Source organism: Amblyomma mixtum, chromosome 3 (assembly GCF_055824585.1).
Source record: "Amblyomma mixtum isolate Tamu chromosome 3, ASM5582458v1, whole genome shotgun sequence".
In the NCBI taxonomy this organism is placed as follows: domain Eukaryota; kingdom Metazoa; phylum Arthropoda; class Arachnida; order Ixodida; family Ixodidae; genus Amblyomma; species Amblyomma mixtum.
This window is the reverse complement of record NC_143014.1, coordinates 32,537,813-32,660,558: the sequence shown is the minus strand read 5'-3', so window position 1 is coordinate 32,660,558 and position 122,746 is coordinate 32,537,813. Positions and strand designations below refer to the sequence as shown.

General features: G+C 48.1%; 6 protein-coding genes across 9 annotated transcripts; 3 read left to right on the top strand and 3 right to left on the bottom strand.

Annotated features, from left to right (window-relative positions):
- The first annotated feature begins 2,820 nt into the window (after window positions 1-2,820).
- On the top strand, window positions 2,821-62,567 carry LOC149349593 (uncharacterized). Its single transcript, XM_089578606.1, has 10 exons — window positions 2,821-3,097; window positions 3,754-3,938; window positions 3,998-4,130; window positions 17,481-17,614; window positions 54,048-54,255; window positions 56,572-56,762; window positions 57,020-57,149; window positions 57,327-57,460; window positions 60,429-60,639; window positions 62,381-62,567. Exons 1-10 carry the CDS (start codon window positions 3,037-3,039, stop codon window positions 62,461-62,463), a joined length of 1,470 nt encoding a protein of 489 aa, XP_089434732.1. The 5' UTR covers window positions 2,821-3,036; the 3' UTR covers window positions 62,464-62,567.
- Window positions 62,568-66,729: 4,162 nt separating this feature from the next.
- On the bottom strand, window positions 66,730-70,118 carry LOC149349592 (uncharacterized). Its single transcript, XM_089578609.1, has 2 exons — window positions 68,495-70,118; window positions 66,730-68,431 (listed from the first exon to the last, which is right to left on the bottom strand). The coding sequence occupies exons 1-2, from the start codon at window positions 69,588-69,590 to the stop codon at window positions 68,337-68,339; spliced, it is 1,191 nt and encodes a 396-aa protein (XP_089434735.1). The 5' UTR covers window positions 69,591-70,118; the 3' UTR covers window positions 66,730-68,336.
- On the top strand, window positions 70,025-73,308 carry GCS1 (mannosyl-oligosaccharide glucosidase). The gene is made up of 3 exons (XM_089578605.1): window positions 70,025-70,243; window positions 70,584-71,149; window positions 71,218-73,308. Exons 2-3 carry the CDS (start codon window positions 70,592-70,594, stop codon window positions 73,117-73,119), a joined length of 2,460 nt encoding a protein of 819 aa, XP_089434731.1. The 5' UTR covers window positions 70,025-70,243; window positions 70,584-70,591; the 3' UTR covers window positions 73,120-73,308.
- A 6,322-nt stretch (window positions 73,309-79,630) lies between these two features.
- On the bottom strand, window positions 79,631-89,250 carry Arp1 (Actin-related protein 1). The gene is made up of 8 exons (XM_089578610.1): window positions 89,093-89,250; window positions 88,296-88,360; window positions 88,128-88,203; window positions 82,173-82,298; window positions 81,987-82,111; window positions 81,433-81,917; window positions 81,293-81,354; window positions 79,631-81,235 (listed from the first exon to the last, which is right to left on the bottom strand). The coding sequence occupies exons 1-8, from the start codon at window positions 89,138-89,140 to the stop codon at window positions 81,092-81,094; spliced, it is 1,131 nt and encodes a 376-aa protein (XP_089434736.1). The 5' UTR covers window positions 89,141-89,250; the 3' UTR covers window positions 79,631-81,091.
- Window positions 89,251-89,439: 189 nt separating this feature from the next.
- Su(fu) (suppressor of fused domain protein) lies at window positions 89,440-93,225 on the top strand. Of its 2 annotated transcripts, XM_089578608.1 has the most exons (9): window positions 89,441-89,618; window positions 89,953-90,087; window positions 90,152-90,431; window positions 90,486-90,644; window positions 90,707-90,927; window positions 91,009-91,113; window positions 91,181-91,319; window positions 91,381-91,449; window positions 91,532-93,225. In XM_089578608.1, exons 1-9 carry the CDS (start codon window positions 89,467-89,469, stop codon window positions 91,601-91,603), a joined length of 1,332 nt encoding a protein of 443 aa, XP_089434734.1. In that variant the 5' UTR covers window positions 89,441-89,466; the 3' UTR covers window positions 91,604-93,225. The 2 variants fall into 2 exon arrangements, with proteins under 2 accessions (XP_089434733.1, XP_089434734.1); XM_089578607.1 differs by having other exon boundaries at window positions 89,440-89,618; window positions 90,152-90,644.
- Window positions 90,483-114,385, bottom strand: LOC149349588 (uncharacterized). Of its 3 annotated transcripts, XR_016290129.1 has the most exons (10): window positions 114,065-114,385; window positions 113,859-113,983; window positions 113,530-113,780; window positions 108,852-110,563; window positions 104,418-104,628; window positions 104,246-104,355; window positions 103,728-104,182; window positions 103,564-103,668; window positions 96,715-96,818; window positions 90,483-92,689 (listed from the first exon to the last, which is right to left on the bottom strand). XR_016290129.1 is itself a non-coding variant. In XM_089578603.1 (9 exons), the coding sequence occupies exons 1-9, from the start codon at window positions 114,197-114,199 to the stop codon at window positions 92,593-92,595; spliced, it is 3,201 nt and encodes a 1,066-aa protein (XP_089434729.1). In that variant the 5' UTR covers window positions 114,200-114,385; the 3' UTR covers window positions 90,483-92,592. The 3 variants fall into 3 exon arrangements, 2 of the variants coding, with proteins under 2 accessions (XP_089434729.1, XP_089434728.1); XM_089578603.1 differs by lacking the exon at window positions 96,715-96,818; XM_089578602.1 differs by lacking the exons at window positions 90,483-92,689; window positions 96,715-96,818 and adding an exon at window positions 94,448-94,625.
- Between the last annotated feature and the right edge of the window lie 8,361 nt (window positions 114,386-122,746).

The following is a 122,746-nucleotide window of genomic DNA, read 5'->3' as shown; positions in this document are numbered from 1 at the left end:
GCGAAAAAAAAAAGTTTGTTTTCAGTGCTCCAGCAACCACGCCAGCAACTGTGTAACTGCGGTGAGACGAGGCTTTTCTGTCAAACTAAAAAAAAAATCACCTTTCCTGATGCTCATGAACCAGGCTCGCTCTCGATAAAGTTTCACGCGAAAGCCTGCTACTTGTTTCTAAAGCTGACACAAAGCCACCAAACTTGACGAAGTTTACGACAGGTCGGAACGCTTACACGGTGCCTCGTAAGGTGTCGCCACTACCTCTGCAGCCAAACCCTATGAGAGCAGCAGCCATGGCGGCAGCAGACGACGCTGTAAGCTGCGTAGGGTTTCATCCTACAGTTGAAAGCAGCGGGGCCGATTTATTCAAAGTATTAGGGTTTAAGGACAGGGAAGGAAAAATAGATTCTAAGCGGGTAGAAGTAACCAAGCGAAGGTTATCTGATTGGTTGCTAAATTCAAGACAAGAATGAAATTTAACGAGTCACAGGTATAGGTTGCTTGAGCCACCGCCCGATTTAAAGGGTTCAGCCTTATCCGTACGTCAATACATGGCTGGGGGCATGGAGGAAGGAAAACAACTGGAGAGGCGGTTACGTCACATTTTCTGAAGCCGGCTCTCCCCGCACCCTCCCTACTTGGCCGCCGTCTCAGCGCGCTTCCGCATTCGCAGCAAACAATGCAGCAGACGACGCCGCTGCGCTAGCGTTACTATCATGGAGGAAGGAAAGACGCTGCTGCGCTAGCGTTGCTACCGAGGAAGGAAAGAGTTTTCCTTCCTCCATGCTAGTAACTCTAGTGCAGCAGTTTTCCTTTCTTCGTGGTTACTATTATTGTGAACTAGAGTTGCCTGCGCCGTCGCCAAAGACTCTAGTCCTTCCGGCACACTTTTTTGGCGTGCAGCTCGGATAGCGAGGGCATGGAGGAAAGAAATGAGGAGCGAGCGTCCGGCGACAGCCTTGAACCCTTGTCATAAAAAGTAAAAATATAGTAAAGAGGAGAGAGTCTATTCTTTCGTTATCACACTCCGTGATAGCGTGCGGTGATATCCAACCTTGCTGTGCGTGCATGCGCAGAACTGCGCGGCAAACTGACTGTAGATCAACCTCCTTGCGGTAAATGCCCGCGAAAACGGGGGAGGGAGCAGCTTCACGAGAACTTTTTTTGCGAAGTCTGGCCGCTTGGCGTCGCGGTCTCTCCGCATTTTTTTTTCCCTCCACGAGCGAGGGCCTACCCTGAGTAGGACCCTACGTCCTGAGTTTTCCTGGGGTCATGGCAGGGGGCTACCATAAACCCTGCACCCAGCTACCCCTTACGGAGAGACCTGGGCATGCTTATGATGATGAGCCTGCATTTTTGTTGCTCTTCTGCATCTACCAGTAGCGTGACATTTACGACGCACTATGACGCTAGAGAAGCGTGCTCACACGCCGCACCCAGTCCAGCCCGCTGCTAGCGCCCCAGCCCAGGTGCGTCAGCTTGATCTTGACATGCGGAAGGGCCAGGACCAGAACTACTTGCAGTGCAACGCTGAGCAGAATCGCGTTTCCGAACAACTCTTCTCGCTAAAGGTGATATTGCGATATCACCTAAAAATTGATATCGTTATTGCGAACTGTTAGCAAAATTAGCAAAAGATGAATTCTTATACACCTACAGCAAGTTGTGGCAGCATATGGGCAACGAATGTGAAGAAATTGCTGTGTAGCATTATTTTTGCTCAGTAATTTTCTACGCGAAACGTTGTTCGTTACAATTCTACTGCCAAACTGATTTATGCATGTCAGCTCCAAATACATGTTACGGTACACCGCCGCTGCCTGCAGCAGCTGTATGATAAACTCCTGCAAAAATTCGCTTGACCTTGCCTTGTGCAGTAAAAAGAAGAACAGGCCGCCGCGGTGGCTCATTGGCTATGGTGCTCGGCTGCTGACCCAAAAGACGCGGGTTCGATCCCGGCCGCGGCGGCTGGAATTTCTTTGGAGGAGAAATTCTAGAGGCCCGTGTACTGTGCGATGTAGGTGGTCGAAATTTCCGGAGCCCTCCACTACGGCGTCTCTCATAGCCTTAGTCGCTTTGGGACGTTAAACCCCATAAACCAACCAAAAAGAAGAACAATGAGCCTTCTTCCAATACTGCACCGCAATAAAGAAATGTACTTTTGCGCATGCGCCAATTTACACCTGGGCTGTTATAGGAATGACGTCGTGGAGGGGCGTGGATTACTGCTGCGTCTACCTGACGTTGTTCAACGTATCTCTCTTCTCGGGAGTTTTCGCATTTTCCTGCATCTAAATGCGACAAAGCCGCGGAAGTTTTGTGTACCAACTCGAATTCACAATATGCACGCGTTGCTCATAGAAACAGTGAAGTAAATATTCATTGCAGTAAGAGATTAATGTTCCTACCTTGATCAACTCGTTATTTCCGCCATCAGTCATTCAAAGTAATTGTGTAGAGTTCCAGCTGCCGAGACAATACTATTGCTGAGCTTTAGAGCAGGTGTTCAAAAATTTTGTATGGAAATCCCCAGTCACAAAGCGTTCACATTTTATCCAAACATTTTATCGAAAAATTATAAAGCGAAGTAAAGTTGCATGAACTACGTCAGGATGTTCTTGCTGCAAAAGCGAGCGTTGTGCCGAAGTCGAACGAGCGAGATCATTTTTCCGCAGAAAATCGTGTAGACCATGGTGCAGACACACTATTTCCCAGTGAATACATGCACAAAACCCTACGTGCAAAACCAAAACCAGAACTGTTGCTCAGTTTCGTTTTCAAAGTTGGCGTTAGTTTGTCACGTGACCCGTCAGACGTCCCGCGCCGCGAGCGCGGCAAGCGAGCGGTCGGTAGCCGTCGGGGCGAGCTGCATCGGAAGCGGTGGAGTAGTGGGGTAGTGGCGAGCGTCGGGAGCTCAGCAGTTGGGCAGAGAGAGCGCGTTTGGGGGCAGAACCGAACGGAGGGAAAGGAGACCGGCGTTTTCAGGTGTGTGCGCAAAGTGGAGGCCGGTGCGGCCTGAGGGCCATTGTGGTCCTCTCAGCCATGATCGGCGCGAGCATTCGGCATGCCGTCCTCATTTGCTTGGCGATCCGGACCGTAACTGGTGAGTGACAACCTTAAGTTCGTATTTTAACCGGCGGCTGTGACCGCGTCAAAATTCACTGTACCCTAGCAGCACGGAGAATGAAGGTGTGTGCGGCGACTCGTCGCGCTTCGGTGGCTTCAGCGAGTGAAAATGCGCGCCAAGCGTTCGTTGTTCCTGCATCGCGCACTGATGCGGGGTTTGTTTACCCCCGCTTGTGCTGTAGAGAAACGAATGAAACTGGTGTCAGGCCTTAGCTGGCCGGCTGTGAGGTGCCACAAGGAGCAGAAATAGGTTACGAGTCGCTGTCAATACGGGCAAAGCTTGAAAACATCGCGCATGAAAAGCCGGGCAGAGCAGCATTAAGTGTAAATGCCAGCGGAATTGGGCTTCCCTGGCGAGCTGCCAGCGCAGCTTCCGCGCAGCGGTGAAGGCGCTCGCTTTGAAAACGCGTGTCTGTCCCAGCGGTCGCCTTCGATTACTGGCTTTGAGCAGTGATTCCCGCAGAGGGCAGCAGAAGAGAGAGCCAAAACCCCTCCCCAACGAAGCGACCGCCGTGGTCGTATTCGATGTCAAAGCACACGGTGGGACGGACGGTGAACGGGCGATGCGCGTGCCAGCGCGAGACAGTTGCCTCTGCCAGTGGTAGCGGAAAGACGGCGCTATTGGGCCCGCAGGGCTGCGCATAGACGGGCCGGACCTGGTGCTCCAGGGGGACTCCCTGTGGCTCAACTGCAGCGACGACCACGGCACTGCCCCCAGCGCGCTGTTGTGGTACAAGGACAATATGAAATTCTACTCGTACGATCGGCAAGCCGAGCCGCCCAGCCGTAGCTACCGGGTGCCCGGGGTGCACGTGGACGTGAGTAGCGGCTCCTCCGAGTCAGACGCCCGATTGAGGCTCGCGCGTATCCCGCGCAGCTCGGCCAGTCGAGCGAGGGCTTCGTGCGCTTGCTGGACGCGGATATCCGAACGCGCGGGGTGTACCGCTGCGACCTGCAGCTCGAGCCGGGGGTCGTGCCCGAGCACAAGCATCTGCAAGTCCGGGTGGTCGGTGAGTACGCAGCGAGTTGCCGCGGCTTGCGCACACGTGACCCGGCTGCCTCCTCTGCCTGAACGCACGCCTACACCGATTAATGCACGTGCAGGCGTTGCCCCTGCGGCTGTAACCTCCACCTGTAGTGCGCCTCTCCGTCCCGAGCACTTTCCCTTGCGCTGTGTGCCCGACTACCGCGAGGAATCGAACGACCAAGCGTGGGCGCACAACGAGAGACATGCATGCTTGCTGAAAACTCACCAATGTCTGCTCAGGAGGCTCGAAGTATCCTGGATCTGAAGGCTCCATCCTTTATCATACGTTTTCCAGACGCCACGAAGAAATCGCTGCACCGGGGACGCGGCGCGGTCGAGCAGCACTTCTTCTTCGTCTCGATTTGATCACGAGGGCGCTGTTGCCGGCTAGTTGGTTGAACATTGCTGAGAGGGAACAGCGCAAACACAGGCGCTGACTTACAACTGAAGTTTATTCGAAAGGTGCACGCACAATAAATAGTCTCGAGGCAAGCTTGACAAGTTGTTGTTTTCTTATTCTCATGTCACTCTTCCCACATGCATCGTTCCTTGTTAAAAATTTTATAGCTTTTAAGATTTTATCGCTTTTATCCGGCCCTTTACACCGCCCCTGACGTTGACTCAGCTGACAGCTTGCCTCGAGACTATTTATTGTGTATGCACCTTTCGGATAAACTTCAGTTGTAAGTCAGCGCCTGTTTTGTTCGTCCCTGTGTGTCCTGTGTTTGCGCTGTTCCCTCTTAAATATCGATTTGATCGTTGTCTACGAAGGTCACGGACTCGTGTTTGCTTGTCAACATAAACAGACCTAGGATTAGCGCAGAAAGCGTCCAAATCCATTAGAGGCTGCAGACAGGAGTGAATTTTAATTTCGAACCCGTAAATATGACATCAGCTCCATGCAAGGACCTTGGTGCCTCTGTTTGCTTAAGTCAACCATAATGCGTTCAGCTTTGTCTGCACTGGATTACTTTGTATTTACTAAAATATGGAGCTTTAAATGAATCCCATGTACTTGAGTGGTTGAAGGTGCTCCCTTGTTATGGGATGTTTTTCCGTTTTAGAAGCATGCACTAAAAATAACGGAGCCGCATATATCACTGGCCGGCTCTTCATGAATGCACCATGATAGCCGCCAAATGCCCCATGCCTCCTATCTCGGATACTTCACATACTACACGGCTGCTCATAGCGATAAGCAGCACAAAAAAAAAAATGATAGAGAGAGGCATCGTTATTTCTTGTGGCAGCTGGTAGGAAATGGAAATGGTGAGCGTTAATAAGGAAGTCTGCGGTACTGTGGTCTCAAAGGTTTTTCCCATGTAGTTTTGGAATAAAAAATTTGCAACTTTGAGTGAAAAAAAAAAAAATGGCGACTTATAGTTTCAGTCTCTGAACGGATGAGTGCTGCAATCAGCTTATCACAAGTTTCATTAAAGTACTGTAGAGGTACGCGCCTGATCGAAGCAAGTGATCGAACCTGTGTGCTTCGACTCACGTACTTGAACTACGTACGGCGAATGCGCTTTTATTCATAGAAGCGTTTTTGTGCTGCGTACTACAAAATATATATAGACAGCTGCAACGCTCACGGCGCACCGTAAAGTGCTTCTGTTGGTTCGCTTATCCGCGCTGCAATATCACGCAGATATGGCATACGGCAGGCTTCCTTTTTAATACCGAGTTTGGATGATGTACTTTTCTGATTTGATTAGAATTAATTATATATACGCGTCGTCTGCAGCACTGGCGACCGCCATAACAAGCAGCATTCGCATAGTGCACGTTTAGTGTTGCAACAGTAGGAATGTCTGCACTTCGACGCGCACGTAATTGAACCATGTATGGCGAATGTGTCTTTTTATTCATGGAAGCGCATTTGTGCTGCGTACTACAAAATAGATATGTCTTGAGAGAGCATGCACTTAATTCTCGACCCGTCGCCCTGTTTTATGCTGAAATTAAATTAACGAGTAATTTGGCGGACTTGCGACCGCAGCAGTTTCCATTAAATCGCAAAGTGTTCTGATGTACGAAAATAAAAACAGCTCCTGTTACTTCACGCACCGCACGTGCTATGTGGGGCGGGCGCGGCTGGCTGCTTTTTTCCTCTGTGCGCCGTCGATGGCGGGCTGGACGAATGCTGGCGGCATGCGCGTTCGAATTCACGGCGCCCAACCGTCTCCGGTTGCCGAGCCGCGCAAATCGAGTTGTGCATAAACTCGTTCACGGCGCATTCGAGTCACTTGCCGAAATAACAGGATAGTGCGGCCCTCAGTACGCGCGTCGGTCGTTTCGTAACGGGCTAACCTAATTCCGCTCCTTATGAGCCTCCGCAGGCTGTCGGGCCGAGGACCAACATCCGACGCCGCGTCCAGTTATAGAGTTGCGGCGGTATGTCTCTACATCGCTTGGCTGCCGCCGTTTAAACTGCAAGGGGTGGTCAGAATTAATCCGGAGACCTCGATCCACTGCGGCGTCCCTCACTGCCCATGCATGCGTCGCTTCGGGACGTTAAACTCCACTTACCAATTTGAACTACAGGCGTTGGTTCGCACGCTTTCTTGTTTTTTTTTTCTGTTTTTTTTTTTCACGTTTCTGCCAGAATAGTCAGCATGTCAGCTGTTCAGATGCTCCTGGGTGCGAGTAATTTCGCCTGTTTTGTGCAGGGGTCCCTGAAAATATCGTCGTTGAAAAAGAAGTATACCCCAGATTTGCACTTTTGTGCCACCTTGCCGCGACGAAATTCGTCTATGTTGCAGGATGAAACACCGATGGAAAACCCGACGGGTCGGCCGTTGTCACGCAGACTGAAATTCCACTGCTGTCGGTTTTCAATACTGAAGAAAGGACGTGATTAAAAACGCGGGCCGACTGGATTTCGCTCAACGAAGCCCGGGAAAAATTGCAATGGCCGTTTGCACAGGTTAAAAAACAAATTAAAAAGATATAGTTCGTCAGATTCCCGTTAGTTCACGTAAAACGCTTAACAAAAAAGGAACCCGTAGAAAAGACGATCCTTACAAATTATATTTTCTCTTCCGTTTCAGCCATTTCCGCAGCTTATATATAGTTTTTGCATAGCCACTCTGATCTTCCGCGAACTTCAACATAATTATGCTGCCAAATATTTAAACAGATGTAGCATACAATATACACACTATTTCTTTCACGGGGAGGTCAACTGTGGCTCTAAATAATTGAACAATTGCGCCGTGTAATGCATACGCATCCCTTTTCAATCTTGCCACGGAAAAACTCCTCCTGCCGCCTTCAAACCTGCAGTAACTTTCACCTGATACCTCATAAAATACTCATACCGAAACCTGGGGTCAAAATTTCAAAAGCCAGTCACCTTCATGAGTTAACAAACCCTTGCAAAGACTGCCATTTCTTGCATCCTTCATCGAAATTCTCTCTGCAGTTGTCATTCTTTCTTCTGCTTGTTCTTCTTTCCCAATATAAAATTGAATAAATGCGAGGTTTTTTGTTTATTTGGTTCTCTTTGTCTGTAGGCAAGTGGAGACTCGTGCGAGAAAACCACAGAAACCACATCTTTTCAGCAAGGCTGCAGAGAATTAACTAAATGCCGACCTCATCAAGATCAGCTGTCTTATTTCATCCGCGCTCAGAGCTAGCGGATCAGTTTGGCGGAATCTTTCCACCGTGAGCCGAGGGGATCGCACTACTGCTGAGACATCCGTGCCGAGAACACGCACAGACTCCGCCTGGTGGTTCGCCTGACCCGCCACCACGCGGAGAGAACTGCGGCCCCGTCTGCGCACGCTGTCACAGACCACGGCGCAGCACCGCGGAAGCCTGCGCCGAATGATCAGGCACCGATTTCACGAAGGTGTCTGAGAATGGATCGTGATCGCTCGCCTCGCGTGTGCTGGCCAATACCGACTGATAGCCAGCGGCGCCAAAGCCAAGAGGCCAACCAGTCAGGATACGCCATTTCGTGATAGCTTAGCAAGTGACAGCCGAGGCGCCGGCCAATTACGGCACGTTCTAACGGGAGAACAGCTTTCCCGTCCCACGGCTTGTCCACTGCAACTTCCGCGGCACTGCCACATTTTTCGTTCAACTGATCTCAGCTTGCTCGCACCCGACTCGAGAGAAAGAAAGAAAGAAAGAAAGTACGTGTTGAGTGATAAAAAATGCGCTAACATTATCGTGACCTAGAGTGATACCAGGAAAAACGAATTATGCTCCAGCAGTTTGGTTGTGCTACATTTGTTTGCGCCTATCGATGTAATACGTGCCACGAGCGAAGGATGCAGTTCTTCAGACACAATCGCTTAATATAGCCACCGTGAATAGAAAAAAATTTACTCAACTACCTTCAGATATATTACTGATATGGACATTGCTGTTAGTACTGTGGTTAAGCATTTCTTTCCTGTAAGTTGTCCCACAAGAAAATAGATTCCGGTTGTCACCCTTACGCGATGTATACAAGAAGTTTCTTCCTAACGAGGCAACTCTGTTAGGACAGTCATTTCCGTTTCAAAGCTTAAGCACGTTTTGTGTCACGGAGTATGGGTACCTCACTAAAATGAGGCAGCTCAGACCACGGCTCAAACCAGGGGCTGGGTGGCTTCGCACACCTAAGATTCGCGTCCGTAATTTCGGCAGTCTTAAGTCGGACGGTAGTATTTGCCCTGCGGCGCATGTCCGCCTACCCTCAACACCAGGTCCATTTCTGGGGCAGGGAACGAAAAATTCCACAGGGGAACAGCTAAATTAACGCTCTACTGCTGTTGCTGCTGCAGACAGACTAAACAGTCATCCTTGAGCACTGCTCAAAATTACCCGACAGTCTTATGCTGACCTAGCTGTTTCGATGAATTTACGCCGTGGTTGGTTTTGTCAGCGTGACCGGCGTGGCAGCGGCGCCCGGCTGCTGAACACGCGGGATGTTCTCGCTCGTGCCATCTACGCCGCTCGAGGAGGACGTGAGATCAAACCCGGGCCGCGTTTCGATGTAGGCAAAGTGCAAAGGGTACACCGGAGTCGTACGCCTTCCTTCTTTCACTCCTTCCTTCATTACTACTTCGCCTTTCCTTTTTGCTCATGGGTGGAAACTTGGGCAAGTCGGTATCGGTGATCCATGGCATGATGGGCTGCGCAGACCAAGACGACAGACTAAGAACAGGTACTACACACACCACAGGCGTGTCTGGTCGCCGTGGGTAGAAGTGAGTACAACTCGCTCATCTCTCGCTGTCTTTGGCACTGCGAGCGTAGTCGTCCAGCGTCATGTGTGCGGGTAGTACAGGGAAGGACAGCACCCGAATAGTGATTCTGGTCGGACACTGTTTTATCCGGCACTTTCAGAAACTGTTCCCGCCGACGAAGATGGCCTCCATGCCGCGACGCATGCTGTACACAATTGAGACAGTATTGGGCAAAAGGACGAAAAACCGAAGAAAACTACCTCGTGCCAAAACAACTGCGGCGAACATACCATATCGGGCAGATTTATTTTCTGCTGAGGCAGTAGAAAAGAGGCTTCCTTTATCGTTCCTTTGGGGTACACTACATCATTATTGGTTCCTGCAAATGCACCTATGGTATACATCAAATGACAGCTGCCTTCTGATTTTTTTTTTTTTTTTCATTTTTATCCTTCATTCTCTCAGCAGCTGACACCTTGACGCCGCGTTCCCTCGTGAGGGGGTAGTGCCGCCTCGCTGAGAGGCCCCCGGGCGTATGAAGTTGTCGCAGCCGTCTAGACGCTCGAATCGGTGCATCATCCTCCTGACTTTGCGGCGGCGAACCTGAGAGCCACGTTGCGCGGAGAAGCGGCTCTCTAGTCGTGTTTGATCGTACTCCCCGCGTGCGCAGCGTTGTCGCGAGGCTCCTTCCGACGGATCCGCGCGGGCGGCCAGCTGGAACTCGGCCAGCGGCCTCGACATCTGCTCACGGCTGCCGCGATACGCGCGGCTGCCCGCGGCACCCGTTGTTTGACAGAAACCGAGCGGGCGCAGTGTTTGCCGCCGCGCGATGTGTCGCCCCGCGCACCGAGGGCGGGAACCACACCTGCATAGCTAGTATACTACCTCGGTGCGCTCGACACCGAGCTGTGCCGTACGCGATTGAGCCGATAGATAGATGCCAGAAGTCAAAAACGAAATTTAGCTCAGAGCAGGCCCTTTAACCAATTGCGTCGGCGTAATGACTGCTTTAGACGGCGTGGCACCGTAGGTGGCTATATCAGGTGCAAGACGGTTGACCGCGATGCCACGATAGTAACTGATCGCTTACTTACCATTGGCAACTGGAAAAATGACCTCAAGTGTCCGGCACACGTGCACTTCGGAGATATTTTCGCGTATCTGGCTAGAACAATCCTGGCTCGCACAGTGCTCAGGCACTGAAATCCTATACCAGGCGCTTGAAACCGGGAATGTCGGCAAGGGGGTTATTTCAGAGCTCGGCACCCGGTTTCTGCTTCCTAGAGGCCCTTCACAAAAGCGACTGCCGAGCCCTACAAAGTGTGTGCGCTCGTGAGCGAGTACAACAGCGTACGAACGAGCGCCATACTTGGCTGAGCGATTATTCTCTCAGGTATAGATGTTTCTAGCTTATCTCGTTTAGATTACGTTCTTAAGTAGACGAAGCGCACAAAAGGCTGCACACACACAGAGAATAACACGGGACAGGTGCTTCTCTGTCTGTTTGCTGTATTGTGCGCTTCATCTACTCAAGCTATGGACCAGATTGCCCAAGAACGTGTTTTACTGCTGTAGATCACGTTCTGTCTGACAAACACCTGGTATCACTGCTAGAACGTATACTATCCATGCACGGTAAATGTAGCGCGAAACAACGAGTGCCAAGCTCTTGCAAAATAGCGGGCCAATTAAGTGTGTTTTGTACAGTATTGCATAATATTCATCCAGAGCGCGGTTATTCAGAAATGCAGAAACAGATTTTTTACTCGGACCCGACTGCGCTCGAACGCGGTATGTTACGATTCCGGGTTGGAATGCGGCTGTACTTGAGCGGTCAGGTTGCTGACATGCCCTTGTGGGCCGTCTCGTGACAGAAGCTAGCTTCTTGAACACGATTTGTTGCACTGGAATAACCTGAATGCCTAACAAGAAGTTCTTCCAGCGATCACACGCCCATCCGGGCCCTTGAGCGCACGACCGGTTATGATTGCAGTGCCATTCGTTCGGGAGGACAGTAAAGCAAACTAAAGGCGCGGTTATACTCCGACGTAGCGCGCGCGCGCGTGCGCGCGCGGCACGGCGACGTCACGTCGGCGAAACGCGACCCTCTATACTCCAGCGGCGCCCGACCGCCAGCGTGTTCGGCGGCTTCCGGCGCGGTCTGACGGAGCCCGGCGCGGAATGCAACCGGCTGCATTTCGCGCGGGCCGCGCCGAGAGCGCGCCGGAGCCGCTCACCCAGAATGCACCGCGCGCGCCTCCCACGCCACTCCTCCCCTCTACCCCCTTCGCCGCTCGCCTCCTCTCCCAGCCGGTTTTCGAACGAAGAACGTTCTGCGCATGCGCTGCCTCACGTCGGAGCGGCTTGAGTGTAGAGCTCCCGAACTGAGCCTGGCGTACCGTCGCCGATCTGACGTATCCGACCACAACCGGCTCTCGCCCGCGCGCGCGCTACGTCGGAGTATAACCGCGCCTTAAGTGCTTGCTTGTTAACCCAAAGTATATGGGCGCACGAGTTATATAACCGGATAATCTGCTTACAATTAAGCGCACGTCGCAAATACTGACAGCACTCGACGTCCGTCATTTTGGAAGAAGGAAGAGGTCTTTGAACGACTTCAGAACCTATTTTTTTGCTGCCTTTCGCTATTCGGAAGGTGAAAGAAATGTATATGCCGCTGGTCTTCTTCCATCGATCAGCGCATTCCACCGCACAACAACTCGACGGCATTGAGAAAGACACAGAGAACTGTCGCCACACGAGACCAAATCCACTGCATCACGCCGACAGCAGCGGAACGTTTTGCCAACCACGCCGAGCCACGCCTTTCGCCCCTCCCTCGAAATGCCGTCTGCACTTGGAGACTGCACTTCCCCCTCTGGAGAAATTGAAGGGGAGGGGGGGGGGGGGGGGGGGGAGTCCATCCTTGGGAAGAGGCTTTTTCTTTTGGCGTCCATACAATGGAAGCAGCGTGCCCAGCACCTCTTACCTGCTAGTGCAAGCACCTAACATATACCGATGGTCACCCTTGACCTCAGTCGCTTGGGCTTAGAGACAGCTGTTCGTCTGCCCGCTAAGCCAACGCCACCTACACTGGCTAAGCACGCTGCTCCCTCGAACACAACCTCGGTTTAGAATCCTGCATTTTTTTTTTGTTACGGTTTACTGGCCGTTGCCGCCTAATAATTTCTAGGCAGCAATTTAGAGACCGACTCGCGGTAGAGAGGCGGAACGGCGGCAAGAAGAGCAAAAGTGAAAGTTACAATGGTGGTGTAAATTACCGCTATGGATTACGCCGGACGATTTCGGCATTCCCGCCGGAGGAAGCAAAAATAAATTTCTCGAGGGGACTAAAAAGGGGCGCGAGCGCGGCCTACCTTACGACTCCCCCCCCCCCCCCCCCCCTCTCTCACCTGGCGAAGCGAGGCGGCGGGCGTGCGTGCGGAGAGAGGGTGAAAGAGAATAAACTTTATTTGAGGAAGGCTGCCTTCTTGCGCAGATAAGTACTGTCGCTTAGTGGCCTTGATCCCTTGGATTTCAGAGACCTGGTCAGCTTTGTTTTTGCGCAATTTCCGCTTCTACTGGCACAGGTCCGAGCTGAGCAGCGCGGTCTCCCACTGTTTCGCTGTGGTTATTTGGCTGAAAGGGTTATTACTGCATGCCCACATGATGTGGTTGAGGTTCGCATGCTCTCCGTAGCTTTTGCATTTTGCATTCTGCAGAGCATATGTCTAGGCGAATTTTAGCTAGCTTGGGAATGTGTGTGTTCAGAGCTGCCTGAGAGTGGTTCTTGCTCTTGCGTGCGCGTGGGGCTGGGAGGAGGGTATTCCCTTCTGCTTGTGTGATAGAAAGTTGCGATTTCATTAAAGGTAAGTAGATGGTCCCTCACTGATTTGGCCACGCGTGGTTTGGGAACACTCCTGGTCCCGCCCGGCGAGTGATTCCTCGGGGTGTGTTGTTGAGATATACGCTTCCTGGTAGGCCTGAGTGTTAGTTTGATTCGAGATTTTTTTTTTCTTTAGGGGGGGGTGTGGGGGGGGGGGGGTATTTGGTAACTCGTTTTGCGGCTGGGGGGTCTTCTCTGCCTCTGATGACGGTCAGAGGGTTCCAGATGGGTGAGCTCTGTCGAGAAGGCGCAGGGAGAGAGACGCAGCCTAGCGCATGCAGCGGCGCGTCGGGCTTGGTTATTTTGCGTATTTTGCGTGGTGTTGCGTAGAGTTATGCAGTTCTAGGTCAGGCTTCGCGCAGCGGAGTAGGCAGGCCTCGGCTTTCGGGAAGTCGTGAAGAGCGAGCGTTGAGCTCAATTACAACTTATTGTGTCAGCTTCGGTAGCTGAGTAGTAAGTGTTGCCAGCTTTGTTAGCTGATTGCGAAGCTTCTCTCATTTTTGCGTGCAACTACTTATGTACCGCTTTTGAAGTATTACAAAGTCCAGTTCATCTGTTCCTCCGTGTGTCATCCATTCGTCCATCGTCATCGTCTGGCTGTCTGCTAAATCAACGTGCACCTCGAAGCAGTAAGGTGGAGAGGAAGAACCTGGTCTCCACTGGTGGCGCGCACGCCCGCGTAAATACTTTCGGCGCGACGGGCGCCTGTGGAGCAACTGGCAGAGGGGCTCTCTACGGCGTCTGGCACGCCCTTCCAAGGAGGGTCACCGATATACACACGGCCACCTGCCATCGCAGCCGTCGCGTGCCCGAGGCACCTTTCGCAAGCGATGCGGCGGCGCCGAGAATGATAGCGCTCCGCATCGAACGAAGAAAAAAAAAACTTTCTTTTCGCAGTGCACAGACATTCTGTGACGTTGCGTCACAGTTGCGATCAGGGAGCGCCACTGCCGTGCTTCTCCTCAACTGCGTCGTTCGTTTGCTTTCGAGCTTCCCCGCCGTGTCGGCGACAGAGGTCGTGGGCGGAAAGTAGCTTTGACGACGCTTGCTTCTTCTGTGGCTGCGCTGTTTTCCTTCCTCGCATCAGCCGAGCTCTTTTTCCTCCTGGGACGGCGTGGGCAGCGCCGATCGTGCGCGTGCGCGCGCTGGGCGCGTTACGCAAGAACGGCGACCGAGCATTGGACGCGCTCGATTTGTTATCTCGCGCGCATAAAAATCCCTCGTCCGTAATCAAGGCTTACGACGGGGCAGGAACGACGAGCGTGCGTCTCGAGGGCGCGCGTATATCAAAATGATCTCGCCGGGGGCTGGGCGTTCGTTAAGAATGCCTCGATGTTCCGTTCGGGCTCGGCCGCTTTACCTACCGGCGGTCGACGTCCCGGCGGCGTCGGCCGGACGCCGTGGACCGTTACGAGAGGGGCCCGGCCGGTCCTTTGTGGGGAACCGATCATGCATATTCCCGCTGCGGCGGAGGACCTCCCGAGAGGTGCGCCCCGGCCGTGCTGAAACAATGATGGAGTGCGCGACGCGCGTATCCGGGCTGCGGGCCCACTGTCAAGGTCACCCGCAGCGCTTACGTAAGCGAGTGAGGAAGGAATCTCTTTCTTCGCGGACCCGACGGCCATTAATTCCGTGCCGCCTCCTCTGGATTTTCCGATTTCGGGACTGCCTCCTAAGCACATTCGCCGAGCTGAACCGCCGATGATTATGCGGTAAACCAGGCGATAGCGCGAGCCACTATATGGCGTAGAGAGCAATAGCGAATCTCCAGCGAGTAGAATTTCAAAGCTTGCATCTCTTGCCCTCACGGGGGGTGGTCGTCGCACATGTTTGTTTACGCTATTTTACGTGTCTTGTGTGTCGGATTATGCGTGAACTGCTGCCCTGCTGGTGTTGAACGTTTATTTCTCGCCCCTTTTTTGGTTCGCGTGTATATTCTGGCTCTGCCCGCGCACATCTGCTAGCCCACTTCTTGGCGGATGGCATGCTGCTTCGTAGCTGCAGTTACCCCTCGTTTGCTTTTAGTGCTTAACCATTTCCGGGCCACGTTGGTGGCTGCTCTTATAACGCCCGCATAGTATAGCAGTCGCAGTGCATATGCTGCCTTAGCTGACTTGGCTGCGCACCGAGCTGTAGCATTACGAATGCCGCGACGCACGCTGACCAAAAAAAAAAACAATTTTGTGTGTTTGTGCTCTAAACGATGTGGGAATCGGCTTCCAGTCATAAATTGCTCTCCAGAACGGCAACGTTTGGAACGTTGCCACTGGTTTCGTTGCCCCCGCAGCGGTTTACGCTGGCCCCCTCTGATGTGGCGTTGTATTCTGCAGAAGATGCCAATGGCATGAGGCGCTTCCAGCGGAATGGAACACGACCCATGTAAAACGAGTGGCGAGGAAGGCCATGTATACCTCGCAGCCGCGAGTGAAAATAGCGCTACGTTTTTCGCCCGTTCCGTGTGAACGCCCTGAGTTGCGCCCTCTAAGGATTGGTTACTGAAATTTTTGTAAGGTTTGTTTGCTTGTTTGTTGAGTTTTATGGCACACAGGCAACTTTTGTAAGGGTGATGAAGTGTTGCGCGGGGGCCGCAAGGTGTTGCCAACACTGCCCTGTTATGTGGTGCTTTAAACTGCCCGTGCATGCCCTGGCCTTTTCATTATTCGGCGCGCACAAAGCTTCTTGGAGGATTTCGCCATGTCCTAGCTTGCAGACGGCGTAGGAAAACGCAAGGCTCGTAGTGGCACCGCGAACGGAAACACACATATATAGGCACCGGTGTCGTCATGCCCCTGAAGTCAAATTTATCTCAGAATTAAGCTTTTCGATAGCATGTGCAGGCAAATGCAAGCTGAGCAATTTAAGCTTTACGCACGAGTAGTGTTCGGTAAGTTTTGCCTCTTGAGCTGTTATATTTTTAATAGCTGACGGAATTGAAAGGCACCACCTTTCTAATGAAAGCTGTGCTAGTGGAGTCGTACATTTCAGGCACTTAGGGGAACCGCCCCAGGTTGAATTTCAATCAGCGGAGTAGCTACAGCGTTCGCCAGACCGCAGCCATGCGGCTGAAAAGCCTTCGGATAAGTATTCGCGTTGATACCGGACGGTAATCGAGTTTTTCTAGGAGGCTAATGTGTGTAGCTGAGAACTGTGGACCGCTTTCTGCATAACAATACCATTCTGCAGCTAGCTCAAGCGCCCGTGTGTTTGTGTGACGCATTACTGTGTAGCGATACGAACGATGCTCGCCACTTGGCAGCCGCGGCGGCGCTCTGGGTGGCGGGCGCCGCCGATCATTGCGCGCTGTCAAGGTTACGGCCGCCTTCCGGGATTGGGCGGTCGCACAACAGAGACCTCGCCGGGTCAATCGCACCGCATCCGTGCGTGCATCATCGATCCCCCTAGGGGCCCAGTGCGAGGCCCGCTGCGGTGCTGGACTTTGAAGCCGGCCCGTGGAGGATGCGCGATGGGAAACGATTATCCGCACAAGGCCCAGCGGGAATGGAAGGTCGCACCGTTCTTGGCTGGAAAGGGAAAGAATGAGGCAAAAGGAAGCTTTTCTCGCGGTTTCCTCTCTTCTCGTTTGTTCAAGGTTCCAGATTGCAGACAGGCTGAATAGCTTGACAATTTGCTCCTCCCCCCGGTCAGCTTCTGTGTCTCCTTGCCTCAAAGTGACCGGATAAACGTCCCCGTTGGTCGGTGTCCTTTCTCTGAGAGAACGCTTTCACGGTGGTATCTCCGAGAAATTAAGCAAAGGATAGGCGACTTTTGACGCACACATGTCCGACATTCTTGGACAAAAATTTTGAATATTGGATAACTGTAAGGTACTGTTATGGAAATATTGAAGGCCATGGTCCATTCTTTCGAAGTGTAGTAATATCTTTCTTTTAATGTTTTTCCATTCCTCGCATCTAGCAGTTAAGTCTGCCATCGAAAACCAATGAGGAACGCTTTGGGCGTAGCAAAAACATAAATAGGAATAAAATGGAAGCCGGCCGACGGGAGATCTGCGGAGGTATTGATTGTTGCTGTGAAGTCTTGCAATATATGAAAAAATTGCGTTCATAAACTTTTTCCCGTCCAAAAATGCACTTGTCCAGAATTGCGCTAACTGCGTGTGCCGGATCTGACTGCGTAGCTTCCAGCTCTTTGTAAGCCGAGAGGAGGGGTAGAACAAAGAAGCCTTATTCGCTGTTTGTTCCTCTGTCCTCCGCGATGTTCGCTGCGACGTAAATTCTCAACGAGTCCTGGTGCGGCTTCCGCGCAGCCGCCGACCTGCAGGGCCCCACCCTGAGCGGCATCAAGGCCAGGTACCGGATCGGGGAGCGCATCAATGCCACCTGCAGCAGCGGACCCTCCAGCGAGGGACCCACTCTCCGGTGGCTCATCAACGACCGAGAGGTGCGTATGCAAACGCCGCTCCCGAGGACGCGCCGCGCAGGGCTTCCCCGCAGCCCCCTAGCTTCGTGGGGAAGCCCTGAGCCCATGCAGCTTCCTTCTGCGTCTTCTTAATTAGTGCGGAATGCATTCTGAGGCTTGCGGACGCACTTTTACGTGTTCAGCCCGCCTGGATAACAGTGAAGAGCGTCACTGTCTCTACAAGCGTACAGTGGTGAGCAGCCTTGTCTAGAGCGCTTGAGCAGAGCGCACTTGGTAACAAAAACCGAAATTAGAGAGCAGCCCCTCATTACAGGGCAAAGTTTTCGTGCCTGCTTTGTTTACGAGGCTATCTGGCGCTACTTCCGTGCAAGCGTTGCAGCTGGACCCTAGAGGCTGCCACAAAATCTGGATTTGTTTGCAAGGAAGTGCACCGCCCGAGCGCTCTAGACAAGGCTGCTCACCACTGTACACTGCGTGCATGACGAAGTAATTCATATGTTATCCATGATATCCAGGTGATGTTGGAAAAGGAATCAGCTTCGATGGGGGACATGGAAGCTTCTTCTTTAGTTCTCTTTATCCTTCTTTCTATTTTTCGATCATGCTCACTGCACATAACTCCTCAGTTTGCCTTTAAACTATACTTCAGTCACTTTCTTTGCTAGTCATCAGTAAGCCCATGGCTAATTCCCCCTCTTGGCTATATGTCATGTCGGAACAATAAGAAAAACATGGATTTATATGGGGACTCCCGTGAGAGCAACAGTGGAAAGGTGTTGTAATCCCGAAAGCACAGTCAATGGGAATTCATTTCTGCAGAAGTTGCACTCGGTTGTAGCCCGCGTGTCTCCATTTTTTTTTATTTTTTTTTTACCCCAGACAGCTAGTGTCTGTTTTAGCTGTTGATAGTACCTATTCTTGTGTGCGCACTGCGTCTTTTTGTGTCCTGTTCTTTAGTTCTTTCGTGCAGCGCTTTACAATGCAGGGTGAGTATACATGCCATTTAAATCTGAAAAGAATAAAGTTTGAAAATCCGATCTTCAAGGTCCTTAAGAGTATACTTAAATTTCTTTGTATACTTAAGTTTCTTTGAGTCCCTAATAACACCTGAATATCTCTATCGTGAGAAGCGTGTATAAAATTATATAAAATTAATAAAACTCATCAGTGGGCAAGCGATCATTCATTTTCCCAGCACATATTAAAATATGTCGAAGCTTGGAGAATGCGCTTTTTATATGGCTGGCTGTGTTGAGACAGCTGCTATTTTTAGACGTTCTATTAGCTCTGGCCGCTAACAGTGTTGCGTTTTTTCATCATGCATTGACGTTTGGCGCTTTCAGTCCGAAGGTTTGTTTGCGCTGCCGAGCTTTCGCAGATGAAGTCAAGCAATGCAAAACATTCCCTGGAAAGCATTATTTACAAAGTGCGCAGGGCTCAGTAACTACGGTTACAAGGATGGGGTTGCGTTAAATGCTACGAATACGCATCGTGCAGGAACACAAACCCGGCGTAAAATACTTCGGCCTGCTTGGTGTAGCGATTCATTTAATTTTAGTTCTCTGTGATTATTCACGGCTTGCTAGTGACGTATAGACACATGGCAAGAACACGTCCATGCTGCCATTTATGTGCATAGACCCTACCCCATTCATCTGCATACACGTGCCCGTGCTGCTGTTTTAGTGGGCGCGGTGACAACAAAATTTTTCGGGATTGACGACGCGTAAATTCGTTTCAAAAGAATGAAAACTGCAGCGCCGTAGAGGCTCGGGCATCGATCGACTGCGCTAGCGTTCTGTTTGCGGGCCGCTGAGTGAGCGCGCACGACGACGCATTTGACACGCGCCGAAAAGATGTAAACAAAAATTGCTGCGTGCCGCCATGTTCTTGGTCCTTTGCTTCCCCACCCCCTGAATGCCGTCCAAATACGGTTTTATTTGGCTACCATGGGCGAGGCTGCATTGAGAAGCGGTATGTGGGCCATGAGGGGCGTTGTAGTGGAGGGCTCCGGAATAATTTCGACCGCCCCTTTGACGTGCACTAACATCGCGCCTTTTGTTTTGCTTTGTATGGCCCTCATTTTCTCAAAATCTTGATGATGATGATGAAAATCTTGGAGGCTTGTGTGGGCGGAAGAAGGAGCGCGAGTGGGAAAAGGAGAGGAGGAGGCACTCCTAGCGATTCATTTAAAAGGCGAATTTAAGATGAAAATTATACTGTTGGCGCAGAAATGCTGCATCACTTCGTACGATCGTCTGTCATTTCCTTTCTTTCTTTCTTTTTTTTTTTTTGTTTGCGGCCGCTGCATTTGGAATTCGACCCCACAATCTTGGGGTTATCAGCCGAACGTCAAAGCCACACTGAGCTACCTCGGCGGGGCTGGATGGAGCAGTTACTTGAAAATTGAAAAGCGAAACGCCGTTCTAAAAGGCGGAGGAGGAGGTTCAATGCGAAACTATGCACGAGTAAGTGCAGGCTTTTCCTTCTGGGCTCGTTCCCAATGTCTTGAAGGTGAGAGGAACTGTCGTCCTGAACCCTCCGAAAGTTGGGACCCCTCTGCACGGCTTCGAAGCAAATCCCTCCCGGGCTCTTTATCGACAAATGCTGTGCTTGACCTACTGATACCCCTCCGCCGTGGTCTCTGACACTGACGGCGCAAGCGACGTGCGTGAGTAGAGAGATGACTGACTAGCTGTGGCACCGGGAGAGTACAGGGAGTTTTTGCAGGAGCAATACGGTCGTTTGGGACATGATATATTTTGTAGGCATGCCCTAAATGGAGCTGCAGAACCCTCTACTTGTGGTACGCCATGGCCTGGCAACTGTTGAAAGGGTTCATCGTGAACCAGCTAGTTGTAGCGCACTGCGGCAGAGAAGGCAGGCGGCATCCTTGAATTCCCCACCCCATAAGTTTTGGTGACCGTGCGACTTGCGAAACGGCACCATAATTGCGCCATAAACCCCATCAGTGAATGCACATGCCCGTGACAGCTGCGCATTCCTATGGCTCAGCTAGCAGACATCTTGGGCATACCGTGCACCGTATTACCGTTACCGTTACCGAAGTACAGGTTGTGAGGCAGGTTGTGAGGCAGGTTGTCAGGCAGGTTGTCAGGCAGGTTGTGAGCGACCAGCGACCCTCTATGCAAGGCTTCGTGGCTCAAAACTGTGGGTTTCTAAGTGGACACAGGCCACCACCCACCGCGGGTTCGAGCTTCGCGCGAGCCAAGGGCCCCGATCAGCCGTCACCACACACACACTGAGACACCGATGCAGCGCACTCAACCTCCGCTGGGAGGAGAGCGATTCGCCGCAAAGAAATAAGCCTCCAAGTTCACAAAGGAGACGTTTATTCACATCGTCCTCCAGCTGATACACACACACTCAATAGTCACCCCGTCCCGGGGGCGCGCGAGGAGCAAGGCTCCGCTGCGCGCACGAAGCGACTCGAGTAATGCGCACCGCTAGCACGCCGCTGCAGGAGAATGTCCCCGCGGCAGTGCTGTGATCTCTCTCTCGTGTCGACCGTTGGGCCGGTTGCGAGAGAGAGTGGGCATTCAACGCAAGGTACGCCTGTCAGAGGTCGCTGGACCCCGCTGGACAGGCTCGAGCCGCTGCAGGTCAGAGGACACGTGCGGGCGAGCTCGAGTAAGCACTGGTCCGAACGGCAAAGGCCGGCACGGACAAACAGTAACGTACGCACCTTACGCTGTCTCGGAGGGATCTCTCTCTCTCGTGTCGACCGTTGGGCCGGTTGCGAGAGAGAGTGGGCAATCAACGCAAGGTACGCCTGTCTGAGGTCGCTGGACCCCGAGTGACAGGCTCGAGCCGCTGCAGGTCAGAGGACACGTGCGGGCGAGCTCGAGTAAGCACTGGTCCGAACGGCAAGGCCGGCACGGACAAACAGTAACGTACGCACCTTACGCTGTCTCGGAGGGATCTCTCTCTCGCTGGGCCCCGCTCGGACGGTCGCGGGATCCGCGGCCGCCAAAGCGGGTCCCGGATTCCCGCCAAAAGGCGCCAATGGCAAAGGCCCTTGGGGAGCCGGGGCGGAGCTGTGGCTAAATGACAGTGATTAGTCACCCAGCCGCCTCTCCACCGCCTGAGGCGGGAGCAAGGGAAAGAGGAGAAACAACGCGGGCGGCCGGCACAGCCGCGCAAAGGCGACGGCGGAAAGCCAGATTCCCACAAACCTAATGAAAAGTAAATGACCAAGGCAATGCTCATCTATAGGCAAGAAAAATAAAGACCGAGCTGCATTGGCGAAATACAGTTCGAAGTCGTTCATGGGTGGTGTAAAAATTATTGCGTTGTTTGTGCTATATGATGATTTAGCATGTATTGTAAATTGAACCGAAGGCTCTGGCTGCCGTACAAATTCCTCGTTCGAGAACCGTCCCATTCTTGTGGCTTAAAGGACTAGAGAGTAGAGACACCACCTTTTTGCTTGCGTATTTCCTTCTTTGAAATGATGTGTGCTACACGGGAACGTTCGAATGACATCTGAGCCGAATTACATTCGAGGATTAAAATGACATTCGGACTCGACGGACTCCCGCGGTGCTACACGGCACTTTCCAAACGCATTCGAAGCCTCAGCTCGTTTTCAGTGTACAGCGACGACGACGGCGGCGGTCACACTAGTCCAACAACGACACTATACATCACGCTCAACAACAGCATGCGATTACAGTGAAATATCTAGTTTACTATATTATGATTGTAATGGGACAAGTTTTTCAGGCCGACACCGACGAATCCGATCGGCGAACGGTCAGCCTTGTCGGCGGCTGAGCGAAAGCACGGTGATGAGGCGGCGGTGTGAATATGTTCGCGCTTCTAAATGAGCGGAACGAACGGCTATATTTCACATGTGCACATCTGAAAACTCACCAGCGATAAGCGCTTGCCAAATTAATTTCAGTCGACGACGACTCCCTTCCCTTCCGTGAAGACTAGGCGAGTCCGCAGGGTTGGTTCTGTGATTGCGGCGGTTGTGAAGAGCGAATCACAAGCTTTAGCAAATGCAAATGGTCACTGAGTGTAGTTTTGGAAACAGTGACATGAAATCAACTATGGCTTACATCGCAGGGCACGCATATGATGAACGGGAAACGCCGGTGTGACCCGGACTGCCGAGCCGTGCTTTACGGCCAGTAGCAGTCGTCGCCGTCGCTAGCTTGTGGATAACAAGTTAGGCCGTTTCAGTTAAAGCGAACGGTCGTTGAACATACTTCTGGATAAAGTGGTTTAAAATAAAGTACTGATCACGTCGGAGGAAGCCGGGACAGGAAGCGAGAAGCGCTGGTCCTGCGCGATGTCAACAACCCGGCTGTCAAGTGTTTCTCAGGCGTGCGATCGCATCATCGCTTCCCACACATTGTCGCACTGCGTAAACAAGCACGGGTACAACCGGTAAAAAAGAAAACAGTCTGTTTAATAGAACTAATGCGCAGATTGCGTTTTATGTCATGAAAACGAGCGCTAGCTGTTCGTACGCAGCGATGAAAAGAACAGTATGAGTGCAGTCGTCCTCATCGGCGCACTCCTGGGGAAATTTCACGCTGACGCGGTAAATGTTTGCTGTAATATTATCTTCAAGCACTCCCTTAGACAGAACACGAGCTATTTGCTAAACTAACAGCAGAAAAAAGCGAGCAGCGGGTACCGAAATGAACAGCCACAGAGCCGAAAGCAGTCGCGCGGCTGTGGGCGGGGCGAAGCGACGGCAGCGGCGTCTGGAATGTCTCCGCGGAGCTCCGTCGACTCGAATGTCATCTGAACCGAATGCCGTTGAAAAACTTCGTGTAGCAGCGTTCGTTCGGCAGTCGAGTCGGATGACATTCGGTTGGAAGGCATTCGAAACGCCCGTGTAGCAGGGGTAGTGCATGTATCGCCCCTTGGTATTCCCCTACGTTTGCTAAATAATTTGTAATTGAATTTCTCTTCTTGATGCTAGTAAATTTAATGATGGTTCGTACCCTTTATTCGGAGGAGCTCAGACCTATCCAAACGCGGTGATTCGGCGATGATGAAGGAGACGATCACGCTGATGGTGAAGTATATTTACAGAATTTACAAAAGTGCAAACTGCAAGTTAGAGAAGCAAAGTCACACAGACAATTGCACAAACTGTAACTTAAGCGAAATGCTCTCACAGAGAGAAACAACCCAACAGGGCCTTACTTTTCGACTAAAGGTTCTAGTTAAAGCTTACAGGTGCAGTAAAATTACTTGCGAAACACGGAACTTCTACTTAGACTGCCGTATTGTACTGTAAGCACTTGATCAGTGGAATCGTTGAATATAACCAAACCAGACTTAACTGCACTTAAAGCCTAGAGCGTCACCTTCGTCTGCACAGTTATTAGCCAGAGTATCTTGCTATCTGCTAGTAGCTAGGCACGGGAAATGCAGCGCCACCTGCGAGCTGTGTTATACGCGCGCGAATAAAAAGAAAGTGATGTCCGAAATGGCCGGTACCGCGTGGGACGTCATATTTACAGGTATTCTTGGCGCGGATGTTGAATTTTTTTTTGTCCTACATATAAACGCAAACAGCGGCATGTGTTTTACATGGTGCATGACCAAATACATAGGTTGTTTCGTAGTTTTCGCGTTTTACTGTTAACAGAAGCATGCCAAGCGGTCACGAAGGCGATGTACCGATTAATTGTGTGTACCATTAATAAAGCAAGGTAAACACTTGAACCAGCACTTAATCTGACTTCATCGGCGAATGGCGATGCAGAAAAGGCGGAAGCAGCAAATGACCTTACCTACATCGTTAAGTCTAATCCCGTGAGAAAAGTGGCCGCTGGCTGCAGTGGTACGCGCGCGGGCCACTGCGCCAGGCGGCATGCAGTTTCTGCGCCGACGCTTTTGCAACGGGTCCTCACCGCGCTGTTTGACTGCGCCAGGTTCGTCGTGGCCAACGACAGCGAAAAAGGCAGCCTGGTTGCATATGCGTGGCATGGCCCGCGTGTGGGATTGGAGGGCTCCTGTCGCTTCCCCGTCCCGACCCGGCTTCGAGTGATTGCTACCGGAGCTCTAAACAGTCAGTCCCCACGCGCTAAAAGCCAGCATTAGTCTCCGCGAATTCCTGCGTCCATCCGTTAGTAGTCTGTCAGTTTCGTGTTACGACGTGCAGAGTGCTGAGTTCATTGCGGGATCGTGGTATTCGTCCTGCGCATGCGACGCCACTGCACTGCGCAAGCGCACGCAGAGTGCCGGCGTAGTGACGTCAGTATAATCGCGCCCCGTGCAGCTTCGTTCCAACCGAAGACCGCTTTTGTGCGTCACGAGCGCAAGCGATACTGTGCTGCGGGCATCGCGGTCCGGAGATTTGGCCTCAGCCATTCGCTGTGCCGGGCGCTTCATGTGCATTTCCATTTCCTCAAGGAAGCTCGCGACGACCTCTTTTGCTTGACTGCTCGCGCCAGGGGTGACGTCATCGAAGCGACCCTTGCCTTAGCTGATGTTTTTGGCAAAACGATTCGCCCGGAGCGGGCTCATCAGCATGACACGAGAGCCGGCAGGAAGAATAAAGAAGAGAAGCCGCCTGGCAGGTCCGGGGGAGCGGGGGGGAATCGTTACACTTCACTTTGCTTATTGCCGCTCGAAGCCGGGGGTCATTACGCAGGAAGGAGCGGGGTGACTGATCCGCTGCTGCTCTCCCTTCGCTCATGGCGGGGAAAATTGCCGAGGACGGCACTGGGGCACAAAAGGGAGAACGGGAGGATGACGTCAGCTTCCCTCGAATTCATCGAGCGCGGATACTCCCTTCCCTAGAAGAAGAAGAAAAAAAGAATATTTGAGCGAGATTGAGCTCAAGAAACCGGAGCAAGGAGACGCGCATTGCGCTGTTGAGGGCTCGGCTTCGCGTTTATCGGAGCCTTCTGACCAGTCTCCTAGGCAGGCAATAATAGTGTATTTGTAGAGTCCTGATTGCGTGACACGTACCGCTCCCCATTTCATTCGGCTGTGCGTGTCATCCGTGCGGATCGTGATAGTGCAATTTGGCTTCTCACAGCAGTCGCTGAGGCTATACTCTAATTCAGAAGTCTGGATAACAGCAGCAAGGAAGAACGATAGGCTTGGAGATTGATGTCGGTGTCACTGAGTGCTGCTTAGTGAATGCTGTAGCACGTTTTATTCTTTCTTTATTAAAGCGCTGTGTTCTCGCGCATTCAGTCTCTGCTTTGCTGATATGGCTGATGTTCAAGTACCGAGATTTCGTCTCACAGTGGCTCGAATGCTGCAACGAGATCCCATGCCACTGTGTATCCAGCCGGGCAGCACGCTGAAAAAGAATTCCAGGCGACCATCAAAGATGCTGTGAATTTCATCGCTATATGGCTGGCCGCATAACCCGGCTTCACTGTGATGCATGCAGTGTGGGATGAGGCGGGTTAGCTGCAGTACCGGCAGAATATCGTAGCGGGTGCTGTCGTGGCGCTGTATCCTCGTCAGACCCCGCCTACATCTGTCTTTTGCGGCGTGCTTAAAAAGCGCGCCAGTTCAGCAGCACTCTGATCAATCTCCCAAGTCGGTTTCTTTGTGTAAATCAACTTCCCACTCCCAGCGGCCAAATGACTTTCAAACTTCACCCGCTCCACCATGAGATTATTAAGCATTTTAACTCCCGTTGTCGGCGCGCCGCGCATGGCTTTGGCGCCTGAACGGAGGAAAGCACAGCGCCGAACCTAAACCAGCATTGGCGAAACTTTCAGTCCACCCGGCCCTGGCGCCTACGTGCTGCGCTGCCGCCGGCGCAGCGCGTGCGTTGCGGCGATCGTACTTCTAGCCACGAGGGGCCGAGCACGCGGAACCCGTGAGCTGCTATAGCAAAGCCGTCATCCTCGCGACGGTGCGACGCCATCTCCGGACAGAGGACAGTGGCCGTTTTTTTCCGGGACCCGAATCATATACTTGTTGCGCTCCTCAACGCGACGTGCGTCATGGGAACCTGAGAAGACTGCGAGCTCCCCTTCGAATGCGCCGGCGGAGGTCAGGGGTAGACGCAAGCAGCTGGGCCAGCCGCACATTCCAGTGAACGTCGCTGCGACTCGGAGAGCGCTTGTTGCGGTGCGCGCCTTGCAGTTCGTCTGGGCCGGCAGCGCTTCCCGCGAACCTTGGAGCGTCGGCGGCGTCGGCACGCATGGCTCAAGTGTTCCAAGTGCATCTCTCTGCGGCCGTTTACGATCTTCGACGCAACCTATGCCGCCCGGTCGTAAGGCGACGCCGCGTTCTCCACAAGGCGTCAAGTGCAATCAACAGCAGCTTCCGGCGGCGGGACTTCGCGCGTGAGATGAGCGGCGGGTAACATTCTTGGGATGCAAGAATCGCCTGTCTTTGGCAATGGTGCGCGGGATACGAGCCGCGGACTCCGAACACTGCGTAGTGCGTGACGACCTGGAGAGTGCGAAGAGAGTCGTGATTGGTGCAGTGCGTGCGATTGCGAGGAGAAACTGTGACGAAGCGTTTGGTTCCGCCCAGATGCATGAATCTCGCGCCTGATTGGCGAGGTTGGATGTTCTTTTTCTGGCGAGGCTATTTAATCACTGGTCTTGGTGTTTTGGGGAGATCGAGATGCAATAAACGAGTGAAAACTGTTGGTCGAGCGTCCTAGCAGTCCTCCAAGGTGCCCGGCAGGCACACCCCAACAGACCGCCGGTCAGCGAGTTCGAGCACGGCGGGTGAGAGGAGGACCTCTTCGAAGGCCTGAAGCTCAAAAGACCGTCGCCTCTTGAGACGAGCACGGCGGGTGAGAGCTGGGAAGCGGCTTCGAAACTTGACTATACTCTAAATGTTTTCTGTATCTTCTGTAGCGCTCATTATTGAATGCATTAAACTTTCTAGTTGTTTTTGCAATACGCAGTTTAACTTCAGTCTGCACTCGTGTGTCGGCTGTCTATTTTCTGCAGTGGGCAATTGTCACTCCGAACTGCATTAGCAATGTGCCTATAGCTGTCTTTAAGTTTTGAATTGCCATTACATGTGTTAAACTAGAGAGCTTGCGCGTTGACATTATTATTATTATTATTATTATTATTATTATTATTATTATTATTATTTAAATATGCGTCATAAGGTGGTGTTGCATGTCTCTGAAGGCACCCGTAGCTTAGGACTTAGAGAAAGGACTGTTGGACCTACAAAAATCTACACTGATGGGGACACCCAGACTTGAGAAATATACACTCTGCTCGGGTGCGACAAGGACATCAGGGAACCGCGCGTGAGGCTCAAATCTCAATCCAACCGAGCTGTGCACCTTGTTGGGACTCGGGTATTTAATTTTTTATTTCTTCAGAATACCTACATCGCCAGAAGGCATTATTATACGGGGTTAAGTGCAGGGTGGTCACACGAAAGCTCACCATAACGCACATGAATGCATCAGTTAACAACGTCCAAACATTGAAATCAAAATTACTGGAAAACATACAGGGTACATAACTCTCAACAGAATTTTCAATAGCAGGCGCAGAGTGGTCGGGCCGGAGAAGGGACGAGGAAGTGGGAGACGTGGTTAGGATGAGAAGACGAGAAAACTTTATACAAAACATTTACATGAAAATGAGAGAAGAGAGATGAGGGAGGCAGAGAGACACGAGAGAGGAACCGCTGAGCACACGCATCACTCCTCTTTTTAAAGCCTGCCTCATCCCTAGGTCCCTAGGTGGGGACAACAGTTTCTTCAAAAGCGTCCAATGGGCTGGACGCGCGTGATGCAGCGTTTCTGGTGGCGACAGAAATTCATCACCAGGTGAAGCAGCCGCACTGAAATCGGGCGGTGATCTGGGTCGAGTGTGAGCACCCTTTTCAGGACGGTCACTTGCCTCCGGGAAGGTCGTCGTGTTCTGTCTGCAGCGACGCATGGGAAAGGATCGCTTCCTCCCCGTGCCGCCGCCGGTGTCATTGGAGGGAAGATTAATACCTTTGTCTTCCCCCCGTGTCGTCTGGTTTTAGCGGTCTCGCGTGATTGTCGAGCCCCGCCGAAGTGGCTTGCTGGCGATAAGGGGTATGACCCCTCCCCCGCTTTCCGCAACAAGTGGGAAGACGCGGCCGCCGCTGCTGACTCTAGTCGGTGCCAAGCCGTCGTGAGTATGACAGCTTTGACGCCACGTGTGACAGCGTGGTTCCTGTCCCGCGTAACTCCACCCACTGCTGAGTTGACCTCCCGAAACATGCATAGACCTCGTCTTTCAGAATCAGGCATTGGTCCGACACCTCGAACACATCCTGTGCCACTTCTCAGATCACTACGCTTCCTTCACGGTTATCAAGGACTGGGAGCGAGTATGTCTGAAAAATAACTCTGTAACTGTACAAATATGCAGCCGCTCTCAAATTCCTTGCCTGAGTATATTTATTTATTTATTTGTAGCATTATTTCAGACACAAACGGTCTAGGATAACAGGGCTGAAGGCAGATGTTCTCTGCCTGATGGGGGCCCTGTCACCCATACAGTGACATTCACGGAGGATTACAACATTATACAAGTGCTAACGCGATAATAAAAAAAAATGACATCCAATACAGAGTTTAGTTGGTTTTCAAAACATTATGCTTAATGCTTTGAATTGGACAGTATGTACTTTCTGAAGTCATTTTTGAAGCTTTTAAATGCTCTACATTGCGACAAGAAAATATTTATACAGCTGTCTCTGAATCTATCTCGCGTTACCCGGTTGTAACCGTCGCGAGAAATATATATATATATATATATATATATATATATATATATATATAGGGGAAGAGGGGCTCGTTATAAATATGACAGAAGCTTTTCTTCTGCTTTTCAAATCAATTAGCTTTAAGCGATAACATATTCAGTAATATTCTAAATTGATCAACACCACAAAATAAATAAATTAATTAAAAAAAATCCCCTGTGCCCCTTTGTTTCTGCGGCTGTTGGCTTCTGTCATATATGTGTGTGTGTGTGTGTGTGTGTGTGTGTGTGTGTGCGTGTGTGTGTGTGTGTGTGTGTGTGTGTGTGTGTGTGTGTGTGTGTGTGTGTGTGTGTGTGTGTGTGTGTGTGTGTGTGTGTGTGTGTGTGTGTGTGTGTGTGTGTGTGTGTGTGTGTGTGTGTGTGTGAGAGACAGAAGCCAACAGCCGCAGAAACCAAGGGAACACAGGGGAATTTTTTTAAAGGTAATTGATGAGAAAAGCAGAAGAAAAAACAACCACATGCCGCCGGTGGGAACCGAACCCACGACCTCCGCATTACGCGTATATAGCACAAAAAGATAAACGTACTTGTTTGCTAGAGGTAAAATGCGAAATTGAGAAACGCTTCATTTAGGTAAACATTTATTGCAAGTCGACGGTTCGGACAGAGCCTGTCGACTCCCAATAAATTTTTACCTGAATGAAGCGTTTCTCAATTTCGCACGCACGCACACACACACACACACACACACACACACACACACACACACACACACACACACACACACACACACACACACACACACACACACACACACACACACACACACACACACACACACACACACACACACACACACACACACACAGGAGGGCACTATGAACCAGAAGTTAAATACTTATAAAGTAGTAGGGGTTTACTTTAGGCGCGCTTAGCAACCTTTTTCCACCCCCTATAACTAGTCGTCTGGAATAATCATCTAGCACTCTGAAGAATGGTCCCCAGTCGAAACGTCAGTAAACTCAAGTTTTGAAGCGTGTGTCTCTCAATGTGTGTGTGCGCGTGCGTACGTGCGTGTGTGTGCGTGCGCGTGCTTGCGTGCGTGCGTGCGTGCGTGCGAATCTGGGCCTTGTCTAGCCGACGCGAACCTCAACGCTGCGCGATTTAAGCAGGATGCATGGATATGGATGGTGGCTGGGGAGCCCCGTGATATTTGTCTTGATGGCGGAGCGATGTTTGGAAACAATCAGCTGTGGCTAATTTTCCCAATTTTTCGGCGGCAATTCGGTCAGGATCAAACGGGCAAAGCCACGCGGGTGCCATCTGCGAAAAAATAAGGAGAAAGGGAGAGGCCCTAAAATAAATGGTCTGTTTTTAGCATGCCAGGGCATGCTGCGTCGGGGAGCTGCTGTGCGGTGAAGCCCTCGACAGCGGCGACAACTCGGCTCGTACCGGCACGCGTTTCAACGGATATACTGCAAGTAGGGCAATGTTGATCGTGCGCAAATTTGCGTTTATCTGTTTATTATTTTCATCCAGAAGAATAGACAGGCCAGTCCGAGCGAACGCTGCAATAAATCTGCTGACATGGTAGCACATTATTCAGCGTCGATCCGCTCTCCCTGAACCTTTCAACGTGGCCGAGCGGCGGTTGTGCCAGCTGTGCGGTGGAAAGTCTGCGGCAGCCCTTCGGTCTTTCCAGCCACTGCATCACCCGTAAAGCGCAGTGCGATAAGCTTCACGGGTGTTTCTCTTCTCGTCGACTGGTCCCGAACCCCGTTCTGCTTTGCATTGCGCTGTGCCCACGGCAGCTATAATCGGCGGCGCAGTGCAGCTCGGGATAGCGCCTGTCATGTATGCGCGGATCGTGACTCGGTCTCTGGCCGGCCCCCGTTTTCATTCGTTCGCATTTTATATCTCCAGCGGACGCAGTCGCTCGTGACCGCAGCCCAGATGTAATGCCAGTCCTGGGGCCGCCGCGGGTCATTGACGCGCGCCGACGTCAGGCAACCTCTGGGCGGCCACCGGGCCACTGAATCGAGAGAGGATCCTTCACTGCTGTGCACGCTGGAGCCGGCTGCAAACGCCAGCGCTGCGCAGTGCTCCGATGTGGATGCTCCAGATGTTTGGCTGTTGGGCTGTCGTATTTATCCACATTTTAGACACTTGAAACTCTTGGGTCACTTGGGTCAAGTACGGCATGCGGAACTGAGATTAACGAAGACTTGATGCGGTGAAACGCTCGTGTTTCAAAGGTAGCGCTCTTTCAAACTGCCGAGTGAGCCGCCGCGGTGGCGCAGTGGTTATGCATGGCGCTCGGCTGCTGACTCGAAAGATGCGGTTTCGATCCCGGCTGCGGCGGTCGAATTTCGATGATGGAGGCGAAATTTTAGAGGCCCGTGTACTGTGCGATGTCAGTGCACGTTAAAGAACCCCAGGTGGTCGAAAATTCCGCAGCCCCTTATTACGGCGTCCTCTCATAGCCCGAGCCGCTTTGGGACGTTAAACCCCCATAAACCAAACCAAACCAAACTGCCCAGTGAGTTTAACTTTTTTCTTGTACAATAATAGATGAGGTGTGTTTCCAGAGTTAACGCAAAAGATCATGGAAATGTCGTCTGCTACCGCTGCTTCCGTTTCCAACTTTCTCCCCCTGCTCGCTTGCTGTGTTCATATCGCTTATTCTACTATTTATTTGTACTGTAACATCGCTGATTGTGTTGTTGCATGATCGCAATACCAACGCGACGTAGACTCTGCTCATGCTTCGTAGCGTGTTTCCGTACGAAGTGCAACCAAAATATTGAAAATGGTACGACGCTTTCTGTGCATGCAGTGAGGTGTGCTGAGACGCTATGTGCGCACAGCGGCGTCTGTGGGTCGTTTGCTAGCCCACTGGCAGCCTTTACGTGTTGAGGAGAGTGGAGCGTCAGCTAAGCTGCACGTTTCAGTACTTCGCAGTGAGGCGACAGTACAGATATAATGATCGACGCGTTAAACTAGTTCAAATGCACATGGAACAGGCTGCAGTGTATACGCAGAACAGTCAGCCTACGCCTGCATTTTAGCCACGACAGAACGCGCTTGCTAACGACAAGTACTATATGTATGCGGCAAGCACTTATCTTACGATGATGCTGTACATTGAGCGATGCGCATTACAAATAAATTAGTGAATAAACGTTGCCGGCAAGCACGGCGACTGCAATGCAACAGTAGCAACAGGCAGTGTGTGGGACATGGTGTGGGAGAAACTTGGAACCGGAAGTAGCTGGCACACGATTTTCCCATGATTCTTTGCGTTCTCTTCGGAAACACACCGCACCTATTTCTGGTGGCGGCCAGAGGGCTACGGCACCCTTGATACGTAGTTTTTTTTTTTTTTTCGTCCATGTCAATAGCTCGTACGAGGTCAGTATTTGACATTTGTAAGTCCTCTGAGGACTGGGTCTTGCTGCGAAGCGCCTTCTTATCCAGAAGGCGAAGATGTAGGGTGACCAGCGATCGCCTTGACTTCTTTCTTCCATGGGCACTGCCAAAGTAACGAGAAACCCGACTCCGTCTCGCTCGGAGTACGGCACGACCTCTCTGAGCGGTTTTCGCGGTGCTTGTTGTCAGACCACAGCGAGCGTTTACGCACTCACTTCTTCGGAGGCGATCTTGTGGTCGGCGAGAGGCTTGCGTTCTGTGTTCATTGACCGGACTTCATTTTTGCGTTAACCGATTCTCTGATGGAAGCTTTTCGTCTCGCCGATGTATGAGGCGGGGCACTCGGGACATGGAATTTTGTAGACAACGCCCGCTTGCTTCTCTTCGGGGACGTGGTCTTGGGCCGTGGTATAGGAAGCGGCTGATCGCTGAAACGGGTTTGTGGACTATACGCGTGAGTTGTGTTTCCGTATAATTCATGCAGTGCCTCATCTCTCAGTCGCCCCTGAAGGGGCCGAGTGGGTCCGGACGGTCTTCCGCCGAAGGTGTTCTCCAGTTACCACGCGCGGGGTGCCCTGATGCCCCTTGACCAGATTTCTATATTGCCGAAACTGGCAGCGTCCAAGCCCAGCGCACTACCGTATTTAGCGCCGATGTGTACGTCTGCAGACGGCTCCAATGTGCTCTGCAGTGAAGAGGATGAACGTGGCAATGCCAGAGAAGGGTGTGGGTTCTGAACTTGCAAAATTATGTTGTCGCTTAAAACAAAAGCTGATCTGATTAAACTTCCTGAAATAAATGCCGCTGAATGGTACTGTGCAACATACTACCTTTCATATTTTTACTAGGACTATCTCGCTGTGCACTCGACAGCTGATTATGCCGCAAAAGAGCCACTTTTCTCAACTTTAGGTTTTTCTTTTCCTGACAGGGCTTACGTTTTTTTTTTATCTTTAAAACATTTCTATCGGTTTCTTTGCTTTCTTGAAAACTTGCGAAAGTAGTTGTAATGACTACTCTGAGAACATAAAATTTGATGAAAACTTCAAAATACAATAGTTTTCTGCCTTTTCCCGTGTTCTATATTTGAGGAAAAATAAAATCAATTGATTTCTAGTTACTGCGTATAATGTATTTTATTCACGTAAAAAAATTCATAGTCACGCGTAAGATACTTTATTCTTTACGATTTCTTTTTTTTTTTGTAGACTATGTTTTGATACCGTTTGCCAACTAAAGATACAGCGGCCACGGCGCGAAAAAAAAATTGCGCAGAAACAAATTGGGATAATGTTTATTATAGTAACGCAATTAACCATGATTTTTTAAAAAAGAAGTCGGAAGGTGGTTGAGCGCAAAGTCGCGGTCATTCGGCGTGGAATGACCCTGTAGGACTCGTGCGTGTGAGCTTAGTCTGCCAATGACGGGCCCGTCCTAGATACTTTGGGAATCCGTCTTTCCCTTTTCTTTCCCCTCTTACTCTCCTTTTATTCCCGCTAGCCGTAGCTCAGGTGCCTCAGGTATCGATGGCGGATGCCGCGGCTAGCAACATCTTTTTCTTCCGTTTTTATTTTATTAATAAAACCACCAACAACAACAACAACAACAACAACAACAACAACAACAACAACAACAACAACAACAATAATAATAATAATAATAATAATAATAATAATAATAATAATAATAATAATAATAATAATAATAATCCCGCTTTCGCGCATTAGCTGACCCCGCATCGCAGTGCCACGCAGTTGGACGGTTTCGGCGGGAAGAGAGTATACGCCCTACTTTAGAGCGCAAATAAAGCTCTATACTGCGGCCTCCCAACTCGTCCCGACCTTTTCTCTCCGCCACTTTCAAGTGGGCGTCCCCATTCAGCGCCGAGGTTATCCGTTTACCAGTCGCCGTCCCTGGGGCGCAGCATTGTCGCACATCCGGTCAGCCGCGGTGCTCTGTGCCCTTTATCTGGCTGCCCGCACCGCTCGGCCCCAGCGCCACGCAGCTTTCATTTCTGCGTTCTGTTTCGCCCTCGTTTCTTTTTCATGCTGTGCAAACAAGAACGAATGGAGATTCGGGCACACGCAGGCGCGGAGGAAAATAACGTTGTCGCCGTGTGCGAATAATGCGCCAACAGCGGATCAATGAACAGAGCCGCAGACCTGATCGACTCCCGATTTGGGGCGTCGCTTGTGTGGTCGCAGAACTGCATGCAGCCTGCAGCCGATCGCTTCGGACGGCTGGAAACTTTTCCAGCCTCTGTACCTCATACACGTCCGTCGATGTTTACTTGCCGACTGTTTTTCATTTCCGCATCGCATGGGTGCACTTATTGTGTTTTCCAAATCGTTGTCGACCACCGGAAATGTATCCACCAGATGTAAGCTCCTGTGGAAAAATGGAAAGGCGGTACTCGGGATATTGTTCGCGAAGCGGAGTGGCAGTCGAAACTGAGCAGTTCGCCTACTTGCAGGACGGGCCTGGTACCAGCCTTTTACAGCGAAAAATGTTTATGGGCCATCTTCCGCCGCTGGGCACGATGAGTGACCACACAGTGCATGCACCCTCGCGGAACATTTGTTGTCATCGGGTGGGATGGGTGGATGGATGGATAGGAGCGCCCCCTTTGAAACGGGGTGGTGGCAATTGCCACCGTGCTTAGCTTTTCTTTCTTTACTTTTTTTTTTACTGTGTTGTCAATTCTCATTAAGATTCGCCATCTTCTTTCACTACGGTTTCCTCCACTTCTAACCTTATGCCACATCTCTACTTTTCAGCCACCAATCCTCCAATCGCTTTTTGCTAACTTCCACTGCAGATTAATTTACCTGACCATTGTTATCTTTAAACCCTAGGGCCTCAGGAAGAGTGACTGCGCCTGCATCGACATCCGGATGGATACCCTCACATTTGATTATGAGGTGTTCAATTGTTTCCACAGATCTACCACACACTGCACATGTGTCATCTTCTTCGTTGGATTTCTTTTTGTAGCTGCGCGTTCTAAGACACCCTGACCTAGCTTCAAAAAGTAGGGCACTGCCTCTTGAGTTATCATAGAAAAATTCTTTCCTGATCTGCCTTTTCCAGTCTCGATATAGTTCTACACTATGTTTCTTTTCCATTGAATTAATCCAATTTTTAACTTCCACGTTTTTAACCTGTCGTTTAATGCTCTTCCTTTGTCCGTCCTCATGACCGGCATACTTGCTGGTTAGTTTTCTGGTTCTTTCTAGGGGCTGCGGTCGTAAGGCGCCGCCAAACGCTCGAAACGTGCGTGTTTGTGTATTCTATAAGGAAAGGCGCGACACTTGGACCGTACACCGTGAAAGAAGGGGTGTAAGGGGCAGGGATTTTAAAAAGTCAGTGAGTGAAGGTATGTTTATTTAGATGGGGTGACTCTTAGGCCTAAAAGGAGGAGGATGGGAAGAGGCGGGTCACAGGTGGTGCAAAAGGCCCGACTACATTGCGAAATCCAGAATCACCGTCTCTAGGGTGCGCAGCGTGCTAGATAGTGCTAGGGTGCCTCGATGCGCGCGCGCTCCGTTGAGGGTGAAGACAACTGCGTCGTCTGCTACGGCGGCCGCCATTGCCATGCCCACTTCAAAGGCGCGGGGCGTGCTCCAACAGGCTTTGTGCACTTCCTGCTGCAAAAGCGCGCTTGTCTTCGCGACCAAAAGAAAACACAACTGCGTTTCGCGCCTTTTCTAATGAAGTGGCAACAGAATAGGCCTGTAAGGGACAACTATCCAAATATTTTAAGATTTGGACGGTCGTTTCTCCTCGCACACGGCGACTCGGGTGCTGGATTGGAAAGAGTTCATAGAGCGCACTAGGAACCTAACTGCAGGATTAAAATAAATAATAACAGCAATATCGTAAGCAGGTAGATTGCATTCAATCACTCAATTGTTCAAATAATTAAGAACGCTCCAATAAGTGATAGCAGGTACCAAGAAAAGCCTATGCAGAATGCACTGAAAAAGTGAAGCTTTATTTTCGCATGGATGACTAATCGACCAAATTCACTTTTTCTCAGCTGTTATAAAATTTTTAGGAGAGTACAACTAATTTTATTTGTAACAAGCTCAGGGGCACAATTATTCCATGTGTACTATAAGCGGCTTTCCGCGCATCTCATATCGAGCAATGAATTCAGGAAGGTGGCATCACCGATGTGAGCTGCAGTCGGCAGAGTGTTACGGCTGTCGCTAAACGTTTTAATGCGAGTGCAGCTCTCGCATTCCTTGGCTCGTTGTGCGAAAAGCCCGCCGTCGCCGTGGCAAGAATGCGTGCCAGGAATGCGCGGCAGGGCTCCCTCCCTGCAATTAACCCAGGGGGGGGGGGGGGTTATGACGAGTGTATTGTCACCGCGGGGGTGACAATGCACAAGTTTAAACCTGTCGGCATGGTGAAGGAAGGAGCGAGCAGACACGGGAATATTCCTGCAGCTACTGAGTGCATTAAAAGGAAAATCCCCGCGGCCAACATCAGCTGGCCTTCAGTTTTCGGAGAGCGAGGTTGCGGTGCTATGCCGTCTTCACCATCTGAAGTTCAATCACTCGCGTCCACATCATTACGCGAGACAGCAAAGTGTGGCCGTAGGCGGCAGAGCATGGTCGTCTCGCTTTGCCGCGACCTCATAATCAGCAACTTTCAGAACCTCGCAAAAATTACGTAGCCGCACTAAACATTGCAGTAGCATTTCGCCGCAACCCTGCATTCAGCGACAAGTAACGCTCTCGCATTTATACATCACAAGGATTGCTTAAGTGCCCCCATAATCGAAATGGACTACACTTTTCCTTTACTTTACTATGAAGGAGAATTGTTTGCGCCATTGTGAAGAGATTTCATGTTCATTGTTTCAAGTTAAAATGCAGTCAGTGAGTCAGAACAGCAGGCGCACCAAAAACAGGCCTCAAACGTTTTTCAGCGAGAAAGTCTCATTCAAAGGAAAATACTCGAACAACGCCCTTTTTTTTCTTTTTTGCAGTCCATCTCGTCGAGTGAATGCGGGCATTTTTGTTTTCTTAGAAGGTGCGGAACTTTCCGGGCAGTGATACTTGTTCTGTGAGCTATCTAATTTGCTCCCAAATTCGCCACACAATCCCTGTGCACCAAGTTGCTAATCCCCAGCGGCACTTAATTTCAGAGCGATACTATTTACATTTCCCTGTTCAGACCTTCCACACGTTCTCTCAATAAAAATAAATTGCGTACCTCAACGACACGCACATGCGAATCCTATGGCGTACGAAGGAAAATTTTACTCATGCTGCAAATGCACGATGTGTTTGTCTGCTGCCACTTGTCGCGCTTAGTATTTACTGTCCAAAGCAGCCTTCTCTTGGGGTCCCTCGGGAACTGAAATATTCTCCATCCATTTCTGGAGTGGTTGGTGCACTGCGGCACACAACAACCCGGCATTTTTCGATGTGCGCCCGGTCAGCACCAAGAGAAAAGGCGACAAAGCGAACGCACTTGTTACGGCCGCCGCGCCGCCGCGAGAAAGGGCATGAAAATGGCCGCCGATGGACTGTCACGGCCGGCGAGGCGGCACTCGCCCTCCCAAAGGGTGACTCCACCCTAGAGGGGGCGCGCGCGCATCGAGGCACCCTAGATAGTGCTAGGGTGCACAGCACCGGAAGTCTGGGGAGGCACTTCCGGTGATATCGGGGGCTGCAACAGAGACATGTCCCGCTCCTCGTGGGCAAGTAATCGCCACCCGTGTCGGGTATGTTGGAGGCGAGCTCCATGGCCGGCATGCGCTGCTTCTGTTGTCTGGCGGATCGGGGGCAGCCTCGCGTAGCGGTACAGCTCCTCGGCTCGCGCATATTTCGGCGGCATGGTAGAAAACGGTCGTTTACGCTTCCCCTTACGCAGCGTAGCGTCAGCGCAGTCACTTCTTCTTTTCTCGAAGAGCGAGAAGCACGCTGTCCACCGCACCGAGCCGGATGGCGTGCGGCGCCCAGGTGCAGTGAACTGTGCACAGCTCGCCACGAGCCTCGTGGATATATATCTCAGTCGCGGTCAGCCCTGACGCTGCGCGTATACGCTGCGGGGATCGATTCCGTCCTCGTCGTGGGATTCCCTCGAGGAATGGCTGTTCAGACGCCGGCGAAGAGGGCTGCAAGGCACCCTGGCATGTTTTGTGGCTTGTCAGTGGCAGATGCTGTTTGTCGACGTAGACGTATTACAGAGCCCCGTTTCGTGCGCTAGTCTGCGGAAGACAACAGGAGAAAACTCGGGCATTTTGTTATTCAAGAGCAAAGGGGCGGGGCAACTGCAAAGAAAGAGACAGGACGAAACGCTAACAACTGGGGTTCTTATTCGGAAATGTGGCGCATATATATAGTCCAGAACCGCTGCTGTCAACGCTGTGACGATGTAGAGGGAAGAGCAAGTGACAAAAGCACAGAAGCGCGAGATAGAGATTACAACAAGGAAAGGAAATAATGAAGAAATAATTGGTGATCGGTGCTTGGGTGAAATTCGGGAAGGTGTAAAGGGCCTTAAAAGCGAACCATTTCTTCATTTTGCCTTTTCACGTTTTAATCGCTGTCTCACGATTCTGTGGTTTTATCACTCGAGTTTCCCTCTTCATTGTGTCACGCCTGTAAACTACGCGTCGCGTTAGCGAATAAAAATGCTGTTTGTTATTCACCGATTTCTCCTTTTGTGACTTTGTTGTTCCTCCTCAACAGCACTGCTTTACATTTGATGCGATGAATCAGCGAGCGCGACATCTAGATTTGTTACTACTTTTCCTTCCTCTAGTCTGACATCGGACATATAGATGTTCTGCTGCAAGAACCATAGCAATAAGCAAACGACTGTAACGGCAGCAGATCTGACATATAATTCGGCCCCCCCATGGGATGGTCACAAAGGCGACAGGAAGAACTGCAGCACGAATAATTAAAAGACGGACGTAAATGAGTCACGCATGCGACATAAACAGCGCCCGTTTGTGGCGTTTGCGTTGCGTCTTTACCTTGCCGCGCTAAAGCAAGTTGTTTACCACTAATGCACCTCGTATAGCTTGAGAAAAAATGCTTTTGAAACAAAGACAACACACTTGGAGGTGCTGTAGAGAAACTGTATTCAGGCGAACAAAATGCCAGCAGTTTACTGAGGAGTGCTGATCTTGTAGGACTCTAAAAGTAATTTTTTTTTTTTGCTTCAGGCCGCGGTCGCTGCTACTGCAGCACTTCGCTGTACGCTTCCCTTCACGTCCCCAGCGCCGTCCGTTCCTCACGAGGTGTCCCGCAGTCGGCCGAGCGTCACGTCCAAGGCAGCGGCTGTGGGAGTGACCGCGTGGGTTGATCGAACTCGTCTCGGTCGCGTCACCAAGGAGACAGGTTGACGCTCGTTGTCACGTTCCACGTCTCGGCTCGGAGCGTGCCGCTGCCCGACACGAACCCTTTTACTGAGCCATGCAAGAGCGCAGTTTGCTTTCTGCAAGCAAGCGCATAGAGCTTCGCCACTGTGGGCCACCGGCACACTTTGTATAGTGTAATCAGTTTACTGAGGCGTATGTACTACATTACGGTTGTGAACACGTAGAGTGAGTCGTTTAATTCGAAAGAAAAAAAAAAACAAAACTGATTTTGTGGCGACTATATGCGGTTGTGCTGCGCAATGTCGAGCCGTGCCTTCTGTCCAGCATTATCGCATTTCTTTCCCCAGCCTTTCAAATTAAGCGGATTAAGCAACACCGCCTTGCAACACGCCGCTTACAAAACGTGCACCGTCGTCGCTGTCTGCCGCAGCTCATCGTCAGACCGCACCACGCACGTCGTCCACTTTATTAAATGTTTCGCCCACGCACAAGCTTTGCGCTCCTCACCGGTCCCTGGACAATCCCTTCGAATGGTTAATAATAATTGTGATTATCTTGGATGAAGGAGCGGCGGGTTATGGGGAAAGGAATGGGGGAGAGCTCAGCCTGGTAATTGCCTCCGTCGGGGGGGGGGGGGGGGGGGGGGGTCACCGCAACCGGGCTTTGCTGGGTAGGGGAATAAAAGGACAGAGGAGCGGAGGCGGATCGGGAGCGTGGTGAGGCACTGGGAGTGGCGCAGGTTAGTCCAGGGATCGGCACAGCACAGGTGGCATGACCAAGGCATGGTGGAGGAGGGCGAGCAAACAAACGCGTTTCGCGGCGGACGACCGGCGAAGCGGCCCGTGCCTCTACCGATTAAATCTCCCGCTGCGCTGCTGCTTTCGGACAGCCCTGCCCGCCCGTCCCCGAGGATAGACACGCACGATGGCGTGATGACGGGACCTCGGCACCTGTTGTTTCTGCCCCCCCCCCCCCCTGTTCATCCCGCCCCCGCAATTTGATAGTTTGCAAAGTGCCCTTGAAAACCGCGCGTGCGGCGGCGCATCGATGTGACCCAGACTCGGCGTGGGGATCTGAGATAAGGCGCGCTGCGTGCGCAGCTCGACGTCCTCGCAACCACAGTCCGAATGCCAGGAATGGCTGCCGTGACATAAAGCATTCCGGACGGACGTGTATACACGGCGCTCTTTTTTTCCCCGCGTCTGTCTCATTATGCAGCGGCGACCGCCCTGCGACCCGATACATATTCGCGGCTGCCGGGATGCGTACAGCTTCTTATCCGGAGAGCATATATCGTATACGTTCGACACGTTGGCTGCTGCTGTGTTTCCCCATGGGCGCTAATGGAGCAACGGGACGGAGGAAGGCATCGCGTGGGAGGAGGAGCGAAATAAATAAGCGAACGCGAGAGAAAGCAACAAAAAAAGAGAAAGTGACAAAGGAGAGGAGGAGGTGGCTGTTCCGTTTCAAAACACTAGCGCGCATACGCGGGCGCCGCTCTGCGATCGATTCTGGTGGGCGTCTCAGGGTCGGCAGCGGCGGCGACTTCATCCTTTTCGAACGTGCACTGCCTGCCCCGCCGTTTCAGCGACGACGCCGCGGCGCATCGCTCGTAAAAGGACGACGCCAGTTTTATCGGGAACATGCCCCGCGCGCGCTGAGTTACGCCCGCGCCGCTGGGCCCCGCAATCCTGCTGGACAAACGCCCCTTCTTCCCTAACACTGGCCAAAGTTCTTACCCCAGCCGCGCGTCAACACCGAGCTGCGCTCAAGGACGGCTTATATAGCTTCGCCGTCCGCCGTGTATTTATGCCCCGGACTGTCCCTCGTTGTGCGGTGGCGCAAGGCCGCGCGCATGAGGCCGCCTGACCGCTGGCCCCCCCGTCCCCTCTTTACGTCCCACTTCTGTAGACGGGGCTAGCGCCGTGGCTTCGCGACATGGACGTATTTCGTCACGCCCTCGCCGCGCCGTCGCGTCTAGACGACCGCTTAGTCGACCTCATCATGAATTCTCCTCCCCCCCCCCCCCCCCTTTTTTTTTTGACCTATGATGAGAAAGCGGTTTATTTCTTCTCTTGTTTCCGGCCCTTCTTTTGTCCGGCTTTTTACGACCACACAAGCTCAGGCGCGAACCGGCTTATGTAGCTTTAAATCTCACTTGAGCCCTCGCACAAAGGGCTCGCCGCGGCTGCTGACGTATGCGTCGGCTCTGCTACGCTCCGCGCGGGTAATGACTCATTAGGGTCACGATTATTATTTTTTTTTTCTGTCTTGTTGTGAGAGCAGCTCCCCCCACCCCCATCTGCGAGCTCTTCACTTGCCTTTATTTTTTTCTTTCCCTCTTTGCCTATCGTCTCGTTTCGTGTTTGTTTAGCACTGCCGCGTGGCAGAGATGAATGACGACTGAGGGAAACGAGTTGACACGAACATCACATCCGAAGGGGACTACAAACGTCGCACGCGGCAGTTTGGCTGGTGGGCGTAGCTATGCCGCCCTGTTCTAGGCATTGAGACGCTTCCCATGCCATTTGTACGTGTCCGCACCCTCGGGCTGGTCCAAGTTGCGCACTTGACAGGAGGAAGTGGTTCTGCCTTGAATGACGCGATTCATGTCACGAAAGGGAATGATTCCAACTCACTGGGCTTAATTGTGAGAGCAACATGGCGGAGCTCACCAGAAACCCCCCCCCCCCCCCCCAAAAAAAAAAAAAAAAAAAAAACTTAGCGCGTGCAGACACGTATAGCGTCGCCACATGGCCACATCTTTGACCCGCCGAGCACTGGGCGTCATCTGCCCCTTGAAAGTCGTCCCTTGAAGGCTGCCCCTCCAAAGGACGAAACTTTGCAACAAAATTCACGTCGAAAGTGGCCTGACTGTGGCGTTTAAATGAAGTGGTCGTCGTATCACAGCACGCAAGCGCTGAACGAGTGGCGAACCGGGAGCCAACAACCGTTGCGAGCATTTCCAAAAGCATTGTAATGCATTTATTTGTTCATGTCGGTGAGCATTTCCGCTGATGCGAGCTTTGCAGGCCTCACATACAGCGTAACTGCGCGACTGCAATGGCATCAGTAGTAGCTTAGTTGCGGCTGATAAACTCCGGGATGCCAAGAAAAGGCCCAGCGTGAGATGTGCAGGCCCGGAATTCCGTTTTGTGGGTCGCAGTTTCACCTGTCGCAGTGAAACGTATGTCTGGAGAGAATTTTTCGTTTTCGCACAGAACGTAACTGAGAAAAGGTGACCCTCAGTCCATGTTTTGCATGCTTATTGTCGCCGTGCGAAACCAGCGGCAGCCAAGCTAAGTGCGTGCCGGGTGGGTATGTAGAAATTAGCAGACACATGCATACCATCAACATGCATTATTCACAACAGCGCTGGAAACACGGACAAAAGAGGAGAATAGACAAAACAAGCGCTATTCTCTTCTTTTGTCCGTGTTTCCAGCGCTGTTGTGAATAATGGATATTTACCAACTCGCCAAACTTTTTTCACTCATCATACCATCAACACTGACGTCGATCACGTGCAAAAATCAGTTTCAAGGAAAATAAATAAAAAAAAACCTGCACCGCCTCCTGATAGCTTGGCTGCCCTGTTCTAAAAAACTCCGAACCGAAAGCTTGGAGCGCGGCGTTCTTCGCATTTCTCCCCAAGTGAAATGCGGTCGGTGAGGCCGGGCTTGGAACCCGATACCTCGCGCTCAGCAGGAGAACGCCGTGGCCGCTGCCGGCCGTCGCTTGAGACCGACGACATCAAAAGTGGGAAATTTCATTCGCCCTGTATAAATACCTTCCTCAGAGCGGCATATCGGGGAAAGCACTATGCGAAGCGCGCAACGTAGCCCGGGTGTGGAAGAGGCGAGAGTATTTTTTGCCGCAAGCGCGCTGTGGCAACTTGGTCGCGGCCCGAGGCGTCGGGAATGAGCGCGGGCGTCTCAGCGGCGAAATTTAGCTCTCGATCCATCTCCGGCGGCCTTGCGGCGACTGTCGGTGGCACGCGGTCCGCGCTGCGGCCGGAAAGAGGCCCCTTGGCGGTGCGTCACGAACAGCTCCGCTGCGTGCCGCCTTTGCGAAAGAGCGCCGAGCTGCACTTTCTTTCGGACTGTATACGCTCCGTGGCTTGCATACGTTGCGTCGCCATGGCTTCAGTGCTTCCGCTATAATGGGAGCAAAATGCCACCATTTCCTCTTTCGGGGAGAGAGCGCCGCATAAGCAGCCGTACATTTAGTTGCAGAAAGCACGTTAACAGGGTCGCATATCCAGGTCCAAGAGTATCAATGGCTTGGCGCACCAAGGCTATACGGTTAGTCGTCACATTGGAGGTATACTCCAGCCGTGCACGCCAGGCGCTGTCTCGTCGCCCGTGTATTGAAAAAGTTGCGGTGTAATCCGTGCTGCAGGTGGTGTGGGAGGATGGTAAGCACTTTCCAGATAGAGTTGCGCGATATCGCTCGTGCATCAGCCCATCACGAAAACACCGTAAATACCTCGGTGTCATCGTCTTGTCAATCGCCACCACAGAAGCGGCCTGTCCTTGGTTGTCCGCGCCTTCGAGTAGTCACTTTCGCCGACACTTGGAGCCGTCTGGCGCGGCGATAGCGTAGATGTGAGCTTTTCGCACGCCTGTGCGCACACGCCGAGAGCTATGCGACCACTCCGACCCGAATTTGCCCTGTAGTTACCATTTCCTTTAGGACGCCATGAGCGTCTACCTTCGCAAGTTCTTTGTTGTAGGCAACAGTTTAAAATCCTAAATGGGCCAGGTGAAATCGACAATAGTGTGACTAAGTATGACAAGAAACAGAAAACGAGAATTTTGAAGCTTGTTTAAGCAGCACGCCGTGCACTTGTGTAGGTCCTAGAAGTGCAGCTTTAGAGAATTCTGAAAGCTGATATGGCTATTACTAACGGCCGGATACAAATCGTTAATCCCAAGCGGGCGCCTATCAGTAATAGTTGAAAAGTTAACTAGTATTAGAATTTAGTTAATCACTTTACTAGTTAACATGATTCGCCTATTTTTTGACGTCCTCCAACACTGTTATTTTTATGCCTCAAAAAGGTTATATTTACCTCAAAAACCCTACTTTTTTTTTTTAAATTAGTGGTCGGCTTCTTTGAAACACCTGGTACGCACGCACACGCACGCTCACGAAGCACTTGCCGCCCAGGAGCGCAGAAACTTCTCATGAGAAGTGTGGAACAGAACGGAGAGGGAAAAGTTCCCAATCGGCGTCGTCGGTAGAAAGAACGGCTCCCGCTGCGCCATCGGGTAAACCGAGCAGGCGTTCGTTTTTCACTCGTGGAGGGAGGAGACCGTTGTGAAGCGTCGTTGCAGCAAACACCGCAGGACGAAAGAGATGCGCGGGCACTGCACAAAGAGCGCGCTGTGTGCGCCTCGCTCGGCGCTTTCTTTCCGGTGTCTGTTGCGCCCGCATTTCAGTGGGAATTACACCCGAGAGCTCGAGTCGCATTCGTGGAAAGACACGGTAAATGTATGAAGCCAGTGACTGCGGGATCAGTCCTACACGAGTTGAGAAAAGCATGATGCATGGGTTCCGCGCGTGGTAGCAGCCTTTTGCGCCTGTGTGTGCCCACGGTGACTCAGAATGGCTGCTGTTATGCGTGCATACACGTGTATGTTCTGTCTTGGACATTCCGATGTGCACCTAATCTTATTATGTCATCATTAACAACAATAACGTCATCATCATCTCCCGTCTTCTCTCTCTCTCACCGTTCCTGTCAGTCCTCCTTCCTTTCTCACGTTATGTGGGGCAGCCATCTCGACCTGCGCGCGTTAGGCGATAGCTGAGAGTGCGGCACACTTTTGACAGCGAGAGCTGTTCCTGCGAGGGTGTAGAGGGGCCTCCCGTGAGAAGCTTCAGCGTAGGCCGTAATCGGCGCGTGTAGATTGCATTCCCTTCCACAAGCAACCAATCTGAGGCGTCGGCGTGGTAACTGAGCGATGACGTCTGATCTTTAGAACTAGTCAGATGCATCGTTGTGGTCCTGGTGATTGATGACGTCATAATTCCTGGAACCAATCTGATTGGTCGGTGTGGTCATGTGGCCTGGTCTCGCCACCACCAAAGAAGGAAGACGTTCGCGCTCGTAATCGTGAAAAACGACGTCGTCGTCGTCGCGGAAAGAAAGTTCTTATATGCGAGATGCTGGACGTTACGATGACCGCCGGCGGGATCAGTCTGTCTACAGACGCGAAATGAAAGTTGAGTATGCGCGGGCAGCGAGAACAATCTGTGGCATCCGGACTTTCTAGAACTGTAGCGGAACCTGCTGTTGACAACTGTAGTAATGGTAATGCTCTCGCTGAATAAAACATAAGGTATGCCAGAGCTTAGCTTATCAATAATTTTTTTCTTTGTATTCTGGTTTGGGTAAGGGGGCCTTATTCATTTTGGCTGTGCGAGCACGGAGTTTCAAATACAGATATGTTGTTTGTTTGCTTCTTAATTTTTGCTGCGTTACAAGTACAGTCCTCTTCCGGCGAAAAAGGCGTGGTGTGAGTGTGTTTGTGAAACCTCATTTCCCAGTGCGCCTGCGGATCGGGGCACCGTCCGGTGGTTGCGCCTCCCACCTTATACGAGTCTCCACTCTGCAGCAGTGGTCGACGGCGAAATCAAAATTAAAGACGCAACGGAAAGAAGTGCACAACCAATAATGCTAACGAAGACACATCGTCTTTCGTCGTATATAGGACCTGTTGTGCTCGCAAGTTCGCCAAGCTGCACGCCCGGTGATCCCGTGCAAGCAGGGCGACGGGCGCGGCTGTCCGTCCGGCCTCGGCCAACCGCGCGGATGGAATCGTGCGGGTGGAATCGCAACGCACAGACGAGCATTTACCGGCCTCTAGATCCAGATTAAACCCTACTCGACGGACTTCGCCTGTTGTTTCCGTCGACCCCGCCTCACCGTTTTCAGGACGAGCTTCTTGATCCCGCACGTATCCGAGGGATCAATTTTCAGCAGAGCTTTTTTTTTTTCCTGCTGAAAAACGCGGCTTGGCTTCTTTCGTGCCCCGCCTGCCTGGACGTTTTGGGATTTCGCGCTCCAGCTCACAACCTCGTATAATGTGAAACGGGGTCGAAGGAGAGCTTCGTACGTTCTATTTCCGAGCCAGAGAACGCTCGGGCTGGCAGGGCCGGCTCGGGTCTGCCTTCTAAGCCCCGCCATTTTAGCGCATCCCATTTAAGTTTTGTGCTGCTTAGACTGGCTGCGGGTTTTGTTTATTTATTTAAATGTACCTTTTCATGTGGCCTCCGGCCTAAGATGAAAAACGAAAGAAGACGCAGCTGGGGGATAGGGGTGACACAGATGGGAAGCAGCCAAAAAAGGGAACCAGAGCACACGCGGCTTTGCATCCAGAGGGAACAGCCTCAAAAACCGCGTTTTGAAGAATGCCGAGGGAAATACTGAAGACCGCTGGGCCAGGGAAATTCGGTGGTCTTCCAAAGGGAATTGCAATTCTCATTGTCACGGGCGCTTAACACCAGACGAAAGTGAGCAGCAGTTGCCGCGAATCTGTAGCTATAGCAGCCCAGTGTGACTGTGTACTACCGGGGGCAAAAGTCTCTTTACTCAGTTTCATACGCAACAGTCAACGCTGTGGAGGGTGAGAAAGTAGCGCGGCCGAAAAACCTTATTATACTCCGCCACGTATCGCTCGTTCTCCTCAAAGCCTCGGTGAGTGTTTGGACGAAGACAAAGAGCGGTATAAAACGAAGTACTGTAGCATTGGAAATTACGGTGGAAGCTGTGAGGCGCTCAGTGTTCGGGCCCTCTGACGATAATTTTCGCTGAGTGTGAACAACTTTTTAGACGCAGATAGTCAGAGGGATTCGCTCTACCCGCCGCGTATCATACTGCCGCATGTCATTCTTTCTTGAATAAGTCTCGATGAGTCGCAGGATAGAAATGAGGCTGGAGGTTGCCGGTCCCGGCACTGGATATTTGTCGCAACGAAATATGCCTGCGTTCACTTTGTTTGTATCTCGAACTACTTTTTGGGCCTGGATTTAGCTTGCGTGAAAAGGCGCGCTAGCTTTGGCAACTTCGACTGCAATGCGTTAAAGGAGTATAGGACGCTCGGAAAATGACTTAGGCTCGTAGGCGCCACATTTGTCAGCAATCGCATCGTTTCACTAACATAGATTAAAGAGCGCGAGTTTGAATTTTACGTCCACAATTGTGATCTCGATCCAGTAACTAATAGTAGATCTGTCGGCTTCCTTTGCGACTCACGTGTCCTGGAGACTTTTGTCCCCGACTGTACAATGCAAAATGCATGGTCACTGCTCTCTTCAAGTAGCGATGCGACCCTGGCGGTGCTCACTCTGCAAACCGTCTATCTCCAAGTCCAAAAACGGAGACCCTTGTAGTGTCTAGCATCACGATAAAACGCGTGCCGCAGTATACTGTTGCTGTTGGTATGTTGTACTGAGCGCTATAGTACGTGCTGCCACCTCGAGACGGCAGAGTGGGAGTGGTAACAAGAAACGATGTACAAATGTAACACCTGCGGACAAACTACCACAGGCCTTCGTTTTGTTTCTATGACCACAAACTATATGATGCATGCCGCTTAATCGTGCAGCAACTCGTGTGCAGTGAACTAACTTCCGTGTAAGCTGGATATGCACCACAAATCTTTCGTCGGCGTCCAGAACATGAAAAATAAGAGGATAATGATGATTGAAAAGCTTACACCATTTCGGCGCGTAGTGACACATGAATGGGCGCATAAAACGTGGCACGATTCGGTTGCGTTTGCCTCATAAGCGGTTTCTCGTTGAGAATGAAACGACCGGGAGCGCAGCGTTAAAGGGAAGCTGAAGCGGTTATAAAAAATGCATGAAATGCAGTGGTTGGGAAGAAGGGACCCTGTAAATCATGTGTGTCAATTTTTTCCCCGATTCTGTCCGGAAAAAGAGCTGAAATTTATTGTTAAAACCGAGCCGCCGAGACGCCCTTTTCACTTCCGGGAGCGCCGGGTAGTGCTGGCGGAAGCGACGCCATCCGCGGAGAGTCGGCCGGCCGTCCTGCTTTGCTCGCTTGCTCAGCTCCATCCCGCGCTTTGGTGAACGACGGACCAACGCAGTTTTCTGCCGTTGCTGTTTGTTTTCTCCAGCTCGGTCGTTCTGCGAGACAAACTGGCGGTATGCAGCATACCTGAACTGCCTACACAGAATATTGAGCAGACAATGGAAGAGTAAAGAGGGGCTCTTTATTACGTACAGTCTTTGTCAAAAGTAACCAGGCTGCATGGTTTGCTTCTAGCTCGTACAGTGGAGCCGTTACAGCTTCCCTGAAGCTGCAATGGTCTGGACTGGGGGTCTTCTTACCTTCCATCACCTTTTGAGCTTTAGGAAAGCGACAAGGGCTCCACTATACAAGCTACAAGCAAACCATGCAGCCTGGTTACTTTTGACAAATACTGTACATGACGGAAGCCAACAGTCACCAAAACGAAGTAGCATAGGAGATTTTTTTTGTGGTGTTCATCAATGGAAGATCAATAGGGTAATTATTTTGTAAAGATAATTGATTACGAAGCGGAAGAAAAAACAACCACAAGCCGCCGGTCGGATCCGAACCCAGGACCTCTGAATTTCGCATCCGGTGCTCTGCCAACTGAGCCACAGCGACGGGTGTCTCATCTTCTGCTTTCGGGGGTATTAATGTGCAGCGTAACCTAACCTCCGTCGGCCCCGGCCGGAGATCCCACGGATGACGGCGGGACGGTTCTGTCCAATCACGGGCAACAGCGGCGTTCGCTCGGTGCCCGCAGGCGCTGGTGCGCGTTTTCTTGTAAAAAACATCCGCTTGCCTTTTATTTTTTATTCTGCCTTTTTCAATCGAGATATTCGTGTTCAACGGGTAACAAACTGTAAAATGCCGCAGGGAACTCGATTATCGAGAAATGTTTCAGCTGTTTCGAAACCAAATCCCGTCACAGCGAAGCATCCCAGACCTCGCGCGTTCCGCTTATAGACGTGCGGAAACGTCGCGAACCGAGAGCTGCGTGCGGGATTTCCCGACGCTCGAATGTGGCCGCCGCATCCCAGCATAGCGCGCATCTTGGCTGGAGACGATCCTCCCCGGGGAAAGGCCTTCATCCCTCGCTGAGTGCGCTTCTTGCATCGGCGATGGACGATGATGAAGTGGCGACGAAGCCCTTCTGCTTCGGGAGAGAACTGCGCCCTCCTCTGTCTGTACATCGGGGGCGTACTGCAGAACCGCTCTCGGTGAAACTTCCCTCCAGCCGTTGGGCGAATTTTATGACCGAAGACGCTTTGAAGAGCGTTAGCTTTTACTACTTACATTTGTCAAGGACGCCTGTCTGCAATGAAGGTCAAATTGAGCCAAACAGTTACCCCCATTCACACTATATCATATAGTAACAGTGGAACCATCCAAGTGGGACCCCCTCCGGGACACCACCATTTGCATAAAATTTGGGGGCCACCCGTTTGACGCAGAATGTTCCAAGTGGTGTCAAATGACGGCGGGTTCTTGAAGATAAAATTACTAATTGAGATGAAGCCCAAATTATGTGTGGGATTCGCACCGACGACCTTTCTGCCCCCAAACCATGCATTCAGAGGACCTTCAGACGGCCATTTCGGCCGAACCGTTTTTCTCAAGGGGTCCCGGTTGGTGTCAAACGATTCGTCGTGTTGTGATGCGCACGTTTATAAAATTTATTAACTGCTGTATTTTATGGCAATTTTCTCATCAATCCTTGTTTGTTGGGATTAATGAAGGCCACAGTGAAAGTATTTGTCGAGTGCTACTCGATATTTGCGCTCTTGTGTTTTGCGCCGCTTCTCCAGTCCGGCCGTGGTCAAGCAGGGGCGACCCTTGAGGAAAGTTCGCTGTCGTCTTCACCTGAGGCAGCGTGTTAAAAGAAAAAAAAGCTTCATGCTTAGTTCAGCCAGAATTTGCTTCCTAATGGAAGCAAAGGAAGCAAGCATGTTAATGAATAGCGTAAACTCGTATCTTGTACGTGACTTTTTTATAAATCAGATCGGTGTCAAATCAACATTACTACCCATACTTACTGCCAAATTGGTCGATCCAGCTATAAGTCGACTCCGTAGCTTCAGGAACTAGCAAAAAATAAAACTGAGTTTGGAATGTCGTACAGGTCGCCAACGAAAGCTCTTAGCCGCCGATGTGCGATTAACGTGTCGCACAGTGTATCGCATATCACTTATGCAGCAGCGCTGCGAGAAACGCGCCGCCGGACACAGCATTGCATTTGCGCCGAGCGCTTGCAAGGACGAGCGCTAAGACGAGTGTCACCGATTTCGCACAATAAAAACAGTAAGTTGTCGAGCCAGTTTATATCTTCAGCCGAAAAAAATTGCCAATTTCCCTGCTAATCATCCAATTGTCAAAAGTGCGTGAAAACTAATGAATATTCAATTCAGGCCCGATTTTAGAGAGAAAAACTGGAAGGCCGCTTAGGCTCGCGTTAATGCCCATATATGCGGAATTGGTCATTCTTTGTTATAGATTCATAGATCGTGGGGAGCCCACAGCCCACGCGGCGAGAGAGATAGACACTTTAATGATTACAGGAGAGGTGAGACTTCTGAGGTGAGAGAGGGCAGTGTAGCTAACATCTTCCAGTCCCGGGCACGATCTTTCAGTGGTAGCTGCCACAGCCGCACGGAGCTTTTCCATAGCGGATGGTTCGTGAAGGAGAGCAGTGTTTGGAGAAGGGGTAAAGCTTTCGAGAGGCAGCGGCACCGAGATTATGGCTGTTAATGGAGCAATGATCTTGGAACAGAAAGCCTCCGCCGCGTCGAGACGAGAAATATTCGCATTTACAACTACGCCTTTAAAGGATGTAACTGCGCGGGTTGACCGCTGAGGCTGCGTGCAATGCTCCATACCTTAGAAAGAGGTTTTCTAGGATCTACCTTCGCGCAAAAGGATCGCCATTCCCGTCTTTCCAGCTTGTCCAAATGACGTTGAAAGTGTTCTTGTGCACGCCTAGCAACGCTAATATCTTCTCTATAGAATACATCTTATGCGCTCATCTGCGGTTCACCTGCGGCGGTGTTCTACGGCGAATTACGCGAAGTCGCTCGTATGCAGCGTCAACAGTTGAGTACACTTTTGAAAGGGCCATAACCTTAGTGCTGAACGTTTTAGCACGTGCTAAAATACTAAGCGATGCGTCACTGCCCCGCAAAGGTGGCTGTTTCAAACGCAATCACCGGTGGGGCTTGTGAGGTCCTGGTTGCTCTTCTCAAGCAATCTCTCCCGACCAGCCATTAATTTAACTGCCACCTGCCACGTTGAGCAGTATGCTGGCAATCCGGTGGGTAGGCTGTGATGACGTCACAGGGTCACGTCTGTGGATTTCTCAGGGGATTTTTCGCTCACGCCGCTCCGACAACGCCAGGTTCTCCCCAGAACGGGAGCAATCCCTAAAAATGGAAATTGCCCGAATTGTGCGACTCTACACGGTACTCGGCAGAAGGCAGCTTCACGCGAGGTCGGCAAGCCACCGTTCTTTCCAGAGGCTGTCTTTCGGGAAGGGGCGCGAATGTGCGGTTGGCGGCGAGGAAGTCTCTTTCGCTGGGCTGCAACACTCAGGTACTTGTTCTGGTCGGCATCGATCCACATCTTGACAGATCGACTCGCAGGCTGAAACGACGACGGAGATCAGTGGGGACAGGACGAACGGCTCCTCGCGGTTATAATTTTCTCGAGGTCGATTGCGCTGCCGAGGCGCATTTGCACCGACCAGGGTGGATACAAACCTGAAACGCTTTTTCGTTAGTGTGTCTAATCCGACGTGGCAACGCGTACGGAAGAGCGAATGTTGCAGAGGCGATGGAACCGTGAGCTCGCATGTGTTCTAATTAAGCGGTCAGGTACAGTCTCAGCGTGAAGTAACCAGTCTGGGATGACCGCGGAAAAGCGGCCTCGCGGCGGAGCGTTGACGCTACTGCAGCCAGCCCTCGTCGGCTGCGAGGAAAACCTGCGCGTGACGTGAACCTGCGCTGTCGCTATCCTCCTCTGGATGGTAATAAATCTCCCGATAGCCTAGTTGCTTTTGGCAAAGAGAGGGCATACGCCAGGCGGTTTTCATTTGCAGTCGTCGCCAACAAGAGACTACGACGCAAAAAACACCGCAGCCTTCAAGCTTCGAAATCAACCAAGTCTTGCCCAGGTTCCAGCGTCATGGAGACGAAATGTCCTTTGAGTTTAATATTTTAAGTGAAAGGGAAGAATCTGCCAGAATCAAATGGGAGGTCGTTTCGATTGCTCCTCTCGTGGTCCGTGTGTTTTCCTCCCGCTTGCTTGGGTACCAGGAGCCGCTGTTCAGGCGTATGCCGCCAGCTGCATTATGTGCTTCCGGTTCCGTTGGTATTGGTCTCAGGAGCGGCGTAAATATTTGCTCAAAAGGAGCAGCAGTTGGCGACGCCTAGGCAACAGCAGTCCACACCGGTTGTGGTGTGCGCGCGTCGGAAGGCACGAGAGCGCTCACGTTATGCAGTGTGTCGGGCAAAACCGGCTAGTGCGTATTTCACGCGCCCGGATCACGTCCGTTCGCACGCGTGCGCAGATTTGCTCGGGGATGTTTTGGACGTGAACTCGCGCGAGCTGCGGTGTAGTGCGGACAGCCGATGAGGGGGCCGCTTTCTCCGCCAGGCATCGCAGGGACTGCGTTTTTGTGCATACCCATTCGCCACTCAGTGCCCGCGAATGTCGCAGAAGAGGTAAGTGGCGCCAGAGCCCGTTTGGCTGCCGGATGGAGTCCCGGCCAAAAGCGCCCCCGTGTCAGTGGAGCCCCAACTAGTGGTCGAAATTATTCCAGAGCCTCCACTGTGGCGCCCCTCTGTCGCTGTGCCTTGTTTCCCTCCCTCACCGTGAGTGAGACCATAACCGTGCCACTCCATACCGCCTCGGCTTGTCTGGGGGCTGTGACTGAGGGAAGGGCATATGTGCGCGCAGCCGGACGACGAGGAGACCGAGCAGCGGGTCGAGCTGGTCCGTGTGGGGGCCCTGGAGGAGCGGCGGCAGCAGCTGGCGCTGCGGGCACGAGACCAGCACTTCGTCGACGGCGTGATGCGCATCAGCTGCGTCATGGACGTGCCCGTGCTGGGACGCCGCGTCGCCGAGAAGCTCGTCACCAGGGCGACCACGCCTCCCCTGAGGCCAGGTATACGAACGACTCTGGCGCCTATAGCCGGTACTGTATTGTGTACGTGGAGGAGGGCTAGCTGCCGTGACTTCAGTTTGGATTCACAGTTAAGGCGCGCATAAAAATGTTCGCTCCGTTCTTGATTCAATGATTACGGTGGGAGGAAGCATGAAAAATCAAAATGGCAAAATGGAGGTTGAGAATCAAAATGGAGGTTGAGATAACCCCGCGCGGCGCTATCATGGTTTGGCGAGGCAAAACTGAAGATTCACTGCTTCAGCAAGCGTTGCATGGATCTGTTTAAAAAGAATTGTTTTTACTTCTGCTACTTCTGCGCTGCCTGATTTAAATAAAGAAAAACGGTGCAGGAATGTTATCTAAAGTTTAAGTTTCGTAGTAATAATCGTGGTACCGGTTAGAATCACATCCTATGAAAATGTCGATATTCGAAGATTAGAACGTCATATATTTGGTCAGCATCAGAGCGGCAGGTTGTCAAGGGGGTTACAATAATGGCTGTCGCCACTGTCAGTAAGGACATGGAGAGGGTGTGCATCGAAGTGGCGTTGCCGCTTTCGCTCTTGTGTAAGGGCTTCATCTTGGCGTGTAACGTACAGCTTTAGCAGTGCAGGCCGGAGCAGGCGGAGATAAGCCTATTAAACCCGCGTCGCACCCTTTTGCCATGCTGCATGGACGTAAAAATGACGGCCTCTGCGGTCTCAGTGCATAGCCTCTATACCGTCACCGTGACCGCTTGCCGCGGCCGCCAATGCGCATCACCGCATAGACCATAATCGCCGAATCTGTAAAGCTGGCTTCACTGCACTTTGACCTAACATGCGGTGAAGCCTAAGCGCGGAACCTTCAAAGGACCGGGTGTGGTCCGAGTGGTCGATGGAGGTAAAGATGGCAGGGCGTCTGGACTTTTGAAATAACAGTAGCAGGAGCGGGCACGCTCTGCTTTGATGTCGCAAAAGGACAACCATTTTGGAAGCTCGTGGATCAGTCGAACCTACGAGCTTGTCCGCTTTTTTTAACAGGTGACATGTGTAAACCAGCAGCAGCAGCAATAAAAAAGAAAGTGCACAGGTGATTACACGATTAACAACTTGAACTAACGGGCGAGGTGGCTAGACATATGATGGAGAAAGTGCTATGTTACGTTTTTTCTTTGTCCTCGTGCCGTTGCGCTGTTTCACCATCAGATCATGCGATATGTGACGCGACAAATCTGCATTAGAAGCATTGCTTGTACCTTTCGCTTTTACATTGATCGCCTTTCCATTGCGGCTTTCAATTTCGTCGGAAGGAGGCTTCACACACATGCACAGAGACAGACAGACAGGCTGACAGACAGCCAACGGGTTTTTGCCGAAAGAGGACTATAGTGCCGACGTAGTGAGAAAGAAGGGAAGGAGAGGGCGCTGAAAGCCTCGCCATACAAGAGAGAACAGGAGAGAGAAATTCTTGTACAGATGTTTCATACTTAAGAGGAGACCAGTCAAACAGACAAATGACAAGAAAAAAGAAGCCAGAGATATATTACTACATATCTGCTTTGATAAAGCAGATAGTCCAGTCCTTGTATATGTGCCTTTCTTTATCTTGTCCTTTGTCTCTCTGACTGGTTTCCTCTTAACCTTTTCAGGCGCTACTTATCATTTCGATTCAAAATAAATAGTTTGTGGTCTACTTTAAGTAGCATTTCCAGGCTTCAAGAAAACCAGTTGGTTAGTTTTGAAGCGAAAAACACCAATGGTAAATATTTTACGCGCACATAAAAATTTCTTACAAACTGTCGGAGTAGTTCGAAGCAGTATATTAATACAACAGGAATCATAAAATCAGCACTGCAGGGATTCTGGATTTTTTTTAAGATGCTCAAGATGCTAGAGAAAACAATAGACATTAGTACCGGTGGCAAAATCTGTTGGCGAGAAAATGGCGGAGGAAGAGTTGCCAAGCTCTTTGCTTTGTGAAATATTTTTGCTGCGTTCCCTAGTTGGCATATAAAAGGGCCCCATTTAAGGTGAACGATGCTAAATTTGCCTCAAACAAAGAAATTAGTGCTGTATAGCTAGAGGCAAACGCACAGGAGATATAGCAAGCCAATAAAATGGTTAGCATGACAGCATTGCATAGCATGATTTGGTCCAACTGTTTACCCTCTTCCCACTTTTATTTCTGTCGTGGGGTTGCATGCAACTTGAAATAAGAATTAGCAGACAGAAGGTCATGCTGAGATTAAGTGACTAGAAGTCTTATGATAAAATGCACTGGGGTTGTAGAAACAGTGACGTGACTAGTCCGTTTTCTTTTTTTGAATGTGTGCAGAAAACCAAGAAGAAGGGGTAGTTCTGTCTGTTCCCAGCGTAGTCATCCGTGACAGTGGCTTCTGGCTCAACTGCAGCTCCCCTGGGGCACATTCCATTCAATGGCTGAAGGATGGCCAAGAATTTTATGTGTACTCATCTACAAGCAGCACTCCGAAGATTATCAGCAGTGTCTCAGGTGTTCATATCAATGTAAGTCAGAGTTGCATTTGTCTGTAGGTGACATTAGAACATGGCAATGTACTGTCAGTGGCTGTTAGTACAGTGGTTTCTCAAATTAAATGCGTCCGAGGCCAATTTCCAGTTAACCGAAAGCATAGCGGGTTTCTTTGGTACATATGCATTTAAAAAAGAAAGCTACATTTGAAGCCATGCTTTCGAAGTCATTCAGTAGCTTCATTATGCATTTGTGAAGGTTTTGTAGCCAAATGCTGTGCTTCTTTTTCCAGGAGGACATTTCATATAGAGGCCACATCTACCTAAGTCGATCAGAACTAACCACTGAGGGTACCTACACCTGCAAAGTCAAGCTACCTAGCTATCGCACCAAGATCTCAGAAAAGAAGCTGCAAGTATACGGTGAGCTAATCTGAAAAACAACAATGTGGGGAAATCACAGGATCTGCATTTGGCTTATTGAGGGTTTGCTGCTGATAAAAGTTTATGCATCTGGGAGGAGAGGAAGCCAAGGCCTTCAGAAAAATTTGATTTGAAGAATGTGTGCCATGGTTCTAACAATTTCTTTTTCTCTTTAAGCTCTTCCTAGCAGAGACCCTGAAATAGAAAATCTCCAAACTGCCTACAAGATTGGCGATGCCATAAATGCTACATGTTCCAGTGGGCCATCAAAGCCTGCTCCCATTTTGACGTGGTATGTCAATGGCGACAGGGTAAGTCTGAGGTAGCATCATCCTGTCTGTTGGCATGATGTATACCAATGGACATGCTACACCTTCACTAGGCTAACATGTTGTGGTTGCATAAATTTTAATTCCTCACACTGTGGCCAGGATGAGATTTGGCATTCAATAACATTCCACATGTGCTGTGCACAACAGAATGCTGAAATCTGTGCGCTGTCAGTCCGGAGTTGTCTATACTGGCTGCTTCACTTATTTAATACAGATCTTTCTTTTAAAAGCCATGAAGGTTACACCAGTGCGGTGTGTGTAGATGAACTGCACTACAAGGCAGACATTTACGTAATGGAGTGAAAGTTAAGGCGTTTAAATAACTAATATTAACCAGTCAACTTTTTAACTTCTGATTGTAGAGCACAAAATTATATTGTGAAATTGAAGGCGATCAACATTGAAAACAAGCTCAGTTTTTAAAATGGAGTTAGGTGGTGTTCAGTGTCCCGAAGCAACACATGTTCTATGGGAGACACAGCAGAGGCAGGCTCTGGATTAATTTAGACCACCTGTGGTTCTGTAGCATGCATCGACATTGCACAGCACACGGGCGTATTGTGTATCTCACCTCCATTAGAATGCGGCCGCCATGGCTAGGATTCGATGTCACTACCTTGGGATCTGCAGCTGAACACCATAGCCGCTGAACCATCGCATCGAGCAAGTTTTAAAATGTCGGAATCCATGTTGTGGTTCGAGATATAGAACATGAGAAACATGCTTTTGAAAACTTGTTAGGTTGGCTTTCCTGTGTTGCACATTGGCATCACTGGAATATTTAATGCAGGAAATACTAATGCAATTCACGTGTTTTATGACATAGAAGATGCTGACATTATTTCCATGAGGATGCCATGTGCAGAAATGCCATTCAGTGAATGTGCAACATGGGAAAGCCAACTTAAGCAGCGTTCGAAGACGTGGGATATCTCTAACCACCTTGCCGATTTGCAAAATTGAAAAATATAGGCTCAATTTCGATGTTTCGATGGCTCTCAATTTCAAAAAATAAACTTTATCGTTAACACGATAATATCTGCCTCAAAAGAGGCAGATATTACCGTGAAGAAGGGGCCGAGCCGGTCCCGAAACGTCGTGTTTTTCCTGTATTTTACTTGGTTGGCGTCACTTACCTTCTCCTAACATATCTGCCTTGCCATAGAATTCATCTGGACAGACTGCACCTGCATATCTTTCACAGCTTTAAAAAAAAAAAAATCTGTGCTGAGTAATCTCAAGCACTCACAGAATTCCCTACACATGTGGGCATATGTACTACATCGGCTAAATCAGGCACCATTTGAACATTAGCCTTAGAGTGGACTCAGATGATTTAAACAATTTCTCATTCTTCTTAACTGCCCACTGTCATGCATGGAGTTCCTAGCATATTTCTGACAAAACTGATACCTTGTTCTGCCATTCACAACAGCACACCAGGAAGGTGAAGCATTATATACAGTCTCATGTGCCTCACATACAAGCCAGTCTTTGCTCAAAGCATGTTGCAGGCTTTTTTTTTGTTACTTCTACTGGCATTTTTGCTGTCATTCAGTTTAATTTTGTAACAAATGAGTTCCACAGTACATGCCCTGCCTTTTCTCTCCTCGTCTTTGAAGCTCGTGCATTACCTTTCACCGTGAATAAAATCTATCTTGCCAAACTTTCAGTTCCTCTGAGCATTGCTAGGTTTTGTTTTCAGTCCTGTTGCAATGTAGTTTTGTAACAGCAAGTTTTCAAGAGGTGTACAGTTCAGCATGTTAGTGCTTAGTGACTGCTGAGCACACACTGGTAGGGTGCTTAATTTTCACCAAAGAAATGCCCAAACTGCGTTTTGGAGCATTTCTTGTCACCTTGACTAAAAATATTCAAAAACATAAACAAAAAAAGCCAAACCAACTGAACATAAAAAAGTTAGGATGACGGTCAATGTAACTGATGTGGCAGAAATGTGTTAGCACTACGTGGATTCTTTTTGTGTTCTCTTATATGTGTGTGTCTGTGTTCTCTTTGTGTAGTGACTGAGATAGAGACATTTTTTTAAAGGTTTATTGAGAAGCATTTCACGTTGTATATTTAAAGTGCTGGAACAATCCCAAGGCCAGCAGCCATTAACTTCAGGTTGTGGTTTGCTGCACACTTTGGCTACCATTGCTTTGTGATCACAGAAGTGACAGCTTATGTACTTGAAGTTTGTAATTGCTGATTGGTTGTGGAGCACCAGATCGATGCATGTGTTGAGGTCCATGAACACCGCGCTGTGGAAGGCATTGCTGCTCAGCCCGACGTGCTCACCGAGCGCCCACGTCAGTGGTCAAAAGGACAGACTCCATTGTAGTCTACTCACTGTTTTATGCTAGCATCGTTTCTAGCATCTACTACTTCTACTACTAATACTAGTCTCTAAATCTCTCGGACAACTGTGCTCCATGCAGTAGAGTATGTGTTAGCATTAGTGTTCCCCCTGGATGAAGCAGTCGCTGTCAGGTTCAGACCGTGCAAGCTGGTGACAGGGGCCATCAGTGACTGTATGACACACTGTACTCCCACTACACTCTCCCGGCATATCCCCTCTCCACTCTCCCTACCCCTTGGCTCTGACTGGCGACCACAGTGTCCCACCTGTCATCTTCCACCCTTTCTTCTTCCCTTCCGCTTTCCCTCTTCCTCATCTCCTCTGAAAGTGGCTAGGGTGCTTTCCTTCTCTCTAATTTGCCCCTGCAAACCAAGGCTTGGCGAACAGACGGATCGATTTTTCCGACATGGGGGCTCTAAAGCTACCACATGAAAAGCTAGCTATGTATATTCTTCGTTTAACTTTTAAATACTGCCCTGATACTTCTATGTCATCTACACACAGACGTGCTCTCTTGTGTAATCAACCCTTCAAAGGAATGGCTTGGAAGATGTAGGCCCCTTGCAATTTGTGAATTTTTCACCCCAGGTGGATGAGAATGTGACAGACCGAGCTGCAATTCCAACAGGAAAAGGCACCTTCTATGCTGTGGCCAGGCTTGAGCTGCCAGCAGAGCCAACCCTCGCAAGCAACAGGTCACTCGTGCTGAGGTGCCAAGCGTACATTGGTGACGAGTACTCCGGCAGCGCAGAACGGCTTGTCGACATTCTGCACCCACAAGCATGGGCAGGCCTTTATGGTCGGTTTTTAAATGAATACAATTAAGAAGTGCCGTTGCACAGGTATTCAGGATGCTTGATGAAATCTCTGTTCTGAATAACAGACAATTCATCAAACATATCTGGACTTTTTTTGCACTGCCACTGCAGTATCTCCCATATCCTTTACAACTTTGCTTGTAATGCAACTCAAGTTCACATGTTGCCATAAGGATTCTTGTGTTTTGAACCAGGTAAAACCATCCTTAGAACCAGTACATCTTGTATATCCATCCATTTCCGAATGCCGCTACAGTGGGTCAGTGGTCATGGTGCTCGACTGCTGACACGAAAGACATGGGTTCAATCCCGCGTGTGCGGCAGTCGCATTTCGATGGAGGCCAAATGCTAGAGGTCTGTGTACTGTGCGGGAGGCGAAATTCTAGAGGCCCATGTACAGTGCGATGTCGGTGCACGTTAAATGACCCCAGGTGGTCGAAATTATCCGGAGTCCTCCACTAGGGCGTCCCTCATTGCTTGAGTCGCTTTGAGACATTAAACCCCATAAAACCAAAACCAAACCGTTTCTGAATGCTTCTATTTTATTTTTATTTTTTTCACCACTGAAGCTTATTGTTGTCACAGAGCAAGCTGGTGCTATTTTGGTGCAAAGTGTTAGGGGGAACCTCAGAAGGTAGAAACAAATTCAAGCAAGGGAAGTAAATGCAATTCAGTACAGCTGGACACATTCATAAGTCTATGCAGGAAAGGCGTACAGTTTTCTCAAACCTTTCATAGGTGAAGAAAAATTAATTTTGGCCCAGGGTGTCATTTCTATTTGAAGCATCCATTTACTATTGCGGCTGTAAATGCCACATCAAAGACGTATTGTGTCACCGACCTCATAAATGTGATCTATTTTGCTTTTCTGCAAGTTTCCCAGTGTCTTTAACCATCTGAATTTTCTAACCAGTGAATGTCGTTCAGCCACTCAGTTTGTACTCACCATCAGTGAGGCCAGTTATTAGTTACTTTTTATCACCACTAAAGATATATAGCATAATTTTCTTGTAAATTTACACACATCACAGGCGTTCACAGCTATGGTCATAATACTTCAATAAATACAAGCCAACCCATTACATCTAGTTCACATGGAAGAGAGAAGTTTTAGCTGTCAGATGATTAATGAATGTGAAAAAAAAAAACAATAGTGACAGATTAATGTGGTGAACTCGGCGTGTTGGTACATATCTGAAGCAATGGCAGTGCAAAAAAGAGGACAGGGATGGAGACGATAAGACAAAGGCAGTGCTTAACTTCCAACTACTTTTATTGTGAATGTTTCCACACATATATTCATTCTACGTTCGTGCGATGTGCGTATATATTTATATATATACGTATCACACGAGAAATTGTGGAATTGGAACGGATATGTAATCTTGGGGAAGATTGTGTCAGTTCTGCCTCTATCACCCTCTCCGACAAAGAGCTGACCTATTTGCGAATACGGTGACAATGACCGCGGCTCAAACAGAATGTATATATACATGGAAACATTCACAATAAAAGTGCCTGGAAGTTCAGCGCTGTCCTTGTCTTCTTGTCTCTGTCCCTGTCCTTTTTTGTGCTGCCGTCGCTTCAAATAATGACAGACTCCTGGCGCCATATGAGCACTCTGTGGGTGTTGATTTTCATGCTGAGACAAACCTTATCTGCTTCTTTCAAGAGCTTGACACACATCTACTGACGACAACAAACATTGTTTATTTTTTGCAGGTTCCAGAAGCTGGCAACATGGCCCTGTCTGGATCCTTACTATCTTTGCCAGTGTTCTTGCTACACTTTTCTCTGGCCTTTGAGTGTGGCCCTATCTCATTTCTGACTTGTATTATAAGTGTACATAATTTACATAACAAATACAAATATTTGTTCCTTGTTGACATAATAAAGTTAACTAAGAGTGTATTTGTTTGCACTAAACATATAGTATATATATGAGTTGGACACAGGCTTCCTAACTCTGCTACGCAATCACTGACCAGCACCGTGGGGTCCGCACCAAGGGACACAGAGCCATCAGAAGGACAAAAAAGGCAAACCATGCAGGGTAGAAAAAGACTGACTGTAATGCTTTGCTGCAGCATGCAATTAAGTGACCATGTTAGACACATCACTGAGGAAGACAAACAAAGGCACAATTGCTGGCTGTGCTATGCATTGAAAGAAGGCAACAATACAGGCAAGTGGAGCCTACGCTTTCATCTGGTTGCTCACTCGGAGGAAATGCAAATGTGGTATATCATTAAACAAAGCACAGCACAGCAAGAAATTGCCCCACCAACTACAGCCGGTGAACAGGCTGACCTTGAGGGTACTGCTGCTGGTTAGTCAGCAGAAGCAGATATTAGCTCATCCAGCATATTCCCACATTGGTAAATTGCAAAGCCACTGCATTAAGTATGCCATTATCTCAGACATACATCCCTCTATTTGGCAACAAGCAATCGGAACTTGAGTAAGAAGTGTCCTGAAAGGATAATACGAAAGACAGAGAGAGACACAGCAAGAAGGGGCGGCAGGACAAGCACCGACTCTTAACTCAAAAAGTGGAGCAAAAAACCACATTGCTGATGGAAATGGGTCCTCTGATACAGACTCAAAACATCTGAATGCAGTCCTTTGCCAGCTTGGCAAAGCCACACAAGATATCGCAAAATGTCTCAGCAGGCCCAGGTCCATTACATGGCAGAAATGGCACTAGATATAATTTACAGTGCATTTTTAACGCAGTGGCTTTAACCTCGCGTTGCAGAAAAGCTGTGATCGTCGTCAGCGTCATTCGCCGCGCGCGAAAAATCTCAAGAGATGCAACCTAGGTGTGATCAAACTGTCCACTGCAGCAGGTGGCAGTTAAATTAATCATTGGTCGTGAGAGGTTACCTAAGATGAGCAATCTGGGTTTCACGGGCCCTATCAGTGGCAGCACCTGTCATCACAGGGCACTGGATCATCGCTTAACCGCTGCGTCAGGTGTGCTACGTGGACTCCCAGGGATCAATGAATGTAAAGTAGAGAATGACCAATTCCACATATATAGACTTCAACCTCTTAACGCTACCGCGTCATACCCTTAAGGCAATCCCCCCCCCTCCTGTTCCCCCCTCCCCCCACTGGAACATCACTTAAGCATGCAGCAATGAACCAGACTTCTTGCTCCTGCAAAAACAGCAAACAATAATAACAGCTCATTGCAACTGCAAAAATGCAGCACTTTTCACTCGCACATAACCGGGTATATGACAAGCTGAGTCGCAATTTCAGTAAACATCAATACTTTCTACAAGGTATCCACACCTAGCTTACTTACAGAGCTGTCTTTTGAACTGGACTTCCATGCTGGATAGTCAAATGCACGACGATGACAAGCACGGCACTATCGTATGGCTGGTGAACATCATAGTCACATATGGCAATGCATTTAGTGAATATCACAGTTATGCGACAATTAAAAAACAATTTTATGGACTTCTTGACCTCAAAACAAACTGCATTTCCTCCACGAAACAATAGGGTCCAATGCTCTCGTAATCTGAAAATGACTAAAAGAATCTGCTTTGGTCTGAATTTATTCATTTGGTAAAGGCAAAATAAGCAGAGAAAAAGAGGTTACTTTAGTGTGTTCTTGTTTTCAGTGCCACCTAACAAAAATTTACCTCTGCATGGGACCATGCAAATTGAGGCTTGTTTTGTTTTCGATAAGTTTTCAGGCCATTTTAAAGTATCTACGCCCATTGGCGGTTCATAGGTGGCAATGCTCATGATGACACAGTGGAGGCTTTTAATGGAACTCGTAGTTGGCACTATCAAGCAACTGGAGAATACTGACAGAGGGCAAGGCAGGAAGATGCTTGCAATTCATTGATTGCCACGCCTTCCATGCAGACATCAAACCAGAAGTTATGGAGTAACGGCAGTCAACTACTGTTTGTGATAGAACTGAGGATGTGCTCGTGCACTTATGAACCACAAAAAGTGTGTACACATGCTTTTCCAAAGCTAGCACAGGCAAAAGCTGTAACCCTTGTTGATCCACAATAAATTATTTTGTTCCCACTAACTTTGGAGTGCTTTTGCATCGAACAAGGTTCCAAATTTAATGAAGTAAACCTGAGCACCTGCCATCTTAGCTCACGATTTAATTGCACCTAAAAGAAAATTTAGACTACTGCAACGCAATGTCAGCACAGTAGAGTCAGAAAACAAAATGTGAAATTTTAACGCACATTTCAATTTACATGAGCACATGAGCACCCAGACCCAACCTCATATGCTCATGCCAAAAATTATTTTTCTCATTTTATCACTGTGATAACAGGTGCTACTGATCACTGGTAGATAACTGCACCTACAGGAGTGCTGCACAGAGTGTTTATCTTTCTACCTGTTAGACACAAGAAAAGAGCAGGCTCATGCATCACTGTGCACATGAGCTGCAGCGATTAGCACGTTATGCTGTACAAAAGTCGTTGCTTACAACTGTGTGCTCCACTTGTGAACAGAACAGGCTTAGTGCATATGAAGTCGTAGTAGTAGCTTAAAAATGAGATCAATCCTTATGACAACATAGAGCTGCAACTTTTAAAGGACTACAGACACCGAATTTTTGCTTGTGTGTTTTCTTATTTCAAATGATGCATTAGACATTAATAATTTAAAATACATGGACCACCATGTGATACTCTTTTACGACTGCTAAATAATTCATTACTGCATTTCTTCTGGACACTGTTTTGGTTTCATCAACCGAACGATGGCTGACGTGTAGTTCACCTTTAGGTCATGCGAGGCACGAAAAAAATGGCAACATAACTGCTGATACAGCATTTGCTGTCATTCGAGCTCTTGAAACAGGCTGGTTTAATTGTTGTAATTAATTAAAACTATGTATCAACATTTATAGCACATGTTTCTTGTGTCTCGCGAGGCCGAAAGTTCAACTTCACATCCATCATCTGATTGATAAAACCGAAACAGCATGAAAGAAGAACTTCAATTTTACATCATTTAGCAGTCATAGGAGAATACCAAGTGATGAGCCATGTATTCTAATGTATAACACACCATTTAAAACGTGTAGGAAGGAAAGCTCAGGAGAGGCCCTCGCTACGATTCCTCCATGATTTCAAAGAAGCAAACATGCAACTAAAATTGTCCATAGTCCTTTAACTAAACATACTGACATTCTAGCAGTTGGAAACCTGCATTAATAAAAATTAACTGAGGTTTAGCTCTGATTAAACCGTGCAAGTTGCGTAAGCAAGCAGCAACTGTTTTGCCCGAGGTGAACGCGTGTATTTATTCCCCCGTTTCCTCTCTGCTCTCTCCACATTCCGACACATGCGTCGAGAGCGCGCGACTAGGCGCAGCGACGGTCCTGCCACCAGGTGGAGCGCGGCTGAAACGGTTGCTATGGCAACGGCGCTCCATCTGTTTGACCTCGGCCACCGCCGGGAGCTACAAGATGGCTCGAAACCTGGCGCATCATTGCTTACGCAATAAAACACACTGCTCCTTTGACATGCACACGTGGAATCTGCTTACATTTCACCTTTGCTACCTTTACCCAAACATGGCACGAGTTGATTATTCTGATCAGACTGGTAAAGTGTCACATGCACAGTATTTTACATAGTCTCAAAGGGCAATAAGAGCTTTGCATTTCATACTTGTAATTAATATGGAAGTGCAATTTTTTGCTACCCAGAAGGAGCTATTTAGTATAATTATGCTACAGATCTCGCAGTGTAATTCCTCACATAATTTGTTTACATACAGATTTGAAGAAAAAGGCTCCAAGTATCTGCCCTCTGCCAGGACAACGAAGTGACAGTGTTAACTCTGCACAGCACCTGCCCACAAATTGCACAATCTGGCACATTCATGCAGAGACCTCAATCACATTCACTGGCCAGGAGTGCTGCCACTGAGTTTTACCAACTGCAATTGGCAAGGGACAACATTACAGCTGTAAGCTCTAGAAAACCTAGTTGATGCAGTTGTTGCTCTAAAAATATCGATCAGTGCAGTTTAACTAGCAACCCAATAAAAAGTATGGAACAACAGCAGACAGACAATCTCAGCTTTAATAACAAAAAGTGCATAACAAGCAGCTTGCGCCCACTAATAAATTAAATAATAGGGCATTCACCACAAACTGACGAGATGGGCAGAAAGCAGTGAAATCCCAAGTGAACGCTGCAGGTGAAGGGAACAAGAAGAGTGTGGTTGGCGTGGAAACAGCGATAAGCAAACATGCATCAATATGATGTATAGCTGCAGTGGACAAAATTTTGTTGCAGGTCCTGAAGCAGGGGAGAGGGAAAAGAACATTCATTCTCAAAGAGGTCCAGAGCACTTTTCATTCAAGCACCCAATCAATACTTGTGGCATTTTCGAATGCTAACATTCTTCAAAGGCAGTTATATCAGTGCAGCCATAAGCATTCACTCCAATGCCTCGGGAGCTTCGCCCTATCTCTTGTCATTCCTAACACCCCTCGCTTTCCATTGGCGCCATCACTGCTAAGCTTAATGCAGCTAAAAGTGTTTAATGAAAACCTTACACAACACTGCACTGACACTTTTATGACAGCACAGCATTTCATTCCTGCTCACTGAGAGCTCTTATCAATATTTGTCCCTGCTGGCCAGGAATCAAAAACTGGGTGGAGCGCAGATGTGCAGTTTAGTTGCAGCACCAGTAACCAAAGTAACAAAATTAAATACATGGCTTCAAGGTACACAAGGAGCTCCAAATCACCAGAACTGCTTACAAGAAACAAGCAACCACACAAATTGAAAATCAAGTAACAACCAAGTAACAATGATTGTGATAATGCAAAAGCTTGCATAAATTCCCCTAACTCTTGTAGAAAAAACTCTACCACTTCTACACGAGAGCTGAGCTCCGAAGCTTCGCTCCAGGCAGACAATATTTTACTGCCAAAGCTCACACTGCTTCTGGGACTTCTCAGGGACCCATTCCAGCATTACTAAGCTACACTTATTGATCCTAGTCTGCATGAGCATCCCCCATATTCTTATGGGTGACTCTCATAGGCCTAAACAAGCTGTTAAATTAGCTTTTAGCCCACATGCCTTTCAAGAATGCTTTCATTTTCTTCCGGAAACATTTGGTCAAACTATGCAACTTCTATGAAAGGAAACGAGGAATGTGGGCAATAACTTGCAACGAGGCTTAACATATAAAATGACTAGAGCTTCTCAGTCAAGTATGCATGCATATTTGTCTACATAACCGTAGTGTGCACCCACAGCTAAATTTGCTCATAGCTGCATATAGTTTAATTCAAGCCGCAATGTAACAGTTAAGAAGACAACATACTGGCAATGCACACAAAGGAAAGGAATAAGGTATTTTGCTTTGGTATTCTAGATTCTTTAGTGCAACAGCATAGGCACATAAAGCACCCTTCAGCATTTGAAAATATCATGGATGTGGACATTTCTTCTTTTGTTAGGCAAGCTAACTGTTGAAAAAACAAACATGTCTGCTTGAACACTTGTCTTCTGGGATTGCAAATTTAGGGTGCTTTGATGGAATGCAAGTAAAATGCAAGCATATTAAGTGTAAACAACTAGTACCAAGTTGGAATCGTTCATTGCATTCGCTTGCTACTACACTGCAGCCACTTCTACACCAGTATGCAAGGTCAGGAAGTGAGGGCTACCTTTGTTTGCTGCAGCTTGCAATAGCACTCAACAAGTGGGTGCAGAATTCGGTTCAGTTTGGTCCTGACCTGGGCATCTGTTGGGAAGCGAGGGACAGTTTCAGCTCCAGCATGCCAAGCAGCATACACAAGTGCCTCACTTTGCAACTGGCCAGGGCTGTTGCGGTACCATGTGTTTCCAGATACACTTAATCGGTATACACCGTTGGTGGTCCAAAATGCCCAAAGACTTGGCAGTACACCACAGAAATTTCCTTGCAAGGTTAATTCTTCTAGCAGTGTGCCCTCAGTTAGATCATATAGCTGCACACCAGAGTCTTCAAACAGACACAGAGTAGATGCCATTACACCGCACCCCACTATGTGAGGAGGCACTTCTTGCAAGGCTACACGCCACAAAACTTCTCCAGAAGAGCTCAGCATCACAACAGTGCTGTCCTTGAGGAGCAGATACAGGCAGCTGGCCAATGGTGACACACAACCATGGAGAACAAGTGTTGCATGCGTTTGCATCTGCCAGAACCGAATGTGCCTCTTGTAGAAAGTGGCCACGTCCAAAGGTGATGACAGTGTTGTAGTCAACAGCACTGCCTGTTTAGCCAATGAACCCATCTTGAGATCATGAGCACTGCCAAACACAAGATAAACGTTTGACGGATCTGGCAGGCTTGGGATTATTATGACAGTATGTCGCAAAACATACAGTTGAAAAGCTGGTAGCCTATGGGCCAAACACTGAGTGCTTGGAAGCTCATCTCTGTCTGATGAAAAAGAGCATTTCCATAACGAGTATCCCACCTCGTCAGGAAACTGTGTTGACCGCTGAATCCAATACAGACTGCTACTAGTGCTGGAACTTGCGTATTCAACAGTGCATGTCGCGTCCACAGGCAGCTTAAAGGTCACGTCTTCAACCCAGCCATCTTCAGGCACAAAGTGCAAAGTGCGTATGCTGCCGTCATCGAAAATGAGGACTACGTGGTTGCTTCTCACACTCAAGAGAGTTCTCAAGGACGAAGCTAATACTATCTTGATTGACTTAAATGGAACGGACGGTGACGTGTTCACGCAGCACGTGTACAAGTTTTCGTCACCTTTTAAGACGTAAAACAAATGGTTTACACGAACGCACCACAACTTCACCACGCCGGCTGCTTCAAAGTTTTCAATAGGCACGGGTATCGGCACCACTTGGAAACGGTCGCGTTCCTCGGAGCAATTGATAAACGACAACATGACACGGCTATTGTTGTTAGGAAGTATTTAAAAAAAGACAGAAAGGCTTGGTACTTTCGTAAGGGTAAAACGCACCCCAGGACGTTCATGAGTCACTGCGACACGAAGAAAGCGTCGAAAACATGCCAGGCTGCAGTTTTCCTGTGCCACTAGATAAATCGTCGCACTTGAGTCGCACTGACTCTCCGCCACAACCAAACTTCTCTTACTTTCGCAATCATAAAGCAGCGAGTTTCAATGGAACTAGCGTTCGCAGAGACAAATTTGCTTTCGCCTCGGCCTCGGCTCTGTGGCTCAGCCGGCTTAGCTCAGTCTGGCTCAGTCGGCGGCTGACCGGCAACCAGAAGCGGAAATCGCTAATCGCACCAAAGGCGCTGGAGATATTAAAAAGAAAGGAAAAAAAAAAGAAGCTTAAGTTATGAAGGTAGTGACGTCAGTGGTGAAATATCTCTAGCTCTCGACTAAAACCACTAAAATTCGTAGTCGTGGCTGGTCGTGGCATTCGTAGGTCTATGGACTGTAGTAGGTCTCTAACTTTTAAGACGTGGTATAAGTGATCGGTGGTATGCTGCTGGCGCTTTATTTTGTAGATTTCTTTGATGAGCAAGCTGCGTTGGCATAAAGCACTCAACTCCACACTAGGATCTAACAACGTAAGTTTCCGCGTGCAATAGTCGTAAGAATGTAAGTGCAGACGATGGCGCGCGAATGGCTCGTGCCATGCTAGTTTTGAAACGAGGCAGCAATAATATGCAGTTATACTCGCTGCGAGTTTGAGCTAGTAAATGACTGAAACGTAGAGGTGTACTACATGACTGAATAACATAAATTCGGTGAATTGCTGCGCTGTATTCGTGAACAGCTCTTCGTACTGCACGCGTTAATTTCACCCAGGTTCGCCACGCCGGCTCTTCAATGTTGTTTCGTACCGGCTTAGTGTAAAGCGACAAGGATTTATGTAGAGGATGTGCTGAAAATTTTTCTTCTTTGCAGCATCAGTGATGGCCCGCCAAAGAAAGGTAGAAGCTGCGCGGCCTGCGCCTGGACGTCCCGCGTCCAAGCCAGCGGTTGCCCGAGTACGGAAGGCCAGCCCGGAACCGAAGTTCGACTCCAAGTTCACCATATTTGTAGTGTTCAACGGCTGTCTCATCATCTGTGTTATCTTCTATGTGTACTTCCTTCACTACTTGGAATCGTGGGTCATTCGACCAGTGGACCTACCAAAAGTAGTTACCAAGTCTGGACTCGACATACCAGAACGGTTTTGGGGAAGTTACAGGAGTTCGTCATACTTTGGCTTGAAGACTCGCAGCGCTCAGCCGCTGATGGCTGGATTGATGTGGTTCACCCACAAGATTAAGAACCAGAATTTGCCAATTAGGCATTGGTGCAATCAATGGGACAGACTGCAGCAGTATGGATGGTTACGACATGATGGTGTCAACTTTGGGACACAGCGCATTGTTGATGAGGAATATGTGATTGAGACTTCTTTTGTGAAGAGAGCAGGTGGTCTGAATGGTGGAGACTGGACAGCACGAATTGCTGTGAAGCCCAAGGTGAGGCACATGAACAGAGCTTTTTAGTAAGCGGTTGCTGACATGGAACATGCTTTTTTTTTTTCCAGGCACCAGGTGCAGTTCCTACAGCTCCAATGTCTCTGCTCTTCTATTTTGCTACTGATGGCCACGGTCGCCTCTGGCCCAATGTTGATGCCAAGTCTCACCTTGAATACATTTCTGGAGAAGCTCAGGATTTGGGGCAGTTTACAGCTACATTTAAGGACAAGAACCCAGAAAATGTAATACATTATAGCTACCTGAGCACAGTTGCACCTGGGCTTGAAAACTTAAAAGAAACTGTGCTGCACAATTTGATGACTTTCCGACGAAAAAAAGGTTCGAGAGATCTTTATGTTACACGTGGTACTGTTCTCTCGGCAGAGGATAGGGAGCGTAAAAGATCTCCGAACTTTGTTCTCACCCAAGTGACAGTAATGCCCCCGTATGAACTAGAAGTAATCTTTGAATCTGGAAGTTTTGAGAATCGGCCAAACACACTTGCAGGAGAGAATTTTGACCAGGCTCTCTCGGAACACATTTCAAAGTTTGATGAACGGTTTGATAAATTGTTCAACCTACGCAGCAAAGGCTTTAGTGAGCAAGACAATGAGGCAGCAAAAGAAGTCTTGAGCAATATGGTGGGAGGTGTTGGCTATTTCTATGGCTCTTCCCTAGTGCAGTCATCTCACAACAAGGAACCTGTGGAATACTGGAAAGCACCTCTCTACACAGCAGTGCCATCAAGATCCTTCTTTCCCAGAGGCTTCCTATGGGATGAAGGATTCCACAATCTTTTGCTGATGCGTTGGGACACAGAAATTTCTAAAGACATACTTGCACACTGGCTTGACTTGATGAACGTTGATGGATGGATACCACGTGAGCAAATCCTGGGTACTGAAGCACGCTCGCAGGTACCATCTGAATTTGTTGTGCAGAGGGACACGAATGCCAATCCACCAGCCTTGCTACTTACACTTGAAGCCCTTTTGAATCAGCCCGACGTTCTGGCAGCACACGGAGAGTTCCTTCGGCGAGCCTTTCCGCGTTTCCTCAAGCTTTTCAACTGGCTCAACACCACACAGGTGGGTAAAGTGCCGGGCTCCTACCGATGGAGAGGCAGGGATGCAAGCAGCCGCACAGAATTGAATCCAAAGACGCTGACATCTGGACTGGATGATTACCCACGAGCGTCACACCCATCCGAAGTCGAGCGCCATGTAGACCTTCACTGCTGGCTAGCTTTCTCATCTGGTGTGCTGGCTCGGGCAGCACATCTGCTGAATGACCCCAGTAGCCACAGTCTGACAGCCACGCACCAGCTGCTGAGTAACAGTGCAGTACTGGATAAAATGCATTTGTCACCACGCACGCAGCATTACTGTGACTATGGTCTGCACACTGACAAGGTGCGCCTTGTGGAGCAGAAACCACCGCCAGGCCAGGCACCGGGAGCACCACCACTGCCTAAAGTCCGACTGGCCATGGAGACCCCTCGGCTGCAGTATGTGGAGCACTTTGGTTATGTGAGCCTGTTTCCATTTCTGCTGCGACTGCTCACACCTGACAACCCTGTTCTAGGAAAACTACTGACAGATCTCCATGATCCTGCTCTACTGTGGACAGATTATGGCCTGAGGTCTCTCTCCAAAAACTCGCCAATGTATAAGATGTACAACACAGAGACAGACCCACCTTATTGGAGGGGTGCAATTTGGATTAATATCAACTACTTAGCAGTGAAAGCCCTGCATCACTACAGTGACCTGCCTGGGCCGTATCAGGAGAAAGCCTTTCAACTGTATAAGGAGCTCAGAAGCAACATCATCAGCAATATGCTAAGAGAGTACCGTCGCACAAAGTACATATGGGAGAACTATGACGACCGCACAGGCGAGGGCCATGGGTCACACCCATTCACAGGCTGGTCAGCTCTCCTGGTCCTGATAATGGGAGAAGTCTATTAGTTCTCTGCATTTCTAAATTGTGCACTTGTTATGAGACCAAGTCATTTTACCTTTTTCAATTAAAACTTGCAAGCCTTTTCTATGTTCATAATTGCTGCAAACAAAGCTGCCAAAGACTCATTTTGTGGTTAATTTCATGCAAGCGATTAAAAACCAATTCAGGTACATGAACAGATGCGCTAACACTTATGCAGTGTGTTCTTTTGTGTCATACAAGCTGCAATGCAGCTTGCTGCTTTTGACAAGATGCATTCAGAATTTCCCCAAACGGGTATGCTTCAGGGCAATTGCTGCCAGGTGTGCTGGCACATATGTATACATTCACGTTCATTAACTGCCTATTCTTTTGGTATTAACGAGCCTTGCAGCACATTGTGCTAGGAAAGCGGTACACATTTTGCTTGAGAAGAAAACAGTTGCCTAGTTTCTTTGCAGGCACCAAGCCGCATTTGCATTGCCTCGATCACCTTCGAATAAAGCACAGCAATGTCCTGCTTTCCCCAGACAAGACGTACGAGGTATGAGAGACAAAAGAAAAAAACAAATGAAATGTAGCTGACCTCCATTTGAAGATGGTTCAAATGCCATCCGTGCACCAACTGACATAAATGCCTTCAGACACTGAATTAAGGTAGCGAAGGTACTTTGTAGAAACGGGCTTTGCATTTTGAGATTGCAAGGCTTGTCAATAACCAAGCTATAGAAATTTATTCCGAAACCTGAGCTGATCTGTGCAGGCGACAAAAGATAGGGCCCTATAAGTAATGCTGGGTAGTCTAGAATGTCTCGAGACAGCATTTAAAAGGCTTGCTTTCTTACATTATGCAAGGACAGTGATGTTGCTGAGTTCTACTAAAATCAATGAAGATGCACCTAGATCAATGCCACCTATGCACTGATATTGAACTTCAGAAATTGTTGGTAGTTTTTGTTGGCAGGCAAATTTTAATAAGCATAGAAACTTAATTTGTCGCATTCGTGCAACTTCAAAATTTTGAAAGCTTGGGCAGTTGATTCGTAAGAAACTATCTACACATTTCACTCGCTAGTCTCGTGATGTAGCGTGAAAACTTGTGTTGCTTATAACTGTTTGGGCACGGCATAATTACACAGATTTAATTTTTTGCAAAATTGTGAGTTAGCAGCCACATTTTTTTAATATTTGTGGACATCTGTAGGAATGATAGGAATGATAGAATCTGGGAACAAATGAAGTTCTGCTGATGCCGTGACATGGTTGCTCCTCCAGAAATAGCTAGCACGTAAAGTATTGTGGCTATGCCAGCAATGCGCTTGCACGATCGTATGGAGAGAGTCTCGAATCTGGTGTCTGTCAAAAGAAGTATTACCGTATTTGCATGAACCAGAGATTTTTTTGTTGAATCGTGCTTCAAAATGCACAATTATATTTTAAACTGAGCTCGTATATACAGTGACGGAACTGACAACAGGCTTCTTGTACCTTTTGTTGCAGGAAAAATGGTGTTTTAATTGTAGCAGATGTTCTAGGTTTTGTAGGAGAAAAAAATAGCATTTCGAAGCAGAATTTCGCATTTTACAGCCAGCAAGTTCAGACCGAGCATGAAATCACAAACCTGCATCGAAATTTTGTCATTAAAGCCCTTTTAAAGAAAGCCTGTAATGAGCAAATCGAAGAACAGATTTGCTGAAGACTGTAATTTTTATTCAGGGTGAAAAATAACGATATATGACAAAAACTGCAAGAGTCACATTCTTGAAACTGCACCTCCTAGGTAGTATTCCTTCCTTTAATGATTCTGAAGGGGCACAAAGTGTTTATTGTTGGTGAAACGCAATGAGACAGCTCACGAAACGAACGAGAAACGGCAGCTCGGTTGAGCGGCACTGTCCCTTGCACATTCTCTTAAAACGCCTGGAAATGCCTCTTTTTGGAAGAGACGTAGCGTATTGGTTCTGTCGTACTCAGCCCCGCGATGACTTGTAAATGCTGCTGCATTTGAACTATGAATAGCGTATGGAGTGATTTTGGCAGCAATGCTTTCTTCTCGGGTCATCAACAACGGTTGACTGATATGAACCATATAGCTTTGGCAGTTAAACTGCATGGTTATTTTCATGGTGGTTTAATTCGTTCGCAGGAGTGGAGGTCATATCCAAAGGTGTTCGAAGCGTACTTTCACAAGAACGTCGGGCAGCTTCAGTTTCAGAAACGTTGTGAAATTTCTCAAATGACGCTCCGCATGAATTTTATTGCTAGGGCTGATGCAGTGACGTGAGCAGACACAACCCAATGTGCTCAAAACGGTACTGCGTGAGAGCGCGGACTGCGCTCTATGGTCTAGCTCGGAGCGGTCTAGCTCGGATTTTGTTTCAGTCGTAATAGAAGAATTTAGCATGAACAAGACTGGGATTACGGTAGTGAACAAGCATGACAGGACGAGCGCTGCATTTGCTACTGATACTTTATTGAAAAACCCACAGATTAAGTAAAGGACTTTCGCCTTTTCTTGTATGACCTAAAGAACCATTATAATAGACGGAAACTATGCAGGGTAGAAGTGGTCGCCGCGAATACACCGCTGGAGTGCTGGCGTGCTGCAGCTACACCCGCTCAGCTACAAGCCGTTTCCATGCGTGCCACGCATCGTGGGGACCGAAAAGGACAGGAGCACTGGTGCCTGTTCATATTCTTCGTTGACGCATTCACGGCCAACCATGGCCAACCGTTGGCTGCAGTGGCTCTCGCAATGGCGCTCAAAGAATTATGAGGAAAGTGCAGATTTATGGGACAAATGCAAGATGCGAGCGCTGCTAAGGTAATGCCGCAGTTTTGGACTGCTAGCTCTGGGGGGCAGAAACACCGGTGATTTTCGGATATTCGTTCGGTACTTCGAACTGAAACGCGCGACTAGCGAGTTATGAGAAAAAGCTAACCTCTAGACGACTTGGACTATGATGAGCCAAAGCGTGCAGCATGCTCTGGCGGGAGAGAGTGACAAACGTGGGAAGAAGGCGACTTTAGAAGACATTAGTTTTTGCGCGGCATTCTTTCAGTAAAGCTCTTTCTGCAAGATGGTTCACCTGCATGGTTTGTTGTGCACTAAGACTGGCACATGTTTAGAACTTCGAGCTTCACATTGCCTTGGCAGCGACACTATCTTGCTGCGGCCTCTCATCTCTGCAGTGCGCTTGACCTTCAAGGGTAGTTGCCGCGGCTCTCTTCAGGCTACGCCATCTGCTCCTTCTGTAGCGCGCTTGGCCTTGACACAACGCATGCGCCTCGCTCGGAGATGGCGTGATGACGTCATTTTTTTGGGACCATCTCTCAGCCTCAATGACTGTTGCTGATGGAATTTCGTAGTAATGCTTTCGCATTATAAGAAGCACGGGCACAGAACTGTGCAACACAAAGCAGCAAGGCAAGCAATGGTGGAGGCTTATCGCGGAGTACTGCAATTTTGTTCTGAATTCATGGAATTCAAAATTTTCCTCCGCATAATGTTAGGGACCTTGGTCATAATGCACATTCTCGAGTGATTGTGATGTACTATTTTGTTCACTGTGTATCGAATTTGCCATTTTCCTGAGAACCTCGACACCTTTACCTTAATGCTCACTACACTCCATATATTTTGAATTCAGTACAATTGGCTAAGGAAAATTATCTTAGTTCTAGCTAACGTATCAGAGTTCAAATGAGTACTTAACTAGTCTATTGTTCAGTTTCTTGCATGATGGCACTTTCCAGGCAGTTATTGAGGAAATGCCCTTCGGGGGAAAGGAAAACAGCGGTGAAGAAATGTTTCTTTGGAAACCAAGCATATAAAAAAATTGGGAACAAAGGGCTGAACTTGAATGAATAATTTAGTTAAGAGGTGAATTCAAGGTTAGTGGCGAATGCATGAATGCACTAACCTTGCAACTGAACCCCCCCCCTCAAGTATGAAATATAACAGGAGTGGAAATAAATGGACGCAGGAATTTATATTGCAAAATACGTTTGTCATGCGTGAACCTGCCAAATCTCTGCACAACTGAAAAGAGCTATCATCCATTAAGGGCAGCCATGGGTTGAGAAAACATAATGTGAGCGGAAAAATGAACCACCAGAGGAAAGCAAACAAACCCTGCCACAAATGGCAAGCGACGAAAACAGTTGCAAGAGTATGGCAAAAAGAGAAGCGGCCTGTGTAACATGAGCAACATGTATACGAGCATTGGGCTGCTCTGCAATAATGGGACAGGCATGGCAAACTTCCTTAAGCATAGAGTTTTAATCAAGCACATCTTCTCTGCCCACGCAAGGACGCAACTCAGAAAAGCAGTTGAAACATGCCCTGCTTTTTTCTTCAATTACACCTGTCAAATGAACTAGTATGAGGAGCTTCAAAGACAATATTTAGCACCTAGTAAAACAAATGAAATTACACAGCTATGCATAACTCCTCTGGCTCCAGCTGCTCAGTACGTGTAGCAAACTGGAGTTTGGTGTTAATGGGGTTGAACATATTACATAAGGTAACGGTTTTACTATTCAATCAGACACGTCTGTAGTTGCACATATAGGTTAGTTAAGTTTTTCAGCATACATTAGGAAATAAATTAAAAGTTTCAGTTCGGTGCCCAAGTCTGTGGCTGTCTTTGACGGGCGAAACAAGACAGAGAAAAGGGTCAAAGTAATTTGTGGGAATGACTTATAGTAAAGTCGCGGGCAAAACCTTGGTGTGGAAATTTCACCACAGCAGCTAGACATAAAAATTGACATAGTGCATTTCACAACTTTACTGCGGGGACTCGCCCCACTCTGTCCCTTTGGATTTGTTTCTCCGCGGTGCCCTCCTTTCTAGTTGCCTTCGCCAACAAGGGAGGGCACCTGCGTCGCAGCAACACTAGCGCCATAGTGGCTTGATTGTTGTGGGTACAAGAGAGACAGCTCTCTCCCTCTACAGAGTGCTGCCGAATCATGGGAAATTTACCATGTTGTGGGCAAATTGGAGCTCAAAGGGAAATTAAACTTTATTCCATTCAAAACATTACAAATATTTGTGTTCTCTGTAAAACTTGTTTTGGGTGCTGCTCTCAGTCAGATCATGCCCGCATAAGCTACGACCTCCAAGGAGGTGCAGCCAGTACAGCATTGGCTGTGGAATAGAAATATTTGCCGCTGTATTTTTGTCAGCCGAGAGCTCGTGCTTGATTTCCATGTGCCTTGATGAGATATAGTATCAGACCTCACAAATCAGGCACTTAGATTCTGACATTCCCTGACCGAACCAAGGTGGAAAAGTACTTTTGAACTAGCCACACTCAAATGTTGAGCCTAAGCTAAATTTCGCTGCCATTACCAATGTGAAAGACGAGAAACCAGACGTGCACAGATGTCATTATTGCGGTTGTTGTTCTGCACGTCACCCAGGAACCATAGCTCATGAGCTGTGCTAACTTGTACAAGGTAACAAGAAAGCACATGCAGTTCTCCACAACTGATCCAAAACTAGTTATATTGGTGCAGCATGTATTGGAATAAAAGGTGTGCGAGACACGTTACTATCCTACAGTTTCATTGAACATTTTGTTAGTTTTTGTCATTTACGGTCTGATGGATTGCACGAAATTGCCAAAAGCAGTCTCCTTGCAGTAATTTAATTCCTTATTGTAGTTGCGATAAAAACGAGGTCTACATCAACATTTTGTATGGGTCAGCTTGAATGAAAACCATTTTAACAACTTAAAGGTGAAGTTTTGGCTTCAGTAATGACAGTTGTTTGCATAAAAAATTTTTTGTTGAAAAAAATGAGAAATTTTGTGTCCAGAAGGGAGAAAAGCGAACTGAAAAATATGGCAGCACTGCCTCTACGGCCTCAGGAACTCATTGCATGCGGATGTTCCGGCGTCATGCTCAGCTCTCCACTGCGAGGCAAGGCCTTGGGGAAATGTTTCTCGCGAGCTTGCCCTGACTGGCCTAGGGGGTTCTCGCCTGCCACAGTGCGGGCAAACACTCGCTTATAACCCTGATGGTGAGTTGGACGACTTTGACTTCTTAGCGTATTTTGTTACTAGCCGGTAATATTGTTGTTACAGCAATAAATGCAATTTTCTGTCAGCCAGTGTTGTTCCCATGTTTCTACAGAGCATGGCCCGCCATGGTCTGTGTGTACTTGGTAGCGCTCGCAACCACGAGGTGGTGTAGGCAGTTTGAATGTTCAGCCGTAAATAAGCGGGAAAAATTTACTTATCCTATTTTAATCCTCACAACTGGCCTAGAGCCTGTTTTTGCCTGCTCGCTAGAGCTAGCTGGCTAGAGCCAGCTTTTGCCTAGAGAGGTACACAACAAAATTGAGGTCAATTTTTGTTTTAGAATGCTACGTGCACAATCATGAATTCATTGCAGGATTGCCCGATGCACAATAACATCAATATTTTTAAAGTTTCCATTTTTTGAAGCTGTCTAAATAGTTGCAGTCAACACCAACTGAATGCAAGACAGCTGCAGAAATCTTGTGCACTAGAAATCTAGTTGCTATGGAAAGCGTGTGACAAAACGTATTTATTCTGGCTCATAAAACAAGGAGAAATGCACAGCAGGATTCCTCCTTTCTCGAAAGGGTCCTAGAAAACAGAAGCGAATCTAAATACCATGCTCAATTTTTCAAGCACGTTCAGATGCATTCTTTTCACAAGACCGTCTTTTATAACGGCGTTTGCATTTTGCACACTCCAGTGCTACTCTCCAGATCAGCCACAGTGTTACTGGTCATTTTTCACTTGACAGTCACTGTGACAGAAGCCACTTACTTGGCTCACCTGGATTATGTTGGTCTGGGCTACTGGTCAAAGCCAGTGTATCCACACCCCAAACTGACACGGAAGGCGAGTTGCATGAGTGCCAATGAAGTCATCAGTTTTTCTTTTCATTTATGCAAATTGTGAAGAAACAAAAGCTCCAAAGCACTGCTAAAAGCTCAGACTGTGTGTCCTATACAGACACAAGTGAAACTCGGATATATTTTTTATAATTATATAAAGCACCAGTTGCTCTACTGTAGCCTGGCTAGCAAGAATAGGCATCCACAATAGAAAAAACAGAAACCAGTGAAAAAAGAAACCTGACACCAGTATCTTTTAAAATGCATTTTTTTTTCAAGAGAACACTTTTAAAAATATGTCCGAAGAATTTTCTCAGCTTTGACTGCATCATGAACTGACAGGCAATGAGCAGCCAGGTTTTACATGCTGAGTTACTTCCCATAAGGCAATCAGTTCGTATCACTTCAGTATCCACACAGAGGCCAAGCATGTTGTTTTAAAATACATAGCCAGGCTGAGCAGAAACTTCAAAACACGCATCAAACAAATGTACACCGCTAAACATAAGAGCTTCGGTGCACTTAATTCTACAGTTCAAAAGCATCAATAAAGAGCATTTGTAAAGCTGCACAAAAGTTTATTTCACATGGACGTGCACAGCACCCATTTTATGCAGTGTATGATACATGTTGATGAATGCCCACTTTCAAAAAGGGCTTATGTGCACTAATCCGGTTGAGCCACACCAGTTAAGGCAAAGCTGTATCTTAAGGCAAGCCGTGAGATGATTCATGCAGACTAACAAAACTAACAAAAACTACAAAACTTGCTCCATGGCAATGCTGGAAGTGTGCCTGGCAACTGTTTGGAATGTGCCTAGTGATGCCTGTCATATCGGTTTGCAAAAACGATTCACCTTTCAGCAGCTTGTTATGCTCTTGCACACTGCAGCATGACCAAGAGCAGCATGCAAAAGCAGTGCTGGTGTATTGTTTTCAGGCCAACGCAAGCCAACTCCACAGGGTCATCTGTACCCACAATATGCATGGCCTCAATGTGAGGTGGTGCTCCCCCAGGATACCGAAAGTAATAAATAACCAGAATTATGGCCAGAAGGAACTGAAGAGCCGGCTTTAAGAATGGAAGGGCACAAGAAGTCTCTTATTACAACATTGGCCACAGTTCAGAAGGTCTTGCGATGGAGGGCTCGCATGCCTTCCTCTTCGTACTCTCTCTTGGAGACCCACATGCGCTTGAATGTGTCCAGAGAAGCCAGGATGGAGCCACCAATCCAGGTGGAGTAAAGCCGCTCTTGTGGAGCCGATATCTGTAAAGAAATCTGGCATGTGCTTTGCATGCTAATAATCACCCAAAACGGCCTTACCCTGATTTTGATTCCCTTAGGCGATATTTTCTTCACCTCACCAAGTAGGCGATCTCCAAAGCCTGCAGCAAGACAAAGCAGTGTAAAAAGCGATATCTTGGGCAAATGTGCCTGCGAAATAACAAAGCACTTGCACTTGCCTTTGAAAAGTGTGGAGCCTCCGGAAAGAACAATATTTTGATACAGAACCCTACGGAGATCCATGTCACACTTGTGAATTGCAAAGACAAGAACTTGGTGCAAGCCCTCGAACTCCTCGCCAATCAGGTCTGGCCGGAAGAGCACCTCGGGTGCCCTAAAGCGTGCAGGCCCAATTTCAAGGGTGGTTCCATCAGGAAGTGTGTAGTGAGCCTTCTCGGTGTCCATTGTCTCTTCTCGTTGGGGGTTGTTGGCCAAATAGCAAGCTTTCTCTTTCACTGTCTTGACGATCTCAAACTCTGCTGTTGTGTGGAAGTTGGTACCTTCCTTCCTCAGCAGATGACGCAGATAGGCAGTCACATCCCTGCCTGCAACGTCCACTCGCAGGATGCTGTGGGGGATGGCAAAGCCCTCGTAGATGGGCACTGCATGTGTGACCCCATCGCCCGAGTCAAGCACCACGCCTGTCGTCCGACCCGTGGCATACCTGGTGGAAAACCAGCCAAACTACTGAGCACAATTCTTGGCAACTCCCTGCACTGCAGCAAACACTTACAGGCTGAGGACGGCTTGCATAGAAACAAACAGTGCTGGAACATTGAAGGTCTCAAAAAATATCTCTGCTGAGCGTTCCCGGTTCCGCAGTGGGTTAATGGGAGCCTCGGTGAGGAGGACAGGATGCTGGAGTAAAGCACAGAATTGATAAGCATGTGGAGCTGCAACCACTTTGCGCTCCAAGTACCTCTTCGGAGAATGTCTGTAGCTGCTCTTTTGAGTAGATGTACTGCCATATCCTCTCCATGTCATTCCAATCTGTGACAATCCCATGTTCCATTGGATAGCGAATACTCAGCAGACCTCTGTGCTCCTAAAAGAAACAAATAAGCACTGCATGAGACCCACAGCAGATAAAATTGCTCAGCATTATGTTAAAGACCTTCAATACTGTCTACCTGTACAAATGCATGCTGTGCACGGGCTATGACAGGAGGATAGCTGGACATACTGCAGCGCTGTAAATTCCCTACAAATGCTTCCATGGCTACATACAATGCCCACTTGTTATGCTCCCTAGAGCCTGTACCAGAACTGTGCCTGGACATCAGTTCTGGTGCATAGATGGAATTATTCATGCATTTTTTATTTTATTTTTTTCAAAGCACCATCATGTTCAGCGATAATTTAAAGTACCTTCTGGCAACAGCTCCACCCAATACTGCAGGGTTAATAAATGTGCTTTATAAAAGTAAAGGCAAATCCTCGCTGCAGCAGAACCGCTTCATTTTTCATATCATAACTCTGACCCATTGGGTTTTGTTTAATAAGGGTCTACTGCAAGAATGCAAGAAAGTGTGGGAACTGGCTGCAACTACAGATATTAGTGTGGGCTTAAAAATAAATAAGAAAAAAGTGCCCTGCCCGCACCGGATACAACCTAAGTCTGCAGTGAAGCTCCGCCCACATTCAGCCTTCGCGCACAGAATTCCTCCACGACTAAAAAGTAGTCCGCTGCTGAAACATTTCTTGTTACCTAAATGAAAAGCTCATCACAAAAAAAAATTATAAGCTCTAGAATTTTGATAGATGCATTGTTTGATATAGTAAAACATTAGAAAGCTGATTTCGTTTACTGTTCCGACTGGCCAGCGGAGTAATACAGGACGCCCCGGACCGCGGCCCAGTGTTAGCAACTGCTGCTTTTTTAAGTTGTATCCTACTATAGTACTGTTCATTGCAGTAAAATTCCAATTATTGGACGCATGGACGACAATAGCTACCCACTCTTAAAAAAAATAGTACTGAATTTAAAAAGACAAGTCAGGGACACTAAAACCTGCACTGCTTGCTATTGTTGGAAGAACTGCAACAATGACAAACACATTTTCTCATACTAAGGCTAATGTTGAAAATTCCTCATTTTCTTTAAATAGAAGGCCACCACTCAGCCAAACAACAATACATGCAAGAAGACCATGGCAAGAGTATCGCTCTTGTTGGCATTTTGACAAGCATAAGACCAGTTCTGTTCCCAGATCTGATCAGTATCAGGCGGCAACTGGCCAGAGGATTTTCAAAATCATTGTCACCATTACTTACAAAACAGTACTTGCAAAACACATGAACATAAGTAGCCTATAAAACAAATGACCATTTATTTTTGCATGCACATCACAGGCTAATTACACATCACAGGCCATCACAGCCTGAAGTTACGATAAAAGCATTCATCATAGCCTTTCATCATCACTGATGCAGCGATGTGCTTTGGTACCTACCTCCCTGCTTCAGGCCAATGCCCTTCAACAATGCTTGAGTTATCGCATAATATATGTAGCCAGCATTTACAATATGCGTGAGAACTAATTGTCATGTATGTGTGACTGAAATACAGGTGGAAACACACTGCAACCATGCAAGTGACCGTGAAAAAGGTTTGGAGAAAGGTGGGCATGCAGCTCCTGTAGTCTGCTCAAAGACATGCAACTTTGGCATGTGTTTCAGACAAAAGAAATGTTGCCATACTTGGCGACAGTTTTTCTTGGCAATGAAGGGAAGGCCTTCAGGGATTAAGCGGCACTGATGTGCCAAGTCTCCGCACATTAACAACTTGACCAACTGCAGCGTGTGACATCAGAGACTTGACTAATGAAACCAGAGACTAAAACAGCCCACCACTCCATGCTAAGCACACAGCTCAGGCCAGTCATTTGGTGAAAGCGTTTCTTTCTACGTTTGCGAACAAACACACTATGAAATGTTGTTAAAAGCAGTGACATGCTGATTAAGGCCGCAATCAAGGTCAAAAAGGGTTTCACCCTCGTACAAGCAGTTGTGGGCAGCATCAGAGCTACCTCCACTCGCACAGGATTTATTGTCAGCAGCTAAACAGAGTGAGGAAAAGAAAAGTTATCATATAGAAGTCATATTTCCAGTATCCAATTCGAGAAAGGTCAAGTATTCCACATCATCAGCTCCAACGCTGTTGCAGGTGCTTTGCATAAGATATAGTTCACTCCACCACATATTGTTATAAAAGGGTTTCATTGTACTACTCGCAACCGTAGAGAAGGTTATTGCAGATTTGTCTCGGCACCAGCCAACCAAAGAAAACACAACACAGGCCAACATCCCCGTCACAATGGAAGATTTATGGTTTATGGTTACGATCCTAAGGTTTGGTTTATGGTTTATGGGGTTTAACGTCCCAAAGCGACTCAGGCTATGAGAGACGCCGTAGTGGAGGGCTCCGGAAATTTCGACCACCTGGGGTTCTTAACGTACACTGACATCGCATACAACATGGGGCTCTAGAATTGCGCCTCCATCAAAATTTGACCTCCACAGCTGGACAATGGAAGCTTTACTGTCATTCAAAGTGAATAAGATTTATTTATTTATTTATTTCGGATACTTTCCAGGCCCGAAGGCATTACAGAAAGGAGTGGTAAGGTACATAAAATAAACAGTGCATGTTATACAATATTATTTTACAAAACGGCAGAAAATACAATAGTCTTGTAGATGTCAGAAATGGAAGCGATGGAGGGAGGAAGGTCGTTCCAGTCTGCGCCGGTTTTGGGAATAAATGAATTATGACACATTTTTGTTCTGGAAAATGGAACAGGAACTTTAAACATGTGGTCAGAACGGGACGATTTGTGTGATGGGCGAGCAAAAAGATGATCTTTTAATACAGGGTTGTGATGATACATTCTATGGAAAAGACAGAGTCGAAAACATTTACGGCGTGAAGAAAGGTCCGGCAGGGTAAGGGTGTTTTTCATGGAATTAATGCTGGCGTGACAGGAATAGTTAGATAAGATGAAACGTGCTGCGCGATTTTGAATGGGTTCAAGTGTGTTTATTAATGTGACTTGACTGGGATCCCATACTGCGCAAGCATATTCTAGCTTTGGCCGCACTAATGTTTTGCAGAGTGTTAGTTTTAATGGCAGAGGCGCAGCAGAGAAATTTCGACATAAGTATCCAAGAACCTGGTTAGCATTATTAGTGACGTGCTCGACGCGCATATGCCATGATAGGTTACGTGAAATATGAACACCTAGGTATCTGTACGACTTGACGGATTCAAGAGAAGTGTCGCGAAGAAAGTGCGCGTGTTGTCAGCGATGTTAGTGCAACGTGATAAATGCATTGTTTTGCTAGCATTTAGTTGCATGAACCATTTATCGCACCAGTTAGTTTAGTTAGTTAGTTTAGTTTAGCCGCCGCGGTGGCTCAGTGGTTACGGTGCTCGGCTCCTGACCCGAAAGGCGCGGGTTCGATCACGGCCGCGGCGGTTGAATTTCTTTGGAGAAGAAATTCTAGAGGCCCGTGTACTGTGCGATGTCAGTGCACGTTAAAGAACCCCAGGTGGTCGAAATTTCCGGAGCCCTCCACTACGGCATCTCTCATAGTCTGAGTCGCTTTGGGACGTTAAACCCCATAAACTAAACTAAACTAAGCACCAGTTAGATATGCTTGTAAGATCTTCTTAAAGCTTAATAGAATCAGTGTGGTCAGTTATTTTGCGATAAATGAGGCAGTCATCTGCGAAAAATGCACTTAGGCAGGTCGTTAATGAAGATAAGGAAGAGAAGAGGTCCCAGTACCGATCCCTGGGGTACGCCCCATGTTACGGAAATGTGAGAAGATGAACAGTTGTGAACAGATTCAGTACATGAACTGTCACTGTCTCTCTTTTGGGGCTACATATTAAAAAATAATGGCATGTAAAGATGATGACAATGGAAATAGCAGGATAAGAATACGATAGGTACGTAGAGTGAAAAGTGTACGTGCAAAGTGCCCAGAATTGTAATGTTAAATACTGCACGGCATGTTAAATTGAATTCAGCGCAAAAATACAGACAAGGGACAAAGAGAGACACACTGAGACGTTCACGAGCGCATAGCGCTCGTGAACGTCTCAGTGTGTCTCTCTTTGTCCCTTGTCTGTATTTTTGCGCTGAATTCAATTTAACATGCTTCACCAACTAGCCCGGCAGCTTGCTCTCCTGAACTGCACGGCAGTTTATGTATTAATTTATAAGCATTAAGCCATTTTCACACAAGGTTCTCTATCACTACTTTGGCAGTAGCAATCAATTTTATGTCGGGACAAGACAAGTCAAAGCATGAGGTTTGTTTGAGACTGACAGCCGTTAAGTGAAGGCCTCTGCTTAAATGGCAAAGCTATCATGAATGTGCTTAAATCAAGTGAGCATGACAACTGTATACAAACAGCTCATGTAAGAGAATCAAATATGGGCAACTCGCACGGCAGTGGCCATCACATCGAGAGTTACAACACTGTCCAACAGCTGCAATACCCATTACTTTTCACTAAGGTTAATGTATATGTTATAAAACACAGGAAATAATGGTTTTCCTTTGATGCCATGCAGGTTATCACTGTGAAGCTTTTATTTTCACTGTTGACCTGGGATGTGGAGTAAGCATTCAGTTCGAAATAAAATGCGAATGAGCTCTCCAAACTCGTTTGATCACTATGTCAATCCTAGTGAAATTAAGCAATCCCATGTAGCACTAAATGACAAAAGATTTGGTTTGGTTTTGTGGGGTTTAACGTCCCAAAGCGACTAAGGCTATGAGAGACGCCGTAGTGAAGGGCTCCGGAAATTTCGACCACCTGGGGTTCTTTAACGTGCACTGACATCGCACAGTACACGGGCCTCTAGAATTTCTCCTCCAAAGAAATTGAAGCCGCCGCGGCCGGGATCGAATCCACGTCTTTCGGGTCAGCAGCCGAGCACCATAGCCACTGAGCCACCGCGGCGGCTAAATGACAAAAGATACTAATGCCAGTCAAACAGTAATATTTTTTCCAATGTTGGCGTGGAATAACACACAAAAAAGCAACCTTTTTAAAAATTCCAGTAGAGTTTAATTGCATCATGGGAAGTAGCGGGGCCAGTTGGTTCATTTTTCAACTTAAAACAGTGCGCAGGGAAAGGACACAGTCGAGAAACACACAGACACAGCACTGCTGTGTCTGTGTGTTTCTCAACTGTGTCCTGTCCCTGCGCATTGTTTTAAGTTGAAAAAAGAGTTTAATTACTGAAAATAAAAGTACTTCAACCTTTCAGTATGGCTTGAGTAAATTTTCTGTCACATCCACCTCAGGCCTTGTGAAATTTTCCAACATACTACTCTCCCGTGTAATCTACAGAGCACTAACAGGGCCACAACACCAGCAGTTGACACACTCAGCCAAGCTTCATTTGCAAGCAAAGGTCTTTCCACCATGGCTTGCAAGAACCTAAGAGACATGATTTTCAAGACTTGCTGTGTGCTGCAGTAGTGGCTGTGACGCTCATAACAAATGCAAGAATTCGGTTAGAGCGATCTAAGCATGCAAGTACTGATGCTATTTTGCTCATTAGGGAAACCTCTTGGGGCCTCTGCGAGTGGAATGGGACAGTCGCACTGCTTGTAGCCTTTCCAAAGGCTAGCTTTTCCAAGGAACCTTCGCAAGCACTATTTTAGAAAAGTAATAAATCCCACACAAACACAAAATGCACAAAGCGAAATGGTGCCCATGCATGGAAGCAAGCACCACAGGTCATGGCATGACAGTGTTGCACAGTTATGTACAAACACTGCAGGTAGGATGCATCATAAGTTCGACAACGGTGTACCATGTGACAGAAGGGAACAAAGCTCAAACACATACCTCTGCTTTTGGCCCTACAAAAATGTCTCCCTCCAAGGCACCTGCCATGACCCTCTTGTGCTTTGGCCGTCCGATGCTGCAAAACGCAATTAAACATTCTCGCTTGCATAAATGATGAGAAAGTGTTGCAAGGAACTGTGAGCAAACATAGGTGGCGCGTCTACTTACAAATTCGGAAAGTGACATTTCGGGACCTGGTCTCCGGCAAAACCTGCCTTTATGACGCCAGAACCCTGCAGCAGAAAAGTGACCCCGGAATAGAGGGCACGAAAGCCAAACTTCGGTTTTATCTTTGCGGACACAGCAAAGCAAGCGAAACATGTGTCACTGGCGCCGCAAGACAATCAGCCGGGCAAAGTTGGCGCAGCGCGACGTGCTTGCAAGGGGCAAGATACAATCACACACACAGATCACAGGATGCGATTACAACAACCATCGGCACTGACAGTCCCTACGTTAGTTTATCTGATGAGAACGAAAGCAAATCATCACAAACGCCCACGTACCAACCATTCTCGTACGGGAATCTATTAGACTACATACAGTCCAAGAAGTTCCCAGGACACATGGACGTGGCGCTTTTTGCAGTGACAGATGCCGCGGATCAAAGTCTGAATACGCAATGGTAGTGCGGCTAGCAAAAGTAACGCAAAATGTGCACAGAGAAACCAACGGCAACGCCGGCCATCAGGACGTGTTCCGCCCAGCCCATCTGTCAGCGACGACTTTGTCATCAAAACGGCACATACAGAAAGATACATTTCAGCTTATATAAGTTCACAGGTGTAATTTATTGAATTCATGTAATTTCTGCAAGCTTGTCAGCTGCTTCATCCAGTTAAACTATTTTTCACTGCGTGTGACTCATTCAATAAGAACATGGCGGACGGTTTACATGAAAACTGAATGAAAAGGTTGGGTGCGAGAATTTATATCCTGCGCAGACTTAAAGAACGCTTACTTACGTTGTCTATAACTACAGGCTGATTAACTATCACGTCATACGTTTCCATAATCTATCACAGACGTTCGCGGCCACAACAGATACTGCAGGCGGCTTCTCTCAAACGTCCTACCCACAGTGTAGAACACCGTGGTTCCGCACCTTTCGCACCGCACGGCTACACATCGCTATGTTTATTTCACACTAGTCCTATCTAAAAAAGCGTATAAAGTTTTACCATTTAGTAAAAAAATTTATTTACGCTTTTTGTAACAAGTATCAGGGTATATATGGATTCGGATTTTTATATTACCAAAAACGGCGGTAGTGCGGCTATGAAGATAGCACCTAATCTGCATGAGAGAGGCGCTGCAGGCGCTGTAAGGAATTTTCAACATGGAAGCGAAACGAGGAGTCGGTGCCTCGGGCTTCCCAGTAGTTGGCTTCCCTCAAATTCCCCCTGGCCTGGAAGCGCTCTACTCAGCATGTCTTCAAATATACAGCGACCAGCCAAATCCTCTGCAAGTTGCAGCAGTCCTGAAGTACTGGTGAGCGTGACCTCTGCTCATTTCGTTCCTAGCAGTCTCTTGTGTTCGATTGCTTGCGCGCGCTGCGCTCACAGGCCGCTCAAATGGTCACTTCTCTACGCACTGCCGTCGCTACCTTTGTATCTGCGCCCTCGAGTGTGAGCACCCTTCCAAAGACAAACTGCGCAAGTATAAAAGACAAACGCCGAAGACGAGGCAGACGGGACAAGAGCCTATCCCGGCTACCTCGTACGCTGTGTTTGTTTGCGCGGTGCATTGTACGGACTGACTAGCATAAGTTTTGCAAAGCGTGGGCGTCTCCACTGACGAGGAGGCTGCCACGCTTACGTTGCAGGTTGGGAGGTCCGGACCCACTCGACTACATCAGCATGTACGCGAATCAAGGGGACGAAAGCAAAGAGATTCCGCCGCACTGGCACTACGTCAGCTTTGGCCTGTCGGACCTTCACGGAGACGGGAGGGTCCACGAGTACGTTCAGCATTTTACCAGGGCCGCGAGCTCTTACCCATAACTAGTAATGACAATTTCGCAGGATATCGGGCGCGGACTCTCCTAGTGGCTTCGGCTTTGAGCTCACGTTCCGGCTGCGCAAGGAGCCCGACGAGACGGGGCCGCCGACTTGGCCGGCGGCTGTGATGCAGGGCCTGGCGAAGTACGTATTTCAGTCAGGCAACGTGCTGTGCGACGGTGACCATGTCTCCTGGCACTGCCCGCTGGACAACAGTGAGTCGCGAATAGAGCACATGCTCATGATGGAGGACCCGCAGCTGGGCACGGTGGTCACGCCGTTTGGGCCCGTCAGCTTTATTCAGGCAAGTGTAGAGGTACGGCGCTGGGGGGCTTCGCTAACTGTTCTGCTCGCGCAGATTGTTGGCGTGTGTGCAGAGGAGCTCAAGGCGGCCCAGCAGTGGAACGGTCGCAGCTTCGTGGCACTCATGCAGCGCGTACCGGGGGCCGGCGGGCCCTGGCTGGTGACCAACATGCGCCGAGGCGAAACGGTGTTCGAGCTCGACCCCAGTATCCAGGTGCTCTCCTTTCGGCTGCATGCCCGCAGGCCGGGACAGGCACCAAGAAACCCACTTTGCAGGATGCTGTAGACCAAGGAATCGAAAACGAAGGGTCTGACCTGAGTGGCGTCAGTGCCAAGCTGTGTTGGTCAGAGGAGTTCCCTCCAATTGTGCAAAGTGCCAAGGAGCCAGGGAACACTGCCTCAGTCGATACGCCCAGCATATCGCAGTACGAGTCTGAGGAAATCAAAAGGACTCTCAAGAAGGGGCTGCTTGGCAGTCAGCCTAGCAGTGAAACAGAGTGAGTGGAGTACGTCTCCATACTCTTGCCATGGTAATTATATCAGCCAGTGTTATTGTATCAAGTGCTGTTTTTATGCAGAGACAATGGCCTAGAAACACGAGAGTTGGCTCAAACTCGAGCTTTGGAAGCAGTCCACTTACAGCTGAATTTGGAGGCTGGCCTGCTGTTTCCCCTAGTACTCAGGTAGCCCCAGAACAGTGCTTGGACTATGGCGTGGTCATGCTGTTTCACAACACCTTCTTATTTACAGAGGAAGGTTAAAACATGGCCGCCATTTCACATTCAAGAGCTCAGTTGACTGTGCTGCAGTTACTTTTGTGGTTCCAAGCGTTATTGGAGCCTTTGCAAATGCAGAACAACCATATGCAGTACAGGGTTCCTGGTTGCAGGTAGGAAATTGTCTCATCATATTTTTCTGCAAGCCTTGAGTTGAGTGCTCTTGCAATGCAGATTCTGCTGACTGAAGACCTTATCTCAGAGATGACTGTGTCCATGGAAGAGCTGTGCACCGCTGAAGGTGTAAGTGTCCATGCAACTTGGCCACGGTGCGTTTTGGCTTATGGGTGCGTGTTCTTAGTGGGAATTGCACTTTTTTTTGCAGCTTACTCTGCCGAAAACATACACATGGCCCCAGCGGAAGATGTCCATTACACTTTTGCCTGAGGAACTGTGACAAGTTATGATGTGTATGAACTACAGCCACACTCAGCCCCACATGCAATGCTCAAGAAGTGCCTGTGCAGTTTGTGCCTGCAGTGACGTGTGAATGTGGCACAGCTATTTAATGTTTCGCAGTGGACCAAGTGCATTAGGAACAGAAGAGGAACAAACTTAGAACTTCACGTCTGTGACCTCAACACAATGCCTTGGTTGGGCTTCATATTGCATGCCCGTCTGTGTTTGTAGGGCAGTGATGCGTAGCTGTGCTGACCAGCCTATGTCTACACCCTTGCTTACCAGTGTGCCTGGACTGTGTGCTAACTATAGGCATGCTTACATGAATCTGACAGAAGCAGGATATTAGGCAATGCAAGGTTGGCGGGACGTTTGCGTGTACACATTGGCGGGTGCATCATGCTGGCTATTCAGTGTGGTGTAGTCTTGTAAAGAACCACAGCGTAAGCGGGTTCTGTTTCTGCTAAACCAGCACCCAGTTGCAAGTGGGATTAAATGCATTTTGATGAAGTGAGTCAACCTACCCTGTGTAGGCAGGCTGACCAGATGCTCTAGAGTTCAACAATGTGCTCTCTATAGTGGAATTTATGCGTCGCAGTAGTGTTGCCAGAGCAGCTTCTGGCACCAGTCCAGTTTTTAAAGACAGCTTGAAGGACACTGTTGCAATCTTTAATACCTGAAATACTCATGCCAAACAAGGATGTAGACACTGCCGCAGAAAAGACAGATGGCCTTTTATTTTTTGGTACCAAAAAGTGCACAGCTGTTTCCTTGCTGCATACAGGTGTCCATAATGGCTGCAGTGTGGCAGGATCCTCCTCTGCCGCACCTTTTGTAAAGCCAGTGTCTTTATTAAATACGTGACTTAAATGTACAGACATGAAGTGTTGGGCTCTTACGTGATAATCCCGCCAAACTTGTACGGGCATTCAAAGTGACCTTGAGTGATGAGATGGCGCACACACACCACTGCAGTGACTATGGTTATCACAACCTTTTCCCTCTGGAGGATCCGGCTGTGGAGGGCCGACCTCGCTTGGCTCCGATGCACACTTTTAGGCCCGGCTGCTTCTTTGGTGTGTCCCTGCGCATGGTGTGAAACAGTGCTGTCACTAAGAGGTTAATTTGTTCCACAGGAGACTCAACTGAAACAAATTGCTCACACAGTAATTATCCTTAATCCACAACAGTTCATTCATTGCCATAAAAGGCAACAGACGGGCAGTTAACCAGGTGGTCAAATTATTCAGAGCCCTTCACTACGGTGTCCTTCATAGTAAGAAAGTGCAAGAAAGCAAGCAAGTATCAGCAAGAAAGTGCAAGGCCCTGATCTATTCTGGAAGGCTGCTACTCTGAAAAATATCCAGTCAGAGTAGGAACAAATGGCATTCAGCCAAATTGATAGCACACTTCTTTGCATCATCCACAGAGGTTTCCAGCACCCCTAAGTGCCCACTTAGCAAATCTGGAAGTTGACTTGTAAATTAGGTTTAATAAGGCGTATGCATTCTCAAACCTTCCGTGTAACTTTCCCTACTCCAGTCATTTCATGTGTTACGCCTACAAAAAGGCCCGGAAAAACTTTCTGAGGAGTGTACATAAACTTGTTCAATTACAACAATGTGCTGTCATGAACACCCGAGACATATAATACACTTCTGCATGCAACAGCGAACCCAAAATCGCGCAAAAAAAGCCCTCTCTGGGGGCTTTTTTCACATTCGTGCCTTCCTCAGTTTCACGCTGCTGTGTATTTCGGCTAAGAGATTGCTATTAGCAGAGTCCTTCAATACTTCTAATGGTCATGAAACTCGTGCCACAGTTTGGTTTAAGCAGTCGCTTGGGGTAATGCCCCTGATCTGGAAGCTGCGAGTGGTCTACCACGCCAGCAGTACATGGTCTGGTTGCACCAGAAAAACTTGTTTCTGCACCCATGCTATTATTTAGTCTTGGTATTTTATGCGAAATTGAAGCGGAGGTCCTGTATCCATAAGTTCCGTAATCCTAGCCAGTTTGATGGTTATACAGAGAAAGAGCGCCGCCTGCGGCACCACGGCTGGCTCTCAACATTCATCTGGCTTTTGCGTGGATACTTGTCATGCTTAATGTGCTTAATGGGACGTTGAAACACTATACTCCATCTCACAAGCTGTTAGCAGCGCTGTGAAGGCTGCAGCGATCTGAGCCAGTCAAAACACCGTGCACTACAAAACGTGCTCCTCTGCCCCCTTACCCCGCGACTGGTGGCTCCACCTCAGGGAAAGAGCACCAGTCTCCAGCTGCTGCGTTAACAGAATGCACCAATTGGACTTGTGCTGCGCTTGTGTCGCTAACCTGGCTTCAATGGACACTACAGGTTTAACAACGTGATGACTCTGGTATGTTTAGAACTATCCGATGTGGGATTGTAATGGAGGATTTAATGCATGGCTAAGTGCCTTCAAAATGGCGCATGGGCTATTGCTATGCGTGGCACTATAGCGTGCACCTTTCAGAAGCACAGTGCATCCGATTTTACTTGCAATACTTGCGCAGGCAGAGGGTAATGTAGCATTTATAGTTCAAAAGATGAACATGTGACATTTCAGCGGGCATTGCTTTGCCATTATGCTAGCGGGGTACCACTAATTGTGACAGTGCTATGGCACGGCGCAGTAACTGCTCCAATTTCGATCGAATAATGCCATTCTTAGACATGCATTACAGATCTGCAATACTATCTTCTCTAACATGGCATGGTAAATAATTTTCGGAACTTACCCGTCTTCAGCGGTGTATGAGCACAAAAAGAAAAGCGAACGTGTTGAACAAAACTAACCATTTATTCACACACACTACGAAGAACACAAAAAAAGCGTCAAATAGCAGTTGTTAGTGGCTCGAATTTGTTCCTCCACTGGCTGGGATTTTCGTATATACAGTCGCGAAGCTGTGATTTAAGTCCGTGCAGCCTGGGATTCCGCATCGGATTTACAGTTCGGCAGGCTTCGTTCAAACTGCCATGTCTACTTTGAAAGAATCTGAAAAAAAAAGTGCCCTCTTTTTAGCATTTCAAGCTGCAACGCAATGTGTCAACACAGTAGCGTAACCTATGGTTGGGTAGTTCGGGCACAAGTTATCCAAAGTGTCCGCTACTGTGCAGCATCTGATGCGATACGGCGTCGCTTTGTTGATGGTTGAGAACATGGTCTGTGCGTGGTCAAGTACTGTGGCAGCCCTTCGAATATCCTAAGAACAGCGTCAGGATTCAGCTTCAGCAACTCGCGTTGCAGCAACACAACCTCCCCATTTGCTATGAACTTGTTGTGCCAAACGATGGCTGTTGGATTGAAAGGTTTCTAACAAACATGCATTTTCAGCAAATTGGAAGAGAAGCCATCGACTTCTTTTTAGGGGATGCTGCTTCTCCATCCCTCTCGCAGTGCGGCGTTCGATAGGAAACGAAAAAGTGATGCCTTTTCATTGTTGCTCCTGCAGCCAGAACAACAGTCCGGCACACAGCAAGGCGAAGGCTTCGTGCATAGACAGCACTCGGTTGTTCACAAATACACACACATTCACATGCTCACACAGAAAGAAAATGACACATAACAAAACACCACTTTCTGTGCAGACAGGCAGCCTCCCCCTTCGCCGCTCGTCAAAACATGCTCCTTGACTGCTGCCAACGCTGCCACATGGCTGCTTTGGGCAGTGCACCAAGCTCTTTCATTGAGCTTTGTTTCATGACCATAAAATGCAATTGAAGGACTCTGCTATTAGTTGCATTCTTTCAGACGTCATGCAGACACCATGGCCGTCGCCAGTCAGGAAGCTCCGCCCCCAGTGAATTCCCGCACGCATCAGCAGCGGGCGGGGCCAGTGGAGGAGCATGCAGCATGCAAAAAGTGGCAAGGGTGCCCTGATCGCAGCATAACTGTCCCCACATATGGGGTTTTTAAACCCCCGCGGATCAGCAAATGTGTATTTGGAGTACCCATATGCAGCCTGCACTAAACTGTCTCAGTCGAATTGAGCACCTTTCTGGTCGCAATATTTTTTAGGGGGGGGGGGGGGGCAATACAGCGAAAGCAGTAAATAATATTTTACAAAACACTGAACGGGGCAGCATACTGTCCGCCATTTTTATGCAGAAAGATTTCAGCGAGTGACAGTATCGACTGTTTTTACTCAATTTTGAGCACAATGTGCATCTTGAAAACACAATGTGATTCCACAATCCCTCGGGTGCTTAAATGAAAAATCCAGGCATTTCGATATTACAATTTCTAACCAATCTGGCTCATTGTATGGAATATTACACATTCTTGCACAAACTTGCCTGCTTGTTTTTCGTGCTGGAAAACAAGTACCCTTTCTTAAGGCCTGAATATACTAATCAGGCGAAAAAATAAATAATTGTTTTCAATCAAAACAAAAATTGGCACCTGAAATGGTTAATCCACTATTGCTATTTAAATAACTTCCATCCATGAACAATGGATCCAAACACTGGGACTGAAGTGAAAAACGAAGTTGAATCTGACCTCACTATGCAAAATCAACCAATTTTTTTGTTCGTTTTTTTTTGCCAAGCGCCTTAATACTGACAGCCTCCAGCTCATCTGCGGTCAAATCTCTAGAAAGATCTTTCATTTTAGATTATGAGAAAAGCCAGCGGCAAGTGTTTGTATGTGTACAAGCAGATGGTATAGAAAATCCCAGCGATGGAAAGAAAAATAGGGTGACGTCATCAAGCGGCTGTAGTACTGCCATATCAGACAATTGTATCCATGTAATTTTTCTATATACATACCCCTACTGGTAGACTTCAATGTGGCGCCAGTTTTCTGGGTGGTGTCATATACGATTTCTCGCTGCATATAGCTTACATGTGCTAGTCAAGTTGGAGGCAAGCTTTCGACAGGGATTTGGACCGACGACATATGCACCTTCAATGGTATGTCTTCCCAGACTCTTTACCTCCGCCCATAAGGCACCGCTGAGGTCTCCACCGAGATGTGAGCAATCTTTTCCTCAAAACCTATTTTCGCATCAAAGTTGTGATGCAACCGTTTGTTGTACACCGTTAGGGGGTGGTGTCATGATTTCTCACTGGGTATAGCTTACGTCTCGTAGTCAGGTTGGAGGCTAGCTTGCGACAGGTATCCACATTGAGTGTCCAAGTGTTTCACCTTTGTGGAATCGGCATTCGGACACGCGTCTTCGAGTCACTTCTCAGTGCCCAACATGCGTAGAGGTCAAACGTTCTTGACGACACACTAATGCTTTCACGTAAGCAGTTTTAATTTTTTTTTTTCATTTAATATTTCATTTGAGTATGTTTCCCCTAATAAATACTTTCATACCTTTTATTTTTTTTTTTTTTCAGTTTTATACACAGAACGTTCAACTTGATAAACCCACTGCCGGAGAAATAACTTACTGGCTTTACCTAACACAAGACCTTGCACCTTTCATCACGGGGCAAAGGGAGAGGTCAATGCTGCATGTAACGAATGAAGACCCTCAAAAACACTTTAAAGCTTATACGATTGTAATTGAGTGGCCACACACAATTTCGTGGGCAGAACATCAACTTCACAAAAAAAAAGGGTAGTCGACTAAATATGGCATCAGTTTAGTGTTGAAGTTTTAACGAAATCAGTGGTGCTGACGGTGCACTTTGAAGAAATTGCAGCCTAATTAATTTCGTGCGGCCGGACTAGTTTAAGCCCTGTAAAAAGAGAGTACTATCAGCATCAAATGAAACGCGAACAAGAGAACTGAAACGCAAACAGCACAACTCGCTGATATTACACTAGAGAGGCAAAATACAAGAGCCGTTGATTTTCCCATCGAAGGCGAAAAAACCACTCTTCCGAAGTGTTAATTGGCCACCCCTGTATTTCATCTGCAACCTCTAATATGCTTGATTTTTTGTGCTCGCGTTTCAGGTGTTTTGTTCGCGTTTCATTTGACGCTGTTAGTACATGTGCTATATTGTATGCACTAAAGATTCTAGAAACCAAGGAGAAATTAACTTCGACTAAGTACAGCCTTTGTCAAAAGTTTGGAGCCCAGGGGGTTTTCTTTTGAGCCACACTGTGTCGTCCTTAATGGGTCTCTAGCGCTTCAAATTTCCTGGACATGAGAAGGTTTCTGGTACGGCCTCCAGCAATAGCTATAACTTCCATGAATGCTCCTGGAGTCCCAATATAAAGCTTGGAAGTGAACCCCCTGGGCTCTAAACTTTTGACAAAGACTGTACCATTTTATCGATTTCAACTCTATATCGAAGTATACAAAATATTTCGCGATCGCCTGGAGCCCGCTGCGCGGGCGCTTAAGCGCCGCGAAATTTCCCCTCGAGTATTCAGAAATCAATTCCCAAAACGTATCTTGTATCGAAGATGCTTTTTTGAAGTATTGTGCCCAGCCCTGTAACGCCGGCTCTGGTTGGACTTCCTTTCAACATCTAAAATCTAAATTCCTGCCACAAACTTCAGTTTTGCCCTTGCTACTGTCATCACAGGGAAAGATTCACATGAAAATGCCAGTATTTTTATAGCAGTCTCCGGCAGTAGACTATCCTTTTAATGGGACAGCACTTGTCCAATTAAGTTTGTGCTGGTGCTCCATTTTTTTCAAAGCTTGAGGTGCAACAGTAACAAAAAAAAAGTTTGAGCAGCAGCAATGACCATCATCCCTGCTCTGTGATAACATAATGAACGTAGCCAATCTGGCACTAAGGTAAAACTTCACAGGTGCTTGAGATGTGCAGCTATGTTTGTGCGACCACTGAACAATCAGCTTCTTAGGCCAAAATCATCAGCTTTGCAAACACCCAATTTTGCTTATTTTTAGCAAAACATCATATTCTTTAACTGACACTTCCAATGTACAAATTTCGCCCATACATCACCTGCACATAAGTGAGTTTCGAAATTAAAACCTGCATATTAAGGAAGCTAAAAGTCACCGAAACCGAAGTGCATAAGGGAATGTTTCTTTTTTTTTTGTTTAATTTGTGGTGTTCTCAATGGAAAAGAGTGCTGAGAACAATGGGAAATAGCGCAATTATTTAAAGCTGAAAGATGATTAGGAAGCTGAAGAAAAAACAACCACATGCCGTCGGTGGGATCCGAACCCACGACCCTCCAATGCTCCAATGCTCTACCAATTGAGCTACAGCGGCAGCTGTCCAATCTTCAACTTTCGGGTGTATTTATGTTGCATATAACCTAACCTTGAGTGTGTTCACCAGCGCCACCCTCGTCCATAGCGGCGGACGTAGTACATCCTGTATTACCGCGAGTGTCGCATGGCACATGATTTAACGGTGGGGGCGAAAACTATGCGATAACCCTCATTTATCTTTTCGCCTTGAATAATTACACTATTTCCCATTGAGAACACCACAAATGAAAAAAAAAAAAAAAACAATCCCTTGTGCTCCTTGGTTTCGGTGACAGTTGGCTTCGTTCATATGCATGTCATAACGAGCTCCTCATTTCCCTTCCCTTGTCTGCTCAAAATTAAACCTGGTGAGGTAACATGAACATGTATGGCAGTACGCTTAATGAATGCCAACATAAACTTGCTTACTAATCCACAAAAAAATGTGATGTCAAAAACTTGGAAAAACTACTGGAACAATACTCTGTCTCTAATGTACAGGGGCGACAGAAAGAAATGTGAACAGAACGGAGCTCAAGTACTCCGCTGTTCGCATTTCTTTTCATGACGCCTTTACTTCGGGGATAGCAGAAAGGCGCTAGAGTCACCCGTGATGCATTCTAGGACGACTCTAATGACTTTTTCTTACCACCTAGGTAAAAGTGCGATGAAAAGAAATTCAAACAGCGGGGCGCGTAGGCGCCGCATTGTTCGCGTTTCTTTCCATCGCGATAGTACATATTTTAACACAGGTAAAATGCTGGTTTTTAAGGAGCAATAGTGAAAACAAATTGCCAATGTTATCAGTCAGCTCAAAAAGAAATCTGTAAAATGTAACAAGCCCTTACAAAGGACCTATAAGGCATATCAAAAAGCAAATTCATTCTGTACAAGTAGGATTTTACTGGCACTGCATAATTGTGATATGGTATGAGCAGTTTAATGCCCCAAAGCTGCACATCAGCTGTGAGAGAAATCGTAGTTGAGGGCTCCAGATCAATTTTCGCCACCTGGGGTTCAGAAGCGTGCACCAACATCGTACAGCACACGGGCATTTTACCATTTCGCCTCCAATGAAATGTGGCTGTTGTAGTAGGGATTCAACCCCATGACCTTGGGCTCAGTAGCCGAATGCCATAGCCACTGAGGCACTGCATCAGGTTAACCTTTTGCGAGGCACGAAATTTTATGAAGCTTTCCGTGCATACAAATGGTAAAATCAAAATTCAGAATGACTGTAGCAACTGATTGACATTAATTTCAAGTCATTTAAACCACTCGTTTTCAAGAAGAAAGTGATACACATGTGTACCACAGTCTTCTAACAAGAACTCAAAAGTGGTGGTACGTTTTTGCACTGCTGTCCGTTCGACATATAAAAAAAATTCGCATTACAGCTGAAATGAGCTTTAAAAACTTATATGATCAGTTCACTGGTGAGAGTTATTAAAGCATTAAACGCACAATAAAACTTAGCATTTAGCTTCGGCTCAAGAAGTTAATGCATATCTGTTTTTGCCCATTGGACCACCACCTATAGCGTCTTTGTACTCATCCTTAATATATCCTTAATATAATATAATATATCCTTAATATAATCTTTGTACAACAAAGATCCTTAATATACTTTCATTCACAGAGTGATGAGTGGAAGCAGCATTCACAAGAACTCAATTTTAGGGAGCACTGCGAAGTCTGACTATACCAGGCAAGATGGCATGTTGATGGAGGTCCATGCGTAGCTCGCTCCTTGGGGACCTATTGCTGTTTCTGGGCTGTGGCGAAATTCACAGTATTCTGTGGAGACTGATCACTTTTTGTCGGTGGGCACATAACTGTGACATGCTACAGAATCCTTGAAGGCAATGAGACTGTGGCATTTTCGGCGTGACAGATCCGCATGAGATCGAGGTTTGACCGATAAAACGTTTTTACGGAGTCTACGGTAGAGGAACCAAAGTGCTACTGTGCCGCTGCCACTTGCCACAAGCGCTTTGCCAAAGCAAATGCCACCTCACACTCGGTGTTCGGTGTGAACACAGTGTCATTCATCTATTTATTCACATTGGTGTTTGATGAGAATGACATCTGACACCTCTGACACTGAATGGTACTGTGATCCCTGTCGAAAACAAGGAGAGGGCCTTTTGATGCGTCAGGCATAGCTGTTGGAAGAAACTACAGCATCATTCTTATGTGGTTTATAATAAAATAATCCATGCATAATGTCTATGTGAGCATGCTTACTCTTGTAAAACAGCAAAATTCCTACTCAATGCAAGCTTATTACAACAATGCTGTGGCTGTGGCAGGTAACACTGCTGTAAAAATTAAAAATTAAAGGTAATATTGATGTATACGTCAACTTGAAGAGAAGGCGTAGGGCATGAAGCATGACTCCAGTGATGTTGCAAAGACTATGTGGGTACACAACAGCCAATGGCTATGCTAATGACCTTGCTTGTACGTGCAGTTGGCAGTTTTGCATTTGATGTAAGCTCCACTGCAAGCTATAATGTATGCTTGTGCATTATGCCAAATGGTTCCTATACTGTGTTTTTTCCTGATCATACCATTTTATGGTTCTGCCCAACTTGACCACTGCCACTGTTGCCTACTATCCTTTTGGCGGTGCGGGCTGGACACTACTTTTATTTATTTTTTTCTGCACAAACTAATCTCTGTTGCCTACTAAGTCTCAACTCTCACCGTACCGCGCCCATGACCATTGTAAGCCCATTAATGGTAGATGCGGATGCCAACTTCAAATGCTTCCCCAAGGCGGAAAACAATATAAGAAAGGCGGTGGAAGAGTGGAGAGGGGGGGTGCTCTCTTTGTCTTCATCGTTACTCACCAACAGTGGGGCGAGCTTCCGACCGACTGGCCTGTTATCAGACCTCTCTGCAACAACACTCCTCTCGCGGATTAAGCGGGGCTTTCGCGATATCTTCACTATCAAAGCACAGCACTACATGTGTCATTTAAGGGCCGTAGTTTGCCCTCTCACTCTCGCCTTCTCGCGAGCCTGTCACTTCGATAGGACAGAGAAAGGCTTTAATCGATGACCTGTCACTCCGAGAGCCTTATTAGTTGGGGTTAGTCGCAGCTTTTGAGGCAAGTCACCCCGGCCCTTCTCATCGTATACCCGTGCTTTCGCGCCACACTTTCAAGCTAGATTCCATGCTGTTCTTGAGCATGCTATGCGATATCTGCCTTGAAGCTAGAAAACTAGTTTAATTTTCGCTTCAGTTTCTTTTTTTTACGTTGCGGCAATTTTGAACTGCTTGTGAAAACAGTAGAAAGTAGAAGTTGAGAAGGGTCGCGTCTGCCAGTGTTGCACGCACCCAGAAATGTGGCAAATCTTGATCCATGCAGGATAATTTTGTGATTCAACTGCATCCACGGTTGATATTTTTCACTATCTAGATAGCAGTGGCTGAGGATACTGCCTCATAATCAGACTTTAGTTCAGAGAGCAAAGAAGGCCCGAGGAACCAGCCCAGAACATCAACCAGTGGCTGCACCTCGGAATGTTTCTTATTTGGGCCTGTTCTGCTGGACTTAGCGGACATTTTTATAAGATACTGATGTTCCCAATGTTATTTGTCTCATCTGTAGGGTTTCCAAGCCGTTTGGGCAGGATTTGATACCACATGCGCTGCAAAGAGTTCCCTGACTGTTTCGCCCAATGGCGTGCCCAGCTATGGGGCCTAAAATGGTTGTTTACAGTGCCGCAGATGCCATCTCTATACTTCAAAAAGCACATCTTGAAAAAAATTTCCTGGTTCACCTTTGCTGAAACCGCCTGTGTGTAAACCACCCATAGTTCCGAAAAAGCATGGAATGAGAAAAGGACACAGCAGCAAGCAACAGAAAAGAAAATAATAGGTCTTAACTTTAAAAAACAAACACAGCAGCATAGATTGCAGAACAGAAGAAAGTTAATTCTCTACCTGAAATAAAGAAGACAATATGAACACATACAATGCATCGTCAGGATTTTTTTTTCTACCCAAAAAGGTGGCAATGGCTGAGGAAATTGCAAATGAAGCCCCTGATTTCATACCTCATCTACACATCCAAAAAAATGTGGAGCGGTGTTACATCATCTTCACAATGTGATCACTTTGGCGAATCAGGAAAAGAAATGTTATAGAAATAAAAGCCACTTTTCCTGCCAATGCAACGGCCCTCTGGTAAAATACTTATTAAAAAATGGTGCCGCCATTCTGGTTGCCATGAAACCAGTTTACTGCCCTCTGATAATGGTGGCCTCACTGTTCGGAAAGAATGCAAATGAATCAGGGTCGTGCTTGGCTCGCACTTCTGAAGCTGCTGTGCATGACGACTTCACGTTGACCAACTGAGCAGTGATGCTTCACAACCTCATTTCTCAACAGCATTCACAGCACTGCTTTCCTATTTTGATAGCGCTTCCAGATGAAATAATGCTGCTCGTGAAAGTGGTAAGCCAACTGTGACCACTCAAGAACTCGCGTGACCAAGTGCGGTCACTAGAATTCTTGATGGCAATCGCTACAGTCTTTCACTTCAATGCAATTTTCTGGTTTATCCAAGCTCTCTTACCAGTAAAAATTTATCTCTCAATATAGCTGTACCTAGTGTTGGGAAGGGTAGACAGGTTGGCCAAAGGAACATGTCTCTGGCCTGCTAGTCCACATAGAGCAAGGACAGCAGGACAAGAAGTGAAGGTTGAATGTGAATTTATAACGAGCTACACGTGGCGGTGCCAGTTGCGGCAGCAAATATAGAGAAAAACAAGAACACCGGCCACTTACTGTCCAGTTGGTGAAGGCCGGCTGCGACGACTTCGTGATGGGATAACTGGCCGTGGTTTGTACAGGTCGGAAGACTGGTAACGTTTTGACGATGTGGATTCTGACCTGGAAATCACATGCAGCAAGTCAACAACTGTATGCAGCCAGTGAACCTTTGTCCTTACCTAGGCTGTGGTTCATTGCCACTTGGTCTGCGTGCAGGCCGCCGTGATCGGTCAGTGATGGATACGCCTGAAAGGTGGCTGGTTTCTTCATATGACATGACAGCCCCCAAGTCATCAGATGCATCCTCTTGTGAAGACACCTTTCGAAGCTCGGCTCGCAATGATGACTGCTCTTCATGGTGCCTCTCCTTGCTGTACTTTGTCACTTCACTGAAGTCTATGATACCCACTGGCCTTTTTGCTTCAGTAAAAATGGATGCAAACTCGTCGGACGCATACTTGGGGTTGATTTTGCGAGTCCGCCGCAGTCCCATTTTGGGTTCAGGTGCTCCATCGGAGATCACTGTGGATGGAGAGCTAGAAATCCTTGATGACTTTTCAGTGTTGCTCCTCTGAAGAGGTTCTGGGCAGGGTGGCTGCAATTCCTTGTTTGGCATAGGTTCACACTCAGTAACCTGCAAACGTAACCAAGCTAATCATGCTCTGTCCAGCAAAACATGGGATAAAGAAACCTGTACCTCTTCTGGGATAACCTGCAGTGGCACAGCTCCATCACATGCAGGCGGCTCTGTTTCTGACCTGCTCATGCGGTCATCATCCTCATTGCTGCTGCTGGTCATTTTCTTAACTGTAAATGCAGACATCATACATGACTAAAATTCAACATCAGCAAATCTCTGCGTCACTTACTTTCACTTAGTGGTATCTTCTTTTTCTCCCTAACTATAGCACAAACATCCTCATCAGCAGAAGAGACACTGATGCAGTCATCATAGGAAGACAGGTCACTGGTGTGCACAGAGCTGACAGTCACATTTGACCAGGCACCATCCGATTCATGGCCATCTGAAGCTTCCCTCCTTGGCCGTTTCTTCTCTGGAGAATTTTTCTCTGTAGTAGTCTAAAAAGAGCATATTCAACCAAGGTGTTGGAATGCACTGAAAAACCAAAAGAAAAAGACACTTCTGCATGAACCATAACGAATTTTTTTTCATTTTCATTTCACAAGGACCAGGAATAAGGTATCAAAGTCCTTGGGTTAATGTGACTGTTTCTGGGCCAATTTTTCTCTGTGCACTGGCTGCATTTAGGTGAAAACAGTTTACAGTCAGTGACCAAGTCAAACAATAATGAAAGAGGTTTCAGAACTCATACGGGCTCCTTGATCACAATGAGGCACACAAGATGAGTAGGTGGCATTTAAGGGCAAATTTTGTGACGTAATGACTGGGTGTAGGTTAATTGCATGCTTACTGCCATGCAGTTCATTTAGGCGTTGGGTCTGAACACAGCAGCTTTATTGTAGTTTTTACAGGAACCCAACAGGAGAGAGGCATCTACCCGCCGTGGTAGCTCAGTGGTAAGGCGCTAGTCTACCGAGCTGGAGTACCCGGGTTCGAACCCGACTGCAGCGGCCGCGTTTCGATGGAGGCGAAACGCAAGAGGCGCCTGTGTGCTGTGCTATGTCAGTGCACGTTAAAGATCCCCAGGTGGTCGAAATTATTCCGGAGACCTCCACTACGGCACCCCTTTCTCTCTTGCTTTTTTCACTCCCACCTTCCTCCCTTCCCTTACGGCGCGGTTCAGGTGTCCGCCGAGATATGCGAGACAGATACTGCGCCATTTCCTTTCCTCAAAAACCAATTTACCAATTTAGAGAGGCATCTTGGTATGAAATCTGCCTAGCAAAAACGTGCCAACTGGTTTTACCAGAGCATGCTGCATTGCTCAGAAATGTATGTGGTAATGATAGGAGTGTAACTCATAAACAGCCAGTCACATTTTACCACTGTGTTCTTACTGGCATAATAAATGTAACTGCATGCACTGTACATTTGGTTCTATGAAGTGGACGTCAAAGAGCACGTACATTTAGTTGCATCTTTTAAGGGGGCCCAGAAACACAATTTTAGTTGACTGTTTTGCCTGTCGATCACATACAGTGAGTTACAATGGTGCTATTAGCATCGGTAATACTGCGTATATTCCATTTTTTAATATTTTAATGTCCTCCCAAAAACAAATTCATGGCTCTGATGGTGTCCCCACACAGTGGTCGGTTTTAGCAGTGGATAGACATCACCTGGCGCGAGTTTGATGATTGGACAAACAGTAAATACACTGTAAATTGTGTGGATAAATAAAGACACATTTTGTCACCTGTCTGCGTTTTATATTAGATCAACAAAAACAACTTTTTTGTCTTAGATAAAAGCCCTGCAAAGCAAGTAAAATAAAAATACACCACCAGGGGCTCTGGCATGATAACGACGCTGCCAGTCTCAGCAAGAACGAGTTAGCATCTGTGTGACATAAAGAATCCACCTGAAGTATAGCCGGTATTCCTCCAAGCAGTGTTTCGCAGCCTCTTTAAGGAGAAAAGCATTTTTACTGAAGGTTTCGTATTTCTATTTTAACGCAACTGGCCACGCAACAGCCAGCCACATTTTACCACTGTGTTCTTACTGGCATAATAAATGTAACTGCATGTACTGTACATTTGGTTCTATGAAGTGGACGTCAATGATCATGTACATTTAGTTGCATTTTTTAAGGACAAAAGCATTTTTACTGAAGGTTTCGTATTTCTATTTCAACGCAACTGGCCATGTTACATGTGATGTCATTGCAGACGCCCTGGAGATAAGGTTTGGGCAGGTTTACGGACAGCAAGCTGGGTGCTTGGGTTTGCTTGGTCGTCGCGGTGCTTTGACCTAACAGCATGTAATCGAACATGACAAAAATGACGTGACATCTAGTGTTACATCAAACAAGTCACTCATGTGAGCAACAATGGCCATGGCTCTTCTTTATGTTCACACTCTGTAATGAAATGAAAGCTCTGCAGGATAGCCAAATGGTCTAACAGCGTCTTATATCCGTGTCACATGGGCATTTCGAAGGCCCTGCAACCGATATTCTGTCAACCCAAAGGCCATTGAGCGCTGCTGCATGGGTGGTTTCAATGGCCATAGAGTCAATTCTCTATTGATCCAATGGAGCAGCGCGGAACTCGATCAAGATTTCGAGGGCCTTTGTGCACTGGCTGCGTGCAGCAACGTGCAGAGGAACAAAATCAGAGCTGTAGCATTGGAACTTTGATATATAGCAGAGAAAAAAAAAAACAGCCTGGGAGACAAAACAGTGCAGCATGCCTAGTACCACTGTTGCCAGCAATGCAAAAACAACACCAGGGGTGGTATTCCCCCAGTGTCGCCTTTGCGACATGTCGCCTTCGCTCTTTGCTGATTGGCTCGAGCCGCGGTGACGGCGGCGTGACGACATGGATCCGCCTTCCTGCTAAGTCAGCGTGACGTTGCCCCAATTTACTACGCTTAGCCGAACAACGGAATGCGCTGAAGTGATTCGCGCGGGCGACGGGCTAGGAAATTGATACTAGACGCCATGGATCCCACTCTCCTTGCCTGTTTTTTAGCCGTGAAGAAAAGTGCCGTGTCCGCGGACACTGCGACCCGTTTGCTTTGATCGACGAAGCTTTTCGATGTCGCCGCGGCTATCGTGCGAGTCGGCACACGACAACACTGGGTCTCCTTTCCTCGCACTCCATCGGAGCGAGCAGCAGTGAAGCAGGGATTCTTGTGGCGCGGCCAAATTACCATCTGCTGAGCCGGGCTGCCGCTCGCCATGCGAACTTACTTTGCACCGTCGTAAACAGACGACGAAGCAGACGTTGCCCGCAGCGACGAGGTGGCATTATAAGTACTCATTGACTGTAGTATGTACATTATGCTGCTTGAAATAAAAAATAATCATCTCTGCTATAATTAACAACTACTAATCAAAGATATGAAACTACTGCTGCTAGTGAATCAGCAGTGGTAAACTGTTGCTTCTCGGAGTGAATGAAAGCATTGCCGACGAAAGTGCTGGCGGTGTTTTCCGTTTCTTCGAGCAATTGTAGGCACTTTTTAGGCCCCGCCCTAATGCGACATGTCGCAAAAGGCGACACCGGGAGAATACCACCCCAGCTTCCTCAAAAGTGCATGATGCTACAACGGCTTGTTTAAGACAGCTATGTTTATTTCAAGAGTGATTAATACTACAGTAACAAATAAACATTTCGTTTTTAACCTTTCAAGGTTAAACTTGTAAGCTGTTTGCTGGCCATTGCTAGCATGCCTGCAAAATTATTCAAGGCAACGTTGGCGCCGCAATACCTTGGCATGAGATGACGGAAACTCTCCACGGTGATATTTGCCATGTAGTAGCGACGCGACTCCAGAGTTTCAGTAGCGATTTAGAATCTCGCAGGCGCTCGACTCGATAGCCTTTGTAAGTGTCTGTGTGACATTAATTGGGTTAACTTACAATATATAGAAATGATCAAAATACACTTAAGTATCCAGATGGCACAGCCTGCAGCTTCACGGTGCATGCCCCTGCAGTGGGTGCCAGCAACATAACACAAAAATAGTGTTTCCCCTAGTGTACCTCCAGTGGTCCCGCTAGCTTTTGTTGGCCCAGCCATGGTATGCTGAGTACCAAAGCTAGAGGACAGATAAGAAAAAAAAAAAAACATACACATTCTGAAGCAGCAGGATGAAAGACAGCCTGTGGCAGCCCGTTTTGTACAGAATGCCACAAACTGTCCTTCACAAGCTAGCTGCACAGGTTAGTTCAATGCAAGCTACTTTCTCTGAATCATGTGTCATTTCCTAGGTGCGCAAGCACACTGCAATTTGAACGTCCTGAAGCATAACCTGAAGCATGGTGCTCACTGTTTCCTTTCCAGCATGTTTCGACATTTTCATACTCCATTTGTTACCGAACTAAAGAGGTACCTTACCTGCCACCTCAAGTATGCTTAGGTACAACATGAAAATATGAGCCACTTTCTCCCAATATGCTTTTTCACTACAGCGCACAAAAATGAACAAGGATGGAAAGAAAGAGCACCAGTGTTCAATTTTGTGAGTGATGAAGTGAAGTATATGGAACAAACTAGCCCAGCAATTCGCCCTGACCAACCAGTACAATCTTTTGTTTTTGCTTCAATATTAAACGTGAACTGAATTGTTTTCTCTGAATAGAAATCAAAAACAGTTTGATTCATCATCCTGCCCACAGGAGGACTGAAAATATTAAGCCAGAGTTCAAACCCACCTTTCGTCTGGTTGCTTCATGCTTCTCTTCTTTTAAAGGACTCTCCTGCTCAGGTACATCAAGTAGTGCTGCATCACTGGGGCCACTCGTTTGGTCACCGTTCTCCAACTGTGCAATATCCTGCACCACAGGCTCCTCACTGTGCACATCTTGAGGTTGTTCTTCAGTAACAGTGTCCACCAGTTCCAAATCAATTCCACTGTTACCTGACGCCTTGTCAGTCACATAAGAAAACCTCAGGATCTCGGCCTCTTTTGCTTCAACAAGTTGCAGTGCACCTCGAGAACACTCATCATATGTCTCTGATAATGTTTCTTGAGAGATATCCTCAGTAGCTTGCACATCACCCGTCGTTTCACTTTGACTGGCACCATTTAAAATACCTTCCTTCAGAGCATTTTGCGCAATGTGTCCCACTATTCCCAAGGAAGAATCTTGTGAGGCACTTTGAAAGCTCAGCTGAGAGCTATCATGGGAATTTGGGTGCATTTCCAAACAGTCTGGTATAAAAGTTCCTGGCATGTCCACAAGGCATGATGTGCTATCATGTGTTTGGAATGAACTCTGACATATGGACAGTGGAGTCTGTTCAGATGAAGCCTTTTTTGAGGCTCCACCGTCCCTGCTGTCGGAAAAATTTTGCCTCCTGTGCTCTTGTTTCCTTTCTTTCTCATGACCTTTGTCTTTTCGAGAACTTTCACCGCGTTTCTCAGAGGACTTACTGGGCTGTTGTTGTTTGGAAGAAACTTTTGTGGAAGATTTGTCTTTGTCTCTCCTACTTTCGCTATGTGACCGGTGACTGTCGGAACGATCCCTGGACTTTTCTTCGCGAGAATGTTTGTCACTGTGTCGTTTTTTATCATCGTGAGGTTGGCTGCTGCTGTGGTGGCGATGTCTATCATCTGATCGCTTCCGCTCACTCCGACTGTCACACTCCTTTGATCTGCTTGACTGGCCCGAGTTCCCTTTGCTGCGCTCATCTTTGCTCGCATCTGTCTTGCTCCTAGACGTTTCACCCCTCGAAGAACTACCCTTGTCACGAGATGCACTGCACTTGTTTTTTTCTTTTAATAGATCCCGGCTCTCCTTGCTCACATCTCCATCTCCTCTAGATTTGTGTGGCTTTGATCTGCTCCCATCTGAGCCTTTTTTAGACGTGTGAATTTTGGAATGAGATTCAGACCGACTTGAGTGGGAGTGTGATTCTCGGCCCTTGCCAGAGTCCAGCTTGCGTTCCTTCCTGTCCTTGTCCACGGACCTGAATTCCTTCTTTGTCACGTCAGCCATCTTCTCATCATCTTTCTTGTCAATTTCCATAGGCTTTATTCCACTCACAAAGTCAGACTTCATGCCATCAAGTGGCACAGCAGGCTGAACGAGAGCATCTTCAGCAGGACGCCTCCCATCAGAATTTACACTCAGGCAGATGACTTGTGACTCTGGCTCCATGGCATCTATCTGCTCAGGAGCAGGTGCTTCGCCAGCTATTTCATTTGGAACTGGCTGAACAGGTTCTGATAAAGCGCCACACAAATCTGCACTTGCAAAGTTCTCAAATTGCAACTCTGCAGGAAGCTCTTCTGTACGTTCACTGTTATCTGTCACAATCATGAGATGAGGTTCAGAAGACGAGTCTGTGAAGTCGTCAGGCATGAACGCTTGTATGTATGGTTTGGGAGAGCAGCTGCCAGGGACGTCCTGTGTTGTCTCATCTAAAGGAGAACAATGATGCCAGGGTTTTACTGCTTCCCTAAACAAGTTGACACTTTAAGAAGGGAGGTCCCATTCACATGTACGAGTTGACTGACTGCAGCACGTGTAGGCTACCTCCTGCATTTGCACATAAGCTAGGCATTTGATTGCTAACGTCGGCATTCACTGGCTAAATAAATTTCAAAGTGCAGCCAATCACACCAGTGTGGACTTATCCGTGACAATACTTTAAAAACTGAGCACATACGGATAGGGAAATGAGGGGCTCGTTACGACATATGCATGAAAGAAGCCAACTGTCATTGGCATTCCTTCATTTCATCTGTATTTCTTTCCTCCGTAACACTCTACAAACTAATTTCTGAAGCCATTATTTTAGTAGACCTTAGGTATGCTGTGAACTAAGAATGTATTCAGAGCTTTCACTCAGAACAAATATCCGCAATGAGTGCTGCAAAGAAAAGGAAATCACTCTCAGCATGAGGTTTCCTTTTACATTTCAATTGATAAGGGTCGTATTGGCATCTTCACAGTACTTTTCAAAGTGCTTTTGCTTAACTGAATATCAGTCCTGAAATCACAGGGCTCTGGTCATAGAGGCCCGATATTAGGTGCCCATTAGATGTTCATTGCTTCAATCAAAACGCAGGCTGTTCGCCACTGGTCAGTGAGTAGCTGCACATGTGAACTGCACCTGTCCAAGTGCGCAGGTGAAACTCAAGACCCACCCTTTCGGCCATTGTGTTCCCAAATATTCAGCGATAGGTACCAAAAGTTTGAACTGAAATCACAACCTCTGGTCACTACAAACAAAAAACAGCCCAAGCTTTAGTTAGCTGTTAGCATTTACTGCTTCTGGTTGCCACAATAAAAATATTTTCCTTGTAAAAATAAAAATAAGCAAAAAGCGCCCCCTATCACAGGCTTAACCCCCCCCCCCCCCACACTTTTTCATCCCTTCATCATTCATGCTGCCGCCAAGCTCAACAAGTTAAATCTAAGTGATAGAAAGTTAACTGCACTTTCTCAGCCAATGCTATAAAGATTGACAGGCAGCCATTAATAACACTGTATTTCAGAATCAATACACAATCTGAGCATACATAAAAAGCATCAACTGCTGTTAGCTAATGCCTGCTCTATATAAAACATGTTCCAAGTGCACTGATTAAAGTGCTCATACCCAGGTAGAACTTTTGGTGCCCATCACTGCATATTAAAATGTGCTGCCCCAGTCAACCCCACAGACAAGGCAAATGTCTCGTGTTTGTATAGACAGAGTGTGCAGAGGTAGACTCCCAGTTTACGGAATTTCACCCCCTCCCCCATACGTCCGTGACAGCAATGCTTGGCTATGCTGGACATGGAAAGTATGCCCGTGCACTGGACTCCTACATTGGTTCGAAAGTGCTGTACCACAGAGACATCTCAATGCAGCACCTTGTCTTAGGCATACCAGAAACAGTGCCACTTCAACAGCAGAAAGTGCTTTATTAGATGACTGCTATAGAAATACACCAATTAAAGTGCTCCGAGGCCAGCAAATTTAATTGAAGATTTTTATTTCACGCTCAAACAATGTTCTTTTGGTTTCACTTTAAAATGACGTAAAAACACAGTCTTTCCATGGATGAGTTCAAATACTAAACTGTCTCACATGTAACATGATTTCACCAATAATTCTCTAAAAAAACTATCTAAGAAAAACAATGTAACATTTGTAAAGTTGTCCTATAGAAAAATGACACATCTAAAAAAAGGAAAAATGATGAGAATAGAAAAAGGCATTTCCCCAAGAAATTTTGCATTTCTGAACTAAGAATACACAAATTGGTGCTTATATTTCAAATCACAGAGTCTCTGCATATTTGTTTGCTCATACACTATTGCACTTTGCCCTTGAAATACAGCGCACACTAAAGGAAAATTGAGAAACAGAGACCCAATTTCTATCAACCTTAAACCTAGCTCCAATAAATCGTTCAGATCAGGGCTTGTCAAGGCACTGGACAAATATAAGAGGTCAGTGCACTTGCAAGTCTTTCCAGCAGCAATAAAGCATTCCTGTCAGTCACTAGCTTGAAATAGTTTTTTACCATTACACTCACCAAAGGGTGTGGTCATATATATATATATATAATATATGTATAAATATTTACATTTATTTATAAGTCGGCATCTACTGTTGTACAGTGTTGTTTATGATTAAGAGATCCACAAGGACAATGTCTCCCACTGCGCCTTTTAACAATGCATGCAACGAGACATCAGATGTATTCAGGTGTAGAGCGCAGTATAAAAGCCAAAGTTTCTTTGATACCTCTGATGTGCAGAATGCATTTGGGAAACTTCCTACAACAATACATTTTATGTGCAGTTGCTAGCACAACACATTCCATCTTGTTTAGTTTTGTCATCAAAGGGCATGTGAGCACAATCTACATGTATGTACACATGTATCACATCCTGATGATCTGCAGGTATCACAATATAGACTGGACTCCCAGGCAGGCACCACCAGTTTAAACAAGGGTACACACACACGCTCGCTCGCTCGCGCACGCACACACACACACACACCATGGGTGCTAAGAGGTTGCAGGCAAAACGGCCTGCTCCCCTTGGCAGTGCTGTTCTATATGCATGCACTACACACAGGCGTTTGAGAAATGACTGCCGCTGGCCCCTTGGTGGCGAGCAGTGGAGAGCTCGGGGTGAGACGGTCGGTGCGGCAACAGCGAAGCTAGGACGCTGGCCAAGCTCCTGCACCGAACGGCCCTTCCCAAGCCCTCCAGTACACGGGCGTTTCCTGCAACTAACAGGCGTAGCACACAACGCGTGCACGACGCCTGGCAGGAAAATATGGCCGTTCCGAGCGTCCTCGGCTGTCACAACCACAGGGTACAAAGTGAAACATGCATTGTTAGCAACGGGGCGGTTAGTAGTCGAAAACATCGTCAAATACCTATACTGAATTCAGACTTTGGCGGCAGCGGTGGTGGAGGCGGCGGCGGTAAGGCTGGCGTTTGGGGAGGCGGTTGATTGGCCGTGTCAGCAGCAACCTCGGGCGCAGGTTGCGGAGTTGAGGAGTCCGTCGAGCTCAACCCAAGATACTGACGCACGCCGTTCTCTACCTCAGGCGTGAACACTTGGTATATTTTAGGATTGACTATCTGGTCAACAAGATGATCCATGCCAGCCGAGAGCATGCCGGACCTGGGAAGCGAACGCAGCATCAGTAACAAACGGGTCGACACGAGACGCGCCAAGCTGATCAAGGGACAGAAAACTCACTCGTTTATCTCCCTGCGCATCATGTCTCGCACATGGTTCTTGTTCATATCTGGAGTCCACGTCTGCGTTGAGAGGAACTTCGTGATGTAGCCTTCGATTCTTTGCTTCAGGTTTAGGTATGCTGGCTGTAACAGACACATAAAACCAACAGCGTTGCAGCGGCGTCTCACAAGCCTTCACAACAAAAAGACACTGGGATTACTTACCTTCGTGTCCACATCGCCTAGGCAGTCTCGCCGTAACTTATCAAAAAGCCCATGGGATTTCAGGTGGCTTACAATGTTTGCCGTCAATTCGGGGTCGCCGGGCGGTAGTTCTCTTATGCTCGAGTTCGAAGTCATTGTTGCGCTTAGGTACAAGGCATCTCAGCTAAGTCCGAAGCATATGCGTGCATACTAAATGCGTCAAAAGGCCTGCGTAGCACATTCCACTTACGGAACTACATGCACAAACCGAGTACAGAGGAAGAAGCGGAATCTCATATACAGTAAACACGCAGCCTAGCTTCCCCAGCCACCCTGCCTTCGAACTACGTCCGTAGAGTACTCTATGCTACGTCTGCCCTAATGTGTCCACAATCGGCCATTTTAGTGCACCCTCAGTTCCGTACTTCAGTCACTTCAGTCTTCAATCGCTGTTTCAGCAGTTTTAGTATCACTGGTATCACTGCAATTTTCATACAAAAATTATCGAGTGTTGTAGCACAAAATAAAACCTAGCCGCACAAATACTAACGGAAACTTTAACACGCACCATGGAGGAAGAAAAAACACGCACAAACAGTTGCGTGCAGTTGCGTGGTTGCGTTCTATTGGAGAGGGTATGGTGCACGGTTCAGAACGCTGCGAACGGAAGCTAATAGAGCGCCGCCGTTGCCACTGTTGAGTATGCTCATAACGTGAAGCGTAGACAGAAAAGCAGACGCTTACATTGCTAGTGTCACTTACATTCGTGCGTGCCAGATGCAGATTTGTCTTGCTTTTCGCCTCGGCGTTATCAGCGTTCGTGCTGCGGCTGAAAGCGTGTGCCTTGTCCACCTTTGGCTTTCTCTTTTTAGTTACGTGCACCGTGCACCGCATTTTTATTCAGGATTTCATTTTGTTAATTTTTAAAGTAATGTGTGCGTTGAGTGAGCAAAATGCATGCATGGTTAATACCGAAGTCGCATTGTACAGGGCGATACGGTGCACACGTCGGTGTGTGGCCGCGCTCTTCGGAGCGGCCCTATATTCGACTCGGCCACTCATCGAAGTAAAATAGTTTGGTTTGGTTTATGGGGAGAGCCGCCGTAATGAAGGGCTCCGGAAATTTCGACCACCTGGGGTTCTTTCACGTGCACTGACATCGCACAGTACACGGGCCTTTAGAATTTCGCCTCCATAGAAATTCGACCGCCGCGACCGGGGTCGAACCCGCGTCTTTCGGCCACTAAGCCACCGCGGCGGCTCGACCGCGGCGGCCTTCGAAGTAAAATGGCATACGCGCTGAAGGGGGGTAATGCATAGCGTCGTCTGCCACTTTGCTTTCATGCTCGGCCGGGACGGACAATAAAGCGGTGTCGAAAGCAGCATCTTAAGACGGTAAAACGCGCCATTGTTATGCTGTGCCTGAAGAAACCCCTGCAGAAATCATGTGTTCACCTGGTAAAGGACAGCCTCAACAATCAGGTTGGCAGGTTACAGAAAGCTGGTTTTCCCGTTTTAGTCGTGGCTGCTGTGGCAGAGAAGCTTCTGCAAAGCTTGAAACCTAGAACACCTCCAGAAGGTGGCGGTCAACCGAAGGACCAGACCGGCGGTTGTCCCCTACATTCATATGGTGTCCCACAACCTAAAGAATGTAGCCAATCGCTACGGTGTGCCGGTGGTATTTTCTGCCCCGCGCAAGTTGGCCTCTTTGTTCCCCCGGATTGTCTCCGGCGAGGATTGCGTGCGAGACTGCACGAAACGTCACGCCACCCAGTTTGTCAGGTGTTCTGTCGGGGCTGTGTATGAAATTCCCCTGACATGTGGAAAAGTTTACATCGGCCAGACGGGCCGTTGTATAAATGAACGACTAAGGGAACATAAGCTTTCTATGATTAACGGAAAAGGGTCAAATTTGCCCTTACATTGCGGCGCATGCCCTTTGGCTACGCCTGATAAAGCATGCCAGCCTTTGCTGGCTAGAACCAAAATCCTAAGGCGCAGTCGTAACCAGGTAGCACGTGAACTCGCAGAGGCTTTTTATGCGAAGCATACTACTTTAGCTACCACTTCAGCCCTTCACCGTGGTTATGCGCCTTCAAATCACGTGATACATGACGTCACACCACGTGACACGATGACGTCACGACAGTAGAGAAACGGGGGCCCACCTCGCGCCGTCGCTGTGGTTGTGCGCCTCCAAATCACGTGATACATGACGTCACACCACGTGACACGATGACGTCACGGCAGTGGAGAAACGGGGGCCCCTCCTCGCGCCGTCGCTGTGGTTGTGCGCCTCCAAATCACGTGATACATGACGTCACACCACGTGACACGATGACGTCACGACAGTGGAGAAACGGGGGCCCACCTCGCGCCGTCGCTGTGGTTGTGCGCCTCCAAATCACGTGACACGATGACGTCACGACAGTGGAGAAACGGGGGCCCACCTCGCGCCGTCGCTGTGGTTGTGCGCCTCCAAATTACGCGACACGATGATGCTTCGCATTCTCCAGGCTTAACCAAGTTAAGCCTCAGCCATTTTTCATTGATAAGTCAGGTGATGAATGCGTAAGCGATTCTATGGTATCAATTTGTATAAGAAAGAGAAAACTTTCCTGGCATGTGCGCTTAGGCAATGATTGGAGAAGCATCTAGGTATATATATATATATATATATATTTGTGTTCTTTCTGAATAAAATCAGTCGCGAGTTTGCGCCCGTCCATGTCCTTTCTCGTCCGTGTCTTTTTTAGCGCAATTCCCTTCTTTAAGTACAAAACCAGAGACCGAAGGTGATCCTGCTGATTACCTCTTGGCATTGGAAACCTTCGCAGCCGAAACTATTTCACCGATGGAGTTGAAACGGCAAACAGCAGTCGACCCTTTGATGTGGCTGTGGCTCAACTCGGCTGGCCTAGGTTATGCGGAGCGAAAGACAACCAAACCAGTGGCCGATGTCGATGCGGAGAAGTTCGCAGCATCCGCTGCCCTTTTCCGCTTGAGATATTCGTGTTGCCTGTGCCGCTGCTTCTCCAGACGTACCTCCCGTTCTTCATCTCTTTCATCAATTCGACGAGCCCTCTTTCACGACTTATCTCTAGCCAACGCGACTTCGTGGCGCTCTCTGTAGTAGGGATCGCTAAAAGCAGCCTGGAGCCTCCAAAGCTCAGTCGAAGAACTCATCCCGGTGACCAGTTCTGTTCCTGGCTCCATATCTGCGGTGTCTAGGCGACGAGCGCTGGCCTTTATTCAGCAAGAGCGAATTACGTGATGTCAAATCCAAGCGTCATTTGACCTTCAGCTTTGCATGCGAGAAGTGCAGCTTTTCGCTCCAAAACTGTAAGACACGTGTTGTGCGGCTGGCGAGCAACTAAGGACGAACTGCAATCGGACATGAAACCATTTTTCAACCGGTGATGGAGCTATCCGCAGCACATGATTTGTTGTACTGGGGTTGAAGAGTGGTAAATTGGTTTTTGAGGAAAGGAAATGGCGCAGTACCTGTCTCACATATCTCGGTGGATATCTGGGTGAAACTGCGCCGTAAGAGAAGGGCGGAAGGTGAGAGTGAAAGAAGAAAGAAAGGGGTGCCATTGTGGAGTACTCTGGAATAATTTCGACCACCTGGGGATCTTTAATGTATACACTGACATCGCGCAGCACACGAGCGCCTTTTGCGTTCCGTCTCCATCGAAACGCGGCCTCCGCGGTCGGGTTCGAACCCGGGTACTCCGGATCTGTAGACGAGCGCCTTAACCACTGAGCCACCGCGGTGGGTGATGATTCCAGAAAAATTAAGTGTACCAGTGTTCGACCACTTGCATGAAACACAGTTCCTCTTTCATGAAGGTGGTAGCCAGGTCCTCCTCCTGGTGGACGAATCTCGATAGCGACATCGAACGGCTATCGGCTTCCTGTAAAAGTTGCATACAAAACGTGCCTATGCCTGCAGCTGCGCCGTGCCGTAAGGGGCCAAAAACGGAGGAGAGCTGGGAACGAGTGTACGCTGACTTTGCTGGGCCAGTCTCGGGTGCATTGCTCGTCGTGCTCCTAGACGCTCACAGTGAGTGGATCGAGGCCGTTCCCTTGAAGCGAGCAGCCTCCTCTACGATCAGCTAGTTGCGGTATATATATTGCAGATTTGGTATTCGCCGCACTATTGTAACCGATAACGGCTCACAATTCATCATCGATGAGTTCGCGACATTTGTGATGAGGAATAATAACACATATGCGTACGCCTGTGTACCACCCACAATCGAACGGGCTAGCGGAAAGGTTTAGGTTTATGGGGGTTTAACGTCCCTAAGCAACTCAGGTTATGAGGAACACCACAGTAAAGGACTCCGGAAATTTCGACCGCCTGGGGTTCATTAACGTGCAGTGACATCGCACAGTACACGGGCCTCTAGGGCTAGTGGAAAGGGCAGTCCGCACAATTAAAGGCGGCCTCAAGAGTATGGGCAACGGCAGACTAGAAGGCAGTTTGGATCGTTGTCACAAAATTCGGCGCACATACTGAAGACGGGCGCCTGCGCGGAATTAATCTCGCCAGCGCGCGCCGTAGAGAATTCTGGAACAGTGGAGAAAAGAACCTTGGAGGGCGCCTAACCTTGGGTGTGTTGCTGCCCTCTCCACTTCGCTCGCCGAGCGAACTCGTGGGTCGTCTCATTACCAGGCAGGGATGCAAGTGCTGGCGTCCAGACTGGCGTAATTTTTCGGCCTATTACACGACGGCTTAGAACTGTGTTCGTCAAGGACCCCTGTTGAAATTTAGTATGACAACTTGGGAGTCAGTGATGATATACCTAGCTTTTGTGCCTACACAATCCAGTGCTATGGCAGCTTCCTTTGCAGTATTGGCGACCGCGAGGGTTATCGTGGTTCCGGACGGACCCGAGTGAGGTGGTCTTCACATGCAGGGATCACATGGTGCATGGATACAGAGAAATTACACAGCTCTACCCAGTAAACCATAAAAACGTCACATGGACATCAGCGAGATATTTTCGCTGGACATTAGACACCTCCTCCAGACATCAATTTTAGTACCGTTTACCAAAAATCTACGTCGGCAAGGCTGAAGTAGACGTTCCGGAGCTGGGCGGCGGCATCCCACTAGTTGAACGCGGCAAATATCTCGTAGTGCTGCAACCAGTCCTCCACGTCTTCAAAGCCGTGGAAGGACTTCGGGATGCGGGCTTTCTGTAGCGTGAAGTAGGGGGTGGTCACGCCAGGCAATGGGGCGGTCGCGCCAGGCTTGAGGGTGGCGCCGAGTCGCTCCGTGGAAGCTCAGATGATAAGCCTCGTAGCCTGTGGCTGGCACAGTGAACTGGCGCGTCCACGGATATAGGGCCAGAACTTCTGCTAACCGTCGGGGTAGGGGACATGGGATCCCACCTCTACCAGATTTGTCACGGTGTTGCATGGTGACAAGACTGCGCAAACACGGGACGATCCACAACGAAGAGACAGAGACACACACAGGCGGTACTAACAACGGGTTTATTCTTCTTAACATGGACATGGACTTGGTTTTACTCATAAGGTATACCCCACAAGAATGTTTTGCAGTTCCTGGACCTTAAACATTCCCTCTTTCATGTGGAAAGACGTACATCGAGCAGACAGGGCGGTGCATTAGTGTAGAAGCAGAAGGCTGCATTAGTGATACATCCGTATCTCTGTACGCAGCTGAATTCAATTTTTTTTTTGCTTTCGCGTCTGCGTTAAGAGCCTTTGGCATGACTGTTGTGTTTCCAGATCGTGTTTGAGCATGCGTGGTCAGATGTATAAATATGCGTTAAGAAGAATAAACCAGTTGTTAGGAGCGCCTGTGTATGTGTCTGTCTATTCGTTGTGGATCGTCCCGTATTTGCGCAACCTTCATCTTAACAGTAACATGTACCAACCAGGCCCAACCGAAGTTTAATTGGTCACAAGAAATAGACGGGGCAGCTTGACAGCACACGACTAGACCGGACAGCTCGGCAGCACATCCTTCAAGACGGGAGCCGGCGAACTTCAACGTCTTTCAGTTCAGCGCCACAAGCGTCAACGTCTTTGAGCCTGATCAGCGCCTCCTGGAAATATTGGTGATTTAACAACGGACGATCGCCCGTGGGCAACTGAGCACCTTTTGCTTTATTAAGGCGCGCTTTACCAGATATCTTTTCGGTGCCATGTTACATGTCACGGCTTTAAGGCGGTTGTGTACTCATATTTAGCAGCCACGCCAGTATGTCAGTATGAAGTGATACCGAGTGGGGCGCAGATTAGATTCTTTATGACGGCGCTGACCGCTCCCCAGTGCGTATAGGTGCAGCGGACAGGCAGGCGCCGTTGAACACTTTGTCCATGCTTTGTCTATCGTTCTGCACTTGCGCGGCAATGTGTACACGCAGCTTAGGGGCAAAGCTTTGGGTGCTCGTGTGCCGTGCCCTGGCATCGCCCGGCACACGAGCATTTTTCCAATGCTTCCGCCTCTGCCAGGGCTCAGTCCAGCTACTTTGGGCTCATCGCGTCTGAGTGCGAACTGTCTTTGTGCGTAACTTTCACTGCGGCGTGATTTAAAACGTGGGCGACACTGCAACTTTTAGTTGCTGCGTACGTAGCGACATTGCGTACGCAACGCTCACTACGTTCCGTACGCTGTAAAGGACACCCCCGTCACACTTATAGTTGGCCCACGAACACTGAAAGCGCTGTAGCGCTCGGCTGAACATTTTTCAGTTTCTGACAATATGAATAGTATATTACTGTTTTTAATGAAAGAAAAAATGTATTATGTTTAATGAAGTGCAAAAGTAGGCACATGACTAAAAAAATTATTCGACAGGTGCGGTTGCTATGACGATAAACGTACACAACGTTAGTTAGGCTTAAAAGGTCAAAAATCGCCTACGAGGGGGTACCCAAAAAAAACCGGACTTATTTTTGTTCGAACTTATTTGTTCACGTTTTAAGCACAGACCTTCAATCTCCTTCAAAGTATTCCCCACTTGCAATGATACGCTTGTCGAATCTTTCATTCCATTTTTCAAAACATTGTTTAAATTCATCTTTTGTGATGCTTGACAGTGCCTCCGTCGTTTTTTTCTTCACCTCAGCAACATCAGCGAAACGCTTTCCATTCACCTATTTTTTGGTTTGGTTTGGTTTATGGGGTTTTAACGTCCCAAAGCGACTAAGGCTATGAGAGACGCCGTAGTGGAGGGCTCCGGAAATTTCAACCACCTGGGGTTCTTTAACGTGCACTGACATCGCACAGTACACGGGCCTCTAGAATTTCTCCTCCAAAGAAATTCTAGCCGCCGCGGCCGGGATCGAACCCGCGTCTTTTGGGTCAGCAGCCGAGCACCATAACCGCTGAGCCACCGCGGCGGCTCACCTATTTTTTTTTTCATTCTAGGAAACAAAGAAAGTAGCACGGGGCAAGGTCGGGAGAGTATGAGGGTTGAGGAATAGGGGTCATGCCATTTTTGGTCCAAAATTGTCGTAGAGACAGGGCTGTGTGAGCAGGTGCATTGCCATGATGGAAAAAGCAGTCACCCGACCGCCACAAATCAGGCCGCTTCCACCGCACACTGTTGCCCAATCTTTTCAAAACATCCAAGTAGTCTACTCCACCTTGGGGGATTTCCCTAAAACATCTGACCAACACTGTTCCCACTTCGAGTTATTGATCAATTCGCTCTCGCCCTATCATAAGCTTGAATAACACCATCTGTCGGGCTAGTTGGTTGCGATCCATATGTATCAGCAGCGCGAACACCACACAGGAAGAAGAAGGAGAAGAAGGTAAAGAGCGCTGAACTTCCAACTTTTATTTGAGCAAAAATTGAACCCGCACTTTTATACACATACCAGGTAAAATCCCACCAGGGGGTAATCAAGGCGTTCTATCGAATTGGGACCGACACGATGTCCAGGGCATCAAAATGATAACTACTTTTCAGCCCCTCTGCGCCTGTCAAGCCTGTGCAACAAAGTTAATAAAAAGAAAAAGAATAGTGGCTGTACAACCAGGCACCGAGATCCTTTTGTACCTTGTGCGGAGGGTGTTGTATACTCTATACCTTTAGCTTGCGGTAAGGCGTACATAGGCCAAACAGGAAGATGCTTAAACGAAAGGTTAATGGAACATAGGAACGATCTAACTGGGGCGCCGTTGAGGAACCTGCCCGCCCATTGCAGCGTATGTGACAGCCAAAAGAAGTGCATTCCTCATTTTAAGAAAGCAACCGTCTTAAAGAAACATAAAAACCAATTAACACGCGAAATCATTGAAGCTACCTACATCTCAGGGCTCAAAGAAGGTTGCGTAAGCACCCCTTCCATCTCATTATCTGAAAAAGAAATCACCTTTCTCTCTGGTTTTACCTGATTTTACCTGGTTTTTAGGGGCACCCTGCATTTTAGTTCTAGCCGTGTTAATTGTTGGCGCTCATCCCTTCGCATCGCTTACGTTGTTACCGTGTCTCGCCTTCTCATGTTTTTTTCTTTGTTTCTTTTAGCAAAATTCGCGCCCTCAACCCTGTTTTTTTTTTTTTTTTTTTCCATTTGCGCACACTCAACCCTGTTTTTTACCTTTTTACCGTGTTCTTGCCTTCTCATGGTTTTAGAAAAATTCGCGCCCTCAACCCTGTTTTTCCATTTTTCCATTCGCGCACACTCAGCCCTGTTTTTACATTGTCTTGT

Coding starts and splice junctions, on each gene's coding strand:
- LOC149349593 (XM_089578606.1), top strand. CDS start 3,037: ATGATCGGCGCGAGCATTCGGCATGCCGTCCTCATTTGCTTGGCGATC. Junction 56,763..57,019: donor TCTCAGGTGTTCATATCAAT/GTAAGTCAGAGT, acceptor TTCTTTTTCCAG/GAGGACATTTCATATAGAGG. Junction 57,461..60,428: donor GGTATGTCAATGGCGACAGG/GTAAGTCTGAGG, acceptor TTTTCACCCCAG/GTGGATGAGAATGTGACAGA.
- LOC149349592 (XM_089578609.1), bottom strand. CDS start 69,590: ATGTTGTCGTTTATCAATTGCTCCGAGGAACGCGACCGTTTCCAAGTG. Junction 68,432..68,494: donor CAGCCCTGGCCAGTTGCAAA/GTGAGGCACTTG, acceptor GCTTCCCAACAG/ATGCCCAGGTCAGGACCAAA.
- GCS1 (XM_089578605.1), top strand. CDS start 70,592: ATGGCCCGCCAAAGAAAGGTAGAAGCTGCGCGGCCTGCGCCTGGACGT. Junction 71,150..71,217: donor GAATTGCTGTGAAGCCCAAG/GTGAGGCACATG, acceptor TTTTTTTTCCAG/GCACCAGGTGCAGTTCCTAC.
- Arp1 (XM_089578610.1), bottom strand. CDS start 89,140: ATGGAAACGTATGACGTGATAGTTAATCAGCCTGTAGTTATAGACAAC. Junction 82,112..82,172: donor TACAGACATTCTCCGAAGAG/GTACTTGGAGCG, acceptor GCTTTACTCCAG/CATCCTGTCCTCCTCACCGA. Junction 81,355..81,432: donor AGGCTCCACACTTTTCAAAG/GCAAGTGCAAGT, acceptor GTCTTGCTGCAG/GCTTTGGAGATCGCCTACTT.
- LOC149349588 (XM_089578602.1), bottom strand. CDS start 114,199: ATGACTTCGAACTCGAGCATAAGAGAACTACCGCCCGGCGACCCCGAA. Junction 110,564..113,529: donor AAAGTCTGAATTCAGTATAG/GTATTTGACGAT, acceptor GTTCTCCTTTAG/ATGAGACAACACAGGACGTC. Junction 104,356..104,417: donor GAAGATACCACTAAGTGAAA/GTAAGTGACGCA, acceptor CTGCATTTACAG/TTAAGAAAATGACCAGCAGC.